The following is a 134,745-nucleotide window of genomic DNA, read 5'->3' as shown; positions in this document are numbered from 1 at the left end:
TTGCCATCTTACTGCTGCGTACCTGTACTTGTCTTAAGTTTCCTTTCAAACCTACAAATAACATGAATTTTTTCCCCAAAAGCAGTGTTGCGATAACATTGTTCCAAAGTTTACTAAGATTACAAAGATTACTTTTGACCCAGCTCTTTCTAACAGCTCAGATCTTAAATGTAGTCTAAGTAATATTAATAATTTAGTAATAAATTACATCATGAGTGGCATGGCTGACTACACAGACTAGAAACAGAACATGAAACAGAATCGAGCATGCTGCGTTGAACGCTGCAGCAGACACACATTTTTGCGGTAGCACACTGAGCCTGCATCTCTCAGTCCTTTACGAAGCAGTATCCATTACGGCCACTAAGTTTTGCTTAGTGCGTTCTTTAAGGCTACATTGATTTTGGTAACATCATCTAAGACCACAAAATTATAAAAGCCTCAATATGCACAATTTGGTGAAAAGCATGAACAAACTTACAAAGAATTCTACTACAACAGTTGTTTAACACACTATGGATACTCAAAACTCAAATATAATATCATTTGAAGTGAATTTTTTTATGAATATTGGCATATATCTGCTTTGGACAAAAAAAAAAAAAAAAATCAACATTTCAAACGTGACCTGTCTCTCAGCTCATTTTTCAGCTTTGCAGTGATTTTCTTTTCTTCCTAATGACACCAGTCTTCTTTGAGTAAATCATTCACCCTGTATTCTTTTAACAAGAGCTCCAGAAACCCAAAGGACCTAAATCCTGAAGATAACAGAGCAAAACACAAAGCTGATATTTATCTGTCTTTAAATATTTCATCATGTTGTGATTTAACTTAAGAAGGCAATTTTGCATATTTTGATCTTCTTTTCTGGAGTGAGTTCAAACAAGCAGCACCAGTAGGAGGGAAGGCTAGCCTACATTTTCTGTCAAGGCATAGAAAAAAAAGATCCTGACCTGGTACAAACATGAAAAACACGACAAAATGGAATAATATAAGGTGGAAGACAATATGAGCTGGTTGACCTTAATATGCGCTTCCTGCTGCTTGGTGCTTTCAAAGTGTGTTTTGATGTACGCTAACAAGAAAAGAGTGGAAGGTACCGAGAGCATGGGGGATGATGACAAAATGATAAGCCTTCCTTGTCAACAAGATCAGCAGCTTCTTTTACTTTTTTTCTGTTTTTCACTACCTTATAGCACAACTTTAACTAGCAACATTTACTGGTTTCTCCTACAAAAGCGCAAGGACACACAAGTTATATATAGAAAATAAAAAAAAAAAATACAAAAAAAGTAAACATTTTGACTTTCACACAAACAAATATGATTAAAAATAATAAGAATGCCATTTCATTACAATAGTGCCAAAAATTAAAATAAGATAGCTTGCATAGGGGGATGAAAGAAAATGTAGGTAGGAACACTTACTGGAAGGCAACATGGGAACTTATTTGAAAGTATCATATAGTGCAAAACCCCAAGAAGGAACCGGTGGGGGTGGGGTGGGGCGGGAATAATTAAATACAACATATCCCCATAACCAGGTTAATACCAGCCCAAACCAACATACACCCTGTCAGAACTTTTTAGCAAGGGAGTGCTATGAAACCCTCCCCCACCCCCCCCCCCCACCCCCCCCGACATGTGGACTTTGGTCTCTTGTGTGATTATTTGGGGCGATGGAGTTGTGAAATTGTTGTGGTGATGGAGATGGTGTCACCCTTTCCCTGCCCACTGGATTGCTGATTGCCGTTAGCGCATCTTGTGATCGTCAGTGTTGCCCATGTTGGAGCCAGGGCTGGGGTCCTGCTGTCGCCTGGGCTGTGCCACACACACACACACAAACACACAAACACACACACACAAAAGGAGACCACAGTTAACATTAATGGAGTGGTTGGTAATTTGAAGATTGGACCTAAATATTCTCAAACATTGTCATGAGATGGGGTTTTAATATGCTATTGTTCAGGAGAGAAAATGGAAGAATAAGCAGTTCATCGTAGTATCTTGATCAGAAAACACTGGACCACGTAAAACTGCGCAGATGTTACTCGTCACCTGATACAGCTTTAATTACACCTTAAACATGGACAATGCTGTTATCATGGACAACACAGAGTACTCTCACTACCTCTGCCTTACATTTAGGACATTTTTGGGTTAACGTACAAGGACAGCTTCCTTCTGAGGCATGTAGTATGTTAGCTAGTTGTTAGCTTATCTGCACTTTATTTGAAAACTGCCTCTTTTTATTAACCAGGTTGTGGTTTTATCTAAATTCAGAAGCTGATTACTGACTGTAAATGAACACTGTGCTATTTATACAAGAAGTGATTACGTGTGATGAAACTGAATGTTGTCTCGAGAACAATGCTGTATAAGGTTCTCATGCTGCCCGACGAATTAGGTACATCAGCACAAAAAACAAACAAAAAAAAAAAAACAGCACTGTATCATAAAGCATAAAATATTAAGCAGGTAATATAATGTGGAAATTTAAAATCTACATAAGCTTACATGAAACAAATCAAACAATACAAACCAGTGTGTATCGAATGACTTCGAAGAAAGAGCCAGATTATTTTCCCTAAAACGCACATGCAACACATAACAGAAACAGCAGAGGGCAGCAGAGCTCAGCTCCAGTGCAGACTCTAAAAATGGAGCTACTTTTTTTGTTTGAGTGGCAGGCAGTCATTAGTCTTCAAATCATTTAAAAATAAAAAGATGACTGCTGCCCCGTATCACAGATACATATGTTTATGTGCATATGCCTAAATCTCTCCCAACATAGACGTTGAGACACGGACAGGGCAGACGGACAGGCAGACGGCAAGGAGGAGAGGCAGACATAGAGGCAGACATCGTGTGAGCTCATCGTCCACCTGACTAACTGTTATAGCAGCTTCTAAGCCTGGAGCTGATCTAAACTTTTATTTCTCAACCTTCATGCATAAACTTTAGCCTTAAACAATAAAGCATGAAGCCTGCTGTAGTTTTTTTTTTTTTTTTTTTTTTGATGTGATCATACTGGTATATGAGGATGAATCAGCAGTGGCTCAAGCCCATTATGCCTTTTTCATTGCCTTTTTCCACTGCCATTACTCACTCACATTGCGGTTAGTGAGAGCAAAATGAGAAGAGGTTTTAATTCAAAGAGCTTTGAGTTTCTAAATGCATACATACAAATTATAGTCTCTGTGCCCTGTAAATAGAAGTTACACGTTACACATTTAAATTTTACAATAGCATGTCAGTCAAATCTTTAAAATATTGACAAAGCTCTAAATTAGGCCTCACACACCAAATGTAATGTGACTCTAGGACTGGGTTTTAACTGACCAAAAAAAGATGATGTTTTTTGCTCTCAGCACAACAAACTGAGCAATCTGAAACTGTAGTGTGTAGCAGCCATACAAACTACAAAAGACATTACAGCTAATGCTGCGTTCACGGTGCCTTGTAAGTGGTAATGTGCACGTTGTAATAACGCCATTTCCCATCTCTGTACATTTGACGTGCGAAGTAGAAAAAAAACATGGACAGCTCCATGAAAGCGTGTCTTTTGTTAGTTCTGTCAGAGCATGTGAAGCTCATTAAAAAGTTACTTTAACCACATTCTTACAGTTACAGGACTGAGTGGCTATTGGTACTGTTCTACTATAGTGAATTTCAAATATTCAGTCATCATTTTGGACCGAAATAGCAGCACAGCAACAACAGCGAGACTCCCAGACTATAGGGAGTAGCTTAGCAACACGCTAGCCAGCAGACAATAGCAGCTAACGTTAGTGATAATTATAATGATGATGGTTACCTTCTCAGAACAGCGATTAGTATGTTCAGTGTTTAATCAACAGCAATTAGTATGTTTAGATTTAATCAAGTTCTGTATCTGTATATTAACTGCTCTAAAGCAAACCTCTATAAACTAATTTAAAGGTAGAGAATTCTTTGTCAAAAGAATTGACAATTGAGAAGACTACCCCAAGTTGACTAGTTGAAATTTCAAGTTGAGGGGGTGTTTTTGATGGATTTTACCAGTTGCAGGCAGGGAATTACAAGTCGCAACTTCACCTCGAACACAGCATAAACTTTGGGGTAAATGTCTGCATGTGTGTGTTTGTGTGTGTGTGTGTTTGGGTGTGTGTGACTATGTGTGTGTCCATATCGAGAGAAAACAATATCGATCATATGGAGCCAAGCAGGAGTGTTTGCCTGTACCGCAAGTCAATAGAGCTTAGATTAGGCTGGGCGAGACAGCACTCCTAATGAAGATGATCAATACTAATGATATATTAATACTTTCTGGGCCTGAGCATCAGTCATGCGCTAATCCCACCTGCAGTAAAGGCCGAAAGTTGGATGAAAAATGGCCCATCTATTCTCCATCCATCAGAGAGAAGGCCATTAAACTCTTACCCCCATCCCCCCAAATACATCTCTGTGGTGGGACCACACACTCATACGCTCTCACATGCACACAATGCTGTAAGTATTACACATGCAGACAGAAAAGTGAGTCTCTCTGTTACACACACAATCAACATCGTCTCAGTCACAACCAGGCTGATTCTGTTCACTCTAAACAACATATGTTCTCATTTGCAAAGCAAGCCTCGCCTTCTTCCTCAGATAATGTACTGCCACCCCTACCCTGTCATTTCAGCAGCCATTTCTGCACAAAATAAAGGGCTGCATGTCAGATGTGAGTCCTGGCCAGATTCGAACCATTATTCCCTTAGCCAGAATAAATAAAGGAGGATAGAGAGCTGGAGAGAAGAGAAAAACTCCAGAGCCACAGTCTCAAAAGAACCTTCAAGATCCAGAGACATTATATTTCCGGTAGGATGAGAAAGTGTTAAAGTATAATTAAAGGGGTACAGAGATTATGGATTACCTTGGCTGTCATTGATGAAAAGTTTTGATTTTCATCCCCACTAAAAATGCATTAAAAATGATATATGATTGATTTTCTAAGTGTTCACTAGAAGGTTTGGCCCAAACATGCTGGAACTCTCAGAGGGCTTTCCAACATGACAGCAGAATATATTATTATATACACACTGCCAGTTTTATACACCTGATATTTTAATATTTTTGTTTAAACAGCACCATATTAAATACTCTACATTTGAAAATCTAACCAAGAAAAAGGTGTGTGAATCAGGAAAGGGTTATTATTAAATGTTAAGTGAATTGTGAAATTACTTAATTTTATTGGAAAAATCTAGATCGAGTTTAATCAGAAAAGGTTCTTCATCACTCAGATTAGGAACATATAGAGTAGGGATAGAAACGAATCACCCCCTCTCAAAATGTTCACTTTTTTGCTTTACAGTCTGAACTGATAATCCAAAAAAACAAGATTTTTCCTTATTTACCCATCACACATCACAACATGCAAGCGAAAGAACTAGAATAACTTGGTTTGATAAAGGATCACCCTCCTTAGATCATCACTTGTAAACTTAATCAGGTGTAACTAATCACCTTCTGGACTGCACACCAAGGCAACTGGCTTCCAGCTTTAATCAACTCTAATGGTTTTGATTAGTTCAGAATAAAAGCAGCTATTCCTAGAACATTCCAGTGCTTGATAGTGCATTTCAAAGCAAACAATCTACTATGGGTGGCAAGGCACTTTCAAAAGAACTTGGAGATTAAGTGGAAAGGAACAAATCAGGAAATGGGTAGAAAAAGATTCAAAGGCTTTATGCATCCCTAGGAGCACAGTAAGTCCATAATTAAAAAGGGGAATGTGTGTGGTACCCTGCTTGGATCAGGCCGTCCCTCCAAACTGGATGGCCAAGTGCAGAGGAAACTGCTCAGAGAAGCTACCAAGAGGCCGCTGGAAACAAGGAGTTACAGGACTTTATAGCAAAGAGTGGTCATTGTGTGCACGTGACAACACTATCACAAGTGTTCCACAAATCTGGCTTGTATGGCAGGGTTGAAAGAAAAAAGCCGCTCCTCAATAGAGGTCACATTAGGTCTCATTTGAGCTTAGCCAAAAAGGACCTTGAAGATTCTGAGGCCAAGTGGAAAAAGGTGCTATGGACAGCATAGACCAAAATCAAACTTTTTGGCCTCAACGCCAAACGGTACATCTGGTGGAAAGTCAATACAGCTCACCATCCAAACAACACCATGCCTACATTAAAGCATGGTGGTGGTAGCATCCTGTTGGTTGGAGGGGGTTGTCAGGGGCACTTGGACAATGGATGGAGCAAAAGACCGACAAAGTCTTGAGAAAAACATCCTGCTCTCTGCCAGAAAGTTGAAGATCGGAAGAAGGTTCACCTTTCAACAGTCACCTTTCGACAATGACCTGAAGGACACCACCAAATTCGCCATACAGTGCCTGTAGGAGAAGAAGGTGAATGTCCTTGCATGGCCTAGTCAAAGCCTGGACTTAAACAGTATTGAAAATCTATAGAATGACTTGAAGATTGCAGTCACCATCCAATTTGACTGAGCTTGAACAGTTCTGTAAGGAAGAGTGGGCAAATTGTGCTCAGTCTAGGTGTGTAAATTTGGTACAGAAGTATCCAAACAGATGCAAGGCTGTAACTAAAGCAAAAGGTGCTTCTATGAAGTATTAACATTGGGGGTGATCCTTCATATATCTCAGTTATTCTTGTTTTTTATTTATTATTATTTTTCAGAAATATTGCTATTTTTTGCTTTCTATACCCACTGTAGCACAGCACATATTTTTACAGTTAATACTAGCACTGTCTAGGAGTCATTATCTATAGTCTTAACACCTTTCCCTTCTTTAAGAAAGCACTCATTTAGAGCACGATTAGGAGAGCAAGCAGTTAACAAATTCCACAAAGATTTAGCTTTCCTAATTTAATTGCTATTCTGTATCATTTTGTTTGGTTTGTGGCAATAATACTAATAGTGATTAAACTGTAATAAAACAACTCTAGGTATTCAGTAACATTTGACTGGCAGTGTATGTAAAAGCTCCAGAAACTGTATGAATATGGATCATGACTGAGCTTTTGTAGTATATTATAAAACAGAAAGTGCAGAAACACATACTAAGCATGAATACACAGATCAAGCTGCTATAATGCATGCACATGCTCTAATAGAACATCTTCACAAAAGACAAACCCATGCAGTCTCTTGCTTTCAAACAACACACACACACACGCACACACACACGCACGCACACACTCACACACTTACAGGCACAGACATGGTTTAGTGCATTACACAGGGATAGAGAGAAGCAGAAGAGACAGACCCTGGTCCGTGAATGCCATCAGTCCCAGATTTTTGATGCCACAGGGTCCTAAAAAACACAATTTGGTTTTCATCTTAGGAGCGCAGTTTGGATCGACTTCAGAATGATTCTGTACTAAGCAAAGATTCTGCATGCACTGAGCCACGAGTCAACAAGTAAAGCACGTGTATTGCGCACACACACACACACACACACACACACTCTTAATCTTAGTTATAACTCAGTTGCATTCTAGCATATACTAATGTATATAAGTTCATTACAGAAGTAACAATTAGTTTTAAGCATCATACATTATGTTAGTGGCTGAAAATGCTAGCAGAATAAGTATACCTGCAGGACAATAGAAAATACAGCACGGAATTGCACACGGAAAGATAGAACACATACACATAGTCATACACACCAACAGGGTTACCTTTTTGTCCCACCACAATTCTAAATATACAGAATATGCTGTTGTGTATGCATGCACTAACCTGTACACTAAAAACGACACATTCACCACTACCACACACGTACATATACACTCACCTCCAGGTCCTCGCGGTGTGAACGATCCCTGTCCTCAAAATCACGAGTCCTCCTGCGAGCCTCCTCAAAGGCAGCCTGGGCAAGAGCATCCTCATGCTTCACACACACACACACACACACACACACATAGGGAATATTGTACCACGTCAATGCATATGAAAAATGAGAAATAGCTTTATTGAAAGGTAAGATATTGCTGCACAATGTGAGCTGTGGTATGTTTTCTGGTTATACCTGTGCTCGTTCATCATCATATTCCAAACAGCCCATTCCATCCAGACGTTGCAGGTCAATCCAGCCTCTCCAAATCACACACACTCCATTTAAGATCATAGGGGCCTTCAGGTACACCTGTGCACACACACAAAGACACACACAACGTGGTTGTAATAAATGCATGCAGTGCGATATCCCACAGACAAACTGCATTGTATACAGAAGAACTGTTAAAAACAATGCACTGATGTGACATTACAGTCTCTAAAGTCTTGCTATAAATATGAGCCCATACATTTAAAAAATTAGCCAACCACCCAACCAAACACAAAACCCACAGATGCTGAAATGAGGATTAGTGGCTTTTTTGCATATCAACTGGAATTTGATTTAAAATTAAGGGGAATAAATGATTATACAAAAATGTACCCAACGGATGTTCTTCCCTAATGTCAAAACCAACTACTCTATGATTGTACCCACAAATGAAAACGCCTCACTGCGTCATGTCCGGACACACAATGGCCCATTTGAATTGTAAAACATGTGGTCTTAAAAGCATTGACAAACTAAAAATGAGGGCATGCTCTAAGATGTGTGTATAATCCACTGTTTATGTTTTTTTTTTTTATTTGCCCCTAGCATAATGCTCTGTCGTTAACTTCCTGTGATGAAATTGTTTATTTTTAGAGGCTAGCGTAGCGGCAGGAAAGACTACACTGACACTCTCTTAGCAGACATGAGCAAAGCCAAGTCTGAATTTATTTATACTGATCAGGGGCAGTGGTACACCGGGTACATGATTACATCCATGTGTCTGAGAGAGAGAGAGAGAGAGAGAGAGAGAGAGGGAGGTCTGGTGTAAATGTGCAAGACATGTTGTGGAGGAGATGTAGGTGAGATGTGTGAAGAGAGAGGTTGAACAAAATTGTGCAGTCGATCAGTCCAGGAGTGCTGTTTGTTTCTGTAGCAACGTGGTGCATGAAAGCAGGGCCATAAACATACACCCACACACACACACACACACACACACACACACACACACACACACACACACACCCACACACACACACACCCACCCACTGACCCACCAACCCACAAACACACACACACACCCACTGACACACACACACACACACACACGCATTATATACAAACTTTTGCATAGACGCTGCCAAAACCATACAGACACCCAAAACCAAAAATGAAGGCAGAAGTTCCAACACAGTGGTATAAAGTCTACAGAAGCACAGAGCTGCTAAAACCCAAATCACACAGCAGTGTGTGGATGGTCACTGGACACGTCTCTGCCAGTCAACATGCTCTTCCCAGAAACACAAACAACACAAGCTTTGTCTATCACTAAATGCCTTTACTACAGTGTTTTAACTGTCTCTCTTTTCTCCTTCTTTACTGTATGTGCCTCAGCTGTGCGGATATCCTGTTTTTCCTCTGACTAAGTGAAGTAATGACCACAAACGGGCCAAATAAGTGAGGAATAAAACATGACGGGGCATGCTCTTATAGCAAAGTCATTTGTCCTGTTAGACTGTTAGTGGAAATCTTAGTGGAAATATATATATATATATATATATATATATATATATATATATATATATATATATATATAAAAATTTGTGCTGTTATAGAAAATAAATGAACAACTTTGGCAAAACAGTTTCTCTGTTCTCTGGAATCTTGAAAAACTTCATTTGCACAAATATTTAAAAAATGCATAAGCAGTTAAAAATACAGTTAAGCACAATTAGGGCCATAACAAAAATTTTCACGTTTGAAACAGTTAGAAATTTGCCAGGAATTGGACCCATGAGCACATCGTCTCCCTACACAGTGAGGAGGATCAGTATACTTCCCCCTACACAGTGACGGAAGCCCAAAGATCACAGTTCTAGACTTACGCAGTTTAGTTGATTTCAAAGAAGCTGCATGGAGACAATTCAAGAAAGAAGCCCTTCCTGAGAGCATTTCACAAATTGGCTGAACTTCACCATGGCATAATATGTTGTGGTCAGATGAGACCAATTTCAATTTTTTTTGGTCATGCACACTATCAGCATGTTTGGCAACAAAAAAAACTGCATACAAGGAAAAGCACCTGATACCCAGTGTACAACATGAAGGTGGATCAGTGATGCTTAAGGTCTGTTTAGTGAATGGTGGTTCAGGGTCACTTGTGAAGATTGACGACATTATGAATTTTGCTCAGGATTTAACCAGGATAATTTCGTACCAAAACCTGTTTGCCTCTGTCAGGAGGTACAGAGTTGGCTATAGAGTTTTCAACAAGATGGTGAGCCAAGTCAGCACGTAAATGGTTAAAGAAACACAAACACAAAGAGTCCACATGCACAAATGTAAAAATATAACTGAGTGTAAAATATTCTGCTTGGAGGAATGGACCAAGATCCCTCTACAATTGGCTCCAACCTTGTTAGACATTACTGAAGACACTCAGTGCTGTTATAATCTCCAGGGAAGCCAATGCAAAATATTAATTGTAATTTTAATTTTTAAAAGAATTTGAAAAAGACATGTTTAATTAAAAAATGAGACTACAAACTGTCCTTGTATGTTTAGAATACTTTTTTCACTTTCTTCAATGTTCTTCATGTTTTCCTTGTAGACTTTCATGGCTGAGAGAAGGCTGACATTCCCTGTCAATGTCTTGCACGAGTAGCTGGCACTGTCAGTGCATTAGCAGGAGCAGCTGGCACTATGCTACAGGCAATAGCATTGCTCTCACTATCTTCCTGTGATATACTTCATGGTTCTTCCTCACTTGTGTCATAGCCAGACAGTATGTGGTATTGGTCTCTTCAAATGACACTGATTCAGATCGGTTATGCATGACTCCTAGGAACCAGAGCCAACCACCAGCAAAGTTTTAGCACAGTGCCTGTCTTTCTGTTGGACCCTATATTTATATACAATAGACATAAAAACTTTACACACCCCTGTCAAAATGGCATTTTTGTGATGTAAAAAAAATGAAACCAAGATAAATCATGTCAGAACTTTTTCCTCCCTCAGTGTGAAATTACAATGTATACAAATTTAGTGAAAAACAATCAGAAACATTTTAGGGAAAAATAGGAAAAATAAAAAACTTACAATAGCCTCATTGCAGAAGTGTGCACACTCTTATAATTGGGGATGTGGCTGTGTCAGAATAAACCAATCACATTCAATCTCATGTTCAAAAGTAATTATCATACAGCTGTCATCAATGAAATTATTCTGATTAACCCAAAATAAAGATCAGGGTGGCTAGACAGAAGCCCTTCCTCACAAATAACATCCAAGCTAAACTAAATCACCCCAAACCATTTGGCAAAATGTGTTACGGTCCGATGAGACCAATTCCAAAAGGTATAATAATTCAATAATTCCAAGAGGTATCATGCTTTAGGGCTGCTTTTCTTCACCCAGAACTGGGGCTTTTATCAAGGTGGAGGGAATCAAGAATAGCTACAAATACCAGTCGATTTTAGTGCAAAACCTTTATGTGTCTGCTAGCAAGCTGAAGATGAAAAGGAATTTCCCCTTTCAGCACAGCAATGACCCGTAGCATACATCCAAATCAAAGGAATGGCTTAACCCAAAGAAGATCAATGTTTCTGAATGGGCTAGCCAGAGCCCAGACCTGAATCCAACTAAAAATCTGTGAGGTGACCTGAAGTGGGCTATGCACAGGAAAAATCTGACAGATCTAGAATGTTTTCACAAGAAAGAGTGGGAAAATATTGCTAAGTCAAGATGTGCCATGCTGATAGACTCTTACCCAAAAAGACTGAGTGGTGTAATTATAATCAAAAGGTGCTCCAACAAAGTATTAGTTTAGGGGTGTGCACACTTCTGCAACTGGGTTATTGTAAGTTTATTGTTTGTTTGTTTTTTAAAATTTTTTCCATATTTTTCCCTAAAATTGTTTTTCCACTTTATTTGTATACTTTGCAATTTCACATTAAAGGTGGGAAAAGATCTGACCTGATTTATATTAGTTTCATTCTTTTACTTCACAAAAACCTTCAACATCCATTTTAACAGGGGTGTGTAAACTTTTTATATCCACTGTACATATTCCTGATTGGGCATGCTGACAGGGCATATATCTATAACTGGATGGGATATTTGCATTTAATTCCCACCTAGGCTATATTGGGGAGGGTTGCAGTGTTGTTGTGTGTGGAGTGATCCAGTACCGGAACACAAAATGTGAGAGGTTAGTAGGAACCATACCTTTTACGGTAGACACTGCTCATCCCACCAATCCATTAGTGGAATGGTGCTAGGGTACACTGCGAATATGACGGAACCTTGGGTTCATTATAAGTTACAAACTTATAAGTTATAAGTTATCCATTATAAGTTACAATTACTACAACAGCTACATTACAGTCACCATTTTAGTTGAAAAACTGTACTGGCTCAATGATACTAAAATTTTGTAGCCTCTTCCATTCATCCTCCATCTAGGCTTTCACTGGCTATGAGGTTGCATCTGGAAATTTACACACAACATCATTGTTGAGAGTATTTTGCTAGAATGACTTTCATGACTACCATAATTTAGATTATGTAAATTACACAGCCAACCACTTCCGCATTGGCTTCCATTTCCCGGCAGTCAAACAAACTACAAACCAGTCATGATTCATTCCCCAGCACACAATCATTGGATGTCTAACTCACCAGACCTGTAATCAATCACACACACCTTTTAAATAGACTGGACGTTCAAACACTCAAAGTGTTGTCTCGCTCCTAGAGATGATTCCAAGCCTTTGTTTACAGTTTGCTTCTCTGGTTTTGACTGCAGTTTGTTTCCTAACGTTGATATTAGTGGTTGCCCAGTTTAGTCTGTTTGCCGATCACCTGACCTTTTTGTACTTTTTGTTTACTTCGAGTTTTGGAATTGTCTTTCAGATTATTTGCTACTTGTGTTTTCAGTAAACCTGCATTTGTATTCAACCCTGGCCTTGTACCTGACGTGCAGTTTAGCTTAATTTTCTCTAGTTAGTCAAACCACAATAATCTTGGTTTCACACCAGCAGCAATGTACTAGACTCCTGCTTTTGTTATACTACTTCAGTATACTTTGGTATACTATGCCAACTACAGGAATAGACTAGTGAGTGCATTTCTCTACTCTGGAGTATTTTGGTTGTAACCTGATTACTGAAATTCAGGGACCTGTGTCCACCACCATTCTTAATTCTCCATTCGAGGCGAAGTTGCAACTTGTAATTCCCTGTCTACAATTGGGAAAAATCACCGAAAACACCCCCTCAACTTGAAATTTCAACTGGGTAGTCTTGTCAGCTACCAGTTCTTTCCCTGTTTTACGGAATGAGGTCAAATCTACATTGCTGCACACAATGTGAACAGTGTAAAGTACCCCTTCTGTCCTTTTAAATTAGTTTATAGCAGGATTGGCTTTAGATCAGTTAATATATAGACACAGAACTTGCAACTTACCACTTACAATTTACCACAAATGCAATATAACTACAGCGTTGGGTGGATATGCTCAGCAGAAGCTCCTGTATGCTGAATATACCATAGGAACACCATGTGCGTGACTTGGACTGTGCTTTCTCATGCCAGCTTTTACTTTAATTTTAACACCTCTGTTCTTGTTACCTACAGTGTCCAGTGCGGTACACATAAACTATTAATAAAACAAATAGACCCAACACACATTTACCTACATTTACCTAGCTAGTTACCTGCTGCACTCGCTGACATTGACATAAGACACAAAACATTACTTCCTGCAGCATCTACAAGAGTGTGTATATACATTTACCACTACTCTGTAAGTTACTTTGAATTAACAAAATATGTTAGAAATCTTCTTAGACTCCTCTCTCTCTCTCTCTCTCTCTCTCTCAGCATAATGTGAGGAGATAAAAATCTGCAAATGCTTTAACATAATCTAGTATTTTAGTTAGGAACCACAGTGATGGTTCAGATAAATGGTTCAGATAATTCATGCAGTGGCAGAGGGGAGATCTGAACACTCTAAAACTCTAAATCTTTGAGAGTTTATTATTGATTCTTCAGCTGTGTATCTACAGATACTCGAATGTGCAGCATATGATACCTAACCAATGTACCAATGCACACACTACATGAGCAAGCACAGACGATTCGCACACTCACACACCTGATCACCAAATCCCATCATCTCATGAAAATTAACTAAATAAACACACATACAGTAGTTTCTGCAATCATGTTTGCAAAAGCAAAGCTGGACGAGAGATTAGTTGGAGGATGAAGGCAGCAATGACGACTCTGCAAAGAAAGCTGGAAGAAAGAAGTTCTTTTAATACTGTTCCTCAGCAGGAAGCAGGTGTTTGTGTTTTTATTTCTGCTGTTAACAACCGTTTAACTAAGACATTATTAGTTTTGTCAGCAACCGATTTGTCAGCAACAAGTGAATCAAAGCTAAACACGTCTTTTAAGCTTGTCATGCAGCGTTATCTGTCACGACCAACCCTAAAAGAGACACCATTTACATCATCTGCTTATTGTAAACACTGAATGTATAAACAAACAGAAGACACTTAATATTGCACTTAAATCTCACCATGTAGCGCAACGTAACAGCAATTTCCCTGTTTTCAGATCAATGTCTACACATCCCAGCTGGATATTGTGATATTTCACATGATCTCCTAAAACTACTAGGTAGCAGATATAGTTTTTTTAAATTAAGGCTTTTAAATGATTAAAAATCAGTTACTCGATTACTTTATCCTGCAAGGTGTGTAACTGAAACAGGCAGCCGTGGCACAGAACAGGGTTTCACTGTAAAGGAAAGCTACCTTTCAGGTAAAACAGGGCACCTGTTTATTAAAGTGTCTTGGCATTGAAACCACTCAACTGTCCCTATTATATCATTTATTATTTTCGTTTTATTATTATGTATAACTTGTATATAGCATGTTGGCTAATTCTGTAATGAAGTACACTAACACACACACACGCAAAATAATCAATTATTTGAGATTATCCATGAAATTATTGCACAAAATTATTTTACTTTACTAACAGCACCAATTTAATAACAGCAACATTTTTGGGCAAAGCAGCAAATTCTTTTCAGCCAGACGAATAAATGAAATAATTAAGCAAATGTAGGCTAGGCCACGTATTATTTCCTTTTCGTATTATTTCACTTTTCCTCAACCTTAACAGAGTGAACAGAAAATCACAAGAGACTAACGGAAATCTTGTATTGATTTCACATCAGCCATCCACCACTCGTTTTTACACAGGATTTATTTTTTCTTATATTACAGCCTCCAAGACTGGCCAAACACCAAACGGCTTCCTATTCACTAAAAACGCTTACTACATAGAGTATAAGACGGGTTAGATCACACATTCACTATTCACTAGATTCCCAACAGAATGTCATTTGAGCTTCAGTCACAGAAGTGACTCCAATTAGTGCAATTATGTGTAATATTTTATATTATTACTTCGTTTATTTATTAATTTTACGTTTTCGGAAATTAAAAAGACTTATGGGTAGCATGTTGTGCAGTTCGATCCTGTTCGATCCTGAGCTCTGGTTACCATCTGTGCGAGTTTCACATGTTCACCCTGTGTCTTTGTGACTTTCCTCCCATCTCCCAAAAATATGCCAGTAGGCAACACTAAAATTGCCACTCGGCGCATGAATGCATGCATGGATTAAGCGGTTACTGAAGATGAATGAATGAAAACACTTGTATGCTGCTGATGTTTTACTCTTTCTGCCACTCATCCAGTCTTTCTCTCTGTTTATCTCTATTCTGTTGTGAGTCTCCTTTTTTCTCTCCATTGCTATTTTCCACTCTTCCTTTTCCCACGTCCTCAAACACAGCCCCTCCACTCCTTCTTCACAGTGTCCTCAGCATAAATATCCCCAAGCACACTGACTGATACACTGATACTGACAGACACACACACACACACACGCACACACACACACTGATATACAAAGTAAAGGCTGGGAAGCATGACAACAGTTTAAGCTAAATATCAGTGAGAACATGGTGTCAAAAGCCTAACTGAAATCGCATCCTCGTTTCAGAAAGATGAATACTCAAACATTTAGGTCAGTGCTCACACAACCACATACTCTCTCTGTCTCACTCACTCTCTCTCTCTCTCTCACACACACACACACACACACACACAGAGCAGGCTGAGAGCAACCGTACTGTATAATTAGAGAGCAAATTTATGACAAACTGCTGACGAATGACAAAAACATTTGCCTCAGACAAATAGCAGTAAGATAATATTTCCAAGGCCTGAAACAAAAATCACTAGCAGTTCAGCACAAAGGGCGACAAAACGTGGAAAAACGCTGAATACAGCTATTAACATAAATATTCTTTTATCGTTTTACTCTTTTTCTTCCACATTCGTCCAACTCAAACAGCTCCTTCTACCAACCAATACAGTCATTATGGCCATTAATAATATATATATATATATAAAAAGTGTTCCTAAATTCCAGCCAGAGAGGACATTCATAACTCAATCAGCTTAAACACACAGCTTTCATTGGGGGCAGGCCAGCAACATATACAAATGAGGGGGAAAAACTCCCTTTCTTTCTTTCTTTCTCTCTTTCTTTCAGGGTTACTGAGGTAATTTTTATTTGACATATATACATATATATATATATATATATATATATATATATATATATATATATATATGTTTTGCTATCCACCCCTCCCCCAGATTTTCTCCCTAATTTAGTCTTGGCCAATTCCCACCCACCAGTTAAGTCTCTCCTTTCATACAACAACTGCTATCCCGGGAGGGTGAACGTTCACACGTTTATTCCTCTGAGTCATGTGAAGCCAAGCACCCACTTATTTTTGTTCTGTGTCACACCCCGAAGAAACCGCTATCTGCCCCCTTCTGCTTGCATGCACTCACAGACACCAGTGATTGGCTAGCATCACTCTCATTGATTGGGGAGGGAGAGTAATCCACCCATTCCACCCATAGGACATGGCCAACTTTTGCTGTCGTGGACTCCGATGGCTGTGGCATCATCAGGATTTGAATTCACGACCTCCAGACGATATGGGGAACTCTTTTCTGTTGCGCCACTTGGGAGAATGCTATTGATAAGCTGTAGTCAAGCAACCTAGCTGTCATCCTGATCTGTCTATAACCACTTTTTCATCAAAAATTTAAAGCTTAGAAATAAAACTCTGCCTGGACAGAAAATATTCTGAACAAACACTGCAGCCTCTATCATAGAAACTTGACTTCCTGTTTTCCTGTTTCCCTCACTAACACTCTGACTCTGTCCAGACCATGACCTTGCTCCGAATCACTGTTATTACCTGCTCCTTTAAAATAGTCTGATTAGGAGTAAGAGAGTGTGTGAAAGGAGATCCTATTAAGCCTAGTGCACATTACACGATTTTAGCCCCGATAATCCAGTCGCCAGCTGCACGCATGCACAATCCAGCTGCATGTTCCTACGGCGACCGGTCGTGCAGTGATTTTCTCAGTCTGCGAGCCATCACTGAGGCTCTGATACCTTCGAGCATGTTTGATTTTCTTTGTGATGAGACGTGTACTGTGAATGCCTCTGTGACTAGTTTCAAGTACAGCGGTGAGAAAGAGCCTGTGAGAGTCCGAGAGGAAATCAAACTCATCTGCTTTCATGCGCCGCAGATTCCTGAATCCAGATTATCATCCATCTGTTTGTGTGGGAAGGCGAGGGCAAGATACAGCAAACACAGTAACAGGCTTTTGCTTCTATAAGAACTCATTTTTCATTTTAACAACCAAATGGTTTTTAGGAACAGCAAAAAAAAAAAAAAACACAAACGTGACATGACTCGCAGAGTATAAAAATAGCTATCTTATTTTTCATTATACACTGCTTGCATCTCCCCAACCAATATGTCCTCCATATTTTCTCATATTTCTCTTTTTGTCTTGCTTCTATACAAAATAGTGACAGTCACACGATAGACAGCTCTCATGTTTATTTTCTTGAGAAAGCTTGATTAGGGAATCAGGCATGCTTTGGCAGGGATCTCTCCAGGTGAAAGATGGTGTAGTGTGTGTGTGTCATCAGCGAGCGATCGTGTAGTTTGGATTCTGGGTTTTGGAAGAGTCCAAATCAAAAGAGTCTGTATTTACATCCTACCGCCTCTGCCTACCCTGTGATATGACCTCAAAAGGAACATGAGACTAAGACTAAGGAAATATGCATGAAAGACTTCAATCTTCATTCTTCAGTAGTACAGGCCTATGTGTTGGCAGTAGTTTCTGGATAATGTGGTACCTCCAGATAGTAGCTTACACTGCTACAAGTCCTAGCTTGTCTTGCATTGGTTTATAGTAACAATACAAAGCTTTGGGATAAAAAGAACAAAAAAAAAGGTGGGGGACGGAAAGAAAAAAGAGAGACTCGCTGAGCTTATTGTGATTTCGGTAAAATGTAAATAAAAGACTTGCTGTCTTTAGAATGACTTTTTGACATCCTATTTGAATTTGGTAAATGATACGGAGCAGAAAAAAAGTTGGGGGGCGGGGGGGTGTAGGAATAGACGACAAGGCAGGGTGGGGCATCGTGTGCGCGTGTGTGTCTAGCAGAGAAGTGGGGGTGGTGAGTAAACAGAGGGATTCATTTGTGCCAGGCTTTTGATTCAAGCAGCAAGAACCTGTCCTCTCTACTCGGTTTTCCTCTCCTCCTTACCTCTGTGCCCTAATTTGTTTGTGTTTAGATCAACCACCTCACTGCTTTTCACTCTTCCTGTTTTGAGGAAATACAATCATTTGAACGTGTAGCACATTAACAATAGCATCCCCTTTGTTGTTTATGTGTGCTGAAAAGATTACAAGGTGTATGTCTCTCCACTAAAGATAATATCACAAAAACATCGAAATTTTACGATTTTTTGCTTTCTTTGACTGCTCTCTCTCATTGCCGCCACCATTCAAAGTTCCGTCTGTGCGATATTAAATTTCTTCCTTGGTCCTTGTCTCTTATGCAGTGAGGGAGAAATGATGCTCATGGAGTAAAAAAAAATAGTTTCTATAATGACTTCCCTAATTTTAGTTAATGAAGAGAGCACAAATCACCCTCTTGTTTCCTATCATGCTTTCAATTATTGTCTTTGGACTGATCGCTTCTGGTTTGTTGGTTTCCCGGGTTCAAAAAGAAAAAAAGTAGTCCTGCATGCTCATATTACAGTACGACAGGACATGCTCTTACACTACAACATATTTTGGTTTCGACCATGAAATCCATGTGGATGAGTTTAATCATTGCACCTCATGTCTGTGATGTGTCCTGCAGTGCTGATGAAAGAAATATAAAAGAACATATGAAGAACATAATCTCTCCCACACACACACACACACAGATGGAATGTGTGTAACATGAGTTAAGGTAATATGTCTAGGTAACTCCCAATGTGGAGTTAAAGATAACATCTTTTAATCTCTGTGGAAGTGTGTAATGATGCGATTTATGAGGTGTTATCACTTATAAATGTTAATCTGATTCTGCAGGTGATTCAATGTTTGTGTGTTTGTGTGTGGGTGTGTGTGTTGGATATGAATGCAGCAGAGCTACATAACATTCTTTTGGGAAGGCCAGAACACTGATGGTACATTCCATCCTGAGTAGTGCCAAGTCAGTAATTTGGCCTAAATTATAAGACTAATTTTAACAGCTAATGTATGGTGATAAACATGTTCCATTATGTTGCTGAAAAGTAGTTATTTGCATTACATCATCATTCCGGTTACTCTGTTCATTATGGTGCATCCGCATGAAAATCAGACATACTCAACTGCTGCTGTGTTTTACTGATTAGTTCTAAATTAATTTAGCACTTTTTCATGAGCTGCAATCATGAAAGGCATGTTTGCAAAACTAATACTACATTTGGATTGCTCTCACACACAGGTAAGACACTCTTCATGCAGAGATGAACTTACAACACTGAGAAATAATTAACTGGTAATCCATGAATAGATAACTCCGGATAAAACTAAAACAATGCTTCGCAAAATAATTCAGAGAGTGACACCACTGATAAGGGAAAAGTCAACCCTTAGTGAAAGAAAAGCAAAAAAAAAAGAAACTGTCAAAGCATGAGAGGTAAAATATTCTGGTATTTTTTTTAAGAAGGACAAGCAATTATATTAGAAGCCATGTTCAATAAACCCCTCAATCGGTGACAAAACAAGTTGATTTGTTTAAAGCAGGAACTGAATGTTGAAGAAAGGACAAAAAGGCAGCAGCAGGAAGTGTAAGGTTGAAGCATGCCACCTGTGTCACCGTGCACTTCTCTGATGAGCTGAGAGGGACGCACGTCAGTGGCAGATGGAGCTGCCAGAGGCCATGTGGAAATGATTAATGTAGCCAATTAAAAGAGCATAGATACACACACACACACCTCTTCAATCTGAAGCACTTTTATGTGAATGCATATGTTAAGCACAGACAGACACTGGCAGCCATGCAGCCGGCCACGCTACTTTATGGCTCGGGAGAGAAAAAGTATTAATGTGAACAAATAAATAATAAATTAGACAATAAAAAAGAGAGGTAAGGAGGCGGCGTCAGATGTGAAGTTTGTTTTTTCTGTTAGATGCACAGCCAGGCCTGCGTTCTTGCATTTTTTTTCAAGAGCTATTTTGGGCCCGACCAGCACAGGGCTTTCATTTACGAGCAGCCCAAACCTGAGCCCATCCCAGCATGCTTTGGGGCAAGTGGGGTCTTCTTTACGTGCTCTCAGACAGGCTTGCCTGAATCCCATGCTTCATAAACTCAGGCCTACCTCCCACACACACACACACACACACACACTCCCTGAAATGGCTTCCACATCTGTAAGGACAGCCAGGCTTTTTTAAGCACTGCTACATGGAGAAAAACGGTCTAACCACAGACTTCCTCTTCAGAGCCAACCGACAGCTCCCCCCCACCCCACCCCACCCCAACTCCGTCGGTGACACTCAGGGGAGCACATGCACTCACACACAGTCTTAAATTCTTAGGTACGTTGAGGCTACGCTAAGACTCAAGATTTGAATTGCTTTTGTGAAGAGCTAAACCCAGTAACCCTAATTTAAATGATGTTATGTCTGTATCAAAATGGAACAGAGACACAGAACTCACTGACGTTTATGGGATCAGACCGCCCTTTGTCCTCACATCTACACAGGAAATGGGATAAAAACCAGCAGCACTGTTACTGCACAACAGCCAATAGAGGCCGCCAAGCAACTCGGTGAAAAGGACAGAGAATACAAGAGCATGCAAGAGTATTACTGAAAGAGAGCGTGTGGAGAGACAGAGAGATTAGAGGAGAGACAGACAGAGAGCTCTCAGACAGCACCCAAACATTTTTACATGGGGGTATCTGAGGACATGCTTTGTTACCAGAAAACCAGACGCCTTGACGACGGTGCACTTATCAGAGAGCAGACAATTACAAACAAATATTATTGACAAATGACTTTAGACCTTAGAAGTGAGAATTCAGAAAATTACAGCCCTGACACTGACCTATAAACACAGATGCGGTTCTGGTCTGCTTCCTTTGAATAAGCCAATTCTCTCAGCATTTGGTGACACGGAAGCGCTCAAAGCAACGACAGATACTTCAGAAAAAGAAAGGAGGATAATACACATATTATCATGATAAAAAGAGAAAGGCCAGACAGGAAGGGCAATTTATTTACAAGGATGGAAGAGTAAGGCGTTGTGCTAAGTTTCTGCTTTGAGCTGAATGCATTGAGCTGAACAGATATGGTAATTTGAGTATATCCAAGTAAAGCAGATTCGAGTTGATTTGAGTAGATCCAAGTTGAGTAGATCTTGAGCACTTCTGAGTTTAATGGCTTTGAGACAAGTTGGTCTGAGCTGATTTGAGCAGAACTAAGTTAACTAGATCTGAGATGAGTTCAGTAGATCTGAATTCATTTTAGTAGATCTGAGATAATCTGAGCAAATCTGAGTTAAAAGGGTCTAAGTTGAGTTGAGTAGAGTAGGGGCAGAGAAGGACAGGACTCACACACACACACACACACACACACACACACACACTGACAGTAGGGCATTGTGTCTACACACCTCATAAGTATGAGGCGCTCTGTGTGTGCATGGCTGATCTAACACAAGTACTAATTATACAGCAGTTGCTGATCACACACTTATTCACACAGCAGCTTGCTGTGTGTGTGTGTGTTATTCAGACATGTCTGTGTGTGTGAGTCAGAGGCTCACAAGGCCTTTTCTGGATTTTCCCTCTCTGCAGAAAAAAAACAATGACAGAAAGAGCAAGACAGGGAGGGAGAGAGAGCAATGAATAAATACACCCTCACGTGTACCTATATATGAACACACACCAATATCCAGCCTGGTACTCCCCTTCTCCTCACTCTCACATGACTTCATATGTGTGTTAGCCACACGCAATTCAGTCAGACCTCATACACACCAGGACTGTGAAATTTATTTTAAAAATGCATTCAAACTGCAGTTACTTAAAAGATTTAGCATTTGAATATTAATGTTCTTCTGCCAAGTGCTTCTGACAGAAGCAGTAGCACTACACTGTGTTTGTATCGCATGTGGAAGGTATAAGGCGTCGTTTCATCAGAAATTTCAATGTTCTTGCAATCTGCCACCTTCAGCACATCTCTACTAAGACATAAGTTATGTGTATGAGAGAGAAAGAGAGAGAGAGAGATAAAATACTGCTGTATAAGAGAAAGAAGCAGCTGCTTTCTCAGGACATTCATATTAACGCATGCATACACACCCACACCCACCCACACAAACACACACACACACACGTACACGCAGCATGAGGAGAGCATGAGTAGGAGGTGTAGACTGATGCTATACTGCTTGATTTGACCGCGCTACTCCACTGAACAGCAAAGCTCTGTAACAAATCTGAACTTGGGACTATATGTATCCTGGATGAGTGTGTGTGTGTGTGTGTGTCATTCTGAAATAAAACCAGGCATCTCTCATTTGATGTTAATGTGCTCTATCTCTCCAGTGAACTAGGTATAGCAAGTTCATTTTACCAGCACCACAAACACCCAAACACCCAAACATAATATATCTTTAATGAACATACTGTGTAGATACGTTTGAATACAAACAGTACAAAGAAAGAAAGAAAGAAAGAAAGAAAAGCCATGCATGTGTGGCTGAATATGAAATGTCTTTCTATACTATGTGTGAGGGAACTAGGAAGGGCTTTCAGCTCCATGTTATATACTATGTAGAGAGCAAACATAGTGAATAGGAAGTCTTTTGAAATTGTTCTAGGGCGTTTGTCTTAGAAGATAGCAGATTTTGCTTGGATCACGAGAAAGAAATATAAGAAATTTAAACAGCGATAAGAAAACATTACCGGGGTTAAAAAGTAAAAACTAATCTGAAATATTATAGTGCTGTTTAAAATGGGATGTGGCATTTTAAATCTGCCAGAAAAGGGACTTGAGAAGAGTAAGAAACTTTGTCAGACACTAAATACTAGCTTCGTGTGCTGGTAGAAATGTGAATTCAGCCAGAGATGTTAATCCCAACATGTGTTTGAATGTTTTTGATCAATCGAAGGTTTGGATTATTTTTAGCTTTACCTGTATGTCTCAGCTCACCTCGCACGGTACCTGGCAACCAAATTCAGCACAGGTACTTCGCGTTCTCTTCGCGTCGCAGTTCACGTGGCATTGGAAATAGCGACAGTGTGCGGCATTATGGGTAATTTGCCAAGCTGAGCCATGACACACTGCCCTGGTGGAAAAATTATATTACGCTTTCAAAGCTATGACATACAGCAGTCTTATTTTGTCCCCATCTCTCTCTTTCTTTTACTCTTTCTCTCACTTTTGCTTGTTTTTTTCGGTAACTGACTCAAAGCAAAATACTCTGAAATAAGGTCTGTCATTGTGACTAAAACAAATTCTTTACATATGAGTGGACATACTTAGTTGAAGTCTCTCTCTCTTCCTCTCTCTCTCTCCCAAACACACCAACATACACACACACACCCACACACACATACACATACTCACAAAAACAGGTGCGGCCAGGTGCAGGTGCAGAGCACGCCTAGGCAAAGTAGTGTTAAACAGATAGAGCATGCTTCTCTGTGTAATCAGAGAATGGCAGAATCTTAACGTTTGCACTATTGTTAAACACACACACACCCACACACACACACACACACACCCACCCATGTACACATATTCAAATGACCCAACAAACATTTGTGTTCAAAAACAAGCACACAAGACTATCATGCATACAAACACACATCTTTAGAGCCCAATAAGCCTAAATACCCCTGCCCCTGCCACCTGTCACACAAACACACACAAAACAATACAAAAAACAGAGGGACATTACGCTGGTCCTGCCCTTTCTTGTCCCAAACCTATAATTACACCTCATACCCTCAGGCACAAAACCCTCCAATGGCCCAACTAAACAGATGTGTTTCTTTCAGAGACATGGAGATGAAATAATTTGCCCTGAGGGAAACCTGCCTGCTATCTACTAAAAACTCCCAGTGCAGTAGCACAAATATTCACTTTTGTCACACAGACAAAAAAATGACTCCGTTTCCCCTACTGAGAAATGATGAGGACTACAAAGACTTTCTAATAAAGCAATTAAGACAAGTACATTGCAATCTAAAGGCTTTGGCTGCTGACAGCACATAGTGACACCTTAATTACTTTCTAATCCAAGAAATAGCCAAGGTTAAAGAGGAAACTGATCTGCTTGTCAAACCAATTTCTAAACAGGTATCTCGAAAGCAAGGAGAAAAAACAGCTAGCACTGGACAATTGTATGGAAAGTGCTCTTTTTCATAATAAGACACCACACTGGAAATGCACCGTATTGGTGGCAGGATGAGAGATTCTGTTTGTTAAACTTAACTGTGGACTTAACCACTGGCAGAGAAGAGACGCTTAAATGACTATTTGTATGGACTAATTGTATGAAGACTAATATGTAATTCATTTACATATAAGTCAAACACTGGCAGTCAGAGCCAATCATTTGGATTTGTCACACTAACTGTTGCTGTTGTTTTCAGCTGCTCACGTTAGGGGTCGCCACAGCGGATCATTAGCCCGCATGTTTGATTTGGCACAGGTTTTTACATTGGATGCCCTTCCTGACACAACCCTCCCATTTATCCAGGCTTGGGACTGGCACTGAGAGTACACTCCCAGGGGTTGGGTTGGTTCCCTGCCCGGGAATCAAACCCGGGCTGTGACGGCGAGAGTGCAGGACCCTTAGCCGCTAGACCACGAGGGACCCAGAGGATTTGTCACACTAACTAATTTGCATAAAATCGTGTGAATAAAAATTTGTGTGAATATCATGAGGCACTGTTGGTTGCTCATGTGAACGTAGCATTAGTGTGACTCCACCATGTGACACACAGCTCCGCTGACGCACCCTCTGAGACCAGAACAAGGAGTTCACACTAAACTGTCGCCTAAACCACTGAAGTGTTGTAAGACTGTTACAACCTGAGCACATTAACCACGATTCATACTAATATTAAAATGTAGTTAAAAACAGAACTGAATCTATGAATACTATATATACATTGGGGTCCAAATGTGTGAGAGCACTAGTGAAAATGTTTCTATTTTACATTCTTCTAATACGTTTTAATACGTTTTTTAATACAAATTATATTATCTGTAACAACGTGAGTAAAAAAATAGAATCTTACAAATATTTACATGAAGTTCAGAATTTCTTAGTATCTGGTATGCCCCCCTTTTACTTTAACGACAGCAGTGAAATGAAGTCTTGATCAAGTGTTGAACACTTAATACACTTTATATAAAATATGACATTTTTCACTATTCTAAAGTTTTCTGTTTATTTCCAGGTTTAAATGAGAAAAATCCCTGATTTTCAATGTGGTCTCAGACTTTTGGAGCCCAAATCAGTAGCCTGTGCGTTGTGTTAAAGCAGAATATGTGTCCGGACTATTGTGTTTTTGTTTGTTTGTTTGTTTGCTTGTTTGTTTTGCAGTTGCCAGGCAGACAAGCTCGTCAGTAGACTGCTTATATAGCGGTTACCAGTGTTCTTTCCATCTACTAATAGGAGAGAAGAAAAAAACACCCCACTGATCTTTCAGCAAAGCATTAGTTTGATTTTATGTGTATGTTTAAATGCTCCAGTCCGTTCATATATTTCATGGTTGTGAGACACACAACTGCCTGTTAAACTACACACACTAACCAGGAACGCATTCTGACCACCAGTAGGAACCATATTTAGTTGATTACACATGCTTGTACAGTTTTATTAATCAGCAGCATGCAGGGATGACGAAACAATGGTGAGATGCATCAAAATACAGAACAATGGCTCCCAACTATTGGCACAACAAAAAAGTTCACCCTCATGTCAGAACACAAGTTTGAATCCTGATGATGCCACCTGTGGCCAGGAGCTAAGACAACAAAAATGGCTGTGCTCTCTGGGTGGGAGGGATTGCATACGCTTTCCCCTGTCAACCACAGCGACACTAGCCAATCATGGTCGCCTATGAGCTCATGTATGCAGAAGAGGGCAGGTAGTGCTTTCCTCCAAGTGTTTTACGCTGGCTGGGTTGGTTGGTTTCATATGTCTCAGAGGAAGCATGTGTTTGCTTTCATCCTCTCTGGGTGGTAGTTATCATATGATGGGGAGAGCTCGCTGGTGGGTGGAAACTGGCAGGTGACCAAATCGGGGGGAAAAAAAACAGAATAGTGAAGCACAGAACTGTCATGTAGCTTGTAACATAATTTAACATAAAAGCATGCCATGTTAGTTATCTAAGTGCATTAATACGACTAAGGAAAATGAGTGAATAATTGAATCTGTGACAGGAGAGTAACTATATGTACCCATAGGCCTTATCCTCTCTTGAAAATGGCTCTGATGTAGCATATCATATTTCTGCCTTTGACAAAAACACAGTCTGGCTAACATTTCAGCTATGAGCATTGTGTTCACTCCTCACATCCATGTAAAAGACGTTACTTGCGTCTGGACATTCATGCTTATTGACATGTAGTATTTAACTGTGAGATGACTGCGTGTAGTGCTTTCATTGTTTGTTGTATAGACCAGAAAAACACTCTGGTGAATGCAATATCAGCAGCTTCCTGAACTTAGCTATCGACGAGGCAACTATGAATAAAAACCACAAAGCTCAGACATGTAATCTGCCTGTTCGGGCCGCTGGAGGCGGGGCTCCTGATTTGTCGACCACTGTAAATGGTGACCTACATTAACTCACTTGCTACAGTATGGAACATCAGATCCTAAAGCAACTTAGCAGAAAGGAAAATCAGCACACAAAGAGGCAGAAATGTGGCTGACCAGCGGCTAAGCCAGGTGACTGCAGTGGTCTGTTTCCTGGAAGCAGGAATGTAAGCCGCACTGAGCTGCCATATTTCTCACCTGCATCCTGACACTAGAAGAATAATCTCAAAAATAATCCCATAGCCCAAACATGCTGCACTTTCACCAACACTGTTGGTTTCTCTAGTAGCAGCACTCATGGCACTGTTTTTTACACTGTATATGATTACTCTTCCAATAAAATATCATCTGAGTGATGGGCTTTCTGCAGTCACTTTGGATTGCATTTAAATATTTTTGTGTTAAATATTTTCATTATGACTGATGAAAGTAGTGTATGAAATTGAGACTGGGGTTAGTTGTGCTCCTGAGTATTAGCACTTTTCTCTTTAGTTACAGCTCTCTCTGTACTTCATACAACTATTTCACACTTGTTTCTGGTCAGTTAGTGGAAACCTGGCCTTCCAGCATTTGTATCACTGTAATCTATTTTAACAGCTATAAATATGGATTTTACCACAGCTTAACAACAACAACATCAACAACAACAACAAAATCCCACACATACAGTGGGCTCCAAAAGTGTGAGACAACACTGATAATCTGGGATTTTTTTTTTATTTAAAATTTAAGCAAATTTGTGATATTGACCATGTTAACTGCTTTGAACAAAAGGTCAGATCTCTATTGAAGCATGTGTTCAGACGACAATCTGATGGATTTGATCTAAAATAGATCATAAGGTTTTACACAAACTCATGGAGTCCATACCAGCTCGAGTGCACACTGTCATTAAAGTAATAAGTAGACAAACCAATTACTAGAAACTCTGAAATTCATGTAAATATTTCAAAGATTCTACTTTTCACTCAAGTTGTTGTCAGTCATATAATTTGTAATGAAGATTGTTGTATTAAATTAGAAAAGATTGTAAAATAGAAGCATTTTCATTAGTGGTCTCAGATTTTTGGACCCCACTGTAAATAAATGTAGATTTTATTTAATATTTTTGTTTAATTATTATTCACTTAGCTTCTCTTCTTAGTTTCTCTCTCAGCCTTGTGTACTTACCTAATAAGGGACATTGGGCCTAAAATTGGTAGCATGGCAGATGCTGCATGTAGGGGACCCAGTACTATAACACTAACTAGTCCCTACCACCAATATCAGAATTTTTGTTTGGTATCAATTCAAAGATTTGTTAGTCATACTACACCAATAAATTGGGTTTCCCCTTTCTGTGATAAGTTCAGGGCACAATTACATTTGCACTGCAGCATGCCAGGCACGGTCAGAGGAAAGGAGACGTTTCAAATGGCAAGAGACATGCAGTAAAGCAAAACACATCAGTCTGCAGCATCATCAAGAAAAGAGCACACATGGCAATTGAGCCAAAAAGAGGGAAAACTCTCTCTCTCCATTTTTCTGGTCCAAGCATAACAGCAGCGCTGTGCTCCTGAACAGACCTCCAAGTTCTGCAGTGAGAGACGATGAAGCGTGCTCTAACAATAACAGAGCAGGAGCTTTATAGTGTGCTGCTCCCTACGACACTCCAATAACAATAATGTGTCTGTATGACTAGCATGAGGGTAGGAAGAACACTAAGGCATAGAGAAATAATACTTTATAAAACCTAAGTAAAATGTACATATACAAAGGCCGACAAAAAGCCTGATTAAAAAAAATGGAATTATTTTACTTTAAGAAAATATTAAGAAAATATTTCAGGCATAAATTTTACTTCTTAGAAATCTGTCTGTATGAGTCAAAGCATCATAGTCATGGTTATAATATTAGTAATTACGGAGGCCATGGTATACAACGAGACAGTGGAATACTAATCCATTTCCTCTTATTCATAATAGTAGTAGGCAATTCTACTACACATGACATTCATACTACACATGACATGTATCGCGATATGAAAATATCATGATGAAAAATGTTAATAAATTACTTTAACATTTTAACATCAAAATCAGCTGATTCCAATCAAAGTTTTTTTTAACTGCTATTAAAAATGTTAGAAAAAGATACCTCAGAAAAGTGTATTGTGACATATCACTATATAGACATGGTATTATCATATTGCTCAGCCCTAATTCATAACCACGTCACATATTCAAATTTCTTCTTGGTACTAAAAGAACTAAGAATTAGCCCCTGCACTAGCAAGTAAGAATTTTCCCAAGACACTGCTTTATTGCTGTTAGTAGTGTCTAGGGGAAGAATATACTATTGGCAGTAAATACAGTAAAAGCACAAAGTAAATACTGCAGACAGAACAAAAATATCATTCAGATTTGTTTTTAAAGCCAATTTAAAAAGAGAAAGAGCCAGAGAGAGATGAGACAGATAAGATGTGCCATTGTTCTTGTGCATGGTCAACTGTATTGTGTTACAAAAATCCTATTACCAATTTAAACAACCAAGCAAAGGAAGAGCAGCTCTGTAATTAAGATATTACTAAAAAGTGACCATTGAAGCTTAAGAACGTTTGGACTAAATGGGCAGAGATGAGACTGAGATGGAGAGATGTGGTTTTTTCTGCATCTCAGTTGGTGCATGGGAGAGGTCATTGATCGGAGTGGTGTGACTGGAAGGCTGACAGACAGGATGGGGAAACTTGAGCAGCACACTATAATTGAAACCCAATGGGAAAAGGCACGAAAACAACAGACCCAATGTCGTTTTCCCTCTCTCTCTCTCTTGCTCTCTCTCTCTTTCCATATCTCTATCTATCTTTATTTCTATAGTCCAGTGATGTCTTAACAATGCAGAAGCAAATCTAAATGTGAACACAAACATAATGCACAAAGAAATAATTTCCCCCCAAACATGCCAAAAAAAGGCTGGTAGTGGAGTGGGGGAGCGGAGTGCTTTAGTTTAATGCAACATCACTGAGATGGACGCAGCAGGAATCAATTAGCTGGCTCGCTTTGATGATGTCACTGACAAGTTGTCTAAGGGGAGTGCGGCTTCCGTTTGCGTGAGCCGGAAATGCGCCACCACGCAGTGTTTCTATGGAAACTGTCATCCATCACTCTGTCTAGCCCCACGAGCAACTTTACTAGGCCTTTAATGGTCCAATTTTAAAGGTTCGTATCACGATAACTGCCTAATCTTTTGTTATGGTTTACAGTGTCAACAAAATTCAACAAAATATATTCATGTTTTTTGGGGTTTTTTTTTCAGAAAAATAACATTTTGGAATTTTTTTGAAATTACATAAAGGTTCAAAGACTGTAAAATCTGAAATAAATGAATCTATTAAATAGAAACTCAAATGACAAATGTAATTTTATACAAAATCGCATCAGCTCTATGAGTCATATGTGTTATGAATTGTATATAACTCATTATTAGCACATACCAAAGACTTTTTGCCCAAAAAATAAGCAACATTATAACAATATTGCAAACTTTGTCTGTGGTAAGGTGCTATCTAACTCATTTTTGTAATAATATAATTCTTAAAATGTTCAGTGTTGTAATATTCTTGTAATCCATAATGTAAGGTTAGGCAGTTGTCTTGGTATTTAAATTTAACCTCATTATATCCTACATTACATAAGAGCCCTGATATAACACAGCCTGATCTAAAAATCAGAACACAATAGACCAGGTAATGCCAAACCAGCCTTCTTACTACCCAGGATTACACTAGGAAAAGTCTGCTAGGAGACCTGTTGCTCCTGAGGCATGGAGATGAGATGAGAGGTCTTCAGCTCCTTATTTGATTTCCTATATAATTTTCCACTGAATGGCCTCCTACTCCCTGCTCACGTGCTCTGTCTTGGGCTTAACTGTCAAACTGGCGCCACAAGGCTCCTCAACATGTTCTGTGGCAGTCATGAATATGGAGAGATGCTTAGTAAGTGGGGGGGCAAATGGCGGAGATGCATGCAAAAGTACGATAATGTATGGAAAGCAGACACAAGCACGTACAGACAAATGCGCCAACACAAACCCATGCACAAACAAATGCTGACAGACGCAGACACACACGGCTCGGGAATGAGCTTTAACACAAAACTATTAAAACTCCAATTCCTGTGGTGAGCCTCAGACTACAGCCCCTTTCATAATGGAGTCATTTAGGCGGACTCGTCCCGGCACTATCTGCCCCCGAGCGAACATTCTTATGCACGCAGCCATGGCAAAGATTTATAGAGTATAAGAGAGAAAAATGCCACGCCCCAATGTGGCTCCGAAGCATGGCCCGCGCAATCTAGGCCATAATTCTCTATCTCTCTCTCTCTCACTCGCTCTCTTTCACACACACACACACACACACATACACACACACACTAAACTTCTGCATTTTTAAATGCCATCTACTGTCTCAGTGTCTCACGCATTCACAAGCACCATCAAGTCCTTCATGAAAAAAATCTTGCAATCAAACTGATCTCACCGAGTATTCAGAAGAATACCAATCAGTATCGGTATGTATGTCAGATTTCACTCAAAAGAAATTGTAGGAACAGCTTGAATAGCTACACTATTTATGTTACCTTAAACTTAAGTTTCTAACAGCTCGTTTAAACTGGCTTGTGAACTCTGATAAATCTGTAATCATGATGAGGTATTGACCAGACACAGTGTGGAGGGTCTCTAGATACAGCTATAAACGTTAGCCGCTAAAAGCATATCATTTTATAGCCTCAATACTGCTCTTCCTCCTGCAAAAACCCCAGCCTGTTGGCGTGGCCCAAGCAGACGGACCCAATTTCTGCTTTGCATGAGCGAGAAAAAAAAGAGCAAACCACACACCAATGCAAAGAGAAAGAGGAGATGAGAAGAGGGGGCCAAGCATCAGATCGCTCAAAGCCTCCCAGCTGAAGCAAAGATCCGGCTTCTCCAAGGAGATCACATTTCAATGAGATTGGGTTTAAGTGGCTATATGGAAGAGTGGCTCACAAATCTAGCTCTTACTATGTCTCACTCTTTGTGCTTTGGGAATGTCTCTAGCAGGAAAAGGTGCGCTACTGTAAGGCCTAAGTGAAGGGCAAATATTGTACAGCAACTGATGCTGACACTGGTAGTTAGACAGGTGATTCATCCCTTAGCAGGATTAAAAATACACATATTCAGTCTCACATTCTGGCCCTTGAACACAGGCCAAAATCTTAATTTCTGGAATATACATTTAATTGTTTTAAATGCCCTGCAGTATTTCTAAATAGGACATGTATTTGTTTTTAAAATAGATAACCATGCAAGATGCCTATAAAATGTATTTCCCATTAATTCATACAACATGGAATAATTATTTAAGCTTATTTCTGTTTAATGAATAAAAGTCTTTTATAGTTGGATTTAAATTTTGGGTGAAATGAAGAAAACTGGACCAAATATTTAAAAATAAATAAATAAATAAATGTGCCAAGCCATTTATTTTGATTAATTTATTTAGGGCCTGGACCTTGTGATCAATTTTTTTCTGATTTGCATTTTCAAGCAGAAATTTGATTTTACCCAACGGATGTACAGAACAAGGAAAGGGAATGACTTTGAAATGACAGAATTACCAAATTTTCAACAAAAAAAAAATTTCTTATATCAAATATCATATTAATACAATTAAACAAATACTGCATTTACTGTAGTTCTAGAGAAATAGACTGTACATTAATCAAAGTGATTAATGTCCATCAAAGCTTCAGGGCCTTTTTACTGTGTATTAGGTGAACTGACAAATCACACAAATTCATAAAACCAGCCAAAACATATGTATGACTTCTGCCTGCACTCTACTGAAAGGTAGCAATTAGTGTCAGTTACAGTTAATATTTGCAATCACTGTACCACTTAATTACAATTATTACACATGCATTTCTAATTTCAGACTAGGTGTTTGGCTTTCTCAAAAAATTCAAAAAAGCTTTAGGTTATACAGACAGGAAAGCAAACAGACAGTACAATACCAAAAATATTTAGTACCAGTCGGTCCAATCAATGTTTACTTTGCAATCATCTAGCTATTTTCTGTTTGCTTGGTAGTGCAGCATAAATATTTTCTTTATTTCAAACTATACTACATCTGCCTCTATACTACGTTCAAAAATACTTTGTAAATGTGTTTTTTTTTTAATGGCATTACTGTACATTAAGGAAACACGAATTCTGAGCCAAATTGCGCCCACCCAGTGTTTGAAAGTTCAGTGGGCCCATAATATTCTCCTGCCTCACTCCACATCCCTCATTAGAAGCACTGTGTGTGGGAATAAGGAGCTAACTGTTGGGTAGTAGAGAGCTTTGAGCGCAAAGGCTTTTGGCTGGGACAGGGTTAACATCTCCTCCCAAGGTTGTGCTAGCTACCGCTAAAATTAACCTCCCCCACAGCTGGTTCCCATTAGCGTGCAGTGACACTGGGAGCCTGTACTTAAGCTGTGCTGCGGGGGCTCTCGGATAATACTACTGTCCCCCCGCCACAGGCCAAGTTTAAACTGGCCCCGCTCCGCTTCTGCTGGCAACGGCAGTGTTTCAGAAGACGGAGGAGAGGAACACAGTGGTAAGAGGAGAGGGTTACAGATGAAGGCCATTATAGCTTACACGGCTTACTTGCCTCGTGAAAGAGCAAAAAGTTCAGAAACTACAAGGCAAAGCTAGAAAGTTTGTAAATCTGTGTGAATTCACATCTGGAATAGTAGAAATGTGCAGTCTGTATGCGCCTTAATACATACCCTATTCTAAAGTGCTGTGTAATTATATGGGCTCAGCTACTCAGTGTCACCAAGTCATCTGGCAAAAGCAACACACCCCGGCAGGTTCATTAGAAACAAAATGGCACAATGAGACACCAAATAATGATAAATGTGAGAAAAAAAAACTTGAACCTGAACACTTGCATGAAAAAAAAAAAAAAAAAAAAAGGACAGCATTTACACAATTTTAAGGGCGCTTACACGCCAGTCCTTTTGCCAAGTCCAAATCAGAGCAAAATTTATACTTTCGGTCTGTTTGCTATTTGGTCTGGTTTCACACTGCACATAATTAAATGAACCAAAAAGAGGCTGAGAGGCTTGTAGGGCAGAAAATGTATTCGTAAAACTCTTTCATTCACTGGTCATAAATATAGTGACGGACAAAGGTAAACAAAACTTTGCCAAGTGTGTGTATAAATCACAAAAATCACCCAAGCACAAAGAACAGACAGTGCTAAATAAATTGTTATATAATTATATAAATAACTAGTTTAAAACATTTTGTGTGTTGAGTCCAGCATTTATTTATTTTTTTTTTTTTTTTCAAATATCCTTAACACATTGCATTTTTGCAGAGCTACAACTTTGTCCTTTGGCTTAGTTTGTGCCTCGCAGGTAAGATTAGCAGCAGCTCACATCTACCAAAAAAAAAAATAAAAAATGCTACCCACAACCCATAATGCGCCGCCTGTTTGGTTCACTTGCTGCAGTTTGGTCGAATTCACGGTTGACTCGCTTTCTCACTGCAATCAACCACTTGAAAACGGACCTGAGAGTGATTGCTGGGTTCTCACCTGCCTAAACGTAATGTACCAAGGGGGAAACGACACCAGGTTTCAGTTCAGACGGATTAAAAGCTGCATGTCTGAAAGCACACTAGGAATTGTTTTCAAAGAACCAAAAAGGTCCAACCTTTCTAGATTCTCTGAACACAGTTGCTTAAAAGTCCTTCATTCTGCGCTCTACTATCATCATCAAATGTCTGCATTTCAGAGGAATATAATTAATTTCATTTAGGTGTTCTTGCATTGTAGTACTTTTTATATTTTTATAATTCAAGTCAGATTTGATCAGAGTAGTTTTTCACAGTGTGTTGATCTGGCAATGAACACAACATCCACCAAAACCACCAAAAAGCACCAAATAAGACGACGATGACTGATTTATGATTTAAGACTCAGTCAGTATCCACTGTAGATTTTCTTGGGTTAGAAGCTCAGTGTTGACTCAGAGACTTTAATGTGTTTTGATATACTGTAAGTTTCTGTACTTTCCAGCTAAGGTGCTATTTATTTGGGGCTTTTCATTGTAGTCTGTTAAAACTTTAGTGCAGAGGAAGGGATGTGTTTTTGCGCAAAAGGTTAACAATCAGTTTAATTGGGAGCAGAGGTTGGAAAGTACGCATGAACTGCTCTGGCCTGACAGCAGGGCTCTACTGGGAATTTAGTGTGTCAAATACACTGTGTGAGCATATGTATGTATGGTAAGAGAAAGCAGAAGAGCAGAAAGTGTGAGAAAGAGAGCAACAGAAAGAAACGAGAAAAAAGAGAAGGCTTATCAGCACAAAACTCTCACAGAGTTTCCTTTTAAACAAAGAGGAAAGGAAATGCATGCTCTAAAACTTGATTCTGGGTTATAAACCTTTCAAGCCCTATAATTTTGGACATTATCTTCAAGACCTCAGCTTTTGATATAGGCAACACATCAGTGTATTACTTTTTTCTCTTGGTTTCCAATGTCCAGATAAAGAAAGGATATATATTTGTATTGTTACAACCATTGCTTTGTGGTTTACTGAATCATTTCTGTAAAGGTCATTTTGAATATCTCATAGTAGTTTTTTTTTGCTGAAAACAAATCCACTGGGCTACGATAAATATTCATTAAGACCATTAAATAAAATGGTCACAATTTCCTTCGAGACACGCATATAGCAAAAGGTGAAAACTGCTAGTAAAAAAACAAACACGTTTAGTCTTATTCACGTGCGAATACAACTTCTTCAGCATGTATTTAATTCATACATATTTACTGTGAGATCCATGTGGGCGCTTTAGAAGCAGCCGGTGTGAGGTTCATTAAAGTCGTACTGGCTTTGTGTGCTGCTGGAGGTGACGGGCAAAGAGATTGGGTTACCATCAGGCTTGACCTCGCAAGCGCACTCAAGCGCACTCACGCCCACACATCCTCAGCCACTCGTCAGCCCAGGACTACGCACACGCATGTGCAACCTGTCACGCCTTTTTAAATAATTAACAGCCAAAGATTAGTCCGTCAGCCTTGGGGCCGAGAGGTCCATCGATTTCTCGGAGATGCATTTTTAATGAGCACATCTCGGCAAGCCACTGTCCGTGAAGAGAGGTTTCAGCAAAAGCCAACACCACCACTAACTGGCCGAGCGTGAAGTAGAGAAACACAAACAAAAGCCAATAAGTGTGCTGCTAACATGTCTTAAACAAGCACAATTGCATTCCAAAGCCAGAGGAGAAAATCTAAAAAGGTTAACCGTAACATTTATTCTCTATATGTATCACCTGCCCTGTTTATGCCATGAACTGGAGCATTCTGCCTGATATTTTGTGATATTAAGATAAGTAACAGGCAATGTGATAAGGTATTTATTAATATTGCTGATCTAGCAGCTAAATGGGTTTATTTTCTAACACTTGTGAGGTTTTACACAGGGCAAGCTTTAGAATGTTCATATCAGAGAAAAAGCAGAGCTTGTATGACATTGATATGACTCACTGATCTCCCAATGACTCAAGCCTTTGTACTGATGGGAACAACGTGGAGGAGATCGCTGTCCGCTTTAACAGATTCACAGGACGTTCAGTATGCAGGAAACATCTCAAATTGCTGATCTATGGATCAGCTAATTCTGCATATGCCAGTGTGGACCATTGTACACGGGAGCAGACTCTAGTTCAATTACAGCGGGCCAATACACGAAAAAGTACTACTACAAATAATTCAGCAAATTACCTCAATAACAATTATGGGATGATAATTAGGAAGAAAAACAGAAAGAAACTGCTTTATTAATAAAGAAACAAAATTAGTATTTTCTTTTGATGCAAATACCAATTTGTGGCTATGTTTGCAGTTTACTTGCTGCTCTTTAAAATAAAAGTGGAAGCAAATTACAGGCACATCAGAAATCTTCGCTGTAACGTTTCATTCTTTCACTGTCACCGGTAGGACAAAATTATAGCTGGTTAAGTCAAAGAGGCAACAGGTTCAGGATGCCTGAAAAAAAGGAAGAGGAGGTGTTTTCTAGCTCGGCTCTCAAAAATTAACCGGAGCTTATAGATGTGTACATATAATGATATAACACAGGTACAACATGCCCTTCCTTCCCATGTAAACTGTTTATCAACAGTCAGCTAGCTGTTACTACAGGCAGGATGTAAGCTAGACAGGTAGACAGATAGATAAATAGACACGCAAGTAGACAGACAGAAAAAAGTGGCCAGGATGGGGCACCAGTCCATCGCAGGGCACCATGCACACACATTCACATGCTCATTTAGACTTTGTGGCACTGTGCCATGCCAAGGACATTTTGGTGAAAAAAAAAAAAAACAACATTAACTTGGTTTATAAAAATGAAATGATATTCAGTAGTGTAGCTTAATATTAAGAGCAAAAGCTGATGTGGCAGTTTCTTCTAAAATAACAAATGGTTTTGATGAAAATAATGCATGGAACAGAGACACAAATACATTATGGTATGGGTTTATTTTACATTCTTATGGGTTTTGGAGAGTTGGCACTAGACTACACATCCTCTGAATAAAGGAAGTAGAGATGGTGGGAGCAGTTTAGAAAATCATATCTAACGGCTGAAGTGTAAAATGGAAACTGGTGACATGCTTCACTCAAGAGCTGTGTTTTTTTTTCAGGGAAGTAAAACATAATACTGTAAGCTTTCATCCTTAAAATGTATAAAAAGGATTCATTATAGACCATTACAGACAACCAAGACTTTCAGCGTTTAAAACCAGAGCCCCAGTAGAAGCAGAAGAAACCAACTCTGCAGCCATTTGATACAAGTTGTGTAAGTGTTGTAGTTGGAAGTTAGTTCCAGAGCTTTAATAAAATGTCACCTAAGTGTATGAGCAAACTATACAAAGATTTGAGCATTACAGGATGTGAAAACAGGGAGGAAAAGAGAAGCAAAAACAGAGATGGTTTTATGTCACAAATGGGTGAGCATAATCAGAACAAGAGATTTGTTGAAATAGAGATGAGAGTTATCAACCAGAGATAAAGAGACAGAGAAGGACAATACGTACAGTGTCACAGCTTCATAGAATGTGGATATAAACAGAGATTAAAGAAGCAGTCACTGCAGAATCTCTGAAATCTGTGCATGAGTGTTCTGTTTATGCTCTGTGTATGTATAACTGTATATATTTAGATACATGTCAAAACATGATAGAAATATATAAATATATGGCCTGTTTGAAATGCTTTGGTGTTACTGTATCATGAAGTGGTTGTGCCAATAATCCTAATCGGAACAAAAGTGAATTGAGAGATTGAGACAAAATGATAAAGAGAGGGATTACCTTTCCCGTCTCTCTCTCGAAGTCCACATACTCTCGGCTGGGCATCTGCCTTTGCTCACCATGCAGGTTGGCGGGGAAGAACTGCAGCGAGAGATTGGTGCCGGTCGCCACAAAAGCCTTTTAGAGGGAAATCAATACAAACAGGATCAGAAAAGCCCAGCCTAGGCATTAATTATGCAGCCCGCCATTTCTTTTGCACATCAGAAAGGCGGAGGTGGAGGAGGAGGAGGAGAAGGAGGAGGAGGAGAACAGCCTGGAGCCAGGGCCCGGGGAAGAAGGGAAAAGAGAGAGAGGGCAAAAGAAAGAGAGAGAAAAACACAAGTCATCATTTTCCCTATTTGAAGTATTGAGTTACGCACATCTGATTCTATTTTACCAACTCTCGCTGCTGGCGAGCAGGGCTGCGGCACTCTGGATTTTAAGACTGACTTTGAGATGGAAAGGAAGAAAGAATAAAGAAGCAAATGTCTGTTGGACATTGCGAGATAGCAGACGAACAAAGAGAGAGAGAGAGAGAGAGAGAGAGAGAGAGAGGTTTAGAAAAAAATCAATAAATTGTTTTATATGCAGTCCTTCACTTACATTAATAGCAGCAGGACTAATACACTGGGTTAAAATCATGGCACGGTAATTTAATAATCTTGTGAGTGTAGGGACAACTAAAAGAGAACAGTCTGTACTTAATGTCTCAAGATTTTGGATTCTGCTTTTTAATCTTTCGATCAAAAATGTGTGGCAAATATTCACAAAATATTGGTACCTAAAATACAATGGGGGGTAATTACAATAATAATCTTATAATTAAAAATTACTTTGCTTTCATCAGAATGATATAAAATGTTCTTAGATCTAAACATTACATCGTAAATACATTCCATAATATACCATGTATATAATATATACTATATACATTCATGTATGAACCATGTACTCTTCGTGTTGTACAGGAATCATTAGTCCTGCTTTAAAATTAAATATTTATACATGCATAAATACAGTGTGTGTGTGTGTGTACATATGTATGTATGTAGGTATATATATGTATTTTTATATATATATATATATATATATATATATATATATATATATATATATATATATATATATATATAATTTAGGTTTAAGCACTAACACATTGCTTCTCATACCAAGCAGAGTCTGTTCTGAATTTTGAAGATCTGAATATTGAAAGAAAGAAAGAAAGAAAGAAAGAATACTTTGCTGTAATCCTTTTACCTGTGCACTGTTGTATCTCATTCTGTATTATTGCATACAGCTGTATTAAAAACCAGCAAACACACTACAACAGCTCACGTGCACAGACTGGAGGTGTTTAGAAAGCGACACCCAGCCGAGCTGAGCACTGCGAGACAGTCTCCTGAAGATGATTAAAATAAAAAGGGCAGACAGATTCTAGTGGCTGACGGGCAAATCCTTTTCCTAACCTATTCCCAACATCTGTTTACACCCCAAACCACTAAACTTACCTTTCAATCTGAACCTAAACTGCCCTTCTTTCTTTCTCTCTTTCTCTCTTTTGATCCAGACGCTGTTGGTAGCTGATGTGTAATTGCTTTTTACTGTTCTGACAGAAAATGAGGAAGTGTTTAGAGTTCCGGGTGTTTATTAGCCTCGTGTTTCTGAGTTTATGAAAGATGCTAACAGTAGACTAAAACACCTCGGTTTAATTCAACCGCTGATAAAACTGCTAGGGCCGTTTGTGAAAGGAAAAAGAAAAAGAAAAAAAAAAACTGAGAGGAAAAAACTACTCACTATTTCTGAGCGGCCGTCCCGGCAGGCGTTCTGAAAGCGGGCTTGTCTCTCCTCGTGGGGTCGGTCTCGGAAACCGGTGTATTTAATCTGCCATTAGACACACAAAAACAACACTACTTTCAGAAAGCACACATTCCTCACCAGTCTCTAAAACCTGTACAGCTGGAGAGTCCCGAAAATCTCCCAAATAAAGCACTGTGTGCAGGTTTGGCTTTATAAACTACAAATAAAACGTGTTTTGTGTTCCTTTTAGCTCCTGAAACTAGGCAAAGTGTGAAGACGTGAACAGAGTCGTGAGTGTTCGGTAGGTAAAAGGTGATGCGCTTTAGCAAGGTGACAGCAGCTGAGGTAAAGTAGCTCGCGCGGAAAAGCAGCGTCGTTTAACACGGCTTCTACCAAAACACAGACGAAGTCAGAAAACAATAAAGTGACAGAAATTGTGGCTAAGATACTCTCCTGGTGTAAAAGTACATCCAGGTTTAGGTAAAGATTAGTTCAAAGCTAATGAAAGTGCGACACGGCTCGCCTCAGCCTGCCTTCGTGCGCTTCTTTCAGGGCGAGAAGTGTTAACTTTGTTTCCGCCACTTTGCTGAAGTGTATCAGGGGGATGAAGTTTACCTCGCACTCGCGGCTCAGCTTCCTGAAGAACTCCTCGTTCTCAAACTTGCTCCTCTGATCCGGGACCACCCGAGGCATCTTGAACGTTATGTGCTCTATTTTGCCGATTTTGTGTCTTATACAGTGCAAGAGAAACAGGCGCTTCGAAACTCCCCGCTAAAATCCCGCTCTTGTTTCCTTCCGTCTTTTCTTCTTCAGGGGATGAAGCGTGTGGCGATGCGCTGCTTTAATATTCCTGTTATTCTGCGACTGGAATTTCTAGCGTTCCCGAGCTGCTGTGCGCTCACTGTCCGTCACTACGATACATTTGGCACGATTTCGTAGTCGGCTAGTATTCTCCCTCCCCGTGCGTGTGTGTGTGCGTGTGTGTATGCGTGTGTGTGTGTGTGTGAGATCACTGGCTGCTGACGACGAGGCGCGCGCTTGCTTTTACTTTATCCGTGGCGCGGCATGGCTCACAGTTACTTCCTGGCTCCTCCGAGTCCGACTCATGACTGTACACCCGAAATACTCCCCCCACCCCATTCACAAGTCTCTCCACTACCAGCTTCTGCGCGCATGCGTTAAATCCGAGGGGGAAAAAAACTTCATGAAGCCAGTTAGGCCACGAGCCTGTGCAATTTACACTGCTTCATATAGGCTGGTCGATTGCCTACTCCAACACACCTCTGCAACTCACACACACACACACACATACACAAACAAAAACTCTTGCACTCTTGCACTGAGACAATTTTTTTGCACACTACATTCCTCTAAAAGCTGCTAAACATATTTTACATATAAGGTCTGTATTTGTCTACTAGATTCTATTCTTTTATTCTAATTTTATTTTTCTATTTTATTCATTATATTATGCTTTTATTATGGATCACAGTTGCACTGTGGGACGAGGCACTAAGGAAAAACATTTCACTACATTAACACATCACATGTATATAACGTATGTGACAAATAAAGACCCTTGAACCTTGAACCAACTTTTCACCTAGCAAACACATCTAGTAATAATGCAGACTGTAGCACTGCAAACTTCCAAGGAATCACAGGCCCATTCTCCAACAGGCATCTTGCACTTATCACTTTAAAGTCTGTTATGTCCACGTGGCATAAATTATTGATTGCGTTTAAACAGGAATCCACAATAAATCTGATCCTATACATAACAGTGCGTGCTGTTCTAAATGTATTTGAAAATTGCTAGACTAGAACCCACATGTCGAAATCACATACGTCACATATATGAAAATACACGAAAGTGCACTTTAACAAGTCATGGCCTGAACCAAGTAAAGACGTGACCTCATGTGAACAATGTGATCATACATAAAAATTAATGAATCATATGAGAAAAATCACATCTGAATGTACATGTGAAAAATAACATCGCATGACCTACATGAAAAACGTGAAAATAAATTAGTCGTGTGAAAAAAATTGCATGTGAATATAAAAACACATGCACATTGTGATATATGTGTGTGAAACATAACGTGAAGTGTCTAAAAAAAACACGTGTGAATTCATGTGACTTTCTCCAAGGGTAGAGACTGCAGTGCACATTGCAATGGGCCTGGTGTTCGAGTAGAAGATTCCACATGGCTATATTGTGCTCCAGTGAAGGCAGGGTGCCTGCTGGGTCTCAAAATCTATTTTTTTCTTTTTTGTGTTTGTTTTGAAGTTTTGACTTCCCCACAACTGGGGGGTTGGTGCAGGAGGTTGAGATGGACTGAAAAACGAAGAAGTAAACACACCAGAAACAGCTGAAGGCCTCAAGGTCCTGCCAGATCAACAGATTGCATCACTTTCTTGTGGCTGGCCTTATTTATACCAGCTCTACCTTATACATCGTTTCTCAGCACTGTGATAGGCCTGTGATAATGTTACTCAGAGTGCTGGGAGAAAGAGGTGTGGTTTCGATATGCAGTGTTAGCTTAACCTATTGTTCATATTCTACACTAAATGGTTAGCTTACATAAGAATATATACTTAATGAGAGATTCAGCCTTGTAATGTCATTCATTGTAATAAAAATGAAGGATATATCTTGATTTCTAAGAGTGCACTCTGCCTCTGTAATATTATAATTATTAAAGATTATTATATGAGATTATTATATAAAGATATTATTATATGTAACTTCTGAAAATCTGCATACATGTCCTGCATACATATAACCTAACGTATGTTACTATATTTCAAATGCACTATTTTGTTAGCACAAAAAGATTCTTTTTTTTTTTGAATGAACGAACATATGCCAATGTCTCTTTTTACAAACAGTTCTTACAGACCAGCATGTTTTTACTGAAGATATGGTCCCATACTGCATGCACTTAAATTTTAGTGTGCTCTTCTTCCCTCTCCATCTCCCTCCATCACTCGTCAGCCTGAGATCTGGAGTGAGTAAATGTGTTAAAAGGGTGAGCTTAGTGCCAGATGGGGCGTGCAAGTGCTTTAATAGCACCACAAAACGCTCATTAATTAATGAAATATTCTGCGGTTACTGTTGGAGACCCGTTCTGACAGAGCGCTCGCAGTCAACAGCCTAGACGTCTGCTTCAATAGACTTCAGCTGAGAGTGCTTCGCCTTTGAGGACTTGCAAAAATATTATTGCTGTTTTGTATACTCCAGCAGTTTCAGAATAGTTGGAATTGTCAAACATGTCTGAGCTGGTGTGTATGTCTCAAAGATCAGAAAGTTTCACATATTTTGATCTTTCCTGAGCTAGATTTGTCATTTGTCTGTGTGACAATTTTGGTACAAAGCATATTTTGTTCATATTTATTAAATATTAAATCATGCGAGTAAGCTGGCAGCATCTAATTGCTCTGCTGACTAAACATGTTTTTGCTTTGCTGGTTTGTGCCTGAGCCAATTCACTGAGTCTAAACATAGCTGTGCAAGTCAAAGCACAGGTTCTGTCCTCAGTCAAAATATGCAGCCAATTAGTGGGAACATATCACCTACGACATTCGCCATGCAAAATTTCAAAATCTTGATCTATTCCGGCCTACGTCAGACCATTTTAAAAACAGCCGTAGATTTTATGGCAGTCTGGTTGTTCATGATGAGAGGTGTTTATCAGTCGCTCTTTCTTAAAGGGCTGCTGATTAAGGTCTCTTATCAAACAGGATGTCAACCTGAAGACAAAAGAAGAGTAGCCTATTTACTATCTAACGGATAAAGAGGGTGAGGAGGTAACGTCTGCTCCTAACACACACTAGTTATTAAGTTAAGCTCACTAAGCGAGGTCACTGGCTGAGAATACTGTCTGGGATGTTTAATGCAGTTTCTGAGGCTGCATGCAAAATCTGCTACATCTGTAAGAGGTAAAACAACATGTAAGTGGTAAAGCTAGTATACCCCACAATAATATTAAGAGTACTATGAATATTTAAAGCTACAGAATAGTGCATTGAATAGAATGTGTACATGTAGGTTTGTAGTAAGTTTTGTAGTTGGTAAACAACTGGGCTCAGGACTATTTATAATACAGCAAGTATGTGCTTTTTAATGTAAATGACACATTAAAAACCACATACTAGCTACACATACTAGCTATACTAATATTTTGTATATAGTATGGAATATTTGTAAACAGTGTGATGCTGTAACATTTTAACATAAGTTACTAGTATTTAACATATATGGTAATGTTGTAGCTGTAGCTAGTAGCTAGTACATAGATGTCAACATTGCTAACAAGCAGGTCCTAGCAGGGAGACAAAGAAAAATTTTTTTTTTTTAAATTTAACACAAAAACACCAGTGTATGACAGTGGATGAGAGCATTTTTTTTAAATTGTACCCCATGAAACAGTAAGGCAAAAAGAAAACAGTGAGGTGAGGTGAAAGTTCAGGGGATCAGTACTTAATAATAAGGGAATGGATGTTACTGACATTTACATCTGTTGTTATTTCATTATGGCTACTTTATTACCTGGGCCTGCTTTGTTCAATTTGAAAAAAAAAAATGCAATGAATCTAAAGCATTTCATGATCTATTTCTGATAATAACGAAAATGTTTAATTTCCTACAAAGTACCAAATAAACCTTCATTTAGACACCAGATGGCTATCCTACTTTACCAAACCAACTGTCCCACATTACCAGAGGTTATGTGGTTCGCAACCCAGAATCATGCTAAGGTGTGCATTTTGTAAATAAAAATGTATCACTGTTTCATTTCAACATGAAAGGATTAATAAGTCAATTATGTAAGGAAAAAAACAGTCCCGGGTGTGCTGCTATAGGAGTGTAGTCCACGACCGGGCGGGGTGATACCTGGAAGTGGGTTATTTTTGTGTAACAGCATGTCCCGAAATGTTTTATTTTTCTACCACAGTGATTTGCCAAGAATTAGAATTTTAACTGATTATTGAACAGTATATTGTGCTTTTTATCCGTTTATAGTTACATTCATTGTTGTGGGAAATCAACAAATCAAGTTCCTGTCATCACTTACGTTATAGCAGTTGTAAACAGCTGTTCCCACACCAGAGTCTCTCCTTTTTCTCTCATGAAGTTTACATGACAAGAAAAAAGAAACCACATAATGCAATGTTCTGTCCAGAAGTCTGTTCTGAAGTCCTGCGGTGGAAAACTTACCGTTACAAAGCACTAACACCCAAGTCCCCTTCCATAAAAGATCAATAAACGACTCCTTACAGAAAACTTCACCATGTCAACAATTACACGTCTTTATTTTCTTTGTTAAATAACAGCACGTATTTATTAGTTTACTGTTAGATAATGTCCACCTCATATTAGGTCCAGTATACACGGCCCTGTGAATGAGGCAATGTCACTCCAGAAATGACAGTGTAGTATTGGAATGAGCGCATTAATATCAATCTGTGATGCGGATTACAGCCGGGACTACTGTCAGAGCTGCTCATACAGAAAATGAATCATTTTCTGACCAATTAGATGTGCAAGAAAGTGGTCCACGTGACCTGAGCTCACCCTGCTGTTTAATACTCTCATGTTAGCTGTAGCTAGTAGCTGTAGCAGGTCCATGTCCATTTCACAGCCTTAGACTTTATTTAACAGGCAGTCTACGGTGGTTTTAGAGGTAGTCAGTATGTCTAAACTATATTATTGTCTAATATGTCTAAACCATAGTATTTTTTGATATATTATTTAGCGTTTTTTTCCCTTGTTTTTATCGCAAATTAATCTCCAGAGTGCGGCCCCTTTTCCCCGCGCGCGCGTTGTTATTCGGCGCCATTGCAGCTGGACAGTGGCACGCGCTCAGCGGAGGAGAGTATCACTTTTTAGATATTATGTCACGTCTGGTCTTCCACGGAAGCGCCCTGTCCACACACACACACACACACACACACACACACACACAGAGAGAGAGAGAGAGAAGCCTGAATGAGATCAGATGGCGAGACTTGACCCGTTTTTGGCCTCGGTGTCCGTCAGTCTGCCTTGGCCGAGGCGAAATAACAGCACGACCAGTCCAGACTCTCGCGTTTCAGGCGGGAAATCTCTGCGCGCGCGCCACGCCAAGGTCACGAGGCCACGGCGTGACTGCTTATTTATTTCGGGCTGGAAATAAAATGATATTTATACTTACTCATGCTGAGCGGCGAGTATATGCATAATGGTTATGTCACCAGCCTTGGAAAGAAAGAGGGCCTCCAGTAGTCTGTGTCGTCTTCCCTTTATAGGCTGGTTTATTTGGGAGAAATTTGTGAGGAGACATTTTAGATGCCTGATATTTGATATTTAGACACATTTTGGTTCTTTTAGCTTCGGGTCACGCGCTTGAAGTGACTGTAATATACAGTGTGTGTGTGTGTGTGTGTATACATATATATAGATAGATAGAGAGAGAGTGTGTAATCAGAGAGGAAATCCAAGTGCTATTGCAGTTCCGGGTTCCTCCGCCAGAGGGCGAGCGGGATCGTGTTTTCTTCGCGTGCAGTAGCGATGGGAATTCCGGCTCTTTTGACTGAGTCAAATCATCTGGCTCAGCAAGCCACAAAGAGACGACTCTTTCCGCTTCAAAACGGCTCGTCGGCATTTTTTCTTCCCTAAACCAGCAAAACTTTGTGATATTAGGACCGGTAATTGTTCTTCTCTGCCTAGGCTGACATTATTTAATGCAATTTAATTGACATTGCATTTTTAATGTATTTAGATAATTGTTAAATCAGCAGGGCACTACAGATGTGCACTGACAAACAATTCGCATTGTTAATGAATTATTGTGTATGCTGTGTCTGTGATTCATTAAGAAGATGGCGTTTATCCTGGTTCCTTCTCGCCTCCTCTAGTAAACTGATTGTTTACAGTAGCCTACATCTTCAACAAGCAGCAGTGTAGAAGGAGCCTGTCATGTGGCCTCATACACACGCTCTATTAAAACAACAACAACAACACGCACACGCGAGTCGGCTCTCAACTCTCACATAAAAGAGCCGACTCAAAGAGTCGGTTCATCTGTTGTTTAAGAAAACCTTTAATGTTGAGTCGACTCTTTGAGTCGATTCATTCGCGAATGACACATTACTGGTTTTCTTAAACATCAGATGAATTCCTATCCAAAATATAGCTTTAAAATAAAAAAGGAAAGCTTTAAACTAAGTTTAATTCTGTTACATACTTAACTACCTTTTGTATAGTATTAATGTAGGACACACATCTTGCTTCAAACACAAAATAAACAAATAATCCCCTACCAGGAGTATTAATCCATATCTCCATTAATATAGTACAATTCTATTCCCTGGACTGCATGCAATTTCTATTAAAACTGCCTTTCCAGATGCTAGGTATACCCATGTATATATGACTGCACTGACCATTCTATTATTCTGTACTCGAGTTGCCTGCGATGTTCTATATCCCAATATACACTCAGAGTCCACTTTATTAGGAACACCTGTACAACTGAACATTCATGCAGTTATCTAATCAGCCAATCATGTGGAAGCAGTGCAATGCATAGAATCATGCTGATACAGGTCAAGAACTTCAGGTCATGTTCACATCAAACATCAGAATCGGGAAAAACAAAGTCATCTCTGTGACTTTAACCATGGCATGGATGTTGGTACCAGATGGGCTGGTTTGAGTATTTCAGAGACTTGTGATCTCCTCTATTTTCACACACAATAGTCTCTAGAGTTTACACAGAATGGTGCAGAACAAACAAACAAACAAAAAAACATCCTGTGAGTGGAGGGTCTGCAGGCTGAAAGTCCTTGTTGATGAGAGAGATCAGAGGAGAATGACCAGACTGGTCTGCGCTGACAGGAAGTGTATAGTAACCGTGGTTAGCAGAAAACGTCTCAGAATGAACAACATGTCAAACCTTGAGGTGAATGGGCTACAACAGCGGAAGACCATATTGGGTTCCAAGAACAGGAATCTGAGGCTATCATGGGCACAGACTCACCCAAAACTGGACAGCTGAAGACTGGAAAAAGACCAGGTGATCTTCAACTGTCTTCAACTTTCCAGTTTGGGTGAGTCTGTGCCCATGATAGCCTCAGATTCTTGTTCTTAGCTGACAGGAGTGGAACCCGATGTGGTTTTCTGCTGTTGTGTGTATATATATATATATATATATATATATATATATATATATAAAATGTATGTATGTATGTATTAGGAGGAGGTATTTTAAGAGTAAGCATAATTTTAGTGGTTTGAAATAGCTTTAATACTTGACCAGGTGGTCAGATTTCTTCCAAATCCTCTCTCATCATCAGTATTAGTTTTAGTGTTCATAAAGGTTCTTCATAAAGTGAAATGGCTGAGAAAAGACATAAACAGTGGATACTAAGGGCACATAGACTTTGGAGATAATGCAGTCAGAATTGCATTATATATACTAATGTACCTATATTATTAAGCGAAATACATAATTAAGAATAAGATATTTCAGTGTCTTTAAGTGGGCTTTTTTTTTTTAAAACCTGAGAATAATAATTATTCTACAATACTCAGGGCTCCTGAATTTTCATAAAAAGTAGAAGGTTATGCATGTTGATGATATCTTATAAATCACAACTGAGTGGTGGCCATAACTGAATACAGTGGGTCTAAAAAGATAAGTGGAAAAAGCACGTCTGGTGCATCATTCCATCACTGGAGATTAAAGGAGCAAATGAGGCTTTTATATCTTCAGCTGACTCGGGAGATGACCTTTGGGATAAAAGCACTAACATACAGGCCGCACAATATTCTCTTTACTATATTCCTCTCTAGAGAACCCATTATGAAAAGTAATGGTATGATAACCCTACAACCCAGTATGATGGTTTTTGATATAGCACTGTATTAGCTTACAAATTAAATGGCATTAAATGATGCAACACTAGGCAAAACTGCTAGAATTTTTTAAAAACGAATTTGTGAAAAGAATCCCAGTTAGCTTTACAAAGTCCAAAACTCATACTGGATCGCTTATATGTGCATATACTGGGTTGTGCCTTGGTTTGAAATCTCAAATCCACCCTTTCATGAAGGTGAAAAAAATGCATGAAACTGTGTGTGATGTAAGTGATGGGGATTGCTTGCCCAAGAAATCTGCACCCGGCTGTCTCCTAGCAACAAGCAGATGGTGGTGCTGCACTATAAATAACTGTGTGTGTATGTGTGTGTAAAGCAAAGTAGCTTACAGGGACAAGGGCCATACCTAGACATTACATAAGCAAATTTATTGAGTTTTGATGGCTATGTGTAGATTCAACTCATTTAATGTTATGTAGGTCATGCCTACATCATCATATGGTGAGATATTTATATATATATATATATATATATATATATATATATATATATATATATATATATATGCTTGCTATAGGCCAGATGCAGAGATTTACTTGGATGCTGTAATAAACACACAATGACTGAGAGACTGAAGCATTATTATGGATTTGGAATTGTGCATTGGCACAGCACACCTTTGTGTGGGCATGTTGCATTGTTTCTGTCATTGCAATACAGAAAAAGAGGCTATTAGACTTTATAGCCAGAAGAGGGAGAACCAAGATCTCGTTCACTCTCTCCTTCAGATCTTTAGCCATCCTCCCCCACCCTTCCGTGCTGTACTTGTAAGCATCTCTTCACACTCTCCCTCTGTGTTGCAGTGTGAAATATGGTTCTTCAATGCTGAAGTACAGTCCTCTCTTTTAAAGCCTGTTCAGTGGTGGAAACAGTGGAAAGTAAAAATCCCTTAGGGAGAAATATAGAAAATGCCTGCACACTGTTTCCATGATCATAGAGCAATTTATTTCAACCCAGTTGGACACTCATTAGATTGAATATATTAGCTATGAAAAAGAAAAAGCTATCCCAGATCCATCCATTATAACAGTTGCAGCCATAAATGTGCACAGTTTGTAAAATATGCATAGCACTGTTTGAATCGCTATGATCTTATCAATTATTTTGTCATGACATATTTACGTTTTTATAAAAACGGTTGTTTATAATTTGTCTACTACATAACGAGACAAGTAAGATTCAAACAATTGCTGAACACCGTCAAAATCTTTTAGATTTTGAAGAGAGGAGTCAGGTAGACAGAATTAATTCTCTACATTTGCTTGGTTTTGCACCCCATTTTTGGATTTTTTTTTTTTTTCACTTCTGCACAAATCATCACCTCATCATTTACGCTGAGCGTTACTCTCCTGAAGGACAATGGGATATAACATCTAAATGTCTTGAGAAACATCCCATTAGCCAGCAGGCAGAGTTTACTTCCTCAGAGGTTTCTTATGCTGTGACACACTTCCTCGAGCTCTCTGCTGAGCTCTGATCGGCCACTTGTCTTCTGCATTATGATCTGATGAACCTAATTAAGATCTGATCCAGCTCAGCACTATTTTCCCACTTCTATTAGTGAAGGCTTATGTAATTTGAGAAAATTATAAATTGTCAAAATTGTATTAGTTTCACATCATTGATGAAATAACTGATTGCTAGTGGGCCCAGACATTTAGACCATACTGTGTATAGGCATTCAGACAGTATTCAAACTTCACTTTTTCCCCTCAATTTGTTACACCCTTAGTCTAAAAGTAAACTAAATTATTTTTTACTAATCAATCTGCAAACAGTGTTCCATAATGAAAAAGTCTAATAAAGAGGTTTACATTTTTAAATTTTATTTAAAAAAAAAGAACCAAAAGAGCACAATTATCAAGTACCCAGAACCTTTGGGCACGCTCAGCAGCAACTACAGCCTTCAGTCATCTTCTCTATGACGACTTGGCCACAATTCCAACATTTTGGGATCATCTTTAATTCCTGTCTGCAGAACATCTCAAATTCAGTCAGGTAGGATGGAGAGAATTTCTGTATTGCTAATATCAGGTTTTCTTTTTTCTTTTTTTTCCTCAAATGTTCATTTGGGTTCAAGTCTCCATTTGGGCTGGGCCACTAAAAGATATTCCTGGACTCGTCCCAAAGCCAGTCCTTCAGGACAAGGAGTGGCTTGTCTTGGCTGTGTGTTTTGAGTTATTATCCCCAGTCAGAGATCCTCAGCCCTCTTGCACAGGTTTCTACAACAATTTGTCTGTACTTTGATCCATTTATCTTTCTCTTGATCCTGACAAGCCTCACGGTCCCTGCTGTTGAAAAACATTCCCACAACTTGATGCTGCCACCACCATGCTTCACTGTTGGTGATGAGCAGTACTCTCCAGATCTGTCTCTTGGCATTCAGGTCAATGAGCTCAAGCTTGGTTTCATCAGCCCACATAAGCTTGTTTCCCCATGGTCTTTTTAGATGCCTTTTAGAGCCATGATGTGACTTTCACTGGGGAGTGGCAATCATCCAGTCATACCCTAAAGGCCTGATTGGTGAAGAGTTGGTTGTCCTTCTGGTAGATTCTCCCATCTCCAGAGAAAACACTCAAAACATCAGAATGACTTTTGGGTTCTTGGTCACCTTTCTCCTCATCTTTCTTCTCCCCTTTTGCTAAATTTGTATGGATAGCCAATACAGAGTTTGTTTCGATTTAAGAAGCTGCTGTGTTCTTTGGGATCTTGAAAGCTGCAGATTTTTTGGTACCTTCCCCAGATCTGTGCCTCGACACAATCCTTTGATCTCTGGCCTGTTTTTTGCTCTGACATGCACCAGCAGCTCTGGGGCTTCATAGATGTGTGCTTTTCCAGATCATGTCCAATCAACTTGTTTACTAAACGTGAACTTTATTTATGTTAGAAATATCTCAAAGATGACCGATTTAAACAAACCTGCTCATGGTTTTTCCATTATGTAGTAGTTTTTGCAGATTGATTTTTAAACTTAGAGTAAGGCTATAAAATAACTAAATGAAACGTAAGCATCTAATAATCGATCAGCATTTGTATTCTGGGCAGTTTGATACCCGTAGCCCACGATACAAGTGCTTTAATAAAGATGCCTTAAAGCCATTTAGTTATTGCTTAACTAATGAATCTCGCATGCATTTGTGCTTTTTGTCACTCGAGAAATGTGAACTAAGATTGTAATGTTGAGTTTAAACACAAGCTTGACTTTTGATCATGTGTAATGCACACAGTACAAGTAACCATTCATGAGCAATAAGGAGAGATAGACAATAATCAAAACCTGACAGCTAGAGATTTGTAGTCATGAAAACTGTGGCTTTTAATGTAAACACTACATTCGATTGGTTTTCCAGCACGAACATCCCACATGAAAGAACAACCATTCACTAAAGTAGAGGGAGAAATAAGCAGCACAGAAAGCATTCACTGGAAGAGGGTAAAAAGAAAGGCCAAAGGAAACTTGGGGGAAGGGGTATGTGGAGAAAAGAATATCCCAAAGCATGGTATATGTTATTATACACAGGGTTTGAGTGTTTTTTTTTCTTCATCTTCTTTTTCCATTAGTCAAACTAAGGCGGCAGGTAGAGGGAGGTGATATACATCATTCCAAATCTACGGGTGTCGAGTGAGAGCTGTGCTTTTCTATGCAGACCTGGAAAGAGTTTTCTTTTTTCTCTTGAATACAATTCCCCCAAAAAAGAAATAATGCATAAGGAAGAGAAAGCGCATGAAGTCTGTACAGCCTAGTGCATCCACCCCTTTGGGCCTGCACACCACAGAGTGGTTCTTCAAAAAAAAAAAAATAAAATAAAAAAATAAATAAACAAAAAGATACATATACTGTTTTCTTTTTCTGGCTAAGTACTGCAATGCAGGACGAACAGGCAAAAGGGAATTGGTACAGTTCAACATCAACATTGGTCAGTAAGAGTGCTTCAAGAGTGAATTGCAGAAACCCTTGAAAAACATTTCTCTTTAAAAAAAAAAAAAAAACGGGGGGAGGAAAAATGTTCTGTAGCTACAAAGCACAAGTGATATACTTTTAATATTACAGAATTGTCGTCTTTTATATTATCACTGTTTATTACTGTCAATTATTATTTTGGATTAAGTCTACGTGAAAAGAATCTAGAACCAGAGGATCTACAGCCTCCTATAAAGACACGCAGCCCAACATCCATCATCCATTCGGCACCATATTGTTGGTTATGTGGGTATTTGTCCCAATCCCCCCTCCCCCCAAACCCAGCTTACACAATGCTCTCCCTTGGTTGCTGTTGTTTCTTTTCTTCCTTTTTTTATACTTTTTACTTTTTTTTTTTTTTTTTGCTATTTTTTGTCTTTTGTGGGGTTTTTTTATCATCATTTATTTCCTTGATTTTATCTAAGTGAAGCAGGTAGCTGTTTCTTTATACAAAGGCCAAAGGGTCATGCTATGTGTGTCAGGACCTGTCAGAGGGGACTGACTCTGTTACCCAGCCTGGAGACAAACTAAAACAGGAAGTCTAGGAAAAAGAGAGTAATGAGGGAAGGCGGGATAGTGGGAACGAGGAGTGCGGGACAGGTGATCAATAAATAAATTAATAAATTAATAAAACAATTAAAAAAAAGTAGAAGTTCCTCATACGACAGTGTTAATAAGCTTGTCATTATAGTTTACTAGTGTTGCTAGTTTCCCAGAACCGTCGTTCTCACAAGGTTGGCACTGATATGACAATTTTAATAAATCTGTAACTAGTCAAGGGGCTCAAAATCATACTCGGCATGGCCCCAGACACCAACAGCAAATTCAGCTGGCACACGCCAGTAACAGAACACACAGACTGAACAATACTCAACAAAACGAGAAAAGGAAGCGTGTAGGGTGCAGTCCTGGGGGTTCACCTTCTCCATAACATTGACCAGCTAACAGAACAAATGTTGCCATGAAAACCCAATCTAATTACAACCCAAAGTACAGGAACACGCTACAACTGCAGTTTGGCTTTGACTGACTTTTATCCCTGGTGCTCACGACTGTCTAAGCCATTGATACAGCTTTTTTTTTTTTTAATGTTTTCCCCATTATATCATCATTAGCATACATAATAATTACATAATCATTAGCGTAACATTGTATACTCAGGCAAAATGTGTATCACTCAGCCCCCCCCGACTGATATACACGTAATAAATAGACAGACAATAAACAAAAACATAAAAATATAGTAAAAGAAAGATATTTTTGAGAACAAAAATGAGGGTTTAGTTCAAACCAAAAAAAGACACAGTGGAAAATAAGGGAAAAACAAAACATTAAACAGCAAAGAAGAAAACAAAAAAGAAGGTCCCAACTTTGTTCTAAAACCATAAAGGCTGGGTTTCTATAAGAAATCAGTTCTGTTGGCAGCTCTTTGACAAACTAAAAACATTTTATGTATAGTATTTATATATATATATATGCCTATTTTAAAATTATCATCATTATTATTTACCAACTTGCATTTTTGATAATAATCATTTCCAAAGGAATTGGCTCGAGAGAGTGAGAGTGGCCTCAGTACAAGCCGCAGCCTCGCAGGTTGTTGGCGATGATGATGTCGGTGACTGCGTCGAACACCACCTGGATGTTCCCTGTGTCCGTGGCACAGGTCATGTGACAGTAGATCTCCTTATTGGGCGAGCGGTTCTTGCTCTCGAACTGTGCTTGGATGTAAGCAGCTGCATCATCGTAAGTGTTAGGGCCTGTAGAGGGAACAGTGAGCAAAGTGGGAGAGAAGAGACAGTGGAGGAGTCAGAGAACAAGAAAACAAAAAAGGGAAGAGAAACAAGAAAGAGGTAGGAACAGAAATGAGAAAGAAGCGTCTTTCATGACCAGTTTCAATGGCCTTCACATCTTAACACTGACGAATATTATTTCACCTGAATTAAAATAATGTTGTGCCCTGCACAGGAGTGTCAATAAAATAAAAAAAATAAAAGCAAAAAAGTCTCAAGAGAGTAAAAGAAGTTCACGAAAGATCAGACAGTAAACACTGAAGAGAGAGAAGGAGAGATTCCTGCTGTCTCCTTTCAGCATAAGAAGTTCTTCCACAGAGTGACTCAGGCTCGTCCTTGTATAGAAATGCCATCAGGATCTTCAAAATCTTCCTTTGTAGACAGTTTCTTGGAGCTCTCACTTTCACCCTTCAGCGACAAGTACATTTATAAACTCTACTTGGTCTCTTCTTTCATGCTATTTTTCCTTGCCTTAAAAAGCGAAGACAATTTGCATCATATGCGAACACCATCCTGCTGTAATACAAGAACTCGGCATAATAGCCTGTCTCCCTGACATGAGAGATAAGAACGGTGCTGGGTTCCCAAGTTCCCGATTCCCAACGATGCACCAGCCATCCGTGGCCAGGAGTCCAAGAAAGCAAAACTGGCCGTGGTCTCTGGGTGGGAGGGATGTCATGCTCTCAATCACAGCAACGCTAGCCAATCAGGAGCATCTGCGTGCTCATGTATGTGGAAGAAAGTGGATAGGGCTTTCCTATGAGTGTGTTACACCTTTATAACCAACAGCTTAATAACCACACCTTTACAACCAACAGCTTAATATGGCTATATAGAATATCAAAGCAAGGAGAAAAGCAAGCCAAGTTAAACTCGAGCCTCTAATGAAGACTGATCAAAAGCATAATTCTCATGGCAGAATAATTTCATTCATTCTCAGACAAAATTCAATAAGAAACTTCAGCTTAGATTTCCAGTTAAGTTCATTCCAGCTTCGGTGGATGTTACATGGAGTGATCAAGGATTATCCTAATAAAATAATAATAGTAATAATATGGCAGCATCTGTGTGCATTCTTACCCGTGTACTCTGGGAAACAGATACTCAAGGGTGATTTCTTGATCTTTTCAGCAAACAGGTCTTTCTTGTTGAGGAAGAGAATGATGGAAGTGTCAATGAAGAATTTGTTGTTGCAGATGGAGTCAAACAGCATAAGAGACTCGTGCATGCGATTCTGCAGGGAAAGAACAGAATAAAGAGAGAAAGAATGCAGAACAGGTTAGCCAGAGAAAAATAGGAAAGGAAAGGTGATTAAGGCCAAGGTAGGTGAGCTGTGGCTCACAATAGCAGCAAGTAGGACGAGGGAAGCAGATGTACCCTGTTCAGATACGAGTCATGTTCTTAGAGTCGTATTCTTAAAACGGTTTCAGTGTGAGTGTTTGAGTGTGAGAGTATGAGGGTGTGACCTGGATGTGTGGTTGTATGCAGAAAGACAGACACAAGGCACAGTCAGGCCCACACAATAACTTTCAAGTGGCACTTTATTCGTTTCATATAAATACATACACACAAATACACATCCATTGTTGAATAAATAATCAAGAGCAGTGAATGACACAACTACAGCAGATAGACATAAAACTGACAGAGACACAGTGATGCTGTGATCAGATATCAGGGGAACGCACAGAGTCTACATCTAGGTGCTTCTGCAATCAAAGTGTGAACAGATGGCACTATTAAAAAAAAGCACCCAGTGCTTGGCACTTACACCTATAATAAAATTACTTCTCTCAATCCAGATTCTTCCAATCATTGATGGCATTATTTAAACCCACCATCCAACTGTCCTGCAAGTGTCCTGTTTTATAACTAATCATGCATTGGCTAAAAGTCCAATAATGGTAGTGTTAATGCAGTGAATGAATCAATAAAAGTGATTGTTAAGTGAAAGCTATTTAAACACCCTTTGCAACTATGAAACTGCATAAAGACAGGACACCGCTAACTGACTTTTTACAGTCCCCTTTCAACATACTACAACTGCTTTTTTTTTCATTGGCCATAAAACTCATTTCAGCAGGTAATATGATGTCAAATGGATTACTCCTATCCAATCATGTATCAGAGCCCATGCTGACAGCAGTCTGGCCACAGTACCAGCTGTTGTAGCCCATATAAAACCACGGGAACAATCAGCCATTAGTCATTCAATGTGCACTGATTGAATTACCCACAAATCTCTTTACATGGCCAAAAACTTCATTTCCCATAAATCTCTGGACCAACACAGCATCATTTCCTTTTCACCTTGGCCACACAAGCTGATGCCCATCATTCACCGAACCAGCAGCATAAAGCTTATGGAAGATTAATCTGGTGGAAAGGCTAGCTTTAAGGCCATGCTCATTAAACATCTTTGGAAGAGCGACAGGGAGAAATTAAACAAGAGAAATAGAGAGCTGGGAGAAGATCGGTGTCAACGTGAAAAGGCTTTCACGTTTGGATGGATAAGAGGGTTGAGAGTTTGTTTTTTTCTTTTTTGCAACAAGATATGTAATGACCTTCCAGCAGAGATGCTGAGAGCTCACCGATTCAGAATGCAGTGCTCATCTGTCACTAAGCTGGTGTTTTTACACACACACACATACACACACACATACACACACACACAGCAGGAGAAGACAGCAGAACCAGCAGAACATCCTATCATGAAACTTCATCTCACCTAAAGACTGTTCCCTTCATCCGGGGGAAAATAACTGGCTCTAGGTCATAGCCATGCCAGATAATAAGCACATTCTCAACCCTTTATAGTACTTCATGCACCAAATATAGTTAATGAGAAACACTGCTGCGCAACTACCATGATGTGCTGCCGTTTTGGTTTTGGAATTTCCAGCATAAGGAACAAATGACTACTAAAGGCTTACGAATGCTACAGTTAAGTTCCAGAAGGTGACCCAGCGATGATACTCCCAGTGGTGCTGTACAATCAAGGAGTAATGGGAAAATTAGGACACCTAACATCTATGGCAAATATAGCTGAGGCCATCCATTACTGAACCAGCTACCTAGCTTCACATACATCTATGCAGATAATAGGTACAGAAGCCCTGTATGTGCTTAGTGGCTCCTGATCCAGTATTCCACTTCCACACAAGCAGGCTTAATTAGGTAAAGAAAGAATATTGCAATGTGTCTGTAGCTACAACAGCACTTTTCTTTCTAATTAAATCCAGATAAACCCAATCCCATGATTCTTAGTGATGCCTTGCCACCATTACAAATCACCGCCTGCTCTTCCTGCTTTATTCCACCAGCCTGATCCATATTAAAAATATTTCCTGCCTCCCAGTGAAATTCTCTTTCTCTCGGACATACAATGAGAGTTAGGAAAGCATATCAACACCCTCTTTGTAACAAGCAATCACCCAGATTTGGGGGGAGGAGGGGGAAAACAAAAAGAGAGATTGATTGGAGGCTTTCAGTAGGCTAAATTACAGACTAGGGCCAAAATAAACAGCAAACAACCTGAGGAGCACTGACACTATGATTAAACTGTACAGAATGACAGACGGCCAATGCGCATTGACTGCTTTGGATGCGTAAGCTTAAAGCACAACACCACCACACAGTTACTAAAAAAAAATGACACAAGTGGTTTGATCATTCCTAATTAATTTTCAGTTTCTGTTAATATCTCTGATCTGCTGAATAAATCAAAGTGAAATTACAGTTTTGACTATATACACCAAGAAAAACTGAATGTAATGTAATAATTTAAAAACTTTTTTTTTTAATTACATACTCACTGTACCTTCAGCCCCACAGTAGAAATAAAACCTTGATATTTCAGCGTTTAGAGTTTATTAGGAATAATACAAATAAACCAGCAAAAAAGTTGCAGTTGAAAACTGGTATAGTGTATAATTTAACTGAGTAGCATACTCAGATTTTTTTTTTTTAAATGATGATACGGTGCTATTTCTGCAGTAGAGCTGCTCAAGGCATCATTTGTTGGGTGGAACTTTTAATGCCATTTAGTTAATGAGTTTCATCAACATTCAAGTCTTGACAATATATAAAAATCTTACCTATGGCACTGTAACTATGAGATGGTCTCAAAAGACTGCAATATACATGCGGTACAGCAATAATGCCCGTTTAAGGCAAACAATGCTACAAGGTGCTTCGTGTTTCAAAATTAGTAAAGGTAAAATGTTTCAAAACTGCAAGATTTTAATGATGATTTGACCATGTTTGACTTCATTATTTTGGCCTTTGAATAATGATGGAGACAATTTGAAGATTATATAATTACGGGGGACATTAAAGGCAACATTTACAGAATAAAGATAGCCGGGTAATTTAAATTAATTCAACTGCTATCTCTTCCCTGTTCCAGCTTGTTTAAACATTTAATAAACATGATGTGAGAATGTGAGATGTGAAAATTTACTTCCACACTGTGCCTAAATCAGTAACTGGGTCTTAATCTTTAAACTAAGCTTAACCCCTTGCTTATGACTGTTGAGGAAGCTCTTTGGTTAGCTTTCATTCTGTTGTCCACCACTGGAGAGCTAGACATTAAGAACAAAACGAGGGCGTATACAGATCTGAGAGCAGGCCTGGGCTCAGTAAAGACCACAGAAACGCAGGTTGTTGGCGATGATGACATCAGTGACAGCGTCGAAGACAAACTGGATATTGTTGGTGTCGGTGGCGCAGGTGATGTGCGCGTACACCTCCTTATTCACAGACTTGTTCTTGCTTTCATACTGCGACTGGATGTAAGCCACTGCCTCCAGGAAAGTGTCCGGCCCTGATGCGCAACACAAAGCAGAAAGCGAAGGCAAAGGAAGAGTGGAGGAGCACAGAATGAAGTGACGGAAAAGAGAGGTAGAGGAAGTAGGATTGTAGGGGTTTCCAAATACAATAGCGGACAGCAAAGGAGCAGAAGTTTGGATGTGTGAAAATATGAAACAGTAGCATAAAAGCAGTGCAGGGGAAATAAAAAGATGTAATGAATTCTCAGGCTGTAAAAATTTCAGGCACACAGTGATCATGTAATAGGCTGAAGGCCTGACATTGTGACTGTCTGATGAAATATGGTAGTACACTGATGCTGTGGCAAGATAAGTGCCAGGAGCTTGTATACAATGAAAATGGATAGGCAGAAAAGGCAGTGGACTTGGCTGCATTCCTGTATAAACTGATCTGAAAACATGGAGAATTTACAGCTAAAAAAAAACATCTTGCCTGGAAGATTAGCAATGGTAAGTCGCCACCACTCTATAGATTTTTTTTATTCTACTTCTTTTTTTACCTATTGACTCCTAAGTTGTTTCCTTCCTCTAGAAATCTCATTCGCACTGGATTGAAAGAACAGCATGTTTTCAGGGCGACAATTTTACCTGTGTACTCAGGGAAGCAGATAGTTAAGGGCGATTTCTTTATTTTCTCCTCAAATATGTCCTTCTTGTTAAGGAAAAGAATGATGGAGGTGTTTGTGAACCATTTGTTGTTGCAGATGCTGTCAAACAGCTTCAAGGACTCATGCATGCGGTTCTGTGGAATCAGAAAACAAGGTGTCAGACTGTCTGCTCAAACATTCACACAAACACACACACACACTCAAGGAAAATCACACATTAGTATTATTATTAGAACCAATTATCAGAACATGGTATTATTAGAATACTGTATATGGCAGTATAAGCAGTGAAAGGAAAGCAAGGAAATCAGGAAAATTAGGAAATGTTCCAGTTTGCAAGTATATTTATTAATTAATGAGAAAGCCACATCCCCAGGCAAGGTGATGCATTATAATGTTAGCTATAACAGCATAACGAGGACAGAGTGGGAGCATTTACAGTAATTAATTCTTCAGCATGTGTCTATGTTAAGTACATGTTACTGAATTGGAAAACAATCAGATGAATGATAGCTGGAAACTGACCATAATTTCAGTAGTAATGGGAGGAACGAGTGAGGACACACCTTATATCCAGCTAACATTTGATTTAGAGCAGCAGCATTAGTCAATCATCTATGGATAAAACATTAATGATTTTTCCCCTTTCTTTTTAACAGGGAGCTACAGTGAATAGAATGCACCAAGACAAACAGGATGTGCACACAAGGCAAAAAAAAAAAAAAGTGCTGCTTTCAGTCATTACATTGCTCTTTATCAGTGGCAGTGGGGGTGGGGGTGGGGTTCATACCTGCGGTTATGTTCTGGCGGGTGGGCCATCTGAAGAGCCAGTTTTGCTTTTTAGCATTTGACGATTGGTTAGATAGCAGAGCCGTGGTGAGAGACGGCAGAAGAGGAGCTGAGATGGTCGGAGGGAGACACGCACACGCAGAGGAGGTGGCATGAGGCCACTGAAGAAGATCAGCATGACCAGACAGACGTCATATCACAACAGCCTTGCCACCCTCTCCCCTCCCCATTCACACCGACACATACACACTCACAGCCATACACACACTCGGCATGGCTGGGGTGAAAAACAGCTTAAGCAGATCCAGTCACCAAAGTGTGAGGAACAGCACGGTTCCAGAGAGAGACAGCGCAAAAGTCACATAGTCTCGTGCACATCGTATACAGAAGAGGATACAGTGTTAGTGTAAGGAGCTGTGTATCTGAGCATGTATGTGTGTGTTCTAGATGAAGAGAAAATACAGAAAAAGGAAAACAAGATTGTGGCAGTAGCCAGGGACCACGTATATACAGAAGATGAAATAAAACATAAGAGCAAAATGTGAGCAAGTATGTATGATGTTTGTCCACACCCTACATTTTCATCTCTGTATGAATAACCACAATTTATAATGAATGCTCCTGTCTCCTGCAAGGCCTCTGCTTCTATCCACCACTTTAATACAGCAGCATTAAGACTAATGGACAGATCTATGCTGTTCTGCTATGATCCATCAGGCCATAAATTCAGGTGTTTTTTTTTTTCCCCCATTAAGCAGCAGAAGTCATTAAAATATTATGATCTTCTGTCATCAAAATGTGTGCTTGGATAAGTTCAAGACTTGCACAGCTTTGACACAATCAATCAAATTCTCCCTGAAAGTGAGGGCAATAAATATAAATTGAGTTTTCAGACTGCAGAAAAACTGACTGTAGATTGAACCCAATGTATACTTAATGCCTTCGTTGAATAGTAACGCTCCCAAGCAATGCTAATGACAGATTTTTTATTTCATTTTCAAACCTGGGTGTTGTTTATTCATTTTCCTTCTTGTCTGTTATTGAAATCTGAAGACTGGTCTATATGGATTCAGTCAAGGCAGTATATAATTAAGAAATGCTTTCATATATACAGAGTTCAGTCCATTTAAATCGAACCCTAGCGTGTGACCAAAATAACGCTTCTGAGATCGATTGAGAGAGCTTCACTTCCCAACGAACTCTAGTGTAGCACAACTGCAGTGAGCACATGATTTGACCCAACTGCAGGAAGTGAACTGAACACTGCTGCGTATTTTGATTTGTGAGACACAAACCGGGCCTAAGAACAGTGCTGAAGTGCTGCAGAAACACAGTAGGTTTTGGATATCTGGACTAAAGAGCAAAACAACAAAATAAATGCTGGATATGTTACACAGTAATGTTTAAGCTCGTTATTTATATTACAATTTAATAATTTATTTAGCACTGGAGCTCTGCAGCCCCGTCCTCTCCTACACACCACTCGGCTAATTCTGTTTTGCTTTTTGGTTTGTATAATTATATGCAATGTGAAACCAAAACAAACGGCAAACAAACAAAGGTAGGTTTCGTTCTGATTTAGAATAAGCGAAAGGACTAATAGGTGTGAAACTCTTAGTAATTGTAACATCTGTATAAGACCTCACAAATCAACTAACCTAACAGTTGTTTGCCTCAGTGTGAAGAGATACACAGTCAAGTGCAAGTTTGCATACTCTCAGAACAAAAAACTAATAAATACTGTTTCATATTTTTCATTTATAGCAAAAAGACACTCATGCACAGATTTTCTATGATTGAAAATAACAAGTGCTAATTCACATGTGCAGTGAAAGAAGTTAATGGGCATTTTGCTAGGGATTTTCAAAGAATAATTGTGAGAATTATGTCACATGCAAAATCTGGGGAGAAAGCATTATGTAAATGAGATTTTTGTGTGCACTAAATGGTGCCAGTGGTCACCGTGAGTTCGGATATCACAAACTCCTAGAAGAGATAATAGATAAATGAGTGCGCATTATGTTAACATATAAATTAAATTCTTTTCAAAGACTCTTAAATGCTGATACTGGGTTTGCATATGTGCGGTTAATATCTAATCTGAAACTAATTATATCATTATTTTGAGAAACATTGACTAAGGCACAATTTAGATAAACCTCACCATTATTAAGTCTTAGTAAACAGTACAATTTTGTCTTCAATTGGTAAAAATGGGCTTCTACAAATTTAATACTCTCCAGATGTATTCATTTGCACATGCAATAGTTGCATCTCCCTTTTTAATATGATATAAATTCTCTTTAATGCCTTGTATGGCCACCATTTGAATTTATAACAGCCTCCAACCTCTTTCCTGTCCTCTAAGCTTTTGGATTGTTTTAATTCTCTGACTCTGCTACTTTGCTTTGTTCAATCTTCTTGACATATCTGTTATGACTGAGGAGTTGTGACCTAACAGCTTAAAGTAAAACATCTTTATAATTTTTTTGTCTGTGGATTTTGTTTTGTGTTTTGGATTACCCCCACATTTTCATTCTTCTATTCAAAAACCAAAGGGGATGCAAACTTTTGCACTCAACTGTATATTCTCAATCTGTTATCTGAATGTACTTGTGGCTGATTTGTGCTTTTCTATATGTTTTTGTATGTGTTTTGTTTCAGTAGTATATTTTAACATGAATGAATAGTTTATTGCAAAAGCCAAGCCAAAATAATCAGGCGTGTTTGGTTAGTGTGTTTCAATGTAGTCTTTCTTGTAAATCATGTAGAGGAAGAGCATAATTAGTATCTGTAGCTGTGTTTTATAGTGGAGAATGGTTGGAGAGTCTGTGTGTAGGGAATATCTCTCACCGTGGTCTCATCTTCATGGAGCACCTGGTCATAACCACTTAAAGCCACGCAGAAGATGATGGCAGTCACATCCTCAAAGCAGTGGATCCACTTCTTCCTTTCTGACCTTTGACCTCCCACATCAAACAGCCTGTGAAGATATGACACAGCATGATCTCATGTTCACCCACAAGAACTCTACATGGTACCTCCAGCATCTATATCAGCATTCAGAGTGTTAGACCTGAACAAGCTTTAAACTAGTGCTTATCGTTTACAATCTTAGGGGTATACTTTGTGTTATTTCCCACATATGTGTGACTCATTTTTCAAAGGGTTTCATAATTACATGATGGGTTTAATCACATCAGAGTCATTAATCTGAATTTCTGTGTAACTAGGCTTCTAACTCAACTCAAGTTTCAACCAGCATATTAAGAAAGCAATTATGAAATTTATCCTATACTTGTAATAAGACACTGTTTAACAGACATTTATTTAAGATGTCAAATTGAGTTTATAGTTGAGTACTTAGGTCCTAACCAATTTTGTTTCTAATAACAGCTTTTTGGAACTAACGTATCTGATTTCTCAGCGTGGAGAACATATTGTACAATAAGCCTAATAATTCCACACCCATGCAGAGTAAATTCCAGCATTTCTGAGTTCAGTGACTGTTCAGTGGCATGCAAACAGTCTTTGCATAAATTAACAGATTTATTTCAGTCTCATCCATTTTTAAAGCTGCATTAACTTGATGAGAAAGAGAGAGAGCTAAAAACAGTGTGAGAAGAAACAGCTGAAAACACTGAGAACAAATGGAGGGATAAGACACACGTAGCTACATTCATGGCCAACTCCATTCACATTTAACCTTAGCAAAGGTTAATAATGTATTCAGTTGTGGATATTATTTATATCTTAAATGCATCATAACCTGGGTGATTGCACTACGAAGTAGAGGGAACTAAAATGAAAGAGGATTAGCAGACAGTTCCACATACTTAAGAATAGCACCGAAAAGCTGGGGCGTGTCCTAATATTTAAAAGTGTGCAGACACCTTTTCCATATATGAGTAGTCATAAGACAAATTTGCAAGCTGTCACACCTATCAGAAAATGTTGGATGATTTAAACAGATTTTAGTTTATCTTTGCAATACAGTGACTTTAGTTTATCTTTGCAATACAGTGAACTTCCCTCATAATAGTTTTGCATTTCCTCACAGGTTTTAGGAACAGAATAGTAACATGTAGTTTTGGAGACATTCATGCTTTTGTGTCTCGCACAAACCAGTGTCGCATTTCTTTTGTGGGATTACAAATAAACTATTTATAACACTACAGTGCTTTATTTCACGTATGTGTTGCAGCCTGGGAAAACCTTTTCTACCATATAAACCTCTCGAAACTACAGGTTTCCTGAACCGAAATGTTTCTCTTTAGTAAAGTTATAGCATTTAAAGATTTCATTCCCATTCCCTGAAAGATGCCCCACCTACAATATCATAACAAACAATATTACTTCCAAATATTAAGGAATTATCATGGGAATAATGGGAAATGAGTTATCGTTTTGATTATCAGCATCATCCACATCAGTCTCTGTCTCATCACCTGAGGTAAACGTCACGACATTTAAACACAACCCTCTCTTCACTCAACGTGTTCTGCTGAATGTCTGTCCTTTTCTTAGGTCATTTAAACGTTGTTGTAAACTCTGTTGTCTGTACAGTGTTTACAGAGCACTCTTCTAGGTTTTGATGATGATGTGACGGTGCAGGAGAACTGCAAGCATTCTGACAGCGAGTATCTGATTACACACTGATCAGGCGTACCGTGTGTCTGTTTCACTATGGCACAGCTATCCAGCTATTGATCAGTTCACTGCGTGAGGAAATGTCACCTAGCTAGCCAGTTTTAGACATCTTCAGGCAGACTGACTTCATTTATCACTGTGTTTGTTAAACTGGTTCCTTTCCCAACATAAACTTTGCAGGCGAACGCCTAAATAAAACCTAACCTGAATAAAAACATTTCCACATCATATTGGTAAAAATATTTATGTTTCTTAAAACAGAGACATTATTGCCAATTTTTCCATCAATTCAGTCATGGCAACAACGTGTTTTTTTTTCCCCAAACTGCCTCACTTTTGTACAAGTCTTTAGGCTCAGTGAAGCAGACCCCATAGGAAAACTCAAAATATCAGAAGGACGTATAGTGTGCTATTAATGGCATGGGACACTTATACTTACTTCGTCTATATAGAGATGATCATTTGTGCAAAATCAGGGTGTGGAATGGAACTGCGACAGAACAAATACTGTACATATATGAAGTATTATAGTGTGTTATTAATCACTGCTTAGTAATCCTACAGTGGGTGGCATACTGGTGCAGTGAGTAGCATTGCTGTTTCACAGCTTCAGGGTCTCTGGTTCGATCCTGAGCTCAAGTTACTGCCTGTGTGGAGTTTGTTTGCATGTTCTCCCCATGTGCGCGTGGGTTCCCTCCAGTTCTACGGTTCCCGCTCACCTCCCAAAAATATGCCAGTAGGTGGAAGACTTGCTAAGATAAATTGCACCGAAGTATAAATGAGTGTGTGCATGGTGCCCTGTGATGAACTGGTGTCCCGTCCAGGGTGTATACCCGCCTCACGCCCAAGTTCCACCACGACCCAGACCAGGATAAAGTGATTACTGACAGTGAGTGAGCAAGTGAGTAATCCACAGTATTAAAACACAGCATTAGACTTCGTGTAAATTGATATGGGCAGCGGCGAATCTACAGTATTCTGGTTCAAACAGATTTGGTTCAAGCTGTGGCTCTGCAATTTGCCACAATCAGGGTGAAAGTGCTTCTATGCCATGCTTTATTAATGCTGTGGGATTAATAAAGTTCTGTAATACTTCAAATATGCACATGCTGTATGTTGTGTACCTATTGTCCATTTTACCAAATTTGCATGAACGATCTATATGAAGTAGAGCTCATTGCTCAATCAAACCTCATTAATAAAGACCTACTCTGCATATAGATGCAGATATTTTGAGTGTGCTGAGTTTGAGTTAGTAAAGCAACCTTTCCAAAATACACCTATAGTCTCACTGTTATTTAATATGGTGGCATTTTCTTAGACTATAAAAATAATATAATCACACGCTTCTTGATGTGCACACTGATTAGCCAATGATGCATCAGATTCAGTACAAAATCCTTCTTTTGACCTTTAAAGCCTCCATAGCCTTGCCCCTCCTTATCTATCTGAGCTCTTTCATCCCTACAACTCAGCTCGCACTCTCAGTTCCACTGATTCTGGCCTAATCATTGGACCTTGTTTTCACTTTTCCACCATGGGTGGTAGATCATTCGCCTTCACGTTTCACTTTCAAATCACAGCTTAAAACACTTTTATTTCCTCAGTACTTTGGTTCTTTTCCTAAAAGTTGAAATCACTGTTTTTTGTTTGTTCCTCTCCTATGTCTATTAGACATAATAGTCTATAGCCTATAGTTTTAGAATGTAAAGTGTCCTTGATCTGTGGAAAGGCACTATATAAATAAAAATATTATTATTATTATTATTATTATTATTATTATTATTATACTCCTTGGCTAAATAAAACAAGCCCATCTTATTATCCTATAAGCAGTGAGGAGTATAGTAAATAGATCAATGACTGAGCAATAGTAAATAGATCAATGCCTAAATGTGCTGGAATCAATAAAATATTCAAATAAAAAAAAATAAAAAGGTAAATGATAAATAGATGGTAATATGAAGGAATTTTTCATTCATTTTAAATATTTATATTAACTTTACATAACATAAACGTTAGGAAATAAAAAAAAAATGTAATATCTTTATATAGTATATAATACTATATTTTTTATAACGTATATAATACTGTATTAAATGCGTGTATGCAATGATACGTACATTTTCACTGCTGAGGTTAGTGGCTTGTTTTATGTAAAGGGTAACAAGAGTTAATAAAGTTTAATGTAACAGTTAACAGCACTGCCATAAAGCTGAGTTCTCACCTAACTGTCAATAGTCATGAGAGTAATGTATCATATAAGCACTTGCACAGCTTATGAAGAATTTGGTCTGAACCAAAACATCCTGTTTCTTTGGAAAGCATGTGTACTATGCTTCTTATGTCAGATTAGATGCTGTGAACAGTGTGTCCCCTCAAAGTTGAAATAAAACCTGTGCTACTGTATACAATGACTTACATTTCTCACTTAAACAGCTAGGGAGACCACACTTACCTTTCCTCTAACAAAACCATGCAAAATTATAGCTCCCTTAAAGCCTAAACACAAATAATATGTCATCGTTAAGGATAAATTTGACCATATCCTGTTTTTCTGACCAAGTCCTGTTGCACACGTATAAATTTACTTTGCATCTAAAAAATCTGTAATAATGTATGAGCACACTGTGCTTTGGGGCCTTTATGCAGTAGGTGGCCTCTTGAGAAGATCATCATGAATTTAGCCAATTACCATTATGTTTTAGACACAATTTGTCTCTGCCAGGAGGCTAAGACGTAGCCATAGATAGATCTTCCAACATGATAGTGACCCTAAAAATACATTTAAATATTCATTGAATTGAGCCAGTCACGTAAGAGAGTTTGAAATATTCTACATGGATGAGTGACCATGATTGTCTACTAGATACTACAGGAAGAGGCTCAGTGCTCTCGTTCTTGTCAGGCAAGCGTTAATCATTTCATGTGTGGTATATGGTTCTAAATGGAAAAGAGTTGACTACATATTTATTTTACAGCCCTAATTTAAATTTTTCCCAGAGCCACTGAGCTGCGGCATTTCTCTCTGGTAAAATGTGACAGTGTGATCTGCAGTATAGACAGTGACCTGTGCTATTACTGAAGCTTTTGGCCATGGTAATAATAATCAAATAAACAGTGAGTCTCCTCTTCATGCTTTGTTTGTCTGTTGCAATGATTTTCTTAAAGAATCAGTTGGCTTTGTAGTGTTGTACAATACCACTGATTTGGGTCTGTTGGGAGGTTTATAATAAACTAAATAATGAAACCCAGGAGTGAATCAGTTTAAGTCTAACAAGATCTCCTTAACAAAAGCTTGCAATTTTCCAGGTCATTACTGTCATGTTTGTATTATTGTTTTCCCCGTAGGAAAGGCAGAAAAATGGCATTATACAAATTTGGGCTACTCACCGAGGGTTCAAGGAGCTTAGAGTGTGCAAACAGGACAGTGTCAGCATTTAATAAGCTAAACTGTTAATAAGCTCACCCACTGAATTATAAGGTATTCTGTAATGGAGTCTAGATAATACAATGCTTTGAGAGACTGCGGGAGCAACACACCTGAAGTGCAGGTTCTTGAAGGTGAAGTGGGTCTCGACGATTCCAGTGGTCTTCACTCGGGTTCTCAGAATGTCCTGCTCTGTGGGCTGGTAGTCTGCAGCACCAATCCTATCTAAACTATCTAGGTAACTGTGGACAAACAGACAGACAGGGAGAGAGTGAGGTCTGAAAAACTGAACAAAAATCATGACAGAATTCTCACATGGCTCTAAAAGACACCATGATGTCAAGTTAGAGAGACATACAACCTTATACAACCTTCAAACTCTCATTTACAGCAGTCAGTTGTTGCTGGCCCATATCTCTGTTATCCGTGCACTTAATATAACAGATCACTTTCCAATGCAGCATTTGCGACTGAGTACAGTAGGAAGCTAAAGACACACTAACACAAAATGGACCTCAAGGGAGATTTGACTCGTGGGACTGGCGGAGACTTGATATATTGGTTTAGCCTTAAAATACACCAAACTGATGGCCGGCAGACAGTCAGGTGCACAGACAAACACTATCTTCCCCAATGAAAAGAACAATAAAGCATTATGTATGTAAAAAAAAAACCCGATTTGTATGATATAACAATATTATTATCCCTACACGATATTACACTGTGACATTGTGTCATTATCAAGTGACATTTATGCCAATTATGTTATATTACCAGACCTGCCAACCTTGGAGTACACTAGTACAGGCTATCACTCAACAATGCCAAAAAGCTTTTTCTTCCCAATAAAACAGGAGATGAGCCACATATAAATCTGGAATGATTTGTACATGTGTTTTGAACTCTCCAATATTAACCAACACTTCCTGGAAGCTTGCACGCCTTCCCACAATCTCGTGTGGAGCTCGCACTTTCTGCAAAGGTACATTGAGAATGTTTTGAGTTCATTACTGTGAAATAAAATCTATTAGTGGATGTTCGACTTAGCCAACATTAGACAACTATATATTTAACATCAGTTATCTATATTTATTAGAGATATCACTGAAAAATGTCTGCTGAGAATGGTCAAAAACAGCTCTTTCAGTTTTTGGTCAAAAAGATTTTGACCCAAGATTATTAAATAGTCCAACAACGAAGTGTCTAATGATGATGATAATTAAAAAGTGATTAAACATACCGTTTTTAAATGACATATACTGTTATTAAAATGTTATTTAAAATATTTAAAAGATTAAATATACTGATAGCAGTATGGAATTGATTTGATGTTTATTTGTAACAAATACTCTGAAGGTCTAAAGTATTATTGTTTCTCTTATATTCTGGGTAAGTATAAGTCCTACTCAAGTAGAAGAACGCAGTACGATTACTGAAATAAAGTCCATTTCTTTGGATTTGCGTCTGGTATCTCACCTACTGAGAAAGGTTTTGGAAAATTGAATAGGAAGAATTTTATTGGCAAGCCTAACATTCCCATCAGCAGTAAAGCTGAACAAACATATTGTACATAATCAAACATGGACAGTATTAAACATCAAGCAAGGTACACAAAGCACTATCCATTCTCCTCCTTCTCCATCTGTTGGTGTCGTTCTCTGTTTAAGAGCCACGCACTCTTGGGGCAGATGCAGAATTTGACAGGCATGTGCTAACATTCCACCAGCACGTTTGTCTCAAAATGACACCTCATCCACCTGCATCCCGCCCTAGAATGTCACGTACATGTGAAGCATAATTGAACATCACCTAAAGCTGCTTATGGGAGTGTGTGTTTGTATCAGGCATTAATAAATGAGTGATCACTGTTTAATAACACCGTTATGGTAATATGACATGGGGCTGTGCCCAAGCCGCCACAGTTGCAGCTGCACAGTGCCACAGTAGCCCCACTGCAGCTCATTAGTTTCTGCCCCTGAAGACTCAGCCTGCCTAGGTACAAAAAAAAAAAAAAGAAAGAAAGAAAAACAGATTGATGGAAATGCAAGAGAGAAGGAGCAGCAGGCAGAGAGTGAAATGGCTGACGGAGCTTCTTTTGATGCCCAAGACCTTGAGCTTACGCAGAGAAAAATCTTCTTGAAAATTGAATCTCCCAAATGAGGGCCTTCCACTGAGCAACAGTCATCAGTGCTGCTATGCACTGCAACAACCACAGAGGGCACTGTACCTGAGACCAAACCAAACTAAAATCATTAATGTTTAATCTGTGAGCTTGTGTCCTATAGGGCTGCATAAGGGCACAGGCTCTTTCATGTCTACCTGAGAACTGCAGCATGAAGTTTGCTCATATGACACAAGCTGGACGCCCACAACCGCATGGCATTTCACACTGTGAGGATCAGATGTCATATCATACAGTACTGTGCAAAACTCTTAGACACGAAAAGAAATGCTGTAATGCAAAGATGCCTTCAAAAATAATTAAGTTAAATGTTTTCTACATAAAAAAAAAATCTACTATAAAGAGCAGTAACAACAGTAACAAACTAAACAGCTTAGTCAGTATTGAGCATGACAAGTCTTTGCCTTTAAAAGTGCATCAGTAGTCTCAGGTACACTTTCTGCAGTGTTACAAGTTTTACTGAGCATCTTAGAGAACCTGCCACAGTTCTTCTGGAGACTTTGACTCTCGCACTTCCGTCTTTGCAGGTTAGACCTGACAGTCAGCATTCTTTTTTTTTTTTTGTCTGAAAAGTCATCTATTAGATAATGTTATGTCATTTTCTGACATGCAAATATTTTTCTGTAACATTCATTTTTTGTTGGAAATGTAATGTATCTAATTTTTTTTTGCTGACTCAATAATGCAGAAGTCATAAAATAAACATTTGTATTTAAAAAAAAAAATTAGGGTGTCTAAGACTAAGACTCTATATTCTACTCAGTTCTGCATTTCCTACTCCTTTTTTTGCTCCTTATTGCACATCTCAGCATTAATGACAGGGAGAGGACTGTTCCACTTTCCCTGTCCTTTTGATCACTGATCCATTTCACTTTGCATACTTGTTACTCTATTTATTGCAAGGCTTCCTGAGGTTGATGTTATTTAGCATATGTTGTTTATTAACAAATAAGTCCTCCAAAGGCAAATTTCCATTGCACTGTACTACAAAGACAGCAAGCCCTTTGTTCAGACTGCTGCTATTTTTGACTCTGCATGAGGTATTTGGTCATTCATATTAACCCTTTAACGCATGCTGAATTTCCAGGAATGGTTATTTTTAGAGGACCAGAGGACAACTCTGTGAAAAACAAAACAAAAAAATTCAATTTGTCAGACTGATTTGCTATGGGGTCTGTATATATACACTCAGCAGCCACTTTAATAGGAACAGATACAGCTGCTCATTCATGTACTTATCCAATCAGCCAATCATGTGACAGCATGGCCATGCATAAAATCACGCAGATACAGCTCAAGAGCTTCAGTTAATCTAAATGGGAGAAAAATGTGATCTCAATGACTTTGACTGTGGCATCATTGTTGGTGACAGACGGGCTAATTTACCGGGATTTTCACGCAAAACCGTCTATTGAGTTTAGACAGAATGGTGCGAACCATAAAAACATCCAGTGACCAGCAGGTCTGCAGGCAGAAATGCCTTGTTGATGAGAGAGGTCAGAGGAGAATCACCAGACTGGTTCGAGCTGACAGAAAGGCTACGGTAACAAAAATAACCAATCTTTACAACCGCGATAAGCATCAGAATGCACACCATATATGAATTTCCATATTAATGTGCATAAATATCTGTTTTTTAAAGGGCTGCCAAGACCATGACTAAACAGAGGCCCATCTTCAATGGTTCGTTAACAATCACAGGTATTTATCAATACAATGCGTTACATGCGTTTTGTAGCTCAAATTTTGATTCAAAGCCAAGTTAAATCTTTTTTCAAATTAATTTTTAAAGTGGACATGTATCATGTTGTTTTTCATGATATTAAATCTTTGTACTAACCTCAGAAGGAAAGTTGTCTCAAGGCAAACACATACCAGTCATTTGAAAATAATTATAATAATGTATTCTGATCAATGACACACACGTATATATTATATTTATCATGTTCTGCTTGAATAGTGGTTGCTATGGTAATATCTGTGTAAAGATTTTCTCTCACGTGTGCTATTTTTTGTGAGACCTTGTTGACTAGAAAGTGAGCTAAATACAACGACAGTCAGATTTTCCTATTTTTGACACTCAGTAATTGAGCATGCATATATTCACCCTACAGTACTGTGCAAAAGTCTTAGGCACATGCAAAGAAATGCTGTAGAGCAAAGATGCCTTCAAACAAAATGAAACTAAATGTTCTACATTCAAAAAAATACTATAAAGAGCAGTAAACAGTAATAAATGAAACAAAGTCAATATTTGGTGTGACGATCCTTCACTTTAAAAAAAAAAAAAAAAAAAAAAGTTTCAGGTACAGTGTGTGCAGTTTTATAAGGAAATGAGCTGTAAGTGTTACTGAGCATCTTGCAGAAGCAGCCTCAGTTCTTCTGGAGTCTTTGACTGTCACACTTGCTTCTTATTTTTGCAGCAAAACCCAGCAGCCTTCATTATGTTTTTTTAATCTGAAAAGTGTCTCTTATGTAATATGCTGCTTTCTTTACTGACATACAAACATTTTTCTGTAACATTTAATTTTGTGCTGGAAAACTAATGTTTGGAAATCTAAAATGTTTTTGTACTGAGTCAATAAAGTAGAAGTCATAAAATAAAAATCTATAACAAAGTTTGTACTAAAAAAATAGGGTGTCTAAGACTTTTGCACAGTACTGTGTGTGTGTTTAACTGGGGAGTGGGTGTGGTATACATTAGATAATGAACTAATGTTAAACACTGTCTGTTAGATCACTAACTGTTATCTCTTAATACTCATGATTATTGTGTGGCTCACCATCATCCATCACATCTTCATAATCATAACTTTAATCATAATCTGTCAGCAAAAATTGTCATTGCCAGATGCATATCCATGTGCACTTAGCCTGTTCTGTGATGTACTTTCTAAAGTGTTTGTTTATTTTTTCTGTGTTTTTTTCCTTTCTTCAGTGAAAAGTGACACACATTACGTGGAGCTCAGGTCAGGTGATTTAGCCTTTCAACAACGTTCCTTTCTTTTGGCCCTGAACAACTCTAACAGTACGTTTCAGGTCACTGACTTGAGGCAAGATGAAACAATGAAGATCTTAGCAATTTAGATGCTTCTGTAAATGTCATGCTCTTGCTACTGTTTGTATCTGGATTACAAGTTAAAACTAATGGACCAGTTACAATGACACCCACACATGCCACCAGATACAAGCACTGTTGACTTCCAGAGTGTTGATTGTTTTGGATATATCTCTGATTTATTCTCCAGATGACCTACTTAACAACTGCCCTTGGGTCATCATGTTAAAAAAAAAAAAAGAAATAGAAGTTAAACACAAATGACTTGTTTAGAAACAACTGCAAACTATGGATTGACTAATGATGCAACAGTAGTGGAAGGCTGGCTGTGGGCCATAGCTGATGATATTTATCACCCATGTCAAGTCAACAACAGGCACTCAATCTCTTACTGAGTTTGTAATATGTGATTACATCCTGACATAACACTGTTTGCTTGAGGGACAGACTTTTTGGGTGGTTCAAGGAAGGAACGTATGTTGACAGACAAGTGATGTGAGTCTCCACAACCAACTATATATTGTATATTCATAATGAACTCCAAATTATATTTTCCAATAACGCCATGTTCTTGTGGAAAGCAAGACATCACTTACCAATATCTTTTTACTATTTAAGCAATATTAAAACTTAACAGCTTCTTCAGAAGCTATTACAACCTAACAGCTTCTTCTGGTATATCAGACCTTCAAAAATCGCTGGTATCATCACTGGTACTATGTTAGGATTTTTCAGGTGACTATGAGAAACCCTGGATGCATTTTAAACATGCTGGATGAATTTGTATTTGAGGTGTAAACAGGATTATTTTACTTTGTAAGTCTTGAGGACATGTGTAGCACTGCATGCTGATGGTTTTGGGTATAGCAGGGATGTGGAGTCGAGGAGGGGCTGGGTGTAGTGCTTATTCTGTGACCCCTCTCCTTTTAATATGGGAAGCTTGTATGGCTCTCCAGTCAGGCTGCCTGCCAGCTCTACCCCTCCCCCTCACACACCCGCACATACACACTTCTCTTCTCTCAGTCTCTCTCTGTTCTACCTCCTCCCTCCCTCTATTGCCTCTTGAGTGCTCTGCCTGGCAACACCTCTCAGCAGCCAGCCTGCTGTCTGCTGCTTCCCATCAGCACAGAGAGAGAGTGAGATAGAGAGGGACAGAGAGAGTGAGAGAGAGAGATACAGAGAGAGAGAGAGAGAGAGAGAGCACTCCCTGTGATGGGAGAAATAACAGATTATTGAATCAGGGAGTAAGAGATTAGGAACAGATGAGATTTGGATAGAGGCTGAAATGAGAAAGGACAACACGGAAACATTGAAGAATTATAGGAAACAACATGACGAAGTCCATTAAATCCACCCATCAGAACAGATTTGACCTGTAATATTAATTTTAAGATTTGATTATGCCTTTATTGTATTTGTGATTATTTGTGTTCTTTTAAAAGACAGAAAAAATAAATATTATCAGAGAGTGTTAGAATTGAGGAAGTGTTAATATTTAAGGCTATGGCCTACGCAACGAAAAGGCAAGTTAGCGAGCAAGAATTGGTCGTGTTTCAGCTTTTTCAATTTCAATGTTTTAAAGGTTAATGGTTTTAGGAACATCTGTAACAAAATTTGTACAAAATAAATAGGGTGCATAAGACTTTTGCACAGTATTGAATGTACATAACAAATATTAGATATTGGCATCGGTCCAGATTTCCCATGTAAGTGCGTCCAATGATGGACAGATAATAGGTTACAGACACCAGAGAAAGCGAATGAGTAACCGAGAATAGCATGGGACAAAAAGAGAAAGCAGAGCCACAAAGGTGCAAATGGAAAGTGAAGTACAGAGCTGGAGATGAGCTACCGCCGATAACAATGGAAAGTTACTGTGGAGGATAAACGATAATAGGGCATCAAGCCAGAAACATCTTGTTATAACTCTCTAGCACATCCTGTGGGAAGCAGGAAACCAGCTGCATGCCCAGGTCATCTACTGAATTTCTTCAACTGTATTTCAAAGTTCCTGGTGAAAATGTGCAGAGATGCAGGGCTTCGTAGTGGAGGAAGAGCACCTCTATACAGAGACCCACAGACGGGGGTCATATGAAGGTCAGTTTTAAACAGTGGTTGTCACAATCATGTTGACCATCCCGTGGATGTAATGGAGGTTCAACCGACCGTGTCCTAAAGACCACCTCACCACACGCAGGCAAATGTACAGTAAAGCGTAACCTGACCATTGTGACTAAATGGACCATCAGGAGAAATATGTTATGTTCCATGCACTTAAGGCAAAAAGACCCTGGAGGGGAAAATTGTGTGTACTCACTTCTCTATACGTCCGCTTTCTGCACCTTCCTGACTGTGTGTACACATTATCCTTACTGTCATTTACACATCTACTGTTTGTAGCTTTTTCCGGGCACTTATAGATGTACTGCTTCACACAAAGGCTCAGTAATACTAATGTTTTATTGAGTGAAATTTTGGAAGCAAAATGAAATTAATTTCAGTGAAATTCGCCACAATCAGCAGTTTTGCACTGCGGGTTGATTCTTTCACAAATACATTTTGTGAGCAAAAATCCGAGGTAGCTGTCCTTTGTATTGCAGTGCTTAAGAACCAAAATGGAGGAAGCGTGCAAGCATAAGCATTTTATATAATACTTCATGACCTGACTAGGAATTATTTCATTAAAAAACAGCAGCATAAGGCTGCATAAGATGATTTTTTTTGCCTATGATTTTTTTTTTAACTTTTGCTTATGATTGGTGTGTTAGCTACCAACTCAGGCAAACTCTGAATGTGAAAAACTTTGAGTATAGTCCAGACTTGATACCCTCCTAATCCCCATAAATTAAATGAAGAATATTGCTTTTACTGGTCACCTGCTGGAACAATGAGTAGCATTGCTGTCTTAGAGCTTCAAGGTCCCTGGTTCAATCATAAGCTTTGGTTACTGTCTGTGTGCAGTTTCACATGTTCTCCCCATGTCTGCATGGGTTTCCTCTGGGTTTCCTACCATCTGGTTTCCTCCCACCTCCCAAAACATGCAGATAGGTGGATTGGCTATGATAAATGATTCTAGGCGTGAACACGTGTGTGCATGTTGCTCTGTGATGGACTGGTGTACTGTTCAGCGTGTATCTCCACCACTCACCCATTGTTCCCAGGATAGGCTCTGAATCCACCATGGCCCTGACCTGGATTAAGCAGTTACTGAAGATAGATGAATGAATGAATTGCTTTTACAAATCTGGCAACACCAGTCACAGTTTAAATGCTAAGTCACAGCAAAATTGGTAAAAATTGCAATAAAAATTGATGACTTTTTCCATCATCTTTCAGTCCCACACTCATAATGCCTATTTATTAAGTAAATGCAGGATGCTCAAATTTAACAGCGCCAAGAATGTCTGTAAAATGCAGCTTTTGGCTATAATGAAGATCTGAGCTTATCAGTCCATAGTTTCATTGTGCCAAAATAATCTCCAGACTCTAAAGCTATTCCCTACTCGCTCTTCCCTACACTAAACATTTCAGGAGCACTAGATAGAACACTATTATAGGGAACAGATTTAGTGACTGATGTAAACAGTTTCGTACAGATTATCCAGGGTTGCTCATCACTCTGTGACAGTAGTGATGCTCCAGTTGTATGGACAATATACAAGGACAATCAAGTAACCAAAATAACTATAAACTGATTGTGTGCCACTATAAAAAAAGCACTTTAAAAAAGTTAATCCACTCTAATCTACTCCTTACAGTTGTAAGAAGTCTAAGAAGCCATTTTCACTCACTGAATTCTACAGTGAAGGCTAGTGTGAATCCAAATAAAAGAATTATGGGTATTTTGAGTGGCCATTATGGGTGGCTGGCTATCACACTGCCTATCATGGTGCATTATGGGATTAAAAAAAAAAATACAACTGGAAATTCTCCACTATGTTTCTGGACACCACTACAAAATGGCAGACCCCAAAATAGTGCACTTCATACTGAATAGATCATAGTTTCAGACACTTCATAACCTGACCTAACAATTTTTAATTTGAACAAGGGAGTGTCAGTGTCAACCAACTAAGTCAGAACAATCCAGCCAATTTACTACAGGAGCTGGTCCTAGTGAGGTGTGGTTATTGTTCACGCCTCTACCAGATCAAGAAGAAATAAAAATAAACTAGACTAGCTGGTTTATTGTGTTACCTTTTCTTAAGGATCCTGTAGATCTCAAGAGAGCTGAGCATGATCAAGGTGCATCTTGACAGTGTTAACATCCTCGAAAGCTGATTATTTGAATGTGTTCTCTCTCAGTTACGACAGCATTAATGCTCTGCTACCTCTTAGAAGCACGTCCCTATTCACTGACCAGAATGAAAAGAATTCCAACTATAATGGAAGGCAATCAATATATGGGGTAGCTGTTACCTCTAAAATGGGCTGCATTAAAAAGATGCACTGCCCTATTATGTTCTCATCATTGATTTCACTCTGTTCTATTTTCACCCTAATCAAAAAAAAGCAAACAGGAAGCAGGTAGGTGTCAGATCACTTGACCAATCAGAAACCTGGCTGCAATCTGCCAGTTTAGTTATAATATATTGCCAGTTTGTGATGTTCCCCCTGTAGAAAGTAATATAATCTTGTCTGTATGGCAGTGCAACCATGTCTACAGTGAATAAAACCTGCTCTGGCTCAGAAAACATCAGATGAACCTTTTGAAACCTTCAACAGCTCACTGCTGTACAAATGTGCAGGAAAATTTCCAGAATTGGATGGTGTTAGTGCTCATAATTTACACATCACCATTATGAATTTTACTGCTGCTAATTGCCACTGCACCACCACAGTTCTGTCAAGGACACATGAGCTGCTGTTTTGCACATAATTACAATTTTCATAACATCTAATACTGTGTAGTTTATGGCTAACCAACAAAGTGAACACTGATCCCTAATTAGGATCATTTTAGAGGTACAATTGCTACAGCGTGTGAGAGCTACAGCGTATATTGAAGTGACTCAGAAGTAACCATGTAGAATAATAGAGAAAAATTACACAATAAATATGCTTATTCCTAAAATGCTATGACAAACTCAATCCAAACCACAAATATCAAGAAATATGTTTTGATTCTGAAGAATGGTAGGTGCTGGTTTGGAGAGCTGAAAAACTAATGTTCTTTTTTAGGAATCTTGAGCATCAAGCTTGGTCCTCCACCCATTTCCTGCTTATCGTCTTATCTCAACTGGCATCTTTATGAAGGAGTAATTTGTCTTCTTCTAAATAGTGCTTTCCATAAGCACTAGCTTCCAAGGCCATTAAAGCAAACCGCAGCACCTGATCAAAAATTACTGCTGACTCACATCTTTCAGCACTATTCCATTCAAGCACGCTGCCCCATACAAGTCCACATGCACACTACATCAAGTTTCTCAAGCACAGGCTGTAATTGTATCTGTTGTTTTGACATTAACACACAGATCTCTCTCTCTCTCTCCCTCTATGGAGCTGTTTAATGGCAGGCGACGGCAAAGATCACAATTAGCCCATACTCTATTAACTGTGTGGACGGATCCAATAACCAATAGTGACTCAGGCACACACTGGGAAAGCATCCTGAACGGTGTATAAATACAGAAATTTATTTGTAAAATGATATCTGTGTATGATATGTGCTCTGAGAAATCTGAAACCCATAAAACATTCGAGATAAACTGTACTGGTCATTTCCATCTGAAACCATGTATCATTAGCATATTAATCATTAATTAGAAGAATTTAAGGGAAAATACTCACTATTGGGCTGAGTCGTTGAGCTGGTACTCACGGGCGCGGCTGAAGCACTCCTGAATGCCCGAATCGGCCCACAGACGCATCATGGCGGTCAGGAGCTCAGGAGAGTAGGGCTCAGTGTCCTCCATGCGGCTCACAACATCACACACCATCTTTGCGTCAGCCTACAGAGAACACACAAACACACAAATTGAAACTGGTGAACACTATAATGCACAAACCTAGTTCATTTCAGATTAATAACCCCATTATTCCTTGAAATGGAGAGGGAAAGGGTTAATTATCCTTACAAACACACAAAAAAAAAAAAAAGAAATTGATTGCATTAAACAAACAAGACATTACATGGCCTATTTTGCTCATATAGCACATGGCCCAAAACAGTGATTACTCCAAACAAAGACCCATATCGTTGGAAGAGGCAATACAACATGTAACACTGATCTTATCAGGCAGCGCTGACTGAGTTACGATGAACAGCAGTCTCAGCACTGGGCACCACGTCACCCTTCTTGTTCTATTTCAAACAGTAAAGAGGGCAAGGTTTCAACACTGTACAGCACATGCTGATCCACTGATGCTGGATCAGGTGTGGCCTTTTTTGCACATAAAGATTATTGCAGTAGAAGAACAGGGACAGCTGAGCTTAGAACAGATTTTTAGCAAACATCATTACAAATTTGCCCTTTTAGCACGACTGCTGGGAACGGTAATGCTCTGTGTCGAGTCCCACTAGATAGAAGAGGCAGCACCAGGAATCAAGGCAATTAAAACCAAGACCGCCCTGTGCATGTGTGCGTGTGTGTGGTATCCCTGTCACTACTTTCTACTCCACTAATCCCACATACTTCCTGTGGGCCCATACTGCGCTGTGAACCACAAATATACATACATACATACATACATAAAGGCGCATACACACGCACGTACAGAATGCCCATCAGACACAGAAAAAAGGCTCGTGAGCATTGATTTCTGCTCTGAATACGTATAAAAAAGACTGAAGAAAGGAAACATGAACAGAGGGATCTAGGTCCTGTTAATTTTTACTAAATCCTGAATCTGTTGCTCAGCAGATCCACACAAACACTTCACTAGATTTCATGGTGGATGTCTCAAAGTCCTGCTGCTATACCTCCTATCTGCTACTGTAATCCCAGGTGCCTAGTTACCAGCAGCTGATAGGTCAGGGGGCGTAGACAAGAGGAGGAGTAAAGTCAACACAGGTTCTCAGCTCACCTTCATCTGCTGACTCATATAGTCACCGTTAACCTTGTGTGTATACGTAAACCACTTGAGGTGAGTAGAAACAGCATATTACCTATACTCACCTCTTAAACTTTTGCCTCACTTCCTGCTTTCATTAACTGCCAGTGCAACATTTCCTGGGTCGCACTCAATAACAATTTGCGGCTTTCCTGCAACACTTCCTTTAGTTTCTGCTATTCTCCTTTAGTAAAACCCTTACCCATGAAAGAAGCATTTAGCTTTTAGCTTCTCTGTGGTACAAAGATGAGAACAGCCCTCAAGGGGTTGCTATCAAGGAGTTGAGCCTCCCTCCTCGAATCAAACTATTAATTCAGAGACCAATGCAAAGAGTGTGAGAAACACACAGAAGAAAAGAGAGAGTGGAAGAGGGATTGGGGGTGAGTGCCTCACACTGAAAGGCGAGAAAAGAGAGAGGATGGGGAGTCGGGAGTCTCTGCTTTCTCCATTGTTCCCTGTGAGAAAACCTAAAGAGAGGACTGGACAGGGACAGGGGGAGGGGAATCATACAGTTCTCACTGAATAAATTAGCATTAGTGTTGAGGTAATCGATAAATCCTTACACTACGACAATTTCAATGCTCTAATCTCTCACAGTGACCAAAATGGAGTCCGTATGACTCGTCAGCAGCTTCTGATAGAGCAGCCATCTCAACAGCAATGCCACAGGCGGTGGCATGGTCAGCAGGAGCCCGCGTGATTGGCTGGGTGAGGCTCCCTTTCCTCCTCCCCTGGTGAGAGTGACCTTTGGGAGGAGGTCCTCTGAACTCAGCAGGATTGAACCTTCTAGAACTCCTATGTATCTCTGTCAGTGTCTCACTCACTCACTCTCTCTCTCTCTCTCTCTCTCTCAAACACACACACACACACACACACACACACAAAAACACACACAAATGCCCTACCAGCATGTCCTATGGACTAACACTAACGGTAACAGCTGCCACAGTAGAGCTGTAATTACTGTAATACACTCACAGGGTCAGCAAACATAATTTAACAAAAACATGAAGGTGTTATAAAGGTGCTTTTAACATCTATAAATAGTAAATGTGGAGGCTGTGGCTGAGTGATTAAAACTTAACAGTGTTGGTACTATGAAATAATGGCCAACAACAGGGAATAATTAAAGGTTATTTATCCTACTGACCACTGCATAACATGTAACTATTTTTCTGTTCCACTAAAGGCTGGTTTTAATACAACGTCTTTGTTTTCAAACTTATGAAAACCTCTGGGTCAATACCACTAGAAATCATCCAAATCAATTTCTACTCAGTCAGTGCTGCTTACAAACAAATTCAAATCATAACCTTCGTGTTACATATTTGTTACCAAACACAAGTAATATATAAATAATTACCAGAAAGTTCTCCTCAAATAATGGAATAGAAACCTACCGATAGCCTTTCTTTTTTGATCATTTATTACAATTTGATCAGGGACAGAAAAAAAAAAGGGGGGGGGGGGGGGGGGGGATTCCCCGGCTTGCTGGTAGGCCAGCCCTGTTGCTGTTACCACACTAGTCACGCCTCTTTCTTCAGCATGCCATTGAAGGAACACAAGAATCGGGCATGTGATTGCCTTTCAATTTGTGATCAGGCTCTAATAAAACATGTAACAGCTCTTCAAGGGCCAAGCGCAGGCCAGAGAGAATGGGGCCTGTCCTTCATCAGCATTCATTTATTCAAGGCGTGAGAGGTTTCAGGGTTTTAGAGATTTGGAGCCCTGAGACAAGCAGCATTGTGCTAATCCACCCTGTTTACCTCAGCCTTCAGCACACTGCAATTTGTCACAATAAGGGCAATAATTGCTGTGTGTGAAAAATGCATTCATTTTACAACAATCCATCCTGTGATCCTTGATACACTTCCTTTTTATGGACTGTTATATGCTGGAGAACTCAATAATATCATGAAATCAGTCACTACTTTTACTGCTGCAATATGGAGCTGATATTACCCTCAGTTTCCTGGAAGCAAGTGTCTCCAATGGAAACTAATCTGATGCTGACTACACTTAGAGGCCAGCAGAGATTTCAGTTCACTCTTCATAGCTATCATTATCCTTCTGTATTCATATGTATCAGTTCTGAGCTGGCACGGAAAGTTCGTTCCACAGAGACATCAGTAGCGTCTCCAACACTTCAACATCAGATGGCATACTGGCCATTACAGAATTGTCTATTTATAATAAAATGGCCACAAGTAATACACATAACCACATAAGGGACCAAATAACTGATTTGTTCTGGGGTACGTCAGAATTAGAGTAAATCCAAGTTTTCATATTGTATGACAATGAATTGGTCACGGATCCAAGCATCAGTGTCCGTGAATAAGCAGGGAATAACAATATGGCCCATCAGTAGCTCAGGAGACTGACAGTAAGCTATAATTTAACATTGTTCATAGTGACTTATTTCCAACAAAGCCTTGAAGTGCTCCACTTACAAAGATGCATGAGTCCAATGCAACCATTGCATCAAAAGTGTGAGTTCAAACTCTTCAGACAAGGATTACAGAATCTATTCAGTGTTATACCACTAATCCTCATCACCAAGTCAATTATGTCACAGTTGATGCTGCTCTCTCAATAACTTTACAGAGGATCCTTGGGTCTAGTCCCACATGAGGGACAAGCTAATTAAGGGTGCTGATACAGGTCAAGCACTTGGAAAATGAATAAGGCTACACGCCCATTCCCTACAGAAACAAGTTCTGATGTGGTTATAAAGGAACTGGAATACAGGATGAAAATGGCTAGCTGGGGAGGGCAATGGAAAAAAACATTGGAAGCGCCTTCAGAACTGTATCCACACATTAGCATGGATGGATATGGAGAGATTATAGTTAGGGAGCTCGGTGGCACCTAACTGACCTCCATCTCCTGCCTCAACACAAATCATACAATCAGCTATTGGACCAAACACATATGTGAAAGTGTATCTCAAATGTCATGGTGTGCTCTCGTCTGCACTGTAGACCAAGACCTTGCTCAGGCCTGGTATTGACATCTGTCTTGGGTAATCACAAGTTGAGTTGTGACATATATTCATGTATCGAAAGCACCTCCATTGACCACATTTCATCAGCAGCAGGGTTGCCAGATCTGCCCATAACAGCTCAAGGTCACTTCAAAACCAGCCCTCAAAATACTAAGCAATACCTAATAAAAACTTAAACAAAAGTGGTTATATTTAGCCATCAGATGTATTCTCCTGATTACATCGTTGAGCATTCAGATCAGTTGACAAAAGCAAGATTCATACTGTCATCTGGATGTGTGGCATTGTCTGCAGTATTTGCTTATCTAATCACTTTTTATGTACTTTCAACAAGCTCCCAAATGAAAAGAGAGGGAAGTTTAGTGAGTGACTGTATACAGTGAGAGTGCGGTGGCACTCTGTTATAGCACAGGGTTATAAACTCAAATATTCTGTCAATTACACAACACAGCGCTGCTGAATACGCAAATCTGATCGGTCAGAGGGTGATGATCGAAATTCAGCACCTCTTAGACAGTAGTTTCAGCTGCACGGTTTATATTAATGCGCAGTTTCTAATTCATTATTGTTTCCATAGTAACAACGAAATGTATGGCAGACACTCCACATAAACGCAAACATAAATGATGTGTAATTGTACACATGTTTGAGTTTTCTGTGAGGAGATGTTTATTTAGCATTTTTGGAAGGAGTCTCCATCATGGAAGAGTCTTCGGACAGAGAACATGGCAGTATCTTGGTAACAGGACAAGCTGCATTTCTTTCTTGACCTTATTAACTTCAAGAGAGAGAAAAACAGAGAGGCTAGTGAGGGAATGACTGTTTATAACCGCTATAATGTAAGTGATAACAGGAACTAACTTGTTTAGCAGACCTTCCACAACATTAAATGTTAATTATAAACAAATAAAATGTATGACGTTTCCTTCTTTCCTAAGTAAAAAATTATTAATGTTAGCAAATTGCTGTGTTATAAGAAGAATAAAACACTTTGGGACATGTGTTATTGGAAAATCAACAAATTCTCCCTTGCAGTGAGCTGAATCACACCACCTTGTTGCTGATTATTTTTCTATAACAGCATGCCCCATCTTCCTTTCTTATCAAATATTTTATAACATTGCAGCTATACATTTTGCATTTCTATAACATGTCTATATGACAGTAGTTTCAAGCTCAAGTGTGGAGATTTATTTGTGTGCTTTGACTGCATTTGATAGCTTATTTGATAGCTTAAATGTAGAAAATACTATCCAGCCATGTATTGTTTTCTTAACAAATCCATCTGACAGCTGAATATACACTGAAAATCCATCCTTCCAAATGCTATATCGCATTTAAAAGCCCAACACTAAGGCCACTTCTGCAGAATGAGTTGTAATATTCAAAAGTAACATACCATATTACATACCACATACAGCACGTACCATATTTCTTAATGAAGCAGTATTAAAACATGCCATTTTCTTAAAGAGGCCAGTTATTTCTAAGTGCTAAAATTATCCCTTATTATTAGATATATTCTCAGAAATAAAGAACAGTTTTGAGAATAGACCAATAGACCAATTCACTGACACAAAAATCCTACACTCATGGGGATTAATGAGTGTACATTCATAAAATATCATAAGAACAGTAAGAAAAAGTGTGCACGTTGGAAGCCTTCATGAATGCACATTTTAATACACAGTTCTAATTAGAACGCATGCAAAAAGGCTGAGCCACATACAAAAAAAAAAAAAAAAAAAAACCTGTTACAAGCATCAACAGTGCGGCTGAAGAGATGATTAAAACTAGCTTGACTGAAACATGAATCTGGAAAGACTGGGGACTAGGCGGTCTTTTGATGTTGTCAGGGACGCATCAGGACACATTGACATTCACACTACAAATGTAATGTGGCCACGTGTGTCCCAGACCAGCTCTGCAAGTCGTCTGATCAGATCACTTGTGATGTGATTATACGAGATGGATGCTACCAGGTCTGAACGGGAACTAAGATGTTCCACTTTGAAACAGACTGATTTCACAGTCCAATTATTTTTAAACAACATTCAATATCAGCTAGATGTTACCTGACCAAGATCCTGCTGAATGACGAGGATGATCATTTTGAATTTTTGAATAACATCAGTGTCAGTGTGGATAGAAACAAAATGATCGCAGATAGATATTACATTGTTGGACTTCTTTTAGACAGATATTATATTGTTGGACATCTTTTCAATCCAGTTATGTGTACCAGCCATCCTACAGATTTTACTACTTACCCCTGCAATGATTTTATTTATTACTACAGTAGTGCATTCCTCCAGGCAGGGGTTATATTAGGATTTAGGAGGTGAGGGAGCCCTAATTCTTTCATGGGTACCAATAATGTGGAACAATTACGGATCAATTATGTTACGACCTCAATTTAGCTTCAACTGGGTGGCCACAACTTCCCACGTTTCCAGGCATCCAAACTACACTTACCACTTTATTAGGAAAACCTGTACACCTGCTCATTCATGTAATTATCAAATCAGCCAATCTTGAAGCAGCAGTCTAATGCATAAAATCATGCAGATAAAAGTCAAGAGCTTCAGTTAATGTTCACACCAAATATCAGAATGGAGAAAAAAATGTGATGTGATGTCAGTGACTTTGACCACGGCATGGTTGTTTGTGCCAGATGGGCTTCGCTGAATATTTCGGAAACTTCTAATTACCTGGGATTTTCAGGAAAATTATTAAAAAGTTAAAAATGTGAAAAAAAAAAAACCACCCAGTGGGCAGCGGTTCTGAGGGCAGAAACGCCTTGTTGATTAGAGAGATCAGAGGAGAATGGCCAGACTGACAGGAAGGGTAACAAATAACCACTCTTTACAACTGTGGTAAGGAGAACAACATCACAGAATACAGAACAAGTTGAGGCAGCAGAAGACTACATCGGGTTCCACTTCTGTCAACATCAACAGCATGGATCCATGGACCCAACCTGCCTTTTTTCAAACGTTCAGTCTGGTGGTGGTGATGGTGGTGTAATGGTCTGGGGAATGTTCTTCTTGGCACACATTGGGCCTCTTAATACCAATCCAGTATTGATTGAATGCCACAGCCTATCTGAGTATTGTTGCTCACCACATGCATCACTTTACGGCCACAATTTACCCATCTTATAATGGCTACTTCCAGCATGATAATGAACCATGTCACAAAGTTCTCACACTGGATCCATGAACATGACAATGAGTTCAGTGTACTTCAGCGGTCTCCCCAGTCACCAGATCTGAATTCGACAGAGCACCTAAGGGATGTGGAAGAAAGGGAGATTTGCAGCATGAATCTGTGAAGCAATCATGTCAACATGGACCAGAATTTCATAGGAATGCTTCCTAAACAACACCTAGTAGAATCCATACCATGTAGACTTGAAGCAAAGTTCTGAGAGCAAAGGGGGTCCTATGCAGTATTAGTATGGTGTTCCTAATAAAGTGTCCGGTGAGCGTACATCAGAATATTCGGTTTGTTTTCTCGCCTTTAAAGACATGTTGCTTTAAAGATCAACTGCTATACGTAGCAGTCAGCAATTTGATTTGACTAAAGGAATACGTATAACTATTGTGAAATGAAAGCAGTTCATCTTCATTATGCCATGCTATGATTTACATTTCCATTAAATTAAGTACTGGAGCTCAGCTCTGCTTGCAGCTTACATAAAACCAACGGTGGTGTCACTCCTCTGTGACTTCCCCGATTTAACCACTGCTTACAGGTTAAACATATCCCCACACTAGACCAAAAACAATGTAAAGAGTAAGCTAAAGGTCTGTCTAGAAGAACAAACAGAAGCCTAGTTAAAATCCTCCTAGAGAGCATTTAACCTGCTTGTATCTCCTGCGCACAATGGAGCTAATGGTAGGTTTATGTTGTTGATCCTGTGCCAAAAGTTTCAAATAAAATAATAAAATCCACAAGCAAAATATTAATTATCAAAAGTAAAAAAATATTTTGCAAATGCAAGTAATGAGAATCAAAACAAAATAATTTTTTTTAAAAGATTACTTTTGATCCACACTCTGATTCTTTTTTTTTTTTTTTTTTTTTTTTTGCGTTTCCTTTTTTTTTTTTTGCAGATTTTTCTGATGCAGTTTTTTTGCTTCTGTAATCATTTGTCTACTTCTGTAATCTTTTTTTGCTTTCGAGTTTTGGAACTTTTTTTTTTTTTTTGGGCGGATCTTAGCTCCGCTCGTTCCGCAAAGTCAGACTGAATGATCCGAATACAATAGGGTACATCGTTGTACACTGTGGCCATTATTAATATTTCTTGAAACAAGAGACGGGTTTGTGTTGGCCAGCGTACACAGTCAATACTGCACATGTTCAGAGGAAAAGGCCAGACCTCTGTTTCCACAAAATCTCATTACAGCAGATCTCTTACTCATGTTCAACTGGGTCCTCGTTTCTCTCGCTTTGCTCTCATTGCTTTCTTCACGTCACACACTGGAATCAGATGTGACATTTGATAGAAAAGCTTCATGTACCCTTTCATGCAAAACAGGATTAAAGCAACACAAAGTCTTGTCTTTGCCTTTCTTGATGATCATCTCTCTTTTGCTCTCTTTCGCTTTGTCACTCGCTCTCGCACAACTAGCCTCCCTCCCCCGCTCGCTCACCACTCCTCCGCATCATGTGACAGTCAGCTCCAGTTCCTATGGTTACCATGACTTTCCTGGGAAATGCGATTGTGGGTTTGATGCTCTCTCTTTCCATTTCTCATTACATTCCCTCCTCATTTTCTTTTCTCTTTTCCTTCTCTGTCACATTTTCTGTGCATCTCCCAGTCTCTCTCTTTTACATTCTCACAACCTCTCATCTCCCCCTCTTTCACTCTCAATTTCCTCAGCTCTCTTTGTCTTTCCATCTCTGCACATCTCCCTCTCTCGCTCTTTCACTCTAACCATCATCTTCTCGATCTCGTTTGCTCTCTGCCTCCCATGGCAGCCGCTGAATTATTGATTTGATGAAATATTTAGCTGTTATTCTGCTAGACCGCTGAGCACTCCGGTTGTGGTCTAATGGCAGGCCCTGAAACCCAGAGGGTTCACCAGGCGTCTGTGCCCTCTCAATCACCCCCCTCCCAACCGCCTATCATCAGGGGACCACGCCCACCCTGAGCAACCAACATAATATTCCCCTGACACATCGTGCAATGATGATATCGAGACCTCTGCTTCTTCTACTGCTGTATTTATTGTAGTGTGCTCTACATTTCGTACAATACCTTTATACAATACCTTACACTCGCCTCCATGGTCCTGGAGACATAGCATTTCAACCCACTGTATACATGTTCATTAATGAGATGACATTAAAAATGGACTCGGCCTAAATCAAGAAGCACATTTTAAGGTCACTAATGTCTGTTCCAGACAATATGAATCTGCCTGAAGGCTCACAGGGACAAAACAGTTGCTAAGATCCAAAACAAATGTTAACCTGGAAGACACTTCCTCAGAAAGAAGAAGAGAACGAAAAAAGTGCCCTTGTAGTTTTTTCATGTCAAACAGAAACAGGGAACAGAAAAAAAAAAAAAAAAAAAAAAAAGTTTGGGTTTTTTTCTGGATGATGAATTAAACAGACAAGGTGTAGCTGAGAGAGCAGATGCATCTGTCCGTATCAGCAACTCTCCGCTGTGGTATGTGGGTTCTGTGGTGTATGCTGAGGCCTGCCATTTATTTCCATGTACAGTGCTGTGCTTGCTTCTCTGATGGGATCAAAGCCATCCTGCATCTGTTTAACTAGGAATGTACGATTATATTGCTGCCTATTTTAGCATTGCCAATATTTACCTAAAACAATATCGGTTTTTAAGTTCAGAATTGAATACATTAATTAGACCATGACTAAACTTCATGTACCTGACATATGGAAGCAGAAGTTCATTACCAAAGCAAACTGTTTTATTTGGACCAGATGTTGTATATTTATCTATTCGTCATCCTGGCCATAGAGCACACCCACTCAGCCAAACAGAATATTAAAAATAAATTGTGTGTATGTCATTACAGTTATTGTTCTATCGTATCTACACTCCCTCCCACCCTTTTCCTTAAGCAGTACACTTCAATCTACAAACCAGTACCACTGCCAAACATGCCTGTGAGTTGCGCGGACTTCGTAAAATTCCAGGTCAGTTTTGCTGCAGACTACATTTGAATCGTTGCCGTGGAAAACTGTGTTTTTAATATATGTTTGTTAATATATACTGCATGATGTTCCTTTTAAATGTCTCAATCCATTTAATATCAGCAACCATGCTGTTAGACTTTAAAAAGCGTTCATTCATTCATTCATTCGTCTTTAGTAACCTCTTTATCCTTGTCAGGGCCACACTGGAACCTATACCGGCAATGCACTCTGGATGGGACACCAGTTCATCACAGGACACCATGCACACACACATTCCCACACTCATTCACACCTAGGGCCAATTTAACATAACCAGTTCAACTTCAGTCATGTTTATAGGAGGAAACCAGCGAACCCGGAGAAAACCCACACAGACATATGGAATATGTGTAATTTGGAGCAGTGAGGCAGCGAAACTACGTGCGTCACCCCTGTGGGAGAGCACCACGAAAACAAAAACGCTTTAAGCTGGTAGTATACATTTAAAAAAAAAAAAAAAAAAAAAAAAAAAAAAAAAAAACATTTCATTGGAAACTACTTCTTCTGAGAGAGGAAAAAAAAAACAGTCCAACAAATAGTAGGCTTTCCATCTACTTGTTTTTACTTGAATTCAAAAACCGCAATGGAAACACAAAAGGAAAAACCCAAATGATGCGAAAATGTTTTTACAGTTAACTGAGGAAGAAAAAGCAAACTAAATATAAGAAATATATGTGAAGTTAAATTTTCTGCTTGAGATGGAAGGGAAGGGAAGAGAAGAGAAGCATGCACTTGAAGTGAGGAGTGGAGTGTATGAGCGTATAAGTACACTGGAGGTGGAGGGGGATAGGGTGATAAAGCTTAATGCAGGACATCGGCAGCAGAATTGGATCTAAAGCAGTAAATGAGCTTTAGTTTGGAAGCCAGTATGACGCCATCCATCATCTGTGGAAATGTTCAGTTTCTGATGTATTTCAATATACACGAAGGAGTAAATAAAATGAAACAAGAGAAGCGGAGCTAAGAAAGATCCAGAGAAGGTTTCTATACAGAGGCCAGAGAGTCACTCTATAGACTCCCACAGTTGACACTTATCACATCCCATCATGAGCTAAATCACTGCATGTTAACTGAGCTACTAGATCTGCTTTTTACACCAGAAATCTTGCCTGAATTGTAAAAAAGGACTCCAAAACTATGGCAGTGAACTGAAACAATATGTGCTAGATGTTCTAAGGATGTCATAGTTACCGGTGTGTTAACACTACAGGTGGTGTCTGTGAAATGGCATGCATGCACAGGGCAAGATACTGTGTTTCTGTCCAAGTGGCCAATGAGCTGTCTTTGTGGCAACAGATGGTTTCCTAGCAGCGTAACACAGCCTATGGAAAAATGAATGAAAATCTTCCCAAAGAGAAAGAAAAAGAGAGAGAGAGACAGCATGGGGTTCTTTAGCCAGCATTATGTGGATTTTAAAATTGCAAAATAAAAAAAACAAAATAAAGAAAAAGTAAATCCTGCAATCTGAAAAAAAAATATTTTTTTACTAAGCTGGAAAAGTTGGTCCAATGATGTGAGAGTTGGTCTAAAAGGCGAGATGTGAAGAAGAGTGATGGAAATGGGTTTATGGAATAAATTATGTTGTGTCAAGTCATGATTCATATATATATATACATATGGCCACAGAGGACCCTTGTGCGCTGTTTAAACAGATGAGGAAATGAAAGTTTTTTTTTTTTTATTTAATCAAACATCATTGTGACCTTGACTGAAGATAAAAGTGTGTTAAAACTGAGAAACATTTGAATGGACACCAGACTAGACACAGACTAGAAAAATAAAACGAGGCAAAGTGATCACAGTTTTTTGTGAAAACAGTCTGTTTCTTTTCTCGTTTAGAGACAAATGGAGTAAGGATGAGGTGCGCACACACACACACACACCATCATCATCATCATATGAAAGACAAATAAAAAGAAAAAAAGAGAACTAGTGGACACAGATATCACACACACACACACACACACACAAACACAATCTTGTCAGCTGGGGAGGAGCAGCCTGTTTCACAGATACTCTAAATATAAAAGATCCTCTAAATATAAAATCTGCCTGCATTAGTTTGATGATAACAGATGTTAAATTAGGACCTGCTAAATTAGATTATATAATTTTAACAGTTTGAATTGAGCAAAGCAAGTATAAATAACCAAGCTAATCAAAACACAGACAAATGGAATGAACAGACTCACAAACTATGTTCAAATGGCGTATATTATGTGTTTGGGATATATGTCTGCATGGTATTGCATTTCCATAAGCACAACTTACTTATACGGTATATATGTGTAGTTTTCTCCCCCTGTATGTGCATCTTTGTTTACCAGTGCAACAGCAGAAAGTCCATGTACTCAACCACTTAGTAAATGTCTACTGTACACATAGGCACACTCCATTTTTCCATTAAAACAGACGTGCTAGCCTACGAGTCAGTGAAGCGACACCACTCTGCGTTTAGTACACATGCTGAGCTTGCACTGCTAGGTTTAAACTGGGAAATCTAGCTCAATAAATTATAGGCCATTATACGAAATTACTGTAGGTCCAGATTAAGTACTATCGCCGCACTCGTCCATTCAATCAATAGGATTACGGAATGCAGGATTAGTGCATTTTCCCGGTTTACAGACTGTTTCAGCTGCTGAATGGTGGGAGGATCTTTGGTTGCTGTGATACCAATCAGGACTGCTTCACTTGTTTTCCCTGATGTCTGCATGTAATTGTTCTTCTGGGAATGATGAGGGTTTGATCATTTGAAATAATGACATCAACAGATGATACAGCTCCATTAATACAATGCTGTTTATAGACGTGCCAATGTGAGATGAGATGGATTTTAAGTGTTTGTATTAGAAAAAAGGGATGGAGAGTGGGTAGTCTTTGAAGAACAGCTGTGGACTTCGCCCTTTGTGCTGTAAACGGTTTGAAAGCAGCGCTGTACTAGTTGCCTGATGAAGGCACTTTCCAACCACATCTTCCCACTTTATCTTTTTCTCTTTTTCCACTATCCCCTACTTCACCCCCCAGCCCCCAAACCATTATCAGCGTTCAGGTCCACTCTATTCAAATCTGCTTTCTCTTTTCGCAGTGCATGGTGGACAAAGAAGAAAAAAGTGCACCAACCCACAGCCACTAGCAAGGGTCCTATACATACTCCACGTAGCTCAGACACCCCCCACGGCAATTCACTCTCAGATGTGCATAAGCACACAATAACCCCTTGCATGGGCGGTGATAAGAGCCACACACACACACACACACTCACACACATACATGAGGGTGTGTTATGGCCTTACCTACACCCATAACAGCTACAATGTGCAATATTGTGGACCATATTGTGTGTTGTAAGTGGAATATACAACAATATACAGCATCAGATATTGTAACAGATATTTTGCCAACTGAAATGTATCATTTTATAAGCACATTTTATATGTACTATTCTCCAAATACAAGAGAACACTTTCATTTTTACTCAACACTAAAAGCGACTATGGTATTTGCCATGTCCATGTCATGGAAATGAAAAGTCCATATCTCTTCAGAAATTGTTTTTGTTTCTCTTCCTCTGCTTATCTCTAAGTGTCTACACAAGTCATTCCACAGACCTTGGGGTTTTTGCTTCATGTCTGATGCTGTAGTCATACTTTAGTCTTACAGGAGAGAAAATAAGGTCAGCTTTGGTGGGGGAAAAACAGATTCAAATGTATAAACTGAGAAAAGAGAGGAGCATTAAACAAAACCCAAACCACATATTCCAGTGTAAAACAGACAGAGAGAGAGAGAGACTGACCACAAGATGTGTGAGAGAGAGAAGTTTAGAAAGGTTGAGACAGCTAAAGAGCAAGAAAGTGAACGAGAGAATGAGCGAATGAGAGGGAGATTATGGAGGAGCAGTCCATTAAGAGTCCAGACACATTGGGGCCGTCTACTTATGTCATCTCATGCTACCCCTCCCTTTTCACTCTCCCTCTTTCTAATCAATAGAGAAGCACTTAGGGGGTGAGCAGAGGCCTGCTCATTAGGGCCTGTAATGGGCCTAGCAAAGGGAGCACTCTACATCTCACACAGCCTGCTGCTGCTGCATTCACACACTGATCTCACCAGCTCCAAATCCAATGGGGAAAGCACACACATTTAAAATTAAAACACAGAATGACTTGAATGTAGTCAGCGATCATGTGACCATGTTTCCCCTCCAAGTGCGTGGAAGGGAAGGAAGCTCAAAATGTTTTGCACAAAAGGGGAATTTAAAGGATTTGAAATCTAACAGCTATAAAAGCTGAGCATTTGAGCATTTCAATGGGTCTTCCAACCTCACTCACTTACTATTAGCATTTATCCTATCTTCAACTAAGGTTTAGAGGAATTTAAGATCTGTTATTTGGAACATATGGCAACACAGGAGATATAATTGCAAAACAATTGTGTGCATAGCTCCCAGAGTGAATTTCCAGAACATTCTGTACTTCTTTAAAAGGGGAAACGCTAACATCTTAAGACTCACTCAGACGCATATGGGGTTGATCCCAATGGAACAGCCAATGCTTCATCTCTTCCCGTCTTCCCCTCGAAGGAGATGTATTCTAAGGCTAAATAATTCATCTGCATGCAGATGCAGCTTTTTATTGAGTAAATAATTCAAAGCAAGACCTGGGTTTGTCAGAGCAGGCAGGTCGCCTCACTAATATATACATGTGAGAAACCGAAGGTTATCGACTTTCCCTAGGGCCCTGATGTGCTCTACCTTCTCGAGTGAAGTAAATCAACTCACACAGAGGGTACATGCTGATTTCTGATTTGAGAGATTTCCACTCACTGGAACTGCACCACACAACAGTTCATGTGCAGAGTGTTTCCTAGTCAAACTCTGCTGATTCAAGCAAGTGAGCTTGAGGGCTTTGTGTTGTGAGTCACAATGATGAGTGTACACACAAGTGTGTATGAGCGTGTAAATGTGTGTGTATAAACATAACTGTGCACTCAAGGGCGATACACCCACATTCATATAATTCAGACACTCTCTCTCTCTGCTCTCTCGCCCACGTTCACACAAACACAGCAACATGCATAAACAGCAGTTTCTACAAACTTGCTTCGTCACGACAGCCCTGACGAAAGACCACATTTCCCATGATGCTCAGAAAGACCACACGCATCTTAGCATCATAAATTTCAGCCCAGCCTCCAGTGTTTATCATACAGGCCCTGGAAGCCAAAATGGTATGCATCCTATTAACACTGGCATTTTCCACAAAACTGCACTTGTTAGCAGAGATTTATAGAAAGAGAAAGAGCAGAATTTCTTGTGGGCCAGAATCTGAGTAACATAGCAAAATGTTTAAAGTGTACACATGTTATACTTTTCCCCAGATGAAGAGAATATTAATAGTGGGTACTGTATGAGTGGCAGCCTGATCTAGTTCATAATATTCCGGTCGATCGTCTTTTGCTTCAGGACTGGTTTTATTTACTTTTTATTAACTACCCCTGACCTGGAATTCAAAATTACAGCATGATTCCAGACCGGATATAGAACGCAAAAGAATGTACTTAAAATATTAATTTTGTGAGGAGGATAGAATAAAATGGGATGAAGTCCTTGAAGGTCCCCCATCTCCATTCTTGCTTTTCTCTCTCTCTCTCTCTCTCTCCCTCTCTCTTTCCCTCTTTCTTATCTGTGCTTTCCTTTGCTGTACACTGCCTCAAACATGAAGGTGATTACCTATTAAGAATGACACAACTACCGTTTCAAATGCAGTAGAAAACGGCCCCAATTAAATGCCTTGGTTTAAATCCTGGAACATTTAATGAAAAAAAAAAAAACGTAAGCGAATGATCAGTTCCACATTCTGAGACAGATACAGTATACCCATCTTATCAATTCACAATGACCAGCAATCAGCAATTTCTTCTAGACTAGGTGCTGTAAGATCTAAATTTAAAAAAATCTCTACACTCTTAGGAGAAAATGTTAATTCTACACCCCTAAAGGGTTGTATTGTTGAACCCTACAACTGAACATTTCCTTATCAGGGAAAATTACAAGTAGAACTCCTTTAGGAAGCTTAAAAACCCTTAAACATAGAACCTATTTTTTTTCTAAGTTGCCATGTTCTCCATAATACTAATAACACTATTACATTATAACCTTATAGTGTTTCTCACAGCTTATAAGGTATTCTTCCTAACTAAAATACTTCAAAAAGCAAGCAAGTTCACTAACATTTAACAGAATGACATAAAATCTTGTTACAAGCAATATTATGGTGTTAAGTCCATTAGTGAAAATGTAGAATCAGAGCCCTAATGCAAAAGTGCTAGAAGTGATTTGCTGATATGATCAGTAATTGTGGTGTCTGTCAGGATTTTAGCAGCAGCTCTGTGAACTTGTCTATTTGAAAGTGAGCTCTTTATGTCCGATAAGCGAACGTTAGAGTAATTCAGTCTAGTTGACATTTTTCTCCCTGTCACCAAGTAAAAAACAAAAAAAGCTTGTATACTGCATACACTTTATGGTATAGCACTATATTCAGCCTAGTACATCATTTATTTATTTATATATATATATATATATATATATATATATATATATATATATATATATATATAAAATATATATATATATATATATATATATATATATATATATATATATATATATATATATATAAATATATATATATATATATAGCACTGTTTCATGGCATAGCACGACATCTGTATAGCTCTGGTGTATGATTTATGCTTCCGTCTTACGTTAGACAGAGCTAGTTGAGCTCCACTTCCCAAAGCACTGATGCTGGTAGATGTTGGTTGAGTGTTGGGTGTGTATTGATTTCAGAGGAGGATTACAGAGCAGGCGGTGAGGGGAGAGGCATGGCCCGCTGCTCTGTCAGTGCTGCCGTTTGCTTATAACCTTCAATTAGTGGCCACTGGCAGCGCTGGGCACTGATTAAGCGCTAAATGCCAACACTGCACACAGCATATGCACACACACAGACACACACACTATGCTACCTCATCGTCAGGTCATGCATTATTGAAGAGCAGCCAGGCTAATTACAGTGAGGAGAGCTCACAGACAGCAGGGAAGGAACACCCACACACATCTGGAGAACACACACACATACATACACACACACACACACACACACACACAAACCTAACAGCCATAAACAAAAACAAAAAAAAAAACCCACAAAAAACATATCAGCAAACTAATGAAGATGCTGGGATCAGCCCAGATTAGAGTACAATGTGTCTGTCAAAGAGCATCATGGGTTGCTGTACAACCTATTATTTTTTTATTTATCAGATTCTATCTATCTTTAGTTATAGTAAGCCATGCTCTCACTCTGAAGTTGTAGATTTGTTGGTGCTTACAGACAAGGCTGGAAAATTTACAAGATGTCCTGGACTATATCTCACTACATACCAAAGATGGAGAAAGAGAAGAGCAGGAGCTTGCAACTACAGAAGACAGTGTTGGATTATTTTTTTTAATGGCAGTGGCTATGGTCCACTAAACTTCACCAAATGAACCGCACACACTGACACACACACTAACACACTGACACACACACATACACAGAAATGCACAAACAGCTTTATGGACACCTAAATTTAAAGTCCATCCTTCCACTTCCTTACATCTTTTTATGTACGCTTCTATCGCACATTTCTTACAGGCTGATGTACACAAAGGCATAAATTAATGAAATTCAGAACTGTGTCTTAATGAATGATTTTCTTATCTTATTTTTCCCGTATTCTGTTAACTATCTTGCTTCTGACAGCAGTCAAGGCTAAATTTAGCTCAGACAAGTTTAAAGGCTACAGCTCAGGGGAGATGAATGGAGGGAGGAGGGAGGAAGAGAGAGAGAGAGAGAGAGAGATTGGTTTTTGGCATTTACAGGATACAAGGGACATTATTCTAAATGTTGGTGAGTAAGCCACAAAAAAGCACTTTCAGCTATTTTGGAGTCTCTTAAAATGACCACTCACTGATTCTATGCCAACCTGCCAACACTCACTATCCTGCTGGACGGTGTGATGATCTGAAATCTTTTGTGGATTATCTTATGATGGATAAAGTTTGGTGAACTTTTTTATGTTTATATCAGTTTATGTCAGTTTAAGTGCAGCTACTGCCAAAGGAAAGAGCTCACCTCTTGGCCCTACACGTAAGTGAACTAAGTGGCTGCTTGGATCCCCACAGCCAGCAGTGGATTCATCACGGACAACATATCTGATAAATGATCGCACCAGTATGGCCAATTAAGAAAAAAAAAGATAACTGTGGTTTTTATAATCAAAGTGATGGTCTTCTTAATGCACAGCCTTTATTTCTGGTTCATTTCAAAACCTGATGATAAAGAAAACTGAAGGAAACTGAGGAAAGAGATGGAGAAAGGTAGCTTTATTTTAAGATAAATGGAATGGGCATTTACCGAATGGACATTGTTCAGTTGGTCAGATGGATAGCTAGATAGTTAGTAAGCATGGAAGACACAAAAGTGTCAGCATTTTAGCATTTTTAGTTCATTACAAAGCCTACTTCATACGGTATGCTAAATAGGTTAGCTAGTCAACTAAGATTGCCCATGTCAATGCCTAATTCTGTTCTGGTAATAAAACATAAAATAAAATTTAAAGTTAAATTGGTTTTAATAATCTGATTGTACATGTGCATTTCTTATACCACAAGGAATGCCGCACAACCAGCTGCAGCCATAACAGCTGGTAAAATCTCAACATATCATAAATCATCGAAATATCTAGTCATCAGTTTCCTCTTTAGCACTCTGATCGAACCGCATTAAAGAGTACAAAACATGTTCTGACTTAAAAATGACTTACCCCTACTTTAATTAATCTGATTCTGATGGGGAAAGGAGTGAGGAGGTGTAGTCCAGCTGTATGAAGATGAGTTCTATCAGAGAGGGATATCATGAATTTGGGCTCTAACAGGCACATCAATAATTTAAAAAAACTAAAGGTGCCCTTTCAAAAAGGCAGGAGAAGGTTAAAGAACCTGATGCTAAAATTATTGAGATTATGCTGACCTATCGAGATCATGATAAGTTTGTCCTTGTAAAGGACTTACGATCAGAAAGAAAATATAGTCCTTCAAATGAGGACCAGTCAGCAATGTCCTAATCAGCAGCATCCTATCCAAAGTCATCGCAGCAGTCCAACCCTGTCTTACATGAGGCGATTTCTGAGCTATCCTCATGAGTCCACTCCCATGTTGGTTTTACTATTTTTGTAAGGTATTTCCATTTACTTGTGTATTACTGCAGTTATGCCTCCTCTAACCATAACTTGAGTTAGATGGAATTCTTATTTTCTCTCTTAGTTTTCCACATATTTTTAACCTGAATTTTTATTTACATAAAGTGCAAATGTCCTCCCCATATCAAAACTGTCATGTATTGCTATTATGGGAACATTTGGTGCCCACAGTGGGCTGAAATCCTGCACATATGCGCACACACATGTACAAGCCTGCTGTGTTTCTAGCTAAATGGTTATGTTAAAATGTGCACTACACACATTTACTCCTATTTGGCTGGTTATCAAAAGCCATGAAGCCACTAACCTCCTTTTTCCTGGGTGATTTGATTCATCAAATCCCTCAAGCTGATCCCTTATCATCCCTTATCATCCCCCCCCCCCCCCCCCAACCCCTCAACCCCCCTCCCCAACCCTTTTCTCACCCCCTCCCAAAGTTTTAGCCAAGTCCTGCAGTGTCACATCAATTATAAATGCAATCTTTTTGTATTATTCAGAGCTACACTCAAAAAGCTCTTCCTCTGGCAGTTTATTAAGGAAACAAACATGGGATAGAAGGCAGAAACGCATTACTGGTGCTGAAAGTAGGGCAGCCCACAGAGGCGGCATGAGAAAGTTTCCTGCCGCTTCCTTCTGGTCCATTCTGGCTGTACAAAACACTCACTGAGGGAGAGATGGAGGAGAGAGAGGGATGCCACTCCCTCATTTCTCCTCTATGCCAGGCCCTGGAGCAAGATAAGTGCAGCTCTTTCTAAACCTCTTTTATACTTTTATGTCTCCAGCATGGCATGTTATCTCTCCTCTCCAAATGCGTGCACACACATGTGCGCACACACACACACACACACACACACACAGAGGTGCTGAGAGTTATCATTAGGGCTCGTAAATAAAGACTGCAACTGGGGCTCATTATGACAAGCCGCTTTTATATTTAGAACATGGAAGCTAGGGGCTGATATATTCTTCAAGCCAGTACACGCTCATATTTTTTCGATCTACGTCAGTTTTCACTCAGTTACTGCTCTGGCAGTAAAAAGAAAATACAACTGAAAAATAGACATACACATACAGGAATGTTTCATGTCTTGACAGATGTACGATAGTACGCACACACACACACACACACACACACACACACACACACACACAGGAACTCCATGTTCCACATAAATGTCCAGGCTATGCTTTTCCCCCCTCGGCAGCAAACACGGTACATTCACAGCCACATCACCCATGGTCTCTTTACTTCTTTTCTTCCATTTCTCTTTCCTTCCTCTTTATGGGCCTTACTTACTCCCTCTCCCACTTTCATGTCCCATATCTTTGTTCCTTAACTCTCTTTATCCTTTGCTTTCCATTTCGCTCCCATACTCAGAAGCATGTGAGCCAGTGCTGCAGTGTCAGAGTGTGTGCATGGCATGTCCATTAAGAGAGCACTATGGCCCCCTTGTCCTGTCGGCTCTGGTGAAGAAGCACGGCTGAGCCTCAGCTGTTTTCTAGAGGGATTAGTCTAGTTCACCGCACACACTGCTTCCCACTGACCTGCCAGTTTGGCTCCAATTGAGAGACAGAAAGAAAGAAACATACTGAGAGAGAGAGAGAGAGAGAGAGAGAGAGGGAGAGAGGAGTAAGATGGACCCTGCTTATATTCAGAGTAGTAAACCAGACACGCAGCGGGATATCACTGTGGCTGCTCCAATCATGAGTGTGCGTTAAGACAAATAGGAGAGTGAAAGCTATTCTGTAATCCCCAATGTGATAGAGAGTACATTGTCTGTTCCTGTTGTCTGTTTCTGTCATAACATGGTTCTGCACATTCCTTACAGTCCCATCACATCTGTAAAAGTCAGAAGGGAGGCAAGTACACACATTCACTCACTCATACACTCACTGTCACTATATTACCTCTGTGTGATGATGGTCGTTGTTTACCAACAAAGCCCAGATAATCAAGGCCTGCTTCTTATCTTAGTATCTAGACATTCACAATAACAGTTAAGATTAACAGCCAACTTCAAGTAAGATTGGCATCCCCGTTTGCTTTCTGCTTCTCAGCTCTCTACTGGAGAGGACAAATCTCCTTTAATGGCTTCCTGATTCCTCAGCCTGCTGTTCCACAGAGGAATCCCTTGACATCCCAGCAGCTTTGCACTAACCAGCAAATAAAAAAGAAAGAAAGGGAGAAAATAAAGCACAAGAACACAGCCATGTCAACAGAAGCTCTGGGAAAACATATTGAGACGTCCACCAAACCGTTCCCTCTGTGCATCACACACAATTTCCCATTAATTTCCTCCTCAGAGTGTCCTGTAAATCCTTATAGGCCTGCTCATCTTTTTATAGGTGGATGAACAAGCATCAGCCAGCACCAAAGTGAAGATAGTGAAGTCTAATGCCAGTGACTTTGATCTTGGGAAGGAAGAAAGGAGTGGCACAGACGTCACTCGGCTCTCCTAGTTAATAAAAATCACACTCTGCTTATCTTCAAGTGAAGAAAAGATGCCACTTTTGGGAAAAAATTAAGATTAAGTCGCCTTCCTGCTTATTTTGAAGAAAGCATCACCCATACCACAGATTCAATAAAAGCCACTATAATGAAAGATATTTCCTCTCAATATTACTTCAGATATTGGTATTAGAGATGGTAGTACAGAATGTTCATGCCATCTTAGTCACCATTAAAGCACATTCACCGACACTCCCACAACAAACACTGCTATTCATATAGGTTGCCAAACAGCAAACCTGATGGCCATCTGTAAACGTCACGAGCAGCGGTTCCTTCGCTCACCTCTATGGCTCCAGCCACTGCTCCTCTGACGTCAGAGGAGAACCAACGAGACAGAAACACAGCAAGACGGCAGAAATGCAGAGGAGCTTTCCAAGTGCATCTCAGCACCTGCCATCTGGCACGAACTCATTGGCACATCATTAAAAAGTTTCTCTGAACACTTAAATATACAAACAAGGACAGTCAAATGTAAATTCAAGACAAGAAAATGTAGAATCTGCGACCTGTATCCATCCAGTTTGCATAATGGCCCTGCTTCCCTCTGTCAGAAACAACGGTATTTATTTTTCCTGTCAATGGTCTACAGTTTACATATCTCTCTGTTAGAACAAATGACACCGATTCAAGAGTCTTGCAAGCCCGTCCTTTAAGAATGCAAGAAATCATTCACACTGTTCTAAATGCCAGCACATTTTCTCATGACCACTGGGAAACACCCATCCACCTATTCTCCTCATTAATGACCCTACTGTTATGACCATCTATGCAATGTGTCAATGTATTTCAGACCCAGAATACTGCTCTTTTTCCCCCAACACCACTCTGGTTCATCCTCTTAGACCCTGCCACTGGAGATTGGCTCTGACAAACGAGATGAGACGAGAACAGGGTGTGATGAACCTGTTTTTAGCCAGAAATATCCATTTTAGACAGTAGCTCTGACATTCACAGAGCGGATCATATGACGCCAAGGGGTCAGTACTGGCAAACAAGACAAAGACAGCTTAGAGGGAGGAGTGAAGAAGGAAGTTTCAAAAACAAGTCAAAGCTCATTCAAATCAAAAAACGCTGGCCCCAAGGCTTTTGGTATTTAAGGGCTGCAAGTGAGAACAGAGCCAAGAAAATCCTGCACTCTCAAAAACCCACAAACATAGCATGAGACTGAATGTGGACAAACAACACAGAGCCCATTCCTGCATTGTGCTTTCCATAAAACAGCAGGCTACATACTCAGTGATGACTGTATTATGTACACGTATCATGTATCTCTCAGCAGCCATTTTATCAGGCGCATGTGCCATATAGGTGCATTTATATGGCTGGTTAGATTTACTGACTGTAACCCATATGTTGGTATGAACAATCTGTAAGCACCTGTGTAACTGGCTTATAACGACAACTCATTAGATAATATTTGAGTGGTGGATCATTCTTGGCACAGCAGCGACACAGAGGTGGTAGTGTCACAGAGATTTTTAAAAACCCTAGTAACATCTGATCAGGTAAGTGAGGTATCTGATCAGCGGTGGCTCTCTGTTGAAAACTGTGCACATCAACAGAGTCAGTAATTGTAATCTTACAAAGTGCATAATGATGGCAGCTGGACCCGATAAAATGGCCAGTGACATGTAGCTACAGAAACTCAGCATTTGATGATGTCCATGAGTTCCAGACTTTCAGATGCAAAGGATTTGCATCCAAGTATTAAAAATATTCCTTATATTTATGATTGTTAGTTTTCAATTACTTTTGAGCCTGTGAAAATGGAGGGAGTATGTAAAAAAAAAAAAATGGCTGCAATTCCTGAACAGTTAATGCAATATTTTTGTTAAACTTGAATTAAAGCTGAAAATCTACACTTCAATCACATCTTGATTGCTTCACTTCAAATCCACTGTGGTGGTGTACAGAGGAAAAAAATTACTAAAAATTGTGTCACTGTCCAAATACTTATGGATCCAGCTGCATATTATTATTATTTTATTATTTTTAATCATTTTCATAAAGTATGCCAGTAATTCTAGAAGGCACTGAACATTCCATTCCATCTTTTACACACACGAAACCTCAAATATGTCTAACCTCTGACCTCTACAAGAGCACCAATTTAAGTAAATTACAGTTTGCCTCGGATTTGCTGTGTCACACTCCAGTCCATTGCCTCCACCTGCAGAGCGTTAGTCCAAGGTTTGTAGGGGCAAATCTGTCACTTTCCTCAGTCCTGCATGCTTTCTCCTGTTTTAAGGCTTTCACAGTATCAAACACCTGTCATCTGGATGATGGCACTTCACACTGCCCTTCCTTGTCATCCTCACACACGCACTATTGACAATGACATTCCTGGTGTAACAAGTCCTGGGTGGCGGGGATGGGAACAGCTGACTAACGGGGTACCATCTGGCTGAGGTGCTGTTTGTTAGTCTGATCACTTTATTTTTGGCCATTTAATTAATAGCACGTGACACTTGGATCTTGGGGAGAGTGGAAGTAGCAGGGGTGCAGTTTTGGCCAGAACTGACTCATTACACAACGTGTCACTGATCATTCGTATGACCTAGCTAACTCATCCTCTACTGGCAAACAAGGAATCATGTAGGTGGCACAGTTCCCTTAATGAGTATGAAGGGAAAAAAGTGGAATAAAGGAATTAAATTCAGTAAAAAAAAAATACCAGCAACAATACACAAAAAAAAATGCATTGAAAAAGTGCATTTGGGTTGGATGAACATAATGTGTGATTATGATATGCCATAAATAACTATCTGTGTGCAGATGATTGAAAATGGATGTGATTATGGAGAGAGGACCCAAATGTCATTTTGCCAAGCCAGAATGCTAGAGATATTAATTTATAGAAGTCTTTTAATACTCCTGTAGGATTTTCCTTCCCCACTGATATTAATTTAGAAAAGTGATAAAGCCCCAGGCGCTTACATTTTAGGAAATGGCACAGCTCAATGGCAAAATCCAATGACCAAAGGAGCTCTCCACTAAGAATAGTCTGTATATTCCTAATAAATAATAAAGAGAGGTTATTCAAGTTGATGTGAGCACAATGAACACTTTAGCCCTCATTCATCAAAGCCGCACCGGTGTTGTATAACAATCGCATCTGTGAGTGTAAAATGAGCACACACAAATCCTGAGAGTTTCAATCAATTGTTGGCAATTCTGTACAATCAAATGTAAATGTATTTTTAAAGCTATGGCTTTAAATGTGTTGTATTTTCAATTTTATTGGCTTCATGCCATTGTACAGGCATAAAACAGAGCATGTTTCATTTATCTTGTATCGAGGTTTGCTATATTCATATGATGAGTAAATAAGAGACTGGCACGCAGGCCGTTTTTTTTTTTTTTTTTTTTCCCAGAACGTTCAAAGCTGATTTAAATGTCTGTTGTGCTTAAATGCCTGAACATTCTGATCATTCCTGATTATACCTACAATTGTAGATCATATGGCTTCACATCAAACTGCCTTTTTTATCAATAAAAAAACCTTATTTTTGACAGATTTTTTGTGATTTGTCACTCTTGCTATGAGATGAGATTATTCCACCTTCTCTGTGATGTCTGAGATTCCTCATCTCACACCTCTAACAAACTCTTCTTGCCATAAACAATGATGTAAATGTTTAAAAGAGACGACGGTAAAATTGTCAAAAGTGGTTAAAAGTAATCATGTAGGAATGCAGCACTGAAGATGCGATTTTATGAATCACAAAAGCATAATCGATTTTGTAAACCTCTAACATGAGTGAATCATCATTTACACGTTCAATTCAAACTTCACGTCTTATTATGTAAATAGTTTTGGCATTTTGTAGCTTCAACTCAAAGTCGTTTGGATGAAAGTGCTCGTCCATTGACTAACACTCTGTGCCTTTTGTCCAGAATGCATTTCCTCTTGTATGGCTATAAAGGTCATTTTACATGTTAAAAAAAAAAACCTCAAAGCATTGTGTTTTCTCATCAATAGGTTTCAGACATGCAGCCACACATGCCCACACATTCAGTGTTAATTTCGCATGAGGGTAATATACCACAGACAGATGTATATCTAAATAAGAGAACAGCAGAGAATAGAGCATCTGACCACACTACTGGTTTCCTGCAACAATCTACGACATCTTTTGAATGCAAGAAGAACTGACATTTTTCATCAGGTATTTTGTCAAAAAAAATAGCAGCAGGGTTTTATTTGGCTTTTTTGTTTGTTTGTTTGTTCGTTTGTTTTACGAAGAGTGGAGATGAACAGAGGAAGATTCTCGTTGTAATGAGCAGGCGAGCGTGCAGTTGGGGCGTTGCCGGGACTGCGGGGAATATTCTGGCACCAAGACCCTTTACTCAATACACCGACTGCTCTCCCTCCACTACTTAAGCAAACACACCACACACAGACACACACAGAGACATACAGAGACACACACAGCACCAAATCAAAATCACATCAAACACAAAGGATCACCATGGCAACACATGCCATACTGTGTGTTGCTGCTCAGGGGACGACTGACACATACGCACATGAACACACACACACACACACACACACACACAAACCAGTGATGCATAATGCATTGGCGGCTTTCATTCCTTTCTCAAAAAGCTCATGCTGGTAACTGAGCAAGAAAAAAAAAAAATCAGTATCTATAACTGCACTATTTCCATGTCCTTCACTGCCATATCTATCAAAAACAAACTAAAAAGCTCACTCTCCATCAGGGAGGCTCTTCCTCCCACATACTTTAGGAAAAAAAAAAAAAGTCTGCTTGGAAAAATTTCTAGGCTATTATCTATTTGGTTAAATCATGACATTTAAGCATGTTGGAATACATGATACCCAGCCTGTGCTAATAACCAATTACAGAACTGTGCTGTAATTTCGATTACTGGAACATAACTTCATCCCCGGGTTGGATAAAATGCTAGGCCAGGCACATCAAACAAGCAGATTATGTATTTGGGCTTCAGTCTTTCATTAACAGTTACTTGGCAGACAAGCAGATTCTCTACCTTTTTTAACTTCATTCATCTACCAACAATGGAAAGAAAAACTCTTCTTTCTATTGACTGTGGCAAAAGAAAACGTTTCCTAACATGCCCCAAATGGTTCATATATTCCTCAGTGCTGTTAAGCACCTCGATGGTTTGGCATGTGTGACTCTCTTCTGCTATCTTGTGCGTTACACATGTGCCTGGCTGTTGGCAGTAGCAAAAAATGAAAATGCCTATCAGAATGCGATAATGTCTTATGTGCGACGAGAGAACACCGCAGCTCATAGCCGAAATGGTAGCCAAAGACTTTCTGTCTTTTTGTCATCAGTGCTTCATCACCAGTGACATTATCAGGAGAGGATAAAGACAATAGCTACATAAAGTCACCCATCCCATGGATTCAAGACTTGCTTGTATTCATTCCATGTATTCATGAACATAATTAGCTCATCCGACTTTTGAGTAAAATTATTTTAGTTGCCGTTAATTGGACTTCCAGGCACTGAAGCTTTCACTTGCCTGGTGGGCTAGCTACACTTTGGCCACCCCTGAATTCCTAAAGTGAATAAGCAAAGACATTTACTAACTGAGACTGCTGAGCAAAGGTAGTAAAAGTATTTTTTTTTTAAATCCTTGTTTTAGTAAAACATTAGTAAAAGTGAAAATACTCATTTATTAAAAAGTGTAGTCAGAATAAAGTAGATTTTTGTTTCTTCTAAAGTGAACTTCAGAAGTCAGAGGTATTAAGTGAAAGATACTTGAAAACTGTACTTTATTATTTCCCACCTTGGTTGCTGCAGGATGCAAATTGGCACCAACAGAATGAAGCTTGGGAGTTTGTCACACACCTGCCTTCCTCTTGCTGGTTTCTGTTTCCCACCCACACACACAAGCTAATTAAAAATCTTCACACTACAGAATCATCTCTCCTATATCATTTCTCCATTCTATTTTAGGAAACTTTTGTATCACAATTGCATTGGCCTAATAAGTACCGCAGTTATTCCCAGATGGGACACTGAGGAGGATTTGGAGTTGTCCGCTGGCACCGAGCTTCAGTAGGACTCGAGGGCTAGCGTGGCGAAACCCATCTGGAGCGGCCTGCATGCCAGGCACTGGGCACAGAGCCCTCCACCCACGGCAGCCTGGTACATCCACTTCCAGCCACTTAAGTTGTTGTGTGATAGCATAGTATATCTACATTAAATGCACGATTTTCCATGGCAAAGGGTATACATTCTATAGAGATACATATGAAAGAAATCAACCGAGATTGACCAAGCTTCTAATTCATTGCCCTCTACTTCCTTAAGCAGACTGCATTGATTCATGGAGGAATCATTTCCTAGCACATATTCACATACAGTTTCCACAAGGAAGAGGATCATTCTGGTTTCACACTCACATGTGGTGAGAGAGCGGCAAAACATGAGATTACCATGGCAACAGGCTAGGGTAGACATAGATAGGAAGAAAAGAGAAAGAATGAGGGAAGAGATTGCAAGAAGGGAGTGAGAGATGGCATGGATGAGGTTAATTCTGCTATACACTTCAAGTTCCATATGGAAGAAAATGTGTCAAAGGTATTACTCAATACGAAACCAGACAGAAATAAGTGCAAAAGAGGAAATGGGGAGATAGAAACAGACAGAGAGAGAGAAAGAGAGACATATGAATACTGGAATGGTGGGAGTCTGTGAAAGATCCAGTGAAAGTTTCACACTTGATTAAAGAGGTGTAAGCCAGTTGGCAACCACAGCCAGAGGCCATTGGCCTCGAAAGCTGTGTGTGTGTGTGTGCGCGTGTAAGTGTGTTCTGTGTCAATAGACACTGCAACCTCACAGTTAAGACTGCAGCTTTGTCAGGCATCATACCTCCGAGTATGACACGAAACTTGGAACACCAGTGAAGTGTCACTTGACGCATCCAACAAGCTGCTTCACTTTTTCACCCTGCAGTGTCCTTTAGCACAATGACTCTTTACTAAATTGATGGAAACCTACTCAAATTGTAGAGTAACGAGTGCAGGAGGGCAGATTTTTCACCCTCACTCCAAATATTGCGACTGCCTCACACATGTTGAGAGATCTTGATTAATGGCTACTACTGCTCAAATGCAGATGGAGTGAAGATCTTCCTGAAACCACCACAATTACGCACACTGTCAGGTGTTACAGAGTTAAATGCAGGGCTTGAAATGAACATCGCAGCTCACCAGCCACTGTGGCTAGTCAGTATTCCTGACCACAACCCTAATCATGATGAACCATAACTGAAGATGAAGGAATGAATAAATGAATGAATGATTTACTCATCAACAGCACAGTGGGGCAACAGGTACAACCCCTGGCAGAAATTATGGAATCACCACACTTAGAGTATATTCAGACAGATAATTTTTTTTACTTGGTAGCAAATATACAAATCACGGATATGACAAGCAAAAAAAATTGTTTAAAACCTGAACATTCTGGCTTTGTGAAACATACCTCAAACAAATTCAATTCAATTATTTTAATTAATGGCATTTTTCTCCAGATCAAGTAGAAGAAAAAATTATGGAATCACTCAATGCTGAGGAAAAAATGAAGGAATCACTGTGTAATTTGCATTTCTAAAACAAACACCGGCACAAGTCTAAAGATGCAAATTAGTCTGCAGTTAAAAGAGAGTGATTACAGACCTTGAAGAGCTGTTGGACTTGAAACATGGCCCCAACAAGAGAACTGTCAATTGAAACAATGGGAGGATTATAAAACTCCTTCAAGAAGGGAATCCAGCACAGAGCGTGGCAAAAGATGTTGGCTGTTCCCAGTCAGCTGTGTCAAAAATCTGGTGCAAGTATAAACAAAATGGGAAGGTTATAAAAGGAAAACATATGGGTAGAGCAAGGAAGATGTCAAAGTGTCAGGACAGAAAACTCAAAGCAGTACGCCTTGAAAATAGAAAATGAACAAAACAAATGAAACACATATTAGCGGAAACAGGAGTCAATGTTTGTGACAGTACTGTAACAAATCGGCTGAATGAAATGGGATTTACATAAAGAAAAGCAAAATAAAAACTAACACCCAAACAGAAGAAAACAAGGTTAAAGAGAAGCAATCGTGGATGGAGTGTGGATGATTGGATGAAAGTGATATTCAGTGATGAATCACGAATCTGCATTGGCCAAGGAGATGATGCTGGAACTTCTGTCTGGTGCCGTTCTAATGATATAAACATATAAAGATGACTTCCTGAAGAAAACAACCAAGTTTCCCCACTCAATTTATGATAATGGGATTGCATGTCAGGTAAAGGACCAGGGGAGATGGCAATCATTACCTCAACAGTCAATGCGTAGGTGTACATTGAAATTTTGGACACTTTTCTCATTCCATCGATAGAAAACAGGTTTGGTGAAGATGAAGCCATTTTTCAGGATGATAACGCACCTTACCAAAGAGTGTTAAAGCTTTTCTTCAGGAAAGCTCCACGACATGGCGAGCAAACAGTCCAGATTGAAAATTTATGGTGGAAATTTTACAAAATTGGTCCAGGACGAGGATCCATCCTGCAAAGCTGATCTGTCAACCACTACCCGAGTTCATGCCTCAAAGAATTCAGGCCAGCATAAAAGCCTGAGGAGAAGCAACAAAGTACTAATTGTGATTTTTTTGTTGTTGTTGTTGATGATTCCATAATTTTTTTCCTCAAGATTGAGCGGTTTCATAATTTTTTCTTCTACTTGATCCGGAAAAAAAATATGCCATCATTAAAATAATTTAATTTAATTTGTTTCAGGTATGGTTTATGAAGCCAGAACGCTCAGTTATTAAACAAAAATTGGTTTGTGTCTTATCTGTGTTTTGTTTATTTGCTACAAAGTAACAAATTGTGTGGTGATTCCATAATTTTTGCCAGGGGTTTGTAGTGTTCAGGGTCCCTGGCTCGATCCTGAGCTCTCACAGAGTGTGTGTGTGGAGTTTCACATGTTCTTCCCGTGTCTGTATGGGGTTTGCTCCCCTTTAGTCTGGATGGCTAAATTAGCTTGAATTAGCAACACACACACACACACACACACACACACACACACACACAACACAGCAAACTGCTGCTGATAGAAGTGTATTGTTCTCTTTTGGTTCAATGAGCCAGGAATCTGTAGTGTTACACAAGCGGAACTATATGGCTACAATTCTGTAACACTCGTTCTTCACTGAAAACAATGGTGTGAAGAGATTTTCAGTTGCTCGTGGCTGCATGAATTCACACGTAAACACTTCCTGATGCATTCTGCTACCTGACATGAAAGTGAAACACACACGCGCGCATGCACACAGTGCAGGTTTCAGAGCTCTGAAGTCCATCGTAACTCTGCTACAACACGGTAAACTAATCTGGAATTAAAGAACCTCTACTTTTAGTCTTTCCTGAGAGAAAATATCTCTTGATCAATAACCACAAGATATTTTGGATACCTCTTTCGATTCGAATAAATTGCTGCTTCCTGCACAGGTCAGACAAGGGCTTTGCCACTCCACTCAAATAGCAGCATGGCTCTCCAAGAAAGGAATTACGGGATTAAGTGTCCCGCCGGTGGCTGGTTTAATCAATGCTGGAGGCAATGTGCCACAATGTGGCTCGTGACATTTGAACTTCGCCCTTTTGACTCCGTAATGGGCACTAGGCATTAAGTAAGCAGACAGTGCCTATAGGGTGTGACTGCTCTACCTCAGCAGTCAGCTAGATAATGGTACAGTGTCATCCTGTGCGTCATCGTGTCTGCCAGTCATACTGTCCTTGCCATATGACAATCATAACTTTTGGAGATCTAGTCATTACACCTTTAGATATTTATCCATTTGGGCATATGTTAAGCTCACAGAGCTTTCAGCATATTATAAACTATTAGCTTTAGAAATGGTAGAAATTGTAGAAATCAAAGTACAGGCATTTGATAACCTTAGTATTATAAGGTTGTATCTGGGTGAAGAATGACTGGCAGACAGAAACTTAAGGTCATGATTTCTCAATACAGCCAAGTTGCGGCCTAAAGACACCGCATTACATGCTCCCTCATGTCCCTGTGACTCAACACACTGACTATGTTTGGTAGGTCTTCTGACTTTTTGTATTATGGATTGTTATACCACAGTGCTGTTGATTTCTTGAATCAGAAGATTTTCTATAAGAGCATGGCTCTGACAGTAGTTCTGGGTATAACATAACTCCTACCTTTATATTAATTCACTCATTCTAATACATTATCATTCCCATAGTAACAACTCATTAGCAAGGACTTTTATGTCATATGCTCCAAATGGGCTGTTATTTAACAAAGAAAAAGGTATAATCATTGATACAGTGAAGCTTTCTGTTAGAGGTGTTTATTGAACATTTAGGGAAGGAGTTCTGGTGTCAGCGCTTTGTAATGGTCAGTAAGTTTTCAGTCACGGAAGAGTCTTCAAGAGAGAGGAGTTTGTGTTTTCAGGTTTCTTGGAACATGACAGGCTGCATTTTTTTGTCTTGTTAACTTCAAGTGAGAGAAAAAAAGAGAGCCTGGTGAAGGGATGAGAGTTTATAGCTGCTATAACATAAGTGATAACTTGTATCTTAGATGTTTCATAAAATTTAATGTCACTGTCAATAGTTAAAAAGTGTCTTAAAATGTTTTGATCATTGTCATCTGTGGCAAATCGCTGTGATATTAGAGGAATAAAATGCTGCTATTGGAAAATAATCCACTTAACCTTGCTTCACATTGGGCCGTATCATGCCATCCCGCTGTGGATTATTTTCTATTACAGAATGGGCCTGTTCCTTACTTATCCAGGACAACTGCTGTAAACATGTGATTGGTAATATTGTGACTTCATGTATAGGGCATAAAAATGAACTGGTCATCAAATAATATGAAGAACTGAAATTGACAGTTTATATGTATTAGCTACATGCTTTTGTGAGAGTAGACTGAAAATTATTAACTTGCAGCTAAATTTCATCAGAAGAAAGCAGCTGTCAGCATGTAATGAAATTGAGAAGAAAAAAAACAAAACTAAATTCCCAGCTCACTACAAGGCTGCCTATAGTTGGTTAAGAGAGCAGGCACAACGCCAGCACAGTACTGTAGCATATTGTAGGCTAATGTAGACTAGCTTTGTCCTCATTAAATCTATATTTAGGCTGAATCCCAAATGGCCTTATACTGCTTGTATAAGTGAATTGCAATGCATCAAATAATGTCATATTTCCTGTGCAGTGCACTACATGTTTACTAAGCGAGTCTTTTGCAATTCATTCCTTTTGGGAGAGAAAGGATATCTCTGAACATTGTCAGTTTTAACACTCATTGTTTAGAGATAAAAATCTAAACATTGACTCTACTTCAGAAGTAATTTAACAATATTCACAGCAGATAATGACGTTACCTACTAGTTAAGAGGACAAAAAGTCAATTACACCTTTTTGGACTGAAGGCATTTAATGTGAGGTGGGTGTGGAATAAGTGGGCGTGGCTTGACATCATGGTTTGAAGTGTCTTCAGTCCACAAATGGATTCTTCATCAATGTCTATTATCTAAACTTTACAATGCAATGTCTTAAAACCTTCAGTAGTTCTACTGAAAAACTTTTGGCTAATTTCTAAGGCTACTGACATGACAAAGGACTGATAGCTGAGGAAGATGGGACAAATCAATGCACAGAATATTAACGGCCATTTTGGATGTCATTCACTTGGTATTTTTTGTTTGTTTGTTGTTGTTTACTGTTTTCCATCGCCCTATGCCTCGTGAATGGTTTGTATCATGTATGCAAGTTTGCAAAATTCTGTATTATGTGTGTGTGTGTGTGTGTAAGCATTAGCTTTAGTACACTTACTTTGCGCTCCTTGTCCCCATACTCCAGGCCGAGGGTGTCCATGGCACGGACGATGGCAGCCAAGGACTGGATGGTGTTGCTATACACCACGGGCTTATACTGCTTCACATCATCTCCAGAGAAGCCATCCTCATGGATAATCCTATACACACACACACACACACACACACACACACACACACACACACACATTAGAGAAAGTAGACATTTCAGGAGACACATGCATGCAGCAATGCCTCTTAATGCCTCATTTCTTTTGCCAGTATTTGTCTTTCCTGGTTGCAATCTCATGTGAACTCTGTGACAGAGCTGAGATTCTGTACTCTAAGTACCAGACAGATGCAAACATGATGAGTATAAAAACGATTAAAAAAAAAACTTTGTGGCAATAAAAATAGGCTTGGTGTGCATGAACAGCCCTATGATAATATATACAAAATCAGTTTGCAAACCCCATCATACGTCTTTTCTTAGAAGATCGTAATGTCACTGACTCTAGCATTCATACACTAATTAAATGCTCTCAAACACGGTGTTAATGGTGTTGAAATATTATTGCAGCACTTCAATTTACTAGAGACATACGATTGGGATGAATATCAGTACTGGAGCTGATATTAGCCTGAAATCCGGGATCAGTATCAGATCGAATTAGTCATATTCTCCAATCTGATCCACTGACACATTTTATAGCATGAATGAATGGGACGTTGTCTGACAACACAGATCTGACACATGAACACAGGACACAAACAGTCTCGAGGGACGTCTTAGGTATTAAATCCCAATTTGACGACAGAAGCTTGCAGAGAATCAACGCGATTACTTAGTGGGAGTCAGCATCAGATCAGTATCGGGTATCGTCAGATACTCAGAACTCGGATGTAAATGCCATGTCAAGCAGTAAGAAAACGTATGAGCAGTGCATCACTAAATTACACTGCAGCATGTATAGGGACTGCTTGATGTGCGCAGAGTGGTGATGTTAGTTCCACGTTTAGCTTTAAATGAATGAAAAAAAAAAAGCTAACACAATTAAGTTCCCATTCAACTGCTCAAAGTGGGGCAAATTATTTGCGCTGGCACTCCATCTCTCTGTATTGCTATTGGGATTCTTAGATTCCTTCTGCATATCAAAGTTAGTTTAATCTCTTATCTGGACCTGCTGCTGCTCAATGGCTAAATGAAAATATGATATATTTTATTAAAATGACACTATGAGAAGACAGGTGTGCATTACGTTTATATGAGATCAGATTGCTTACATTCACTGCTGAATGCCAGAATTTCAGTATATAGTGAAAAAACATTGTAATTCCAGACCTGTAACAGTGTAGAATGTTGGTTTGTGCTAATGAGACAAGATTTGGTGTTCATTGAGGAAAGGGACCCAATGCATTAACTTTTCATGAGCCCAAAAATTCTTCCAGAGCCAGATATTGCGTGTGTGTATGTGTGTGTGTGTGTGTGCAGTCTGAAGCAATCTAAGCATTAAAGGGAAAGTTGAGAGGTCTCCATCCCCATATCTTTCTGTTATTGACGGAATATCCGAACAAAATTGACAGTAAAACGAAAGAAAGCGAGATAGAAATGCTAGTATGAAGTTCAGAGAATGTCATCCTTTTCTGTGACCTCTGATAATCATCTCTGCACTAAAACCGTCTACCTGCCTCATCGAAATGGTGCAAGTCACCAAGATCAACCGCATGTATGTTTATAAAGCTGTTTACATTTACAGCATTTAGTTTACATAGCTCCTGAGACTTAACACATGACTGCTCTGGTAGTGCATTCTCTCTCCTGCTCTTCTTCTCTCTCTCTTCCTCTCTCCTGCCGTCTGATTTAATAATTGTGCCATTATCCAATAATGGTTTTATCTGTCTATAATGAAGAGGATTACCTCCCTCTCGTCTAAACCAACTGGGGTATCCAGAAAACCGTATCAGAGGCTTCGTTACTGGGAAGCGTGGGTGTCCGCTCTCCCCTTAACTTTCTTTCTTAATTAAAGAAAGTAGGCACTGAGTATAAGCTGTATTGCTTGAGGGAATCGGTGAGTGAAGGGGTATTTTTGATTCTCTTGATGGATATTGGACTTTAAAACAGCTGCAACATAATTACTTTGTCATTTTACTGTGTGGAAAATGATTTTAAATGATTTTCAGAGATCGTCAGGCACAATAATTGGCATTTTGTGCTTCAAGCTTTGACTCGCTGTAAATGGCAAGATTTCATCTCTACTTTACTGATAATTGTGGGAAAAAAGAGCAAAAGCAGGGTTAGTTTCACCCTTCCGAGGTACACTGGCTGACTTTCACAGAAAAGACAAGAGCACAGTGAACAAACAGGTGCACCACAGTGGGTGTATATTTGGTTGCTAAACAATTCCAGGGCTCCACATCCATTCAGGTGTGTTACAGCAATAGACATTCATAACATTACTAGAGCACACACACTATTAAGAAAAACACTACATTTCAGCCAGTAGAAGGCTTGAGCCTGATGATGCTATTAGGAATCTCCAATGAATCCCATTTATAGGGATGAACATCAAGCTTCTGTTGCCAGGGCATTCTGAAATGGATATTCCAACATGTTTTTCCCCGTAATGTGACATATTTTGTAGTGAAGCAGCATACTTGGGTGTGCGGGACTTTACGTTTTCTTATCAGGATGTGATTGGCTTGTGAAAAGTGGGAGTTCCAAAACAAACATGGAGATGCTAGCCTGCAGTCAACTGTGGAGAAGCCACTCACATCACCACTGGCACAGGAGGTACAGATGGCCAAGATCCCACTAATGCAGGAGGCGTAGCTAGAGGGAAAAAAGTGAGGCCATATTTATTTGTGCCTGTATGTGCAGTCAGTAACAGAGATGACTAAAATGTCGAGGCCTACGTTTATGCTCACTCTTGTGAGCATCTTGAGCAACTCAACCTGAAGGGGAAGGTGAAACATGACCTAGAATAATTGGTTAGATACAAAGACGAGGTGATGAGTACAGATGAATATCAGGTTGAATAGCAGGTTCTGACCAAAGACCAGAGTTTGTGATTGCGAGCCACAACAGCACATATTTCTGTGTTAATCACAGAAAATCTTGTCTCATAATCAGTGTTTTCCTTAACATCGTAGTCCCCATGCTACACTACAATATGTTGACTTTACGATACAGATCACAAGCTGTAGCCTTCCATGCCTCAGATCATCGTTCAGGGAAAAGGGGCTTAAATAGTTTTTGACAAAACCATCTGCCAAATGAATGCTGTTGCTGTTCTTTTGGCTGCTCCCATTAGGGGTCGCCACAGCAGATCATCGGTCCACATGTTTCATTTAGCACAGGTTTTAACCCTCCCCTTTCATCCGGGCTTGGAACCAGCACTCCCATTGGCTGGGTAGGTTCCTTTCCCAGGAATCGAACCCAGGCCAGGGCAGTTAGAGCGCGGGACCTTCAGCCGCTAGACCACCTGGGAATCTTCCAAATGAATAAACGTAAATATCAGCACAAGCTATAATCTGGAAGGACAGTTGAACATCACCCAACCTTCTCACATTCTGTCATACTTTATTGCTTTTTTTTTTTAAAAAAAAAAAAAAAAAAAAAAGCAACAACATAACAGTCAGCCGGCTAGCTTCCACTGAGCACTGTCCCACTTTTGTACAGACTTAGCACTAACAGCAGCCACTGTCTTTGGAACATTAGACGTTAAAAATGAACATGAAATTGATGATGGCTTGTGGACATGATGTGATGACTCTGTATTTCCCAAGCCTAGACAATTCTGCTTTCTGCTATTAAGATGTTCCATGTCTCACAGAAATTGTACATGTCTTTCATTAAACTAACAGAAATTTTAATATGCAATTGCAATATAAACACATTGTCTTATATTTAATAACTAATAATGAATAATCAAATCAATAATAAATATCACTTCAATATTAACCGCATACTGGAATGTGCAGATGATCTGTCATATGTCATGACATTTAACACGTACTTTAAAACTGTGTGTGCTCCATTTGAAAAAAAGGACAGCTGTCATCTAGGGTAAATAGGCCAAATTTCAACGCTGCATCCTTTTTGGTAAAAGCATAATGCTTCTCAGAGAACACTTCGAAAATGTGACATGAAAAATTAATATAGTTACATTACCATTTCATACATTGTACTTTGATCATCCAAATGCAATATATTCTGTCCAATCCATCAAGGCAGCAGAGAAAAGCTTAGAGCCAAGATGGCGGCGTGAGTTTCAGCTGCCAGTGTCTCCATTTCTCTCCACTTAACTCACTGAGTACGGCAGTGCTAGCTTTCTCAAGTAACTCTTCTATTATTCAGGAGCTAAAAATAATGCATGTTTAAGGCTTTTTGAAAGTCAAAATATAAATAAGGCCCAGAGCCACTTGTTTTCCAGTCCCAGGAGAAGAAGGGAGAAAAATCGATCTGTTTTAGATACGAGACTGAAAGAAGAGCTTCACTGACAGGTTTGCTTCCAGACCTATCCTCTCACACATTTAGTCACTAAGCTACTGCTGGAGGACACACTCTCGCACGTTTTTATGACTATGCAGCTTTGTGTGTGGGAGCTCCCTATGAGGGCCACAACACACTCCTCTATATTTACAGCCCTACTTCCTGAGAACACGATCGCTTGTTTACAGTTGACATTCAGGCCCTGATTCTCTCAACATGAGCCTCGGCCTGGATAACCGAACTGTTTAAAAAGTCCTGTAGAGATATGAAGGACACTACAATGTCCACTGTAAGTAGTGTAGTGTGATTTTAGGCTATTGATCCTGTTACTTCACCATGTACTCTTCCTCTGAAGAAGGATAAAGCTATCATAAAGACACTAATGCAGTGGGCTTCATCACTTCTGTATTGGAACAATGACAAAATGCTTAGATAATGCCAGACGCTATCTTTGAATTACAGTTACTTCACATTTAAATGGAATTCATGCTTGAACTCTTCATAGGCAGCTGCGCATGTATCTGCTAACTGTCAGTAGACATTTGGAGGAAATGTCTCCATTTCTCTGGCTGGCTGTGACACAGACATTTTCCTGTTTTAATGCTGCGTGCTCTTTTTAAGAGAAAGAGACTCTATTCTAGCAGTAGACATAAACACAACCTCACAAAGTCAGCACTCAAACTTTTACTACAAAAACTGAGCAGGACCAAGCCTAAAGCCACGGTCACACTACAAATTTACTCTTCACATCTTCCTGCTAAATAGGAACGACCAAGGTGGTAGGAAAAAGACTAGTGACAGAGACAAGCCCTCCATTTTGGTACAGTTAGTAAGCTGCCTGTGGCTGCTTTCAGCTCCTTCTTTCTTAAATTAATCTAGAGATATCAATCAAGCCTGTACATGTTTTTTGTACACTGGGAGATTTTTCCTCCCTGCAATCTACCTTGCATGCCAACCTAAGCTGGCTTCTAGCAAAATATCTAAATCACCACCCATAAACAGTATTAAAAAAAAAAAAAAAAACTTAGAACACCAGCATGATTACAGTATACTGCACTTTTTTTATGTGTTTTATTATAGTGGGTTTGGGAAGTATTATATAAAATCTTGTTCCTGCACGCTGCTAACATTAGTACTTCCTCCATGGATCTGCAATATAAAGGAGGTCAGTGAAGCCAGAACGGTTGTGTGGTCACTAAAGTTGAAGTGGACACAAAGTGTATTTGCATTGGACAGTGCAAAACTATTTCACTGAAATGAATTTTTGTGCTTGTAAAATCTGGCTAAACAAAAATTTGCCTTAAATAATTTCTTAAATAAAATCTTTTTTCTGAAATTTTGCAATATTAGAAAAATCAGACAAAATGCAAGATCCAGCACTGATTGTGCTTATTATTTAGTAAGATTAATACCGGCTCTACCATTCAACATGTAGTACAGCACAGAAAAGTAAAAACACAAGGAACTGAAATTAATGATTCTGCAACACCCATCATGTGCATTCTCATCTCGCTGTCCTGTGATTCGCAAACCCATACAATCAGTTAACAATAAGTAACGATATTTGAATTTTGTTTATGCGTATATTTGCTGTGTCTTGATCATTCAGCTGTATTCTCAGTTTTCAAGGGGCAAATATCATCATTATGATTCACAGAAAATTAATTGTGCACATGCAGATAGCCAACCAAGCTAGCCTCATTCATCGGCCCACTAGTTTCACACCCAAGGCCCACAGGAGCTCTTTAGGGACCATAGGGAGTTTGTGTAAGGCGAGCACTTGTTTTCTCTCTCACACTCTCTCTCTCTTTGAAAGGAGAGCAGAGGAAGTGCCACCTCAATACGGTGACATGTGGGCGGATGAGAGACATCGTTACCGCTACCTCCAGTTCAAAAGAGCTTATTACTGAGCAGGTCTTTAAAAAGGAGAAGAGAAGAGAGAGAGGAGATGAGAGAGAGAGAGAAATTTTATTTATCTCTGATGATTTGGAGAGCCTGCTCTGCTCACTCATGAAGACTTTTATGTTCCTCATCGCTATCTTTCACTTCCCGTGAAAGGGAAAAGAAGCTGACCAATAGGATATCCTGCTGACAGTTATTATAGAAACAGACACACAGCGCTCTGTGACCCCTTGCCTGAGCTGACACAGGCAGATACACACTCTCAAAGTTACTCATATACTCTCATTCCCACACATCACTAAGATACAAAGGGCTTGACCCTCAACCCACGCGATCCGGGTGTTCCAGCCTATCTGTGTGGACACCTAGCAAAAAAAAAAAAAAAAAAAAAAAAAAAAAAAAAAAAAAAAAAAAAAAATTTACAATAGTAAGGCACACATCATTCATTTAAGGTTAATTTCATTTTACATAAAACACCTACAACAGAAAGTCACAGTTTAGAAAGCAGGCACATGCAATAATACAAAAGGTGATGCATTACTGATGTATATGGAAGGAAAAATATCAGGACGCACTCTCCTATCTCACCCACATTGGTACATGCCATTGGTAAGAACCCCCTTTGTCCTGAGTGGCTGTTCGAGCAGCGCTCCTGTCATCACTCCCACAGGACATAGCTACTTATCTTGTCTTCTGCTCCGCCCGAACATAAGGGCAGTGCTTCTATTTATAACTGCCTCAATCTGAGTCTCTGAGAAAATATTCCACATCATGCACTCCATCAACCCAGTGTCCACAATTGTACTGTATATGAAAATTGTGTCACTGTCCAAATACTTATGAACCGGACTGTAAGATACTATGAGTTTTCTAAATACATTTTACAACGGAACTGCTGTAAAATCAAAAGCAGTGGTCTGCGTTAATAGGACAGCCACTAGGTATGGATCAAAACATTAGGATTAAGACCTGATGAGGGTTTTACACTATGTACACCAGTGTACTTCCACTCGTTTTTTTCCCCTCACTTCCCCTCATCCTGTGTGAGAGCAAAAATGATGTTAAACAGACCACTGAGTGTTAATACCACGAGGTAGTAGAGGGGACAAGCTAGTTATACAGCCCTTATGGGGAAGTGCTATAAATCTGTCTAGAATGTGGGTATGTGTATACATTTCCATTCAAACACTGTACAAACACTGTATCCCTACCCAAATGTGTAAATTATATTATATATAAATAGTGTACTGTATAATGATATATCATTTTTTTATGCTGCAATACTGGAATGTATGCCATTTAGTGGATATATTGCCACATCAGCACACTGCAGTACTTCATCTCCCCTTATCCTATAATCCTGTGTTAAACTGGGTGTGTTGTTAGACAGACCCTAAAATGGATAGTGTATATTGCTCCAGTCTATAAAAGCTCTTTTTGAAGGTTTCAGTAAAACCATAGCAGCCAAGCTATCTACATATCGACTGTGCAATCAATTTGCTAACAAGGGTGTCACCCTTTCACAATAAAGCTTATCCTGTTTCACATCCAGGCACATGAGCTTTGAGAGAATATATTAAGTAAGAATTTAAGTCTTCATTAAGAAAAAAAAATGACTTCAATCCCTGCCTTGACTAAAGTGGTATCAGTTATGTGATGCTGAAATACTGCATCCCTGTAGCCTGTTGCCAGTTTCTGTGATTTATTCCTGGCTTTACTTGGTGGCCAGCCGAGTCCTAAAACATGGCAACATGTGCATTAATGGGTTTTCATACATTTCTTACACTGAACTACAGACCTGCCATCAAGAACGCCAAGACTGATGCCCTGTAAAAAAAAAAAAAAAAAAAAAAGCAGCTAAGTTACCATTAAATCAGGAGATTTCTGAACACACTCCTCGATGGGTCTTACCCCATTGCTATGTATCTTAGGCTATCAAACTCCCCTATTCCTGCGGTCAGAAGAGCTGTCCAATGTGCCAGCCATCACAAACTGGATGGTTAGCAAACCTGAGTGGCAGCACACACCCTGACCAGAAGCTGTTCACATGGTATGACTGTCAAAGAAGGTCATTTAACCATATCTGCCATCAAGAAGGTTAAGTTCCCACCATGTTTTACCCATAACACAGGTTTCTTAAATGATAGTAACTATGACCATGTTCTAAATTCGGTCCCACATGTACCCTCTGAGTGGGGTAGCGGATATACTACCTGGTTAACTGGGTTGATCTAGTTCAGGAACCTCAGTACTAATATTGAGTTGTTGAGTTTACTCTAAGGAGATTCATGCACAATGTTAGATGTTAGCTTACATATTCACAATTCTTCCAAAGCTAAGTTCTAAAATGGGATTTGTACTCACAACCTTCTAAGCAGGAGCCCAAAGTCTTAACCACTGAGCTGCCAGTACGGCATTTTAAGTATGTGCTTTCAAAATTGTACAGATATAATCCTCATACATGTTACAGTAAGAATTCTCAATCTTTCACATCCTAAAAACTGTTCTTATCCAGTCATGTTCACTTCTTGGCACATACTGACCAACAGCCACACAGCCACGCCCACTTTAAACACTTAAGCCTGCTTTACTTCGATTTGGAAAATGACTCCAAAATAAGCTCCTAAAAACCTGGAATGTTCTTGTTTTTCCCCAAACAGTAGGAGGATATTAGCCATTTGCAGGATGTCTATCAAACAAGGGGTTGTTTCCTGTTCACACTTTGGCCACGAGCTTAAATTGCGAAAGAATGTTGGCAGAATTTCATCCAACAAAGATGTGCAATCACACAGGCACCTTAAAACAGCCAGCAATAACAATACAAAAAAAAAAAGCTATCCATCAAAACTAAGACTTAAAAACTAAAAATTATTTCTAAATGTTAATAGCTACAGTACAACCTAGATGGCAAAAGTATCATAACATATAAACTACAATGACTGTTTTCACATTTTCTGATCATTATAAACAATAATTAAAAAGCAGAATGCTCACCAACAATTTGTTCTCATTTTTATTACTAAACATACATTTGAAAATTTTGCCCAAAAATAAAAAGGAACTGTTCCACTGTGTTGACTTGAAATACAAAAGTTCCTCCAAATAACTGGCAGTAATGATCAGAATACAATGTAGGGCATAATTATCTATTTCCAAGCTACTTGATTTAAAAAAAAAAATGAAGCGCTGGTTACTGGGAGCGTAGTTAACTGGAAAACCTTCACTAATTACATCACAAATCCCCTCTAACCCTCAAAATACTTTTCCCACCTACTAAAAAAAGCTTTGGTAGCTTCATCAGAAGGAAGTATAAATCATCCTTTATTGACATAAACCCATCTCTACTGCTCGCCCTATACACATTTTGCATGCATGTCATCCTCCATTTACAGCAGCCATTCTCATCTCCATGACAACAGAGCAAGAGGATGGGGGTAGTAGAGATGAAAGTAAAGAGTGGATATACAGTGCAAGGAGGAGAGAAGATAAATGGGCATCCTCAGCACTACCCAAAAGCCTGTGCAAGCTGCTTGAGCAGCAGGTACTGTCTCCTTTTATTTATCTACTGTCCACAATTTACACACCATTTCCTGTAAAGTGCACACTTTCTCTGCTGAGCATTTCTGATTACTCTAACTTAGTGGAGCCGACTGGTTTTACCACGCAAAAATAGAGAAGTGAAGAGGCAGAAAGCAGAAATGCTCCATCTTGGCCATTTTTGTGGTTTTCAAACAGAACAATGGCTTAGAGTAGCAAAGTTTTAAGCAAAGTAATTATGCTTCGATTAGTTTTAGCTCGTGTTTGTCTAATAAACAGGATGTGCGTATATCCATTTTAATGTTATGTTAAGTAGTCAGAGTAGCTTTACTTCAATTATGCATAATTTACTCTGTGTGTGTGTGTGTGTGTGTGTGTGTGTGTGTGTGTGGGCACTGTATGTGTACACAGGCAGGCTTCCCTTGGGTTAAGAGCCATTGGGAGCCAGCTGACACGAGGTCCAATTTACCACCACACACATGCTCTCCAGGTAAATGTAACTGACACACACGTAGCAAAACACAATCACAACTGGCTGCAATTAACGCCCTTCAAACACCCCCATGCAGCACATCTACAGCAGCACACATATAATACCAGCTAACAGGTGCCGTCAACACCCACATGCAAACCTGTTATTTACACTTCACTGTGTGGCACACAAGCACTACAAAGGGTGCACTTACATTGCCTTATGCTATTTTGACACTCTCAAAGTGGCTTACAAATTTTTACAGTCCAAATACTACTTTATGGAAAAAAAAGAAAAAAAAAGAAAAAAAAAAAAAAAAAGACACACATCACACATCACAGACCTAAATCAGAGCAGTGAACAGACACAAACACTCTCCTCAGTAAAGAAAGCACTTTTGTGTGGGTTTGGGTTGAGATCTGCTTATACCACCCAACACAAACACTTCAAAAAAACAAAGGAGCCTTATATTGCCAAAAGAATGTGGACCAACAGAGAGAGAAAGCACACGGTGGATGGACCCACCATCTACCAGAGTGAGAAAGACAGGAACATAGACTAAATCAAAATGAGCGACAGGTATATAAGGATAGCAAATAGCCCAGAGCTTGGATAGAACTATATACAGAGAATATGGTGATTATTAAACAAAGCGAAGCAAGATATTATTAGTTATTATTATATATTACATAAAGCGGCAGCAGCCCAGCGGTTAATAAGATTACAAGTTCTCAAATGCTCACCTACATACCTTTATATTCTGCCTGAATAAAATTCTTCACTTCATCCTATTATAATATTTCCACAGATCATGGAAGCTATTTTTACCAGTGATATGTGCATATAAATACCCATGTTTTATCTACATTCATCTCACACCACTCCACTGTTGAGGAAGCACCATTACTGTACACGTTTTGCATCCCTGGGTAAAACTGTTCCTAATGCAAAGTAAATGCAAAATACACACACGCTCACACACACACACACACACACACACACACACACCTCTTTGTAGTCATATTAGTGGAAGAGAAACTCCAATATGCTACACATAACAGACAAATGAATGCAAAACGGAGTATGCATTCTAGAAAGTTCCGTCATCGATGTGTCCCTGGTGTTAATCCACATTCCAGAGTGAGGGCAAAGAGAGAGAAAGAGGGAATGAGTGTCACGCAGGATAAGGTCATTTTGAGAATATTGCAATAAAGGTCTGGGAACCAAACACATCAGAGGCATTTGTTCTGCCTCGGCTTAATCAAATCCAATTACGTCAACTAGGGTGCGCATGAAACCCCCTAAATTAGAGGGTGGGTGGAGGAAGGAAGAGAGACAAAGACAAAGCATGCTACAGAGTACCATTCGTTTGCTAACGTTATGTGCGCAGCAGTCCAATCTTTCACAACAACTGGATGTTTCATCATGCAACTGCTTCCTTCTCTGTTTCTACACAATGACTCACAATTTCTTCTTCTCAAAATCAAACACACACGATCAAACACAGAAAATAGCCACTGGAGTGCACTTTCTGCAGCAAAGCTCCACAGCATGCTACTGTGCTACTTTCCCCGTTATCGTTGCTGCAGTTATTGACATGCTGACTTCTGGGAAAAAAACACTTCCTCATAGAGGAGAAACAGAAACAGCGCAGGTAACCAACTACACTGGCCATCTGCAAAAAATAAAAACAGCCCTCACATGTGCAGGCAGTTTCTGTATATTCACTCACAAATTTCCCTGAAGAAACAGAGCTAGTTCTGGGAAATGAGAAATTACCACGTCTGAGACACTCATCCTTCCTCACATCACTCTAGACATTTTTCAGTCATACCTCAATCCCACAATTCTACTCTTCTGCTTCCTGGCAGAAAATATTGTGTACTCCAATCTGGAGTATCTAATCAATATTCATCGTAACAGGTTACAGTCACTGAGAATTGAGAACCCTTGGTGTATGAAGAAGGATTAAAAAAAAAAAAAAAAAGAAGAACTGAGACTAGACCAGAGGACGTCATAACATCGGGCTGTTGTAGTTTACAAACTAATCAGCTTACTTGAAGTTAGCATATGAATTACTTACACACAGTCAACCAACAGAGTCATCTCAACCTGATGACAGTACAGGGAAGCTAAATAAATATGGCTTTCTTAAAATGATTAAGATTTTAATTAATTGTTTTATTTGTTAACCAGCTGTCTCTTATAAGCCTGTACACGGTTCCTCACAGTGTGAACCTTCAAAAATAACAGCTATCAGTAAAACTTGTGAGAATTAATTGTGTGCTCTAGCATTTGGGCAGTAACCTTAAATCTTATTCTAGTACAAACACTAACCAGACAAATTCTAGCTGCAAAGACAGAGCCGTAAACTAGCCTGTATCTTGCTGACAATATACCAGCACGTGGACAAAATTTTACTACCCAATACCATTAACATACTCGGCCATGGGTGCTGCTAAATAACAGTATTACAACACTAAGCCCATTTTACGACAGAAAAGCGACAGCGCTCTTCACTGAGCCTTCCTTCCCTCAATGCCTTCTTACATAAGAATAGGCTTCAAGTAGAAGTGCTTTCACATCACATATGCCCAGGACTGTCATGCTATTGACCTCCAAAGCCAATTTAATTATCCCAAAAGCCTCAGTCTGCCCAGCTGTCACACAAGTGGCAGACATCTGCATTTAAGTTAACAATACTTTCTGGCATTGCACAAGCCAATACAAACAATGTTTCAATTATTGGATTATTTAATGTCTATTTAAGAAAGAAGTTTCTTCAAGATTAAAGTATGCTTTCCCACTGAAGAAGCAAATAAGAAGCCAAGTTTAATAAAATTAGTACGCGGACGCAGAACGGTTTTATATGATGATTATATATTATATTATATTCACTATCTCTATCTACAGTAACTCCATAAAATAAAGTACAAGGTGTTTTGTGTTCAGTATATCATTTATGCTTTTTTGTTCTGGAAAGCTTTTATGTGCTTGTTTTTCAGACTTACATTTCATCATAGTACTTAAGAAAGTCTCTTTTCTTTTGTAAGTGACTGATGAAGATGGAGATCATTCCTTAGCAAATAAAATGGCTCTCTACATGTTACACTTAACCACTTGCAAAAGAAAGCAATGTGCAAAACATGTGCAAAATATTCTGCATTGTATCTATCTATTTATCTATCTATCTGTGTGTGTATGTGTGTGTATGTGGGGGAGAGAGAGAGAGAGAGAGAGAGAGAGAGACAGAGAGACTGATAGCTAGCTAGCTATCTAACTAGATAGATAGAAAGATAGATAGATAGATAGATAGATAGATAGATAGATAGATAGAACGCAGAATATGTTGCACATGATCCCTGGTGTCCACTCCACTTCATAGAGAGACCCAATATCCAATGGCGTGCAAATGAATGCTAGTCGAACACCTGGGTCCTCCTCAGAGTCTGAGCTGCTTCAATTAACCCAAAGGCCGGGTGTTTAAAACACACACATAATGTACAAGCTGCTTTATGAAAATAAACACTTGAAATTCTGGCCCGCTGTTCCGAATGGGCAACACAGTTCAGCTTTCAATGGACAGAAAATCTACGAGGCCTAGATTTCTGGCAAAGGACACATAGATGACAAAGCAGAAAAGGCTTAATAGCATATCAGATAGGGTTCGAGTCTGGAATATGATGATTTGACATTTGATTTTCCCATGGTGGCAGTGGTAATAATACAAGGAATATACTGTGTGTATAATAATGAGTTTTAACTCCCCCCAGGATTACTATGTGGAATGTGGAAATGCAATAATTATGTAAAAAAGTACAGACAGAGAAAAGTGGGTGTGTGTGTGTGTGTGTGTGTGTGTGTGTGTGTGTGTGTGAGCGAGAGAGAGAGAGAAAGAGAGAGAGAGAATCAGTTTCAAGTTAAACACTCTTGGCCCATGCTGGGCTAATAAAGCAAATGGATGCCATGCTGCCTGGAGAAATGCACCATAATCACAGGGTTTACCAACACGACTGCCTCGCTGTGGCACACACACACACGTCACATGAACAGTGCTGCTTCCTACTGAAACAACCAAGTCGCACCTCATCACATTTCATTCCTTGGCTTGTCACTTACAGCCAAGCCAGGTTCTGAACTTGACTGCAAATTCAATCACATGCCCTAGACAACAGATCAGCAGAGATATTACACTACAGCTCTCATTCTATATCACTATCATCTCCACATCAGCCACACTCACATGGACTAATAAAACGTAATGCAGTTTTCTCCATTATTGAAGCATTTATTAGAAAAGTATACACTCAGAATTCACTTTTCCAGTGCATTTTTTTTTTTGGAAAAACATCAGAGATTTCTTTCAACATTTAAAACAGCATTCCAGATTCCAAGCAATCATTTACCCAGTAACAACAGACTTACGAAAGCACTGACACATGATAATACTCGCAATATTCAGGATATAACGGGGTTAATATATATTGCAGTAACAATATCATACTGTCATTTCGCGCACACTGCCATATTTCTTGGCTTTCAAAACTAGTTTTTGACGATACTTTTACTGGTTTACGTTTTAAAGAACACACTCACCCACATGAGAACTCTTTAATGTAATCTTAACATGCCAACATCTTTTATGTATTTGATCTCCTCCTTATGTTAGTTTGGAGGGATGGGGAGCTCTTACTTGTTAATGGAAAAAGAGTTCCAGGGTTTTTTTTTTTATAATTTTGTGTTTTATAAAATCAATATCTTATTCACAATGCATGCCTGGATTTTCTGAGGCTGCCTATTTGCCAGGCTGCTGCATGTTAGGAGCCACATGTTTTTTTGTTTTTTTTTTTAAAAGACATCCTCTTTTTCTTAATATTATTAAATATCTGACTCTCAGAGGGAAACTCCTCCCTATCGCCATCGCTCAACATGCTCGACACGCAGTGACAAGGAAGGACATCCAGTGACGCCTTCTCCTCTCCCCCTTTCCAACAATTCCAAACACGGAAAGACCCGACATGCCGAAAACAGCCGAAGAGAGCCGAAGGAGCACGAAAACGACGAGGCGCTACTGGGCGCTGTCCACCAGCCAAGGCGCCTGAAATTTCGCCTGTTCACTAAAGCTGCCCATGTCCCCACACTAACACAAATGGTCATGTGAACTCCCTTAAACGATGTGACCACTACACACAGTCGTGTCGTGATAGCACAAGGGTGTTAAAAGACCAGGCATAACCCATGGGTATATTTTACACAGCGTGGGCTACTAGTGGAAAATGGCAGCGAAGCTTGACCATCCGGATACAAACACTCAACCGGCTTTCTCTTCCTCCGCCTATTTCAGCAAAAACCTACTGAAAATGCTTTACTTGGACCCATAAACATGGGAAGTGGGACATATTGCGAGCCCATTATTCAGTTTACTGCAGCAGTCTAGTGAGACGTGTTCAATAGATGACAACGTTGAGATGGAGAGATGGAGAAGGAGAAGGAGAAGGAGGGAGGGAGGGAACAGGGAAACGCTACCAGAATGCGATACCTTGACGCCTCCGTAGCGTTTATGATTTAGGCTTCTTTCTAGTTAAATGTTTCTTTTTTTAATAAATACTCGAATATTGACACGACTGGGGTGTTGTCAGCACCCCCAGACCACCACCACCACCCCCACCCCCACCCCCCCCAATACACACACACACACACACACACACACACACACACACCCAGCAGCAGCTCATTACAACCCGTTCATACAGGGCCTGGCTCCAGCTCCTCAGCCTGCAGCATTAGGTCGAGTACAGATGTGCTAAATAAACATCACAGGGGGTTACTGACACACACGCAGCCCAATAACGGCCAGATGTTACAAGTACATTAAAAAAAATTTAAAAAATGCCGCACTGAAAATCGCAGCGCTACAAGGCGCCGCTTACAGGCTCCATTTCACCAAACCCCGAGTTCAGGAGGAGCGGATGAGGAAGAAAAATGAACTGGTATCGACATTAATTAGCATATAGAAAGCATCCATTGTGACAAAACCAGGGCCGTTTCTAAAGACGGCTACACGGTCACTCTGAATGGACGCCAGTGACCCGGGCTTTCAGCACCATATTCATGAACAGCACGTCCATGACCATTAAAACCGCACCGCTCGAGTCAAAATGGGTCGCGGCACAGCTACCGTGTAGCATCCCCTTAGATACTTGGAGGGGGGGGGAAGAAAAAAAATGGCGGACCTGAGGCTTCGCCATCGGGCAGTAAGTGTGCGCGCGCGAGCGCGTGTGTAAGCTAGGCGTAGAGATCAGCACACATTAACCGAGAAATCGCATTTAGGAACACTTACTTCATCTGTTTGACGATGGTGCTTTTCCCGGACTCGCCAGCCCCTGCAGACACAAGAGACACAAGGGAATGAGATTGTCTGCTGGAATGGAAGTCCAGCTCGAGTCTTTTGCTTTCTAAATGAAAACTAAACAAGCCATGGGGACTGTGTAGGCTAGCCTACAGATAAAATGATCGGGTGGTTGTGATCATGTCCACTCCCTGGGAAGCGGTGCTTTCATTACCTAGCAGGAGCAGTTTCACATCCTTGGCCGCAGTGATTCCGTCCTCCTTCAGGTTCTTCTCGATCGCTTTGCTCCTGTCCAGAGCCGCTCTCTCCTCGGCGCTCAGTGTACATCCCATGACTAGACCAACCTCGGCTCTTCGTGTGCTCCAAAATAGTGAAAAGGTGCGGCGGAAATAGCGAGCAATCCGTTTTCCCCCTTCGAAAGGCTACCTCTTCTTCCCTCTCTCTCTCTCTCTCTCTCACTCTCTCTCTCTCTCTGCGACTACAGCTAGAGCATTAAATCCCGCGAGCGACGGTGTGAGAATAACGAATCGGGAAACGAGAGCTTGTGTCCGTCTCTCTGGGTTTTTTTTTTCTCCGAAATTTCGCTACGGTCCTGGGTTTGTCAGGTGAACAGGGAACTCTGTAGGTTCTCAGTGGATATCGTTACTGGGCGGCGGCAACAGGAGCGAGAGCTCGCATCGTTCAGCTTGCTCACAAATGGAGGCTCGGCGTCGGGGAGAGAGAGAGAGCGAGCGCGCGCGCGTCGCCGGGCTCTCCACTCTTGCGTGAGCGCGCTGACGTCATGCGCCGGAGGGCGCGAGCGAGGCGAGGCGAGTGAACGAGTGAGTGAGTGAGTGAGGGAGCGAGCGAGCTGGCTGTGGCAGTCGCGCGCGCGGCGTTAAGCAGCCTTACGAACTGGATTTATGACACGGCGGACATGCAAACGGAATCCTGTTTCCCTAATGCAAATGAGTAAGCCGCCGTCTTACGCTCCACTTGACAACGCCGCAGAGCGGAAATGAGAAGTGTGGTCACTGACAGGCCGGTGGTTCACAGAGAAACAGTATGAAGCAAGGTGTGGTCGCTCGTCTGGCGTTGATCACCCGCAACATCAATACACAAAAACCAGAAATGCCAAAAATCCCCCTAAATTCGACAGCTGACCATCTTCTCCAAGTGGAGAAAAAACTTGCCAAGTGCAGTGTCTGTTTAAGATGTCGAGCTGTATTTCAGCACTAGGAAGCTGCAGAATGTAACAGATTTCACGTGATGGAGCCACACAGTGAGCAGCTAAAAAAGCATTAGATAAAGGGACTTGACTTCCTGCTGCACAGTCAATTAGAGCAATTGCTGATAATGTCAGGAAACTGAATCTTGGCATAATTAAACTGGACCTTTGACAGTGTGATGCCACTGAAATTCACAGAAACCTTTCATGTATTACTAGCTTTGCATGCTTTTCTGAAGCAAGTCACTTTATTTCTGTGTGGCAGAGCATCAAATCAGTAAAAAAAATGTTCTAATTCTAGAGTTTGTAGAAAAAAATCAATAATGGCTGAGTAATAGGAGCACAGAAGGGTAAACTGGGGTAGGAATGTAAAATAAACCCTTGAAAAGTAATCACGGTGTGGTAGTAGTAATTTATTATATTAAATATAAAATAAAATAGCCCTTTTGTGGCTATTCAGGATAACTGATTGAAACACTCCACAATGATATGAAAAACACAACTGCTAACCGGAAGCCTTTGTTCATATTTTTATGGGAAAGTAATATTTTGGTAAGGTGTAGTGTCAGGTGATGAATCCTGAAATTACAAAGCAGATGTCAGGAAAAAAGGTGGTTCTAGCAGAACCTAAAAGACCTATCTTCCAATCCTGGTGGGAGTGTTAGATATGGAAAGGCCAGAGAGCAAAGCGCGACTGGAAAGAGCTGATTGAATACACCCACGCTCCATTACACCAGTCAGTATGAGCTTGTGTTTTCACAGATAATGCCCATCATTATGGATCTAAACCATTTTTGGGTACCATTCTTACACATGCAATTACTCGATCCTGTGCACATTTGAGTATCTCTCACATATTAGCCTGTAATGTTATACAATATTAGTTTAATAGTTTATGTTTGTAACCCAAGGTCTGAACTGAAGCCAAAAAGGGAACAACAGTCTGTAGCAGGTATTGATTTTTAGACTGAAGTCAGTCTCACCATGTTGAGACAAATTTTAGGAATTTGTCAGCCTGTCACAGATAGGCTGGGAAAACTCAAGAGCACAAATATCCAATCGTTCTCACAGTAAAACAGCAGCTGAAACCAAAAGCTGAAGATGGCTTATAAGGAAAATACCCACAACATGTAGCAAACTGCTTAATAACCACAGTTGACTTTCAGTAACGTATTACTGCATAGATGTATTGAAAGTACAGCTGCAGTTAGGAAAAGATCTCCAGTGTTAAAACGATTTCGTTATTCTGGCAGCTTTGTAATTGTATACCGTTTTACATTTACAGTGATCTCTGAAAAGTTATTTCAGGAACTGTGACAAAACATATGAAGATTTCAGTCTGATTTATATTTCTGGTATGGTAATTTTGATCCTTTTCAGTAAATGTATATTTAAGACTGTAATAGTCTTTTGTTTTTTAATATTGTACAGTGCATTGCAATCGATGCAATTCCATCAGCTTTTTGCTGTGCATGTGGCCACCTTTCTGAATATTAAAATAACTATTGTAACACATTAGCTGCTATACAGTTGGGTCTTTAAGTATTCGGACAGTGATACAATTTTCATAATTTTTCCTCTGTACACCACCACAATGGATTTTAAATGAAGCAATCAAGATGTGATTGCAGTGTAGACTTTAAGCTTTAATTCAAGGGGTTTAACAAAAATATTGTATTAACCATTCTTTTCACAGGCTCAAAAGTAATTGGACAACTGACTGATGAGCAGTTTTATGGCCAGGTGTGGCCTGTTTTTTTGTTATTTCATGAAAAATTAAGCAGATAAAAGGTCTGGAGTTGATTCCAATTGTTGAATTTGCATTTGGTAGCTGTTCATGGGAACTTTCAATATGCAGTTCAAAGGGATGTCGATGCAAGTGAAGGAGGCCATCATTAGGCTGAAAAAACAAAAGAGACCTATCAGAGAGATAGCAGAAACTTAAGGAGTGGCCAAATCAGAAATTTGGTACATTCATAAATAGAAGAAATGCACTGGCAAGCTCAGCAACACCAAAAGGCCTAGAAGACCATGGAAGGCAACTAAAGTGGATGATCGCAGAATTCTTTCTGTGGTGAAGAAAAACCCCTTCACAACATCTAGCCAAGTCAAGAACACTCTCGAGGAGGT

The 134,745-nt window shown here is 39.5% G+C and overlaps 2 protein-coding genes across 5 annotated transcripts; both read right to left on the bottom strand.

Annotated features, from left to right (window-relative positions):
• Positions 1 to 1,623: 1,623 nt before the first annotated feature.
• Positions 1,624 to 41,618, bottom strand: cbfb (core-binding factor subunit beta). 2 transcript variants are annotated; one of them, XM_026927406.3, is made up of 7 exons: positions 41,112 to 41,618; positions 40,494 to 40,580; positions 38,721 to 38,837; positions 8,032 to 8,148; positions 7,798 to 7,893; positions 7,264 to 7,311; positions 1,645 to 1,820 (listed from the first exon to the last, which is right to left on the bottom strand). In XM_026927406.3, exons 1-6 carry the CDS (start codon positions 41,187 to 41,189, stop codon positions 7,282 to 7,284), a joined length of 525 nt encoding a protein of 174 aa, XP_026783207.1. In that variant the 5' UTR covers positions 41,190 to 41,618; the 3' UTR covers positions 1,645 to 1,820; positions 7,264 to 7,281. The 2 variants fall into 2 exon arrangements, with proteins under 2 accessions (XP_026783206.1, XP_026783207.1); XM_026927405.3 differs by lacking the exon at positions 7,264 to 7,311 and having other exon boundaries at positions 1,624 to 1,820.
• Positions 41,619 to 52,716: 11,098 nt separating this feature from the next.
• Positions 52,717 to 132,193, bottom strand: gnao1a (guanine nucleotide binding protein (G protein), alpha activating activity polypeptide O, a). Of its 3 annotated transcripts, none has more exons than XM_026927747.3 (8): positions 131,623 to 132,192; positions 131,400 to 131,442; positions 114,676 to 114,817; positions 80,516 to 80,676; positions 69,599 to 69,727; positions 64,259 to 64,388; positions 60,597 to 60,750; positions 52,717 to 55,146 (listed from the first exon to the last, which is right to left on the bottom strand). In XM_026927747.3, the coding sequence occupies exons 1-8, from the start codon at positions 131,738 to 131,740 to the stop codon at positions 54,959 to 54,961; spliced, it is 1,065 nt and encodes a 354-aa protein (XP_026783548.1). In that variant the 5' UTR covers positions 131,741 to 132,192; the 3' UTR covers positions 52,717 to 54,958. The 3 variants fall into 3 exon arrangements, with proteins under 3 accessions (XP_026783548.1, XP_026783546.1, XP_026783547.1); XM_026927745.3 differs by lacking the exon at positions 60,597 to 60,750 and adding an exon at positions 56,260 to 56,413 and having other exon boundaries at positions 131,623 to 132,175; XM_026927746.3 differs by lacking the exon at positions 52,717 to 55,146 and adding an exon at positions 56,703 to 60,004 and having other exon boundaries at positions 131,623 to 132,193.
• Between the last annotated feature and the right edge of the window lie 2,552 nt (positions 132,194 to 134,745).

Source organism: Pangasianodon hypophthalmus, chromosome 6 (genome assembly GCF_027358585.1).
Source record: "Pangasianodon hypophthalmus isolate fPanHyp1 chromosome 6, fPanHyp1.pri, whole genome shotgun sequence".
Lineage (NCBI taxonomy): Eukaryota > Metazoa > Chordata > Actinopteri > Siluriformes > Pangasiidae > Pangasianodon > Pangasianodon hypophthalmus.
The sequence above is the reverse complement of the archived record's forward strand: the minus strand, read 5'-3'. Positions and strand labels throughout refer to the sequence as shown.

Bases quoted from the DNA above. Each gene is read 5' to 3' on its own strand.
- gnao1a (XM_026927746.3), bottom strand. From the start codon at position 131,740: ATGGGATGTACACTGAGCGCCGAGGAGAGAGCGGCTCTGGACAGGAGC. The intron at 114,818-131,399 runs GTAAGTGTTCCT...GTGTGTGTATAG, and splicing joins ACCATCGTCAAACAGATGAA to GATTATCCATGAGGATGGCT. The intron at 69,728-80,515 runs GTGAGTATTTTC...GTTTGTCCACAG, and splicing joins CTCAACGACTCAGCCCAATA to TTACCTAGATAGTTTAGATA.
- cbfb (XM_026927405.3), bottom strand. From the start codon at position 41,189: ATGCCTCGGGTGGTCCCGGATCAGAGGAGCAAGTTTGAGAACGAGGAG. The intron at 38,838-40,493 runs GTGAGTAGTTTT...TCCCTCTAAAAG, and splicing joins GGGACGGCCGCTCAGAAATA to GCTTTTGTGGCGACCGGCAC. The intron at 1,821-7,797 runs GTGAGTGTATAT...TGTGTGGCACAG, and splicing joins CACACCGCGAGGACCTGGAG to CCCAGGCGACAGCAGGACCC.